The 144179-nt window shown below is 41.7% G+C and overlaps 2 protein-coding genes and 1 non-coding gene across 7 annotated transcripts; 1 reads left to right on the top strand and 2 right to left on the bottom strand.

Moving 5' to 3' along the window:
- The first annotated feature begins 48088 nt into the window (after positions 1-48088).
- LOC118395828 (EF-hand calcium-binding domain-containing protein 4B-like) lies at positions 48089-76683 on the top strand. Of its 5 annotated transcripts, none has more exons than XM_035789802.2 (18): positions 48089-48235; positions 49503-49795; positions 57556-57667; positions 57906-58101; positions 59252-59398; positions 60964-61054; positions 61251-61346; positions 62045-62232; positions 62691-62762; positions 63328-63376; positions 63577-63662; positions 64071-64413; positions 65201-65333; positions 67268-67349; positions 70379-70493; positions 72448-72549; positions 73046-73122; positions 73564-76683. In XM_035789802.2, the coding sequence occupies exons 2-18, from the start codon at positions 49580-49582 to the stop codon at positions 73649-73651; spliced, it is 2193 nt and encodes a 730-aa protein (XP_035645695.2). In that variant the 5' UTR covers positions 48089-48235; positions 49503-49579; the 3' UTR covers positions 73652-76683. The 5 variants fall into 5 exon arrangements, 3 of the variants coding, with proteins under 3 accessions (XP_035645695.2, XP_035645694.2, XP_035645696.2); XM_035789801.2 differs by having other exon boundaries at positions 48092-48235; positions 49367-49795; XM_035789803.2 differs by lacking the exons at positions 72448-72549; positions 73046-73122; positions 73564-76683 and adding an exon at positions 70701-72387 and having other exon boundaries at positions 48092-48235; positions 49367-49795.
- A 1676-nt stretch (positions 76684-78359) lies between these two features.
- LOC118395827 (protein arginine N-methyltransferase 8-B) lies at positions 78360-119606 on the bottom strand. The gene is made up of 10 exons (XM_035789799.2): positions 118870-119606; positions 111919-112146; positions 111137-111292; positions 104085-104148; positions 99501-99643; positions 99189-99276; positions 94252-94367; positions 88747-88897; positions 83772-83893; positions 78360-79017 (listed from the first exon to the last, which is right to left on the bottom strand). Exons 1-10 carry the CDS (start codon positions 118936-118938, stop codon positions 78934-78936), a joined length of 1221 nt encoding a protein of 406 aa, XP_035645692.1. The 5' UTR covers positions 118939-119606; the 3' UTR covers positions 78360-78933.
- A 9120-nt stretch (positions 119607-128726) lies between these two features.
- On the bottom strand, positions 128727-128800 carry trnap-ugg (transfer RNA proline (anticodon UGG)). Its single transcript has one exon. It is a non-coding gene; the product is annotated as a tRNA-Pro (tRNA).
- Between the last annotated feature and the right edge of the window lie 15379 nt (positions 128801-144179).

Raw genomic sequence — 144179 nt, 5'->3', positions numbered from 1 at the left:
TTTTTAACAGCAAAGAGTTTCTGCTGCAAATGAAATCCAAATGTATTTCAGGAACATTGGTGTCCCAGGGGGAAGGGTTTATAGTTTAATGTAGCTAACGCTAAGAGGCTACATGGAGGTCAGATCAGATCAAATCCTCCACTACAGATGGATAAATCTCTGTTTGATTGGCAAAATAACGTTTGAGAACATGAACATTAGTACATTTATCTGACTTTTCACTAGTCCTGAATGGGGAGTATTGTAACAGCCTATTCCACTTTAGCATATGGAGATAGTTATGCCATACCATGAAAATGGAAAGAATGAAATGTAAATTACTCTAAGTGGTGGTACATTTTGTGGTGGTACATTTATATTTCCATTGTCAACCATCTTGAGTAAAAAATGGAATATGATAGTGATTGCTTCTTACCACAGAAGAAGTGGCTTCATGTTAGGGAGAAGAGAGCAACTTTACAGTAGGCCTTCGAGTGTAGCCTATTACTCAGATCGTATCAGAGACATTCAGATGTAGGATCATAATTTGAGCCAGTTTGCTACAGCAGGAAAATAATCCTGTAGCAACAGGAAATGTGAACTCTTATGTGGATGATAATTAATGGAATTAATTATACAATTTTAAACCTCGAATCTGCTCCAAATTTGTATTTCCTCCTGCAGGATCATTATCAGCAACAAAATAGTAATCAAATTAAGATCCTACATCTCTATCTGATTGCTGCCTGCATCCAGTAGAGTTTCAAATGAACCCTGTCTTAAGAGATCCACAGATCCAGTATAGCATAGTCCCATAGTATCCAGTCAATATAACAGCCTATGAAACCCAGCTTCCTGGCTGCAATGTACAGGAGCTAACGTTCAATCGCTGGGAAAATAAATGGGACAAACTGAAAGCAAGTGTTTCCTGCCAACGGGACATTAAAAACTGTAATATCTTATTCTTCACCGAGTCGTGGCACCATACAGATGGTGGGTTATAAACTCTATTGACAGGACAGAACAGCAGCCTCTGGTAAGACACAGGGCGGGGGCCTTTGCATATTTGTAAACAATAGCTGGTGCACGATATCTAAGGAAATCTTGGTTTTGCTTGCCTGAGGTAGAGTATCTCATGATAAGCTGTAGATCAAATCAAATCAAATGTATTTATATAGCCCTTCGTACATCAGCTGATATCTCAATGTGCTGTACAGAAACCCAGCCTAAAACCCCAAACAATGCAGGTGTAGAAGCACAGTGGCTAGGAAAAACTCCCTAGGAAGAAACCTCGAGAGGAACCAGGCTATGAGGGGTGGCCAGTCCTCTTCTGGCGGTGCCGGGTGGAGATTATAACAGAACATGGCCAAGATAGATCACACTATCTACCTAGAGAGTTTTCATCTGTTTTTTTCATAGCTGTCTACATACCACCACAGACAGAGGATGGCACTTAAACCACACTAGTGGTTAGAGCGTTGGACTAGTAACCGGAAGGTTGCAAGTTCAAACCCCCGAGCTGACAAGGTACAAGTCTGTCGTTCTGCCCCTGAACAGGCAGTTAACCCACTGTTCCTAGGCTGTCATTGAAAATAAGAATTTGTTCTTAACTGACTTGCCTAGTTAAATAGGTAAAATAAATAAAAAACACTCAAGGAGCTGTATTCTGCCATAAGCAAACAGGAACACGCTGATCCAAAGGTGGCAGAGAAACTTAAATCAGTTTTACCTCATTTCTATCAGCATGTTAAATGTGCAACCAGAGGGGGAAACAATTCTAGACCACCTTTACTCCACACACAGAGACGCGTACAAAGCCCTCCATTTGGCAAATCTGACCATAACTCTATACTCCTGATTCCCGTTACAAGCTAAAATTAAAACAGGAATTACCAGTGACTCTGTCTATAAAAAAGTGGTCAGATGAAACAGATGCTAAACTACAGGACTGTTTTGCTAGCACAGACTGGAATATGTTCCAGGATCCTCCCAATGGCATTGATGAGTACACCACATCAGTCACTGGTTTTATCAATAAGTGCATCATCCCCACAGTGACTGTAGTACATACCCTAACCAGAAGCCATGGATTATATGCAACATTCGCACTGAGCTAAATGGTAGAGCTGCCGCTTTCAAGGAGCGGGACTCTAACCCGTAAGCTAATAAGAAATCCCGCGATGCCCTCCAACGAACCATCAAACAGGCAAAGCGTCAATACAGGACTAAAATAGAAACGTACTACACAGGCTCTGACACTTGTTGGATGTGGCTGGGCTTGCAAACTACTACAGACTACAAAGGGAAGCACAGCCGAGAGCTGCCCAGTGACACGAGCCTACCAGACGAGCTAAATAACTTCTAAGCTTGCTTCGAGGCAAGTAACACTGAAATATGCACGAGAGAATCAGCAGTTCCGGAGGACCATGTGATCACGATCTGAGCAGCTGATATGAATAAGATCTTTAAACAGGTCAAAATTCTGTAATACCAACATGTTTCAAGCAGACCACCATAGTCCCTGTGCCCAAGAACATTAAGGTAACCTGCCTAAATTACTGTGTGTCATGTCTGTAGCCATGAAATGCTTTGAAAGGCTGGTCATGGCTCACATCAACACAATTATCACAGAAACCCTAGACCCAACCCAAATTTGCATACCGCACCGACAGATCCACAGATTATGCAATCCCTATTGCACTCCACATTGCCCTTTCCTACCTCGACAAAAGGAACACCTATGTCAGAATTATATTCATTGACTACACCTCAGCTTTCAACACCATAGTAACCTCAAAGCTCATCACTAAGCTAAGGACCCTGGGACTAAATATCTCCATCTGCAACTGGATCTTGGACTTCCTGACGGGCCGCCCCCAGGTGGTAAGGGTAAGTAACAACACATCTGCCATACTGATGCTCAACACGGGGCCCCTCAGGGGTGTGTGCTCAGTCCTCTCCTGTACTCCCTGTTCACTCATGACTGCATGGCCAGGCAAGACTCCAACACCATCATTACATTTGCTGATGACACAACAGTGGAAGGCCTGATTACCGACAATGATGAGACAGCCTATAGGGAGGAGGTCAGAGACCTGACCGTGTGGTGCAAAGAAAACAACCTCTCCCTCAACGTGATCAAGAAAAAGGAGATGATTGTGGACTACAGGAAAATGAGGACCGAGCACACCCCCATTCTCATCGACGAGGCTGTAGTGGGGCAAGTTGAGAGCTTCAAGTTCCTTGGCGTCCACATCACCAACAAACTAACATGGTCCAAGCACACCAAGACAGTTGTGAAAAGGACACAACAAAACCTTTCCCCTCCAGGAGACTGAAAATATTTGGCATGGGTCCTCAGATCCTCAAAAGGTTTTCCAGCTGAACCATCGAGAGCATCCTGACCGGTTGCATCACTGCCTGGTATGGTAACTGCTCAGCCTCCAACTGCAAGGCAGTACATCACTGGGGCCAAGCTTCCTGCCACCCAGGACCTCTATACCAGGCGGTGTCAGAGGATGGCCAAACAAATTGTCAAAGACTCCAGCCACCCTAGTCATAGACTGCTCTTTCTGCTACCACATGACAAGCAGTACCAGAGTGCAAGTCTAGGTCCAACAGCTTCTACCCCCAAACCATAAGACTGCTGAACAACTAATCAAATGGCTACCCAGACTATTTGCATTGCCCCCCTATTGTTATTAGCTATGCATAGCCACTAACTCTACCTTCATGTACATAATTACCTCAATTACCTGGACACATTGACTCTGTACCGGTATCCCCTGTATATAGCCCCACTATATTGTTATTTACTGCTGCTCTTTAATATATTATTCTATCTCTACTTTGCACATTCTTCCACTGCAAATCTACCATTCCAGTGTTTTACTTGCTATATTGTAGTTACATCGCCACCATGGCCTTTTTTGCCTTTACCTCCCTTATCTCACCTCATTTGCTCACATAGACTATTTTTCTGCTATATTATTGACTGTATGTTTGTTTATTCCATCTGTAACTCTGTGTTGTTGTATGTGTGCTTTATCTTGGCCAGGTCACAATTGTAAATGAGAACTTGTTCTCAACTTGCCTACCTGGTTTAAATAAAGGTGAAATAAATAAATAAAATAAATACATGTGTTAGTCATCTCTTACTTGTTAATTTTTTTTTCTTCTTAACTTTGTTGTTGGTTAAGGGCTTGTAAGTAAGCATTTCACTGTAAGGTCTACACTGTTGGTTAAGGGCTTGTAAGTAAGCATTTCACTATAAGGTCTACACTGTTGGTTAAGGGCTTGTAAGTAAGCATTTCACTATAAGGTCTACACTGTTGGTCAAGGGCTTGTAAAGTAAGCATTTCACTGTAAGGTCTACACTGTTGGTTAAGGGCTTGTAAGTAAGCATTTCACTGTAAGGTCTACACTGTTGGTTAAGGGCTTGAAAGTAAGCATTTCACTGTAAGGTCTACACTGTTGGTTAAGGGCTTGTAAGTAAGCATTTCACTGTAAGGTCTACACTGTTGGTTAAGGGCTTGTAAAGTAAGCATTTCACTGTAAGGTCTACACTGTTGGTTAAGTGCTTGAAAGTAAGCATTTCACTGTAAGGTCTACACTGTTGGTTAAGGGCTTGTAAGTAAGCATTTCACTGTAAGGTCTACACTGTTGGTTAAGGGCTTGTAAGTAAGCATTTCAATGTAAGGTCTACACTGTTGGTTAAGGGCTTGTAAGTAAGCATTTCACTGTAAGGTCTACACTGTTGGTTAAGGGCTTGTAAGTAAGCATTTCACTGTAAGGTCTACACTGTTGGTTAAGGGCTTGTAAGTAAGCATTTCACTGTAAGGTCTACACTGTTGGTTAAGGGCTTGTAAGTAAGCATTTCACTCACTGTAAGGTCTACACTGTTGGTTAAGGGCTTGTAAGTAAGCATTTCACTGTAAGGTCTACACTGTTGGTTAAGGGCTTGTAAGTAAGCATTTCACTGTAAGGTCTACACTGTTGGTTAAGGGCTTGTAAGTAAGCATTTCACTGTAAGGTCTACACTGTTGGTTAAGGGCTTGTAGGTAAGCATTTCACTGTAAGGTCTACACTGTTGGTTAAGGGCTTGTAAGTAAGCATTTCACTGTAAGGTCTACACTGTTGGTTAAGGGCTTGTAAGTAAGCATTTCACTGTAAGGTCTACACTGTTGGTTAAGGGCTTGTATGTAAGTAAGCATTTCACTATAAGGTCTACACTGTTGGTTAAGGGCTTGTAAGTAAGCATTTCACTGTAAGGTCTACACTGTTGGTTAAGGGCTTGTAAGTAAGCATTTCACTGTAAGGTCTACACTGTTGGTTAAGGGATTGTAAGTAAGCATTTCACTATAAGGTCTACACTGTTGGTTAAGGGCTTGTAAGTAAGCATTTCACTGTAAGGTCTACACTGTTGGTTAAGGGCTTGTAAGTAAGCATTTCACTGTAAGGTCTACACTGTTGGTTAAGGGCTTGTAAGTAAGCACTTCACTGTAAGGTCTACACTGTTGGTTAAGGGCTTGTAAGTAAGCATTTCACTGTAAGGTCTACACTGTTGGTTAAGGGCTTGTATGTAAGTAAGCATTTCACTATAAGGTCTACACTGTTGGTTAAGGGCTTGTAAGTAAGCATTTCACTGTAAGGTCTACACTGTTGGTTAAGGGCTTGTATGTAAGTAAGCATTTCACTATAAGGTCTACACTGTTGGTTAAGGGCTTGTAAGTAAGCATTTCACTGTAAGGTCTACACTGTTGGTTAAGGGATTGTAAGTAAGCATTTCACTATAGGATCAACACCTGTTGTATACGGTGCATCTGACAAATACAATTTCATTTGATTTCATTTGATTTGAAATAGCTGTGCAGCAATGTTCCCCATCCAACCTGACAGAGCTTGAGAGGATCTGCAGAGAAGAATGGGAGAAACTCCCCAAGTAAAGGTGTGCCAAGCTTGTAGAGTCATACTCCAGTCTCGAGGCTGTAATCGCTGCCAAAGGGGCTTCAACAAAGTACTCAGTAAAGGGTCTGAATACTTATGTAAATGTGATATTTCAGTTGATTAATTTTTAATAATTTAGCAAACATTTCTAAAAATCTGCGTTTGCTTTGTCATTATGGGGTATTATTGTATGTAGGTTGAATAAATGTTTGAATAAGGCTGTAACGTAACAAAATGTAGAAAAAATCAAGGGGTCTAAATATTTTCTGAAGGCACTGTATCTTCAACGGCAGAGGGATATGTTTAAAGTCAAGGTAATCTAACTTTAAATCAAGCCAAGGGCATGTGGAGCTGGTTACCTCTGAGAATAGGGGACGATTGAAAACAAGGGCGGTCAAACCTTTCACATTTTTGCTTAAACTTACCACAAATTGAACTTGGCCCATAATCTTTTAACAAAGGCAGGCAGACAGGTCAGTATACAGTACAGTCCAAATCTATAGTGTAACACTGATTATTGCACCTACATCTGAGCAATACTCCACATATTCATTTTATTCAGTAGTTCCAAAGCTCATTAGCTATGTGCAATAAATCACGGTAGATTGGTGTGTATTAAATCTAGCTCGAATAACACAATTTCCTGTGTTTAGAAGAAATTCTTCCAACACAAGTGCCTTAGGGGCTTATACAGTATTATGTATCTGCATGTGTTCTTCTCTTATTTCTTTACGGTGCCGATTCTTTCATCTAACAAATTACAAATGGCACAGTGAAAAGCTGCATATGTAGTGAGATCACCCCAAAGAGCATGCATACCGTAATCAAGTACTGTATCTGCATTTGCATTACAGCCCCGTTGGAGGAGAGCACTGTTACTGGGGGAGCTTGACAGATGCACTAGACTGTCTAAACAGCTGGCTGTGTGTTATCTGGAGCTCCCCAGTAAGTCTATCCATCTCCACACAGTGTATTCATCTGAAAGATCAGCAGCTGATGGATCTCATGAACAGGATTAGTGCTTTTGGCTCCACACGTTTCCAAAGCGCATATCTTGATGTAACACAGATCTTTCCCCTTGCGTTAATCTTACTGTTTACCCATAACAGTCCTGTAACCATAAACATTGTCCAGGAAACATAAAGAACTGTGTGCATGTGATCAATCAATACAGACTACTTTGGCTGAGTCTGAACTAGGAATATGGAATATGTGCATTTATCTACATCAGTTGAGGCTTTGTTGTCTACTGGACTGCAAGCAGGGTTAAGAAAGTTAAGAAAGACTGAGGCACATACCGGTTTTACAAATTATGAGATTACTTTCAATGGCAGTATCAGATGGTTTTCCCTAAGGAATGACTTTACAGGTTAGTATTCAGAGAGAGAATAGCATTACACGGAGGTCTTCTATATTCCTCATCATTGTCCTGTGTCTCTGAATGAGGTTGTCAAAGAGCTGCAGAGGAGGTAGAACACTTGGTCCTGAGGCTATCACTGAGTGACATGAGAAACCATGTAGCGATGCATGATCATTAATCTACCTCTTCGAAAGGAACACAGTTGAAAAAATATGGCTAAAAAATGATAGGCAGATCACATAAAGACATTGACTCAGTCCATCTGCCTTTCATCTTTCATTATAACCAAATCACTTACTATCTTATATCTAATTTATATCATCTCAACAGGTATGTAGGTCTCAGAAAATCATATTTTGTTTCAGAACCTCACTAGATAGACACATATACTGTATATAAATACTGTAGGTAGACACAAAATTACTGTAGATAGCACCGACGAGCTAACCACCGTCACTGGCTTGATTGGGAAAAGCATCGTCGACTTCGTCCCCACAGTGAAGGTTCGCCGCTTCCCCAATCAAAAGCCCTGGATTAAAACGAGTTGCACACTAAACTAAAGGACAGAGCTACCGCTCACAAGGCTATTGTAGCGGACATGAATGCATACAAGAAGTCCCGCTACGACCTCCATAGAGCCATCACATCGTCAAAAGGACAATTTCGGAATCACATTATACTGGCTCTGACTCTCGATGCATGTGACAGGGGCTACAGCACATTATGGATTACAAAAGAAGCCCAAGGCGTGATCTGCCCAACGATGCCTCTCTACTAGAGGAACTCAATGCCTTTTATGCACGCTTCGACAAAAACAACACAGAGCCCTGCATGAGGGTTAGGGTGATCCGGAGGACTGGGTGATCTAGCTCTCTGAGGCTGAGATGAGTAAGGTCAACACTCGTAAGGTCGCAGGGCCAGACTATATTCAAGGGCGTGTCCTCAGGGCATGTGCAGACAAGCTGGTTGGCGTTCACTGCCCGTAAATCCCCACATTTCAAGCTGACTACCATCATTCCTGCCACAATGACTACCACCCTTGAAGAACTCACATTTGTAAAAATTAGGTGCTTTGAATGGTTGACCATGGTACACATCAACACTCTGGGACTGAACACCACCCTCTGCAACTGGATCCTGAACTTCTTGACAGGCCGACTCCAAGTGGTAAGAGTAGGCAACAACACCTCCGCCACCCTGACCCTCAACACAGGGGCCCCTCAGGGGTGTGGCTTAGAGCCCTCCTGTACTCCCTCCTGTACGCCCTCCTGTACAGTTAAACCATGACTGTGTGGCCGTGCACAACTCCAACTCCATTATCAAGTTTGCCGACGACACGACGTTGCTAGGCCTAATCACCAACAGCGAGGAGACAGCCTACAGAGAGTAGGTCAGAAAACGGCTCCCCCTCACACCTTCTCTGCTGCTAAAATTATTAATGATTAGATTTATTACTATCACTATGCTGCTGTTCATTTATTATTGATTACCATTAACCTTAATCTATCTATTTATTCTGTGATTGGTCACTATTACTCCTATTTGCATGTATACATTACCATTAGTATACTGTTTACTATTATTATTCTGCTACCAGTCACTTTCTCCTAATCCCTGCCTACATGTACATATCTACGTCAAATACTCCAGTATCCCTGCACATTGAACATTTAGTAATGGCACCGACCCTTTCAGCTTCTTCTCTTATTTCATATTTCTCATGTTTGGTTGTTTTATTTATTTATTAGTTGTACTATTTTGGTATTGAATACTGCACTGTTGGGTAGGGCTTGCATTTTAAGCATTTCACTGTACCAAGGTTTGCGGACCTTTGCAAACAGATCAGATTCCAAAGTCAAACACAACTGAAGGACTTTACATTAATGCACATCAGCAAGCCTATCGACTACACCTGTTAGAATATTCTAATTGATGGGCAACGCTATATCAAATTGAATGCCACTGAGCACCAAAGACAAATAGCATGGCTGCAGTGGCCTCTATATAGATGAAACAATATGTCTACAATAAATCAAATTGTTGCCATTGCTGATTTAATCAGGCAGCAATTTAAGAGAAATGCTGACACAGACACACATTCCTAAAATATTCTACTACCATGCAGTTTATAATCCCAAACTTAACTTTTGATCAAGATACATAATGTATGCTTACAGCTGGGATCAATACCAGAACTGGAACACATATCACAGGAGACTGACACGTATACAGTCTGTCATAATACAGTGGCTTTTGACTTTAAGACAGGGTAAGAAATTATCTGTTCAACATGTAATGACAGCCTTAAGACAAGACAACAACAACAACTGGTTGTCATTCACATAGCGGGGCCATAAGAGCATAAAACCCAGCCTAAACATTGCCGGCTGCGGAGATGACAGGAGCCGGCAATGGGGAAGCCACAGCGGAAGCCACAGCGTTTCAGCATTATTAACCGAAACTCTCCTGTCTTTGCCTCTGTATTTTTCCCTTTATAGTAGACATTTTGAGACACTTAGTTGTTTACAGTTCATAATCTGTGTCTGGAAGTACAGTATAATTCAGTATAAGTCTCGGTAAGTATACATATCTACTTAGGTACAAAATGGATTTTGAATCTTAACAAGATTCCCAAAGTAAGGGCTATACTATATATGTGTGTGTATATACAGTGGGGAGAACAAGTATTTGATACACTGCCGATTTTGCAGGTTTTCCTACTTACAAAGCATGTAGAGGTCTGTAATTTTTTATCATAGGTACACTTCAACTATGAGAGACGGAATCTAAAACAAAAATCCAGAAAATCACATTGTATGATTTTTAAGTAATTCATTTGCATTTTAATGCATGACATAAGTATTTGATACATCAGAAAAGCAGACCTTAATATTTGGCACAGAAACCTTTGTTTGCAATTACAGAGATCATACGTTTCCTGTAGTTCTTGACCAGGTTTTCACACACTGCAGCAGGGATTTTGGCCCACTCCTCCATACAGACCTTCTCCAGATCCTTCAGGTTTCGGGGCTGTCGCTGGGCAATACGGACTTTCAGCTCCCTCCAAAGATTTTCTATTGGGTTCAGGTCTGGAGACTGGCTAGCCCACTCCAGGACCTTGAGAAGCTTCTTACGGAGTCACTCCTTAGTTGCCCTGGCTGTGTGTTTCGGGTCATTGTCATGCTGGAAGACCCAGCCACGACCCATCTTCAATGCTCTTACTGAGGGAAGGAGGTTGTTGGCCAAGATCTCACGATACATGGCCCCATCTATCCCCCCCTTAATACGGTGCAGTCTTCTTGTCTCTATGCAGAAAAGCATCCCCAAAGAATGATGTTTCCACCTCCATGCTTCATGGTTGTGATGGGATTCTTGGGGTTGTACTCATCTTTCTTCTTCCACCAAACACGGCGAGTGGAGTTTAGACCACATGACCTTCGCCTCCAGAGTCCAGTACATCCTGTTCCTCTTCTCAGCACTCGCCCTGAGGTGCGTGTCCCCAGCCCGGTACCACCAGTTCCGGCACCACACACCAGGCCTCCTGTGCGCCTCCAGAACCCAGTCCGTCCTGTTCCTCCTCCCCGCACTCGCCCTGAGGTGCGTGTCCCCAGCCCGGTACCACCGGTTCCGACACCACGCACCACGCACCAGGCCTCCAGTGCGCCTCCAGGGTCCAGTACTCCATGTTCCTCCTCCCCGCACTCGCCATGAGGTGCATGTCCCCAGCCCGGTACCACCAGTGCCGGCACCATGCACCAGGCCTACAGTGCGCCTCGCCAGTCCAGGGTGTACAGCAACAGTACCCAGTCCAGAGCGTCCGGTGACAGTCCCTAGTCCAGAGCATCCGGTGACAGTACCCAGTCCACAGTGTCCGGCGACAGTACCCAGACCGGAACCTCCAACGACGGGCCACAGATCGGAAACCCCCGGGACGGTCCCCAGCCCGGGGTCTCCAGCGACGGTCCCCAGCCCGGGGTCCCCAGCCCGGGGTCTCCAGCGACGGTCCCCAGCCCAGGGTCTCCAGCGACGGTCCCCAGCCCGGGGTCTCCAGCCCGGGGTCTCCAGCGACGGTCCCCAGCCCGGGGTCTCCAGCGACGGTCCCCAGCCTGGGGTCTCCAGCGACGGTCCCCAGCCCGGGGTCTCCAGCGACGGTCCCCAGCTCTCAGTGTAAAGAAGGGGGCGGTGTCCAGATCCTAAACCGCCACAAAGGTTAGATGCCCACCCATACCCTCCCACATATGTTTAGGTTTACGGCTGGGAGTCCGCAACTTTGTGGGGGGTACTGTCACGCCCTGACCTTAGTATTCTTTGTTTTCTTTATTATTTTGGTTAGGTCAGGGTGTGACGGGTGATATATGTGTTTACCCTGTCTAGGGTTTTTGTATGTTTATGGGGTTGTGTCTAGTCTAGGTGTTTTTATGTGGCAGGGTAGCCTAGTGGTTAGAGTGTTGGACTATTAACCGAAAGGTTGCAAATTCAAATCCCTGAGCTGACAAGGTCAAATCTGTCGTTCTGCCCCTGAACAGGCAGTTAACCCACTGTTCCTAGGCCGTCATTGAAAATAAGAATTTGTTCTCAACTGACTTGCCTAGTTAAATAAAGATTAAAAAAAGAAAAGAAAATTGGTTCACAATCAATTGCTGTCTCTGATTGGGAATCATATTTAGGTAGCCATATTCCCTGGGTATTTTGTGGGTTAGTGTCTATGTATTAGTTGCCTATGTCAGCACCAGTGTTTATAGCTGTTCTTCCTTTAATAAAGAGGAATGTATTCTCATCACGCTGCGCGTTGGTCTCCTCGTTACAAACGTGACATTGACCCCTCTGCAAAACATGACTTAGAACTTGGTGGGCAAAACCCTTGTTGGCAATTACAGAGGTCAGACGTTTCCTGTAGTTGGCCACCAGGTTTGCACACATATCAGAAGGGATTTTGTCCCACTCCTCTTTGCAGATCTTCTCCAAACCATTAAGGTTTCGAGTCTGACGTTTGGCAACTCGAACCTTCAGCTCCCCCCTTTTCTATGGGATTAAGGTCTGGAGACTGCCTAGGCCACTCCAGGACCTCAATGTGCCTCTTCTTGAGCCACTCCTTTGTTGCCTTGGCCGTGTGTTTTGGGTCATTGTCATGCTGGAATACCCATCCACTACCCATTTTCAATGCCCTGGCTGAGGGGAGTATGTTCTCACCCAAGATTTGACGGTACATGGCCCTGTCCATTGTCCATTTGATGCGGTGAAGTTGTCCTGTCCCTTTAGCAGAAAAACACCCCCAAAGTATAATGTTTCCACCTCCATGTTTGACAGTGGGAATGGTGTTCTTGGGGTCATAGGCAGCATTCCTCCTCCTCCAAACACGTTGAGTTGATGCCAAAGAGCTCCATTTTGGTCTCATCTGACCACAACACTTTCACTCAGTCATCCTCTGAATCATTCAGATGTTCATTGGCAAACTTCAGACGGGCATGTATATGTGCTTTCTTGAGCAGGGGGACCTTATTATTATTATTTTTTCTTTAATTTTACCACTTTTTCTCCCCAATTGGTGGCGTGGTGTCCAATTGTTGTAGTAGCTACTATCTTGTCTCATCGCTACAACTCCCGTACGGGCTCAGGACAGATGAAGGTTGAAAGTCATGCGTCCTCCGATACACAACCCAACCAGCCGTACTGCTTCTTAACACAGCGCGCATCCAACCCGAAAGCCAGCCGCACCAATGTGTCGGAGGGTACACCGTGCACCTGGCAACCTTGGTTAGCGCGCACTGCGCCGGGCCCGCCACAGGAGTCTGTGGTGCGCGATGAGACAGGGACATCCCTACCGACCAAGCCCTCCCTAACCCGGACGACGCTAGGCCAATTGTGCGTCGCCCCACGGACCTCCCGGTCGCTGCCGGTTACGACAGAGCCTGGGCGCAAACCCAGGGACTCTGATGGCACAGCTGGCGCTGCAGTACAGCACCCTTGACCACTGCGCCACCCGGGAGGCCTGAGCAGGGGGACCTTGCGGGCGCTGCAGGATTTCAGTCCTTCAAGGCGTAATGTGTTACCAATTGTTTTCTTGGTGACTATGGTCCCAGCTGCCTTGAGATCATTGACAATATCTTACCGCATAGTTCTGGGCTGATTCCTCACTGTTCTCATGATCATTACAACTCCACGAGGTGAGATCTAGCATGGAGCCCCAGGCCGAGGGAGATTGACAGTTATTTTGTGTTTCTTCCATTTGTGAATAATCGCACCAACTGTTGTCACCTTCTCACCAAGCTGCTTGGTGATGGTCTTGTAGCCCATTCCAGCCCTGTGTAGGTCTACAATCTTGTCTCTGACATCCTTGGAGAGCTCTTTGGTAATGGCCATGGTGGAGAGTTTGGAATCTGATTGATTGCTTCTGTGGACAGGTGTCTTTTATACAGGTAACAACTGAGCTTAGGAGCACTCCCTTTAGGAGTGTGCTCCTAATCTCAGCTCGTTACCTGTATAAAAGTCACCTGGGAGCCAGAAATCTTTCTGATTGAGAGGGGTCAAATTCTTATTTCCCTCATTAAAATGCAAATCAATTTATAACATTTTTTGACATGCTTTTTAAAAAAAAATTGTTGTTGTTATTCTGTCTCTCACTGTTCAAATAAACCTACCATTAAAATTATGAACTGATCATTTCTTTGTCAGTAGGCAAACGTACAAAATCAGCAGGGGATCAAATACTTTTTTTGAGAGAGAGAGCGAGAGAGACACTTTTCCTAGTCAAGTCTCCCAAGTACCAGTTGGGTCATTAATACAGTTGGCATGGAAAAAATAAACACCACTTCAGGCCAGTAAGTTGAACTTGTGTAGCGGTAAGCATTTCTCTAAGTGGATACAAGTGTTCTATTTTGATTTATGTTTTCACCACTCATTCATCACATCTTTCTGGACGCATTTCAAATACATCTTCAGCCCTTAATGCTCAACAGCATAAAGCACAGCATGCTTAAGCTCGACATTCCATAGGTCACTTGGAGTTAGGCAAATACATTCTTTCCCCTCTCCTATAATATGTGTGCTGATGGATGAGTTCAACCTGGACTTGTTTCAGCCAACGCTCCCTTTAAATTGTACAAAAAACAAAACAATAATAGAGATCTTACTGAAAAGAGTACATAGTCAATAGATACTGTACTATAGAATCAAACGTATTACTACTCCAACCATGCGGTATCACTTGTTATTGGAGTAGTTTAAAACACGTAGCTTAATGATTAAATGCAGTATTGCACTGGGAATATATGATTAAAGCATTCACTCCAATGTTAATAAATGCACATTGTGTTCACACCAGGATAGTTACCTAAATCAAACAAACAGAGACTGGTGTGATGAATGGACTTCTGAAGTCAGGGGAGAAAGCAGGAGGTTGTCTCTGGAAAGAAATAAAAACAGTATCAGAGAGCAATGTTTGCACATGTTTGGCGAGGTACTACATCCCTACATATGTTCCAGACATGAGACTTGGGTGAGGTCACTTTGGGCAAAAATAAACTAGAAGCAGAAATTGTGGGGATGGGTCAGAATGTTCGGATAGTGTGTGTTTGGAAGACAATCCTCGATGTGGCCCAAGTGCTTAAAGTTCTGAAACTACTTGCGTTGTGATAAAGAACAAAAGGACAAAGACCAATCCATTACAGCTCTGCAGGAGATTCAAAAAGATTCAAAGTGGAGATTCATTTGGGGAAGCTTAATCAAAAAGCAAACATACAGTATCAGTGATTTTTCCTCACTCACTTACTGAATAACTTGGCAAACCAACACGGATAGTGACTTGTTCTTTCAAAAGCAACCAAACATTAATGAGGTGATTTGAGCCATGGCATAACAAACTTGCATTGTCCTCTATGCATGGTACATCGTCATGTGCTGTATCAGTACTCATCACATCACAAAGAAAGGATTCTACAATAGGAAGAATCATGTCTGGCAAAGATAAAAAATACCAGACATAAAGCATAGTATGGTCATGGGGGTGTTGGCATTGTGCAGTTGTCCTGTAGCTCAGTTGGTAGAGCATGGCGCTTGTAACGCCAGGGTAGTGGGTTCGATTCCCGGGACCACCCATACATAGAATGTATGCACACATGACTGTAAGTCGCTTTGGATAAAAGCGTCCGCTAAATGGCATATATATTGTGCAAGATGAATACAATGAATTATATAAAACGAGGGACAAAAACACCATTCAAGAAATAATAATCAATTGAACACCATTTTTGGGAGGCAGCTGGCCTGTTCTTCTGGAGAAAGAAGGATTAGGAGACAGCAGAAAGGTAAGGTCACCCAAGGTCTCTCCAGCCAGGTACATACAGGGGGAATTTATGGACCATGTGGAACGCACATTTCTACCTTAGAGAGGAGGAAACTTGATTCATGATTATTCAGTGCCCTTGATGGGTCTTATCTTTTTCTACAGAATTCCTCATTTTATAAAACTGAAGACAAAAACATAAAGACTGGAAGCATATGGTGGGCTGGAACACGACCAAGATGGCCTGAGCTGTCCAAGCTCTAGCACAAAGAGAATATGTTTTAAAATGTACACTTTTCTTAATTTAATCAGCGCAGTCATTACCATGATTGAGGCGAGGCATATGAGGCTAAAAGCAAGACGAAGGAGAGGAATTTAATATCAGCAACACCGTAGAAGACGCCTGAATGACCAGTAGATCTGGATGCTTACAGTACAACTTTTAAAACAGGCAAATGGAAAGTTTTAGTATATGAGGAGGCTTTGTTCTGCTCTGGGGCATCTGAATGTATGGTGATGCGGAGGCAGGCAGGAAACACCATTTGTGAGGTGCAGAGTACCAGGCCTGGAGGATTTCATGGGAAGTTTAACAGGTGTGGTGACATCATTGGCAAATAAAAACCTGTATAAAATGTCTCAAGTCTGTCCAACTGCAAACACTTAGACATAAGTGCTTGAATGTGGTCACTCACATAGTCTGAGAGACCACACGTATTATGTCTTCGATGTAGACTCACAGCTTAGCTTGTATCATCAGGGCCAGATAGAAAACACTCTTGACTAAAATCTAGATCCAGCAGGAAATGGATGTTACCGCTTACATTTTTATCAAATATTTGGCTTTCAACTTAAGACAGAGAGTGCATGCTCTTTGGAATAGCCTTGTTTCCCTACACATTAGTATCAGGGCCTTCTGGGATGCTAAGAGAGAAAACAAGGATCCAAAGCCAATCAGATTGAGAATGAATGGACAAGTCCAGTTAGTGTTAATAGTGACGAAGATAAATGAGAACAATAGAGTGTGCTGCCTCAGAGTACACTCAACCCATGTCTGAGGAATTCAAGGAATGCATGAGGCATAAGATATAAACCACTGTACTGTCAGTTCAGTCCATTCCAAGACAGAACCCTGCACACATCCAAGATGTCATGGTGGCTTTTCAAATAACACTCTGGCAGAGTCTGATTCTGATATAAACAACCTATTTTTGCTGATTGAGTCCAAAAGGACTTCTGCACCAGCTCCAATAACAGAGCTTTGCTTGTGATGTACTTCCTTGTGAAGTTTGTGCTTCATCTGCCAAGACTAGAGCCTGTTTAAAGGCTGTTCCATACAGCACTCAACATGATTAATACACAGAGAGAACGCTCACACATCTCTGCCCTTAACACAACTTCTGGACCAGAAATTGCGGTCAAGAACATGCCATCCATCATGGATTAAAATTGAATTCATATAAGGTGATTACTTGGGAGGTTGTGCACGCCGCTCACATCTGCATAGTTTGTCATATTTCTTTGAGTTGCCCAAGTACATGCATTAGATTCACTCCATTAATAGAATTTCAAGGTCAGATGTATGTTTTTGAATGCCTGCTTTCGTACTCTAGACTCTGGAACGGTTGCTTGATTTAAGGAATGCATCTGCAGAACTGCAGGTGAAACCATAGCGTAGAAAATCATGGCAATGCAATTGGCAACAGATGATGACTGTGATACGGTAACTCAGTTACGGTACTTAATGCACTTAATTTGCTGTTGCTAACACTGGATAATTGAACCAGACGGATTGGCAAACAAATTAACCAAAGCAAATGTCATAACTGCCACTGCTGCTGAGTGGTAGCATAAGGCCATTTTGAAACAAGGTTAACGATATTAAATTCCTGTGAGATTTTTAGGGCAAATGTAATCACAGTTTGATCTATATATTTAAGACATCACATAAACCGTGGCCTGTCCAAATCAGTGTTTTAAAAATCGTGTCAATGGAAGCGTAACATCCAGCCAGTGTAATCTTTTTCGTTGTTGTTGTTGTAGGTCTTCATGATATACACATGGTGGCAGCTTGCTTTGAAGCTAAACGAGAAGTGTTTGCTGCAACGCTCCTCAGAATGCAGGATAGAGCATCTATATAAACCAAAGCTGAAAGTCCCTGCTTTGTTTTTACTGTTGGGTGGATGGCTCCAATGCAGGATGTGGTTCTCTTAAAAATATATTGTGCAGAGAAAACATATCTATTATGACTGAACAAGTTCCTATGGTTTCATTAAACAGAAAACATTTATACATTTGTGCTGATGAAAAGGTCATTGTCAGAGATGTTCATTGTTCACTGTGTGAGTGATTTCAGATACATACTGTACAGTGGAGACTCGGCTGCATCCTGCATCCTCATACTCACTGTAATGAGTTTCAACCCAATGCGTTGCATTTGAGTGTGACACTGACAACTGAAATGTGCTTATGAAAAAATATGGAACATAATATCTTGATCTGTTTACACTGTCTTGTTGCACTTGCAACACTGACGTTATGTAATGCTATACAGCAAATGCTCCAAAACCAGTACCACAGTATACCACATACTCATCATCATTGTTAGGCACTTTGGACAGATTTATGCTTGGGTACACTGTAGGGTTGGTGTCCTAGTTTGTAAAAATATAGTTGTGGCAGCTCCCAGTGCACTTCTCATGTTTTGACCAAGAGTCACAATTGGTCATTCCTGACATGTCTGGAACAGTAAAATATCTTGATTGACCAAATTTCAAACATATTACGCTAGCTGTGGCAAGGTTACAGTGCTGTGGCATATACATTTTTTCATTATGGCAGTGAGATGCCCAATGTCGAGAGCTCAAGTCATTGAAGCATAGATCATTTATAAGAAAATCTGATAAAGTCAAATAGGTCGAAACAACTCACAGAAGTAATGTAACTCCAATGTAACTCCTGTAGCAGTACATGAATTGGCTCTTACATGGCACGAAGGCAGCCACTTTTATATTCCTAATATTCATGTCTGCCAATAACTATACTCCTCAGCCAACCACGTCTGGGCTAATCAATTAAGTTATTGCATTTCAAAACATTTTGCTATGGTGCAGTGAGAAAAATGTGTTTTGTAATGGTATTCTCAAGATTTTTTACAAGGCTAAGAGAAAATGTTGCAGATTTAAAGCTAATTTCCTGCAATTGACACTTTTTGCCATGGGGCAGATATTTTTTATTGTTGCCGGTTTATAGCTCATCTGATGCTTTTGTTCACATTTGGCCATGAGGCTGAGAGAAAATGTAGCAGATTTAAAGGTCATTTACCGCTATTCTACACATTTTGCCATGAACATGAGACAAAATGTAACAGTTTTAAAGCGAAATCCCTGCAATTCTATACATTTTCCTATCATATACTATCTGGGGCCTCCCCGACCTCCATGGAGGTTAGGGACCCTGGGGCACGTGCCTTGCGTGCCCGTTCGGTAATCCTGCCCTGCAGCCAACAGCAACTCCAGTTAAAGCCATTTAACAGAGTTAGTGACAGTATATTTATCATTTTTTTATCATCAAGGATATAAACACCACCAAAGCGTGTTGTCCAACCAACCAACTAGGTATTTATAGGTTACAGCTACCACATTAGGCTACCTGCCTTGAATACTAAAATGACCAAATAAGCTAAATAAAGTTGATATTAAAATATACTGTAATTCTTCCAGTGGTAAGACACCACTCTGATATCACTTATTTCTAGGGCAGAGAAGCAGTTGATTGTGAGGAGTAAAAGTATGCCACCCTCTGGCATTCCTACAGTATCACCACATTACTACTTCCAACTCAAACCACTACCGTAACCTCACAAAGGTAGTGAGGAGAAGAGTCAGTATCCAGTGTCTCCAAGTATCCAGTGTCTCCGTGGCCAGTGTCTCCAAGGCGCAGTAAGAACTGAGTAGGATTCAGTACAATTCTCTCCTCTATAAAATGACATACCGATTTCACAAAGCTCATCCAGAAAATCTAGTGAGTTATAGCATATTGGTCAACAATAAAATGTATCGCCGGAAGCCAAAAGTAAATAGATCCAATTGATTTAAATGATCTTAAAGGTTCTCAGTAGGACATAGAGGCAGTAACAAATCATGACTGACATGAATAACAGAAAGATCACGGTGAAGGACATTTCCACAAAGAGGGACATCATGGACTGCTGAGGTTGATAGATACTGTATATGCATCATAGTGATATCAAATCTACTTCTGAAATATGAAGCACAGTTACATACGTGAATGCATGCTTAAATCTAAACTCTTTCAATGCATTGAATAATTACAATGGCTTTATCTGCTGGTTGAGCTGCTAGGTCGTTCCACCAAATGAGTGCCTTTTGCGTCCATTTGATATTTTAAGTAGAAATTTTGGACCAGCATTGAATTTTAAAAGCATGTTATATTCAATGAAATGCCCTTTAATAAACAGTGCATTCAGAAAGTATTCAGCCCCTTCCCTTTTCCAAATTATGTTACGTTACAACCTCATTAATCCACACACAATATCCCATAATGTCACGCCCTGGTCGAAGTATTTTGTGTTTTTCTTTATGTATTTGGTCAGGCCAGGGTGTGACATGGGTTTTTGTATGTGGTGTGTAGCTTAGTGGGATTGTAGCTTAGTGGGGTGTTCTAGGAGAGTCTATGGCTGTCTGAAGTGGTTCTCAATCAGAGACAGGTGTTTATCGTTGTCTCTGATTGGGAACCATATTTAGGCAGCCATATTCTTTGGTTGTATTGTGGGTGATTGTCCTGAGTGTCTTGATGTCCTTGTTTGATGTATGTTGACACAAGTATAGGCTGTTTTCGGGTTTCGTTTATTTGTTTTGTAGTGCATGTATTGATTCGTGTTACGTTGTTTAAATAAACATGGATCGCAATCGACACGCTGCAGTTTGGTCCGACTCTCCTTCACCATATGAAAACCGTGACACATAATGACAAAGCAAAATTACAATTTATTTTACAGAAATACCTAATTTACAGTTGAAGTCGGAAGTTTACATACACCTTAGCCAAATACATTTAAACTCCGTTTTTCACAATTCCTGACTTTTAATCCTAGTTAAAACTCCCTGTCTTAGGTCAGTTAGAATAAACACTTTATTTTAAGAATGTGAAATGTCATAATACTAGTAGAGAGATGTAATGGCCGTTGGCGGTGGAAGAAGGTGAGGACCAATGCGCAGCGTGGTAAGTGTCCATATTTTTAATAAAGTAATAGAACACTGAACAAAAACAACAAAGTGAACGAATGAAACCGAAACAGTTCTGTCTGGTGCAGATACAAACACTCAACATAAAACAATCACCCACAAAACACAGGTGGGAAAAGGCTACCTAAGTGTGATTCTCAATCAGAGACAATGAACGACACCTGCCTCTGATTGAGAACCATACCAGGCCAAACACAAAAACACAACATAGAAAAAGGAACATAGACAACCCACCCAACTCACGCCCTGACCATACTAAAACAAAGACATAACAAAATAACTAAGGTCAGAACGTGACAAGAGAATGATTTATTTCAGATTTGATTTCTTTCATCACATTCCCAGTGGGTCAGAAGTTTACATGCACTCAATTAGTATTTGGTAGCATTGCCTTTAGATTGTATAACTTGGGTCAAACTTTTTGGGTAGTCTTCCACAAGCTTCCCACAATAAGTTGGGTGAATTTTGGCACAATCTTCCTGACAGAGCTGATGTAACTGAGTCAGGTTTGTAGGCCTCCTTGCTCGCACACGCTTTTTCAGTTCTGCCCACAACATTTTCTATTGAATTGAGGTCAGGGCTTTGTGATGGCCACTCCAATACCTTGACTTTGTTGTCCTTAAGGCATTTTGCCACAACTTTGGAAGTATGCTTGGGGTCATTGTCCATTTGGAAGACAGATTTGCGACCAAGCTTTAACTTCCTGACTGATGTTTTGAGATGTTGCTTCAATATATCCACATAAGTTTCCTACCTCATGCCATCTATTTTGTGAAGTGCACCAGTCCCTCTTGCAGCAAAGCACCCCCACAACATAATGCAGCCACCCCCGTGCTTCAAGGTTGGGATGGTGTTCTTTGGCTTGCAAGCCTCCCCCTTTTTCCTCCAAACATAATGATGGTCATTATGGCCAAACAGTTCTATTTTTGTTTCATCAGACCAGAAGACATTTCTCCAAAATGTACGATCTTTGTCCCCATGTGCAGTTGCAAACTGTAGTCTGGTTTTTTTATGGCGGTTTTGGAGCAGTGTCTTCTTCCTTGCTGAGCGGCCTTTCAGGTTATGTCGATATAGGACTCTACTGTGGATATCGATACCTTTGTACCTATTTCCTCCAGTATCTTCACAAGGTCCTTTGCTGTTGTTCTGGGATTGATTTGCACTTTTCGCACCAAAGTATGTTCATCTCTAGAAGACAGAGCGTGTCACCTTCCTGAGTGGTATGATGGCTGCGTGGTCCCATGGTGTTTATACTTGCGTACTATTGTTTGTACAGATAAACGTGGTACTTTCAGGCATTTGGAAATTGCTCCCAAGGATTAACCAGACTTGTGGGGGTCTACAATTCTTTTCTGAGGTTTTGGCTGATTTCTTTTGATTTTCCCATGATGTCAAGCAAAGAGGCACTGAGTTTGAAGGTAGGCCTTGAAATACATCCACAAGTACACCTCCAATTGACTCAAATGATGTCAATTAGCCTACCAGAAGCTTCTAAAGCCATAAAATCATTATCTGGAATTGTCCAAGCTGTTTAAAGGCGCAGTCAACTTAGTGTATGTAAACTTCTGACCCACTGGAATTGTGATACAGTGAATTATTGGGAAATAATGTCTGTAAACAATTGTTGGAAAAATTACTTGTGTCATGCGCAAAGTAGAAGTCCTAACCGACTTGCCAAAACTACAGTTTGTTGACAAGACATTTGTGGAGTGGTTGAGAAACAAGTTTTAATGACTCCAACCTAAGTGTATGTACATTTCCAATTTCAACTGTACATAAGTACTCAGACTTTTTGCTATGAGACTTGATATTGAGCTCAGGTACATCCTGTCTCCCTTGATCATCCTTGAGATGTTTCTACAACTTGATTGGAGTCCACCTGAGGTAAATGGAATTGATTGAACATGATTTGGAATGGCACACATCTGTCTATACAAGGTCTCACAGTTGTCAGAGCAAAAACCAAGCCATGAGGTTGAAGAGATTGTCCGTAGAGCTCCGAGACAGGATTGTGTCGAGGCACAGATCTAAGGAAGGGTACCAAAACATTTTTGCTGCATTGAAGGTCCCCAAGAATACAGTGGCCTCCATCATTCTTAAATGGAAGAAGTTCGGAACCACCAATAATCTTCCTAGAGCTGGCCGCCCGGCCAAACTGAGCAATAGGGGGAGAAGGACCTTGGTCAGGGAGGTGAGCAAGAACCCAATTGTCACTCTGACAGAGCTCTAGAGTTCCTCTGTGGAGATGGGAGAACCTTCCAGAAGAACAACCATCTCTGCAGCACCCAACCAATCAGGGATTCATGGTAGAGTGGCCAGATGGAAGCCACTCCTCAGTAAATGGCACATGACAGCCCACTTCGAGTTTGCCGAAAGGCACCTAAAGGACTCTCAGACTATGAGAAACAAGATTCTCTGGTCTAATGAAACCAAGATTGAATTCTTTGACCTGAATGCCTAGTCACGTCTGGAGGCAACCTGGCACTATCCCTACGGTGAAGCAGGGTGGTGGCAGCATCATGCTGCGGGGAACTTTTTCAGCTGCATAGACTTTTTTGACAAGTCAGGATCGAGGGAAAAGATGAAAGCAGCAAAGAACAGAGAGATCCTTGAAGAAAACCTGCTCCAGAGCGCTTAGGACCTCAGACTGGGACAAAAGTTCACCTTCCAACAGGACAACGACCCTAAGCACACAGCCAAGACAGCACAGGAGTGGCTTCGCTACAAGTCTCTGAATCCTTGAGATGCCCAGCCAGAGCCCAGACTTGAACACAATCGAACATCTTTGGAAAGACCTGATAATAGATGTGTAATTACATGTCCACTTGCTTAATATTACTACATATTTCTTGTTCCACTATTTAATAATGTTTTGTAATTATACATTATAAAGTCACCTGTGAATACTACAGTTATTCACAGGTTACAGGTTACAGTTATTAATTTGAACTTGAACCAACATCTGACCTTGTTACATGTTGCCACTACCATTAAATCCACATGTAATACCAGAGTTTATAAATAGGCTTAGACCTGTTAACAACAATTAAAACAAGGAACACCCTGTCATTAACTACCAGCCATGTTCAGTTAATTTATTACTATGCTATGACCTGGCTCAAAGGCTATACCAAATCAAATGTAATGTAAGAACAATATAGTTACATAGGAGATACTTGAAGTTATCGTGTACCTACCCAGAAGCAAGCAACTTGATATAAAGTGAATCCCAGTAGAGTATAATCTTTGTAATTACTATGCAGTTACAATGTAACAACCTTTGCAGACAATAGGCTAACGAGGAGAAATTATGAGACAGGACAACAGGTATAAACCTTTTTCTTACAATGTAACAATCTTTATCAACCAACTCTGTAATTACAATGTTGTTACAAGGGATATACATGTATTTACAATGTACTTACCCAGGAGCAAGCAACTTAATGTGAAATCAAGTGACATTTAAATTACTTTGTAGTTACAACCCGACAACCTTTGCAGACAATAGGCTAACCAGGAGAAAAAGGAGACAAGATACATTTTTTCAGTTGGACTTTTCTTTAGGAATCTAACATTTTTTTCTTCCATTTTTGCCTAAAATGACATACCCAAATCTAACTGCCTGTAGCTCAGGACCTGAAGCAAGGATATGCATATTCCTGATACCATTTGAAAGGAAACACTTTGAAGTTTGTGGAAATGTGAAATTAATGTAGGAGAATACAACACATTAGATATGGTAAAATATATAATCTTTGAAATGCAAGAGAAAGGCTATAATTAGGCGCAATTTAGATTTTGGCCACTAGATGGCAACAGTGTATGTGCAAAGTTTTAGACTGAGTCAATGAACCATTGTATTTCTGTTCAAAATATTGTATCAAGACTGCCCAAATGTGCCTAATTGGTTTATTAATACATGTTCAAGATAATAACTGTGCACGCTCCTCAAACAATAGCATGGTATTATTTCACTGTAATAGCTACTGTAAATTAGACAGTGCAGTTACATTAACAAGAATTTAAGCTTTCTGCCCATATCAGATGTGTCTACGTCCTGGGAAATGTTCTTGTTACTTACAACCTCATGGTCATCATATTAGCCTATGTTAGCCCAACCGTCCCGTGGCGGGGACACAGATCACTAAGATTCTTATTCAAACCATTGAAATTAAATTTCCCATTTCAGACTCAAAGCAAAAGCCACATTAGTTAGTAAAATATACTAACACAGGTTGGTATTCCCCCAGAAACTTACTATAGTATTTTTTTAACCTCTTGATATGTGTTTTTTTATTATTGTTGAACATTTGGTCTTTATGACAGAATGTTAAAATGTGTTCACCAAGTTACACATCTAAAAAGGCACCGAATTGGTGGAACGACCCTGCTGTTTTATAAACAGCATGACCAAGCTCCATTCTCCCATTAATCCATGTTGACAGACCCAACAAGAAAATTATGCACCCTCACATCTTTCAACAGAACACAGGGTGTTGAAAATGCCCTGTCTTCCCTCATTATGCAGTCCTGTACATCAACCTTTAAACAATTTGGCCTTGGGTTAGGTCTCCTCCCATTTTGTTTGGAACTGTATCATAGGGAGTGTTCTCAAGCTCCTGTCTGACTGATGTCTCGGCCTTCATGAGCCTTAACCAACCAAAACACAGTATTGGCCGGGTTACGTGGGTCTGTCTGTCTGTGAGGTCAACGATTCTTACAAGGGATGCCACCCATAGAGACAGCAATGCCCACTCAGCGTACCAGTGGGTGGTCTCTCTACCCAAGCAGGGCACCATTGTGGTTGAGAGAGCAGTTTGGGGCTGCCCGTCATGCCCACAGTAAATGTGTTGAGAGATACATTGCCTATCACTCTGTAAAATGACTTTCAAAAAGCACTCTATGCTTTACCGTTACACTCTATAAGCCATCTACCAGTAACTAACAACCCCCAACATTAAATACATTGATGTTTTGTCCTCCAACAGACTGAAGGTCCCTGAGGGTGCAATGTGAGCAGTATTCACTGTGCAGTAAGTATACGCTATGTGAAAAAGCTGGTGTTTTGGCAGAGGTGGCGACTGTGGGCTGGAATGGAAATAATCAGTTGAAGCTGGCTGTAGAAAAGAAGCTGTAGTTCTGAACCGAAGCCCTGTGCTCCCCAGAGGGAGATATGGTTCTCACCATACTCTGTCTGTTAGCTTCCAGCCTGACACTAAACCTATTGTGACTAAAAGGAATCCAGCTAACATTTTATATCTCCATGAGTAGAACAAAAGTGGGATTTACCAGTGAAGGAAAATGGCATCAATAGGTTGCCATGAGGAAGAAAAGTAAGAAATTCATCAATTGTCTTCACGATCGTGAAGGTCAATGACAACACAAAAAAAATGCCTATGAACTGGGGACATGCACAACTATTGTGAGTGGATTGTAACAAAAACCATACAGTAAATGAAGAACCTACATCCATCTTTTTATAGAGGGTGTATAACTTTGTCTGTTATAAAGCCTGTAGCATACAGAACTGCATTGAACCCTACTGCCATGGAAACTAAAACCCTTATCAAGCCAAACAGTAAACCGTTGACCCAAAGTACCCTTTAAACTTCTGATACCCTGACATCTCTGCTATTGCTGGTCAACAGGAGGCAGATTACATTAGAACTTGGACCATGGAAACTAAAAGAGAAATCTCATTGTGCAACTCAAGGTATGTACAATATTTTCCACAGACCCTTCTGTTATTTATAGTCTGTTGCCTATCATTTGACAGGCCTGTGCAGCTGCACAGGTTAATTACACTTTGAAATGGACATACAATGCCATTTTGAAGTGTATACCAGGTGAATAATGTACTAAAGCATCATAACCCTTTTAATGAAGCTAATGTTAACATACCAACAAAGCAAGCAACCACTTTGATGATACAGCCTAGCCAGAGAACAAGGCTGAGGGCAACATAGACTGCCTTCTCTAAAATCAGAAAACATAGGCCTAAATACCTATTTAGCATGATACCATATCATCTATGTAATTGTATACAATTCAACAGCACAAGCCATCTTCCCTGACCCTGTACTTACTCATGCATTATAGAGACATGAGATATTCAGGAGATCCCCAAAACAGTATCCATGACCTTGTATCACTTCTTTAGTGTTTCACCCTCCCCACCCCCATATGACTGATGAATGAAGTTGTTATTACTGTAAGATATGGCCTCTCCCAACATCATATGGTATAGGAGTTAGCTTTATAATTTACATTATATAAACAAATCTGTCATTGTCGATAGCCTACAGTAAGTGTGAGGTTGAAACTGAGAAACCACTGCCAATGAGAAAGTTAACATCTGGTGTGGAGAGAGCCTAGGAGACAGGAACCGGTGGAGTAAGTAAACACCTGGTGTGGAGAGAGCCTAGGAGACAGGAACCGGTGGAGTAAGTAAACACCTGGTGTGGAGAGAGCCTAGGAGACAGGAACCGGTGGAGTAAGTAAACACCTGGTGTGGAGAGAGCCTAGGAGACAGGAACCGGTGGAGTAAGTAAACACCTGGTGTGGAGAGAGCCTAGGAGACAGGAACCGGTGCAGTAAGTAAACACCTGGTGTGGAGAGAGCCTAGGAGACAGGAACCGGTGCAGTAAGTAAACACCTGGTGTGGAGAGAGCCTAGGAGACAGGAACCGGTGGACTAAGTAAACACCTGGTGTGGAGAGAGCCTAGGAGACAGGAACCGGTGGAGTAAGTAAACACCTGGTGTGGAGAGAGCCTATGAGACAGGAACCGGTGGAGTAAGTAAACACCTGGTGTGGAGAGAGCCTATGAGACAGGAACCGGTGGAGTAATTAAACACCTGGTGTGGAGAGAACCTAGGAGACAGGAACCGGTGGAGTAAGTAAACACCTGGTGTGGAGAGAGCCTTTGAGACAGGAACCGGTGGAGTAAGTAAACACCTGGTGTGGAGAGAGCCTAGGAGACAGGAACCGGTGCAGTAAGTAAACACCTGGTGTGGAGAGAGCCTAGGAGACAGGAACCGGTGGAGTAAGTAAACACCTGGTGTGGAGAGAGCCTAGGAGACAGGAACCGGTGGAGTAAGTAAACACCTGGTGTGGAGAGAGCCTAGGAGACAGGAACCGGTGGAGTAAGTAAACACCTGGTGTGGAGAGAGCCTATGAGACAGGAACCGGTGGAGTAAGTAAACACCTGGTGTGGAGAGAGCCTAGGAGACAGGAACCGGTGGAGTAAGTAAACACCTGGTGTGGAGAGAGCCTAGGAGACAGGAACCGGTGGAGTAAGTAAACACCTGGTGTGGAGAGAGCCTAGGAGACAGGAACCGGTGGAGTAAGCAGCCTGAAACCCTGTGTGGAGGATAAGTGTCATCTGTGGCCCCTCCACCACAAGGAGCCACAGGGCTTAAAGGCTGAGTAAATTCAGAGTTTCTAATGGTGCTTTCATAACCATTTGTGCTCTTATCCTGCATTGATTCCTTCAACAGCAGTTACTATTCATTCCTCTGCTCCATTATGAAAAGAATGGTGAGGTAAAGAAAGAGTCCAGGTCGTTAAGAACACTGAAGCACTTGGAATTGGTTACAAAACTCTGTGTTTGAGAGTTACGGTGGTCCATAGCTCCAGGAGGAAGTATTTATAGTGCCAAAAAGTAGTTTGATCTCCAATATACTTATCCTTTGAATCTGAGGATTATGTGGCTATAACAAATAAGAACCAGTTAGCATATGGGACAGCTATTTTGAAATTGTTGTGTAGCTTTTTCCAGTCTTCATTTGAGTGAATTGAATCAAGCTCAATTTCAAATCAGTAGATGTTGTTCTGAGTGGATAGCTCCGTGGCCTCTCAAGCATACCTATGCAGACCCGAGACCTTGACACAGGATAAATACAAATACAGAATTCTATATGTGCAGTATTTCCATCGAAACTATTTAATCAGTACTTTTGATGCTGGAAATGTTTTACACTCACACAGGAACACTGAAGCGAAGCTTCGCTGTTCACTCCATTCTGTTCCCAGGACATTTTAGACTGAGATCTGGGGGAACAAAAAAACTACTTATTAGCCTTTAGAATAAATCATCCTTTCATTTCTTACCGTTGAATACCAAAAGATGACAAGCTTTTAAAGCTGTGTTTACCCACACCCTATTAAGGAGGGAGGTTTTCAGATCTTGGTTGGTTAACCAAGTCAACTGCACAGAGACACTGACATACTGCTGACTCCAAGGGAAAAACACAATCATTTCAAGTTGTATAGTCCAGGAGGAGGGATACATAGCTATAGTTATTTCTCATTAATCTGTACTTGATTTCAGCTATTTCCATTTTATACACACTAAACACGCCATCAATGGATCATCGGACTTCTTAGGTCTTCCATCTTGGCGTACTGTATATCCTGGCAAACTGCATGTCATTGAGGGGCACTTTGTGGGAGTTGGGATACTGTCTGCAGACCTATTCAACTGGGCATATTCCAAATCCAAGTCAGGTCAACAAGCAGACAGTGCCAGGGTACAGCAGCATCTCAACATTGAGGGTGAGAGATCAAACATTATATTTGGCAATAAAAATATTTCCATGTCAAAAGTTCACAACGGTACTTCATTCACAAGTCACTATGTTAATCATGGCCTCTGCATTCAGACAGGTCACACAATCTACAAAATGACGTTGGCTATCGTTTCTGGTGCACCTGCAAAGTTTATCTCAACATAAATCAAAGCCATGGCTGGAATGTTAGATCATGGAAACGGGGAGAATAACAGTACATTGGTGTGAGATATCTTGAAAATGATGAGACAGAACAGTAGGTTGATATGCAAGCATCGAGACATCTGGTTCTCGTCATTTATACAGCAGCATGGTGGGGTGACTACCAGATGAAGTGTTCAAATCTCATTTAATATGTTACAATTCAATTAGATATCTTGCAAGTTATAATAAAGTAAAGATATCACATGGATTGTCTGAGATAACAAGAGCCTTTTACTTCAACAGATAACCTGCCGTGACAATGCCTACAGTCCAGTACATTAAATATAGAAAAGTGAAATATAGTTGTTCCCTCTCTAAACCTTTATACCGTCAGGTAGAGCTTTTGTCCTGCTTTCAGCAGTGTTTACACAGAAGATACACTTATTTGATCATAAAATAAATATCATGGTAGCCTATAACAAGTATATAAACAGAGGTATAACGATGCTCCATTCTTTTTAGTCTGAAATTGAAACTTATGGCAAAAATGTACTGACACATTGAGCATGACAGAGGTATGCACGATATGGATCAAGAGACTAAAAAAGTTGTGAGTTTAGGCTGTGAATTTAACCTGACTATGTAAAGTAATTCAACCAAGTCTGATAAAATATGAACAAGTGCCCTCTTGTGAAATGAAAAGATTCTAAGAGGGGAAAAAAACACTTTTATGTGCTGAGTAAAAATGCTGACTACACTACATTGCACAAAGAGTGGTATCTGACTTTGAGATACCTTTTGAAGTTGAAAATGCATTTAACAACGACCTGAATCCACTGACCCAGGAAGTCCTTCTAACCAGTCAAATGGGAAATATGACCCATTGGGACAGGGTAACGAGCTGAGGCAGAATATAATTAAAATAACATATCAAGTCTGTACGATCTGCGAGAAGGAACAGGGACTATTTCATCTGGCTCGCTATCAGTGTGATAAATCAATCAATTATTTATGGCTGGGCCTGTAAAGAATATAGTGAAGAATTTCATTTTTTACATAGGAGTACATTTTGAAATGTAGAAGGGACTTAAAGGAAGTTGTCTTGAACAGTTGAGGAAATAATAGAGCATACCCAGTTGCCCCCTGTCAACAGTAAGTGACATCATCAGATGTAGGGTCCAACGGCCAACAACCAGACAGGAATATATTTTTAGTGGAATTACTGTATATTGGCTTTCAGGACAGTGCTTTACATTCAAATCACTCAGTGTTATACAACGCTCTTCCTCACATGCATCCAAATAATACTCATCCTTATCGTCTTCTTAGATGTGATACCTGAAAGTGCAAACCATCGCATTTAACTATGGAAAGGTGAATGGGAATATGGCAGAATAGAAACAGTGTAGTTATTCTCTCCGTAAGACAATAAAACAGGCAAAACGTCAGTATAGACACAAAGTGGAGTCACAATTCAATGGCTCAGACACGAGATGTATGTGGCAGGGTCTACAGACAATCACGTACTACAAAGGGAAAACCATCCACGTCGCAGACACCAACGTCTTGCTTCCGGACAAGCTAAACACCTTCTTCGCCCGCTTTGAGGATAACACAGTGCCACCAACGTGGCCCGCTACCAAGGACTGTGGGCTCTCCTTCTCCGTGGTTGATGTGAGTAAGACGTTTATGCGTTTTAACCTTCGCAAGGCTGCCGGCCCAGACGGCATCCCTAGCAGCGTCCTCAGAGCATGCGCAGGCCAGCTGGCTGTAGTGTTTCCGGACATATTAAATCTCTCCCTATCCCAGTCTGTTGGCCCCACATATTTCAAGATGTCCACAATTGTTCCTGTACCCAAGAAAGCAAAGGTAACTGAACTAAATGACTATCGCCCCGCAACACTCACTTCTGTCATTATGAAGTGCTTTGAGAGAGTAGTCAAGGATTATTTGTTTACCGCCTCAATAGGTCCACTGACGATGCAAACGCAATCGCACTGCACACTACCCTGTCCCATCTGGACAAGAGGAATACCAATGTAAGAATGCTGTTCATTGACTACAGCTCAGCATTCAACACCATAGTACCCTCCAAGCTCATCATTAAGCTTGAGGCCCTGGGTTTGAACCCCGCCCTGTGCAACTGGGTCCTGGACTTTCTGACAGGCCGCCCCCAGTTGGTGAAGGTAGCAAACAACACCTCCACTTCACTGATCCTCAACACTGGGGCCCCACGAGGATGCGTGCTCAGCTCCCTCCTGTACTCCCTGTTCACCCATGACTGCGTTGCCATGCACACCTCCAACTCAATCATTACGTTTGCCAACGACACAACAGTAGTAGGCCTGATTACCAACAATGATGAGACAGCCTACAGGGAGGAGCCCTGGGAGTGTGGTGCCAGGAAATTAACCTCTCACCCAACGTCAACAAAACAAAGGTGCTAATCGTGGACTTCAGGAAACAGCAGAGGGAGCATCCCCTATCCACATGTATGAGACCGCAGTGGAGAAGGTGGAAAGCTTCAAGTTCCTCGGCGTACACATCACTGACAAACTGAAATGGACCACCCACACAGACAGTGTAATGAAGAAGGCGTAACAGAGCCTTTTCAACCTCAGGAGGCTGAAGAAAGTTGGCTTGGCACCTAAAACCCTCACAAAGTTTTACAGATGCACAATTGAGAGCATCCTGTCGGGCTGTATCACCCCCTGGTACGGCAACTGCACCGCCCGCAACCGCAGGGCTCTCCAGAGGGTGGTGTGGTCTGCCCAACGCATCACCGGGGGCAAACTACCTGCCCTCCAGGACACCTACAGCCCCCAATGTCACAGATAGGCCAACAAGATCATCAAGGGCAATATCCACCCAAGCCACTGCCTGTTCACAGAGAGACTGGAAAATATATTCTATGTCAAGGCCATCAGACTGTTAAATAGCCATCACTAGCATATTAGAGGCTGCTGCCCTATATACATAGACTTGAAATCACTGGCCACTTTAATAATGTAACACTAGTCACTTTAATAATGTTTACATATTTTGCATTATTCATCTCATATGTATATACTGTATTCTATCCTATTCTACTGTATCTAAGTCTATATGCCGCTCTGACATTGCTCGTCCAAATATTTATATATTCTTAATTCCATTCCTTTACTTTAGATTGTTTGTATGGTTAGATACAAGCATTTCGCTACACCCGCTTGTCCAACATCACTACTCTGGACGGCTCTGACTTAGAATACGTGGACAACTACAACTACTTAGGTGTCTGGTTAGACTGTAAACTCTCCTTCCAGACCCATATCAAACATCTCCAATCCAAAGTTAAATCTAGAATTGGCTTCCTATTTCGCAACAAAGCATCCTTCACTCATGCTGCCAAACATACCCTTTTAAAACTGACCATCCTACCAATCCTCGACTTTGGTGATGTCATTTACAAAATAGCCTCCAATACCCTACTCAACAAATTGGATGCAGTCTATCACAGTGCAATCCGTTTTGTCACCAAAGCCCCATATACTACCCACCATTGCGACCTGTACGCTCTCGTTGGCTGGCCCTCGCTTCATACTCGTCGCCAAACCCACTGGCTCCATGTCATCTACAAGACCCTGCTAGGTAAAGTCCCCCCTTATCTCAGCTCGCTGGTCACCATAGCATCTCCCACCTGTAGCACACGCTCCAGCAGGTATATCTCTCTAGTCACCCCCAAAACCAATTCTTTCTTTGGCCGCCTCTCCTTCCAGTTCTCTGCTGCCAATGACTGGAACGAACTACAAAAATCTCTGAAACTGGAAACACTTATCTCCCTCACAAGCTTTAAGCACCAACTGTCAGAGCAGCTCACAGATTACTGCACCTGTACATAGCCCACCTATAACTTAGCCTAATCAACTACCTCTTTCCCAACTGTATTTAATTTATTTATTTATTTTGCTCCTTTGCACCCCATTATTTTTATTTCTACTTTGCACATTCTTCCATTGCAAAATTACCATTCCAGTGTTTTACTTGCTATATTGTATTTACTTTGCCACCATGGCCTTTTTTGACTTTACCTCCCTTCTCACCTCATTTGCTCACATTGTATATAGACTTGTTTATACTGTATTATTGACTGTATGTTTGTTTTACTCCATGTGTAACTCTGTGTCATTGTATCTGTCGAGCTGCTTTGCTTTATCTTGGCCAGGTCGCAATTGTAAATGAGAATTTGTTCTCAACTTGCCTACCTGGTTAAATAAAGGTGAAATAAAAAATAAAAAATAAAAATCTGCTAATCGCGTGTATGTGACAAATAAAATGTGGTTTGATTTGATTTGACCATGACTGTAAAACACAGTTATTGTCAAAAAACAACAACAATTACACATTTCATGCTGGCTTTGCTGCCAATACATTTGACAGTTTTGCAAAACCAACCCACGGGGCACAGACGTCATTTCAACATTTGGTTGAGTTGTCAACTGACAGGAATTCACTGTGAAATCTAAATTCCATTAAGTTGATTTCTTTTTGCAAATCCAATCAGTTTTTCACGTTATTCAATGTCATCACATGAGATGGAAATAATGTTGATTCAACCAGTTTTGCCCAGTGGGGTGTCTGCTTAATTTGGAGTCACTACAATTTATCATAGATCCCCCTCTACTGGGGGGATCTATGAGATGTATTTTTATATAGGGAAAACTAGTGATCTCATCCCTCCATTCCATCCTCCACCTCATCAAACACCCTCACCTTTTCACACAAAACTGGGCAAGGGACCAGTTGTAGAACAAAAAACAGACAACCTGTGGAAATATGGTGTACGTCAAAACCCCAGCAAAATGACATGACTCATTGGAGGTTGAGAGCATGATGTCATGTGGGAGGACTGACGGTGTCACGGTGCGAAATGAGTGGCACAGCAGGCATGACCTCATTACCTATGACCTTACACTTCAGTCGGGAAACATTTTAGTACAGTCAAGTAAACACATTCACACCACTCCCCCACTTTCCCCAAATATCCAGTGGGAATTGTCATTCTTCAAACAAAAAAAGTGCCATGTTACATCTTACCATGCTATGATAGTAGTGTAGTGTTTAAGGGACAACAAATACTTGCACATGTGACAGTATAACTTTAGACCGTCCCCTTGCCCATACCCAGGCGCGAACCAGGGACCCTCTGCACACATCAACAACAGTCACCCACAAAGCATCGTTACCCATCGTTCAAGGTCTCAGAGCAAGTGACGTCACTGATTGAAACGCTATGTAGCGCGCACCACCGCTAACTAGCTAGCCGTTTCACATCCGTTACACACACACCTTGACGAATGTAGAGTTTTCAACATATACAAATCCGAGGTGTCAAAAATGTAGAACTAACAACAAAATGAATGGGAATTTTAAATGTGAAATTCCAAAGGTTCTAGTTCATATTGAGGCTTTTCTGGTTGTATTTTAATGTGGGTACAGGAGGACAGCGCATGAACTACAAAGACCTGTTTCTGTATAAGGGAGGGGTGCTACAGTTCAGGTTCACCTCTGGTTAGCTTGCACAGCCAAAAATCATAAGCTAAGTTTAGTTTGGTTTAACAAGCCTTAAAGACACACTCCAGCTATTTCTGAACTATTCCTGTTGAAAAATCCCACGGCATGTTTAAGTACAGTAATGTACACACACTTAAGGGTAAAAAACATGTTTTTTTGTTGCAAAATAGTGTTTTTTGTAGACACAAGCTCAAACTTAATGAAGGAGGCCATTCAAGGAGTTGGTCTAAGGGTGCCTCGTGACGTCAGCGGTCTCCCATTGCTTGAGGAACAAGAGCTATGTCAGAGGACACCAGGGACACTAACTGAGATGAGCCGTTAGTTAAGTAAAACAGGTGATAAATTAGCTAAAAAGGAGACTGATGTAGGACTTTAAACTATTTATCTTAAAACAGGTCTGTGACATGATTGAAATAACACCTGTAATTAATTTCTACATGCAACATTTATCTTGAAGCTGTGCAGGCCAAAAAAGTTGTCTTCGAGTATGAGGTTTTGACTCCTGTGGGTTGTTTAAAGGGACTTTTGAGAGGTTGAGCCAAAGAAAAGATCCAAATATAATGTTTTCACTTGCCCAGGTTATGGTTGGGGCTGAAATTAAAGGGATTGCAGAAACTCAGACAGATGTTTGAAAATGCAGTGTAGCACACTTAGCAACTAACTGGAAAAACAGTGGTGCAGGGCTTAAATGTTCTCTTCTGACATGGGGAACACTTTGCAGTATTCCCTCAACGACTATTTGACCCTTCAGACCACCTCAACTCTCAATTATAATTCAATAGTTTAGTGATCCTCCCTATATATGAGCCACGCCTCAATTCCTACCAAGTGGGTTAACCCTATTGGTGTGATGCGTAGGATATTTGCCTTTCACGCCAGATACCTGAGTTTGTTTCTCGTTCGCTACGATATGTTGGGACCTGGCATTTATATTGTTTTTTCATATAAACTAACAAAAATCTGTCATTTACAGCTCACCAATTGCCACTGCACAACATACAAGTAATGCAGCGATAATGTGGTTGATTCACACTAGATTAAATACTCAGTACACTAAGCATGCAATGTGCTACTAACCTCAGGGGCTGGAATTAGTCCATGATATAAATACAGAGAAAGAGGGAGAACTGTGGAGGCATATGAGACACTGGAAAGCCTGAGAGGCCAAAATACTGTACTGAATGGTGGAACACACTAAGCAATGGGAACCATATGTTCTCAAAGGAGAGGCCTATGGGGAGTGGTGCTTACATACAATCATGTCTAACGGCCGTAGGCCAGTTACAAGAGGAGATGGAAAACCCTAATGCTAATTTATATACTGTAAGGGTGAGCACAAATACAGGTGCCTTTCCAATCAATTAGCTGTAATTGCAGTATCCTAATCTAGATTGAATCCAGTCTGTGGATGGATTGATAATGCTCCGAAATGGGCAGCTTTGTTCCATATCACAAAGTAATCTGGCAACTCTGACCTTCCACATCGTATCTGCAGCCAGGCTGAAAATGGGGTGTGTAATAGCTTGTCTTGCACAATAAGACTGTGTGTGATAAGAGGCGATAGCAGCAAGGAAAGCAACCTACTCTGCATGCAGTCCTAAGCATTAACTTGGCTAGTGTTAGGAGCCAGGTTGTTGCATGACTGCAGGCCAACCATGACTGCATTCTTCAATGTGAAATCAAAAAATACATTTCACCATTGTCATTGGATTTAGGTTAAATTTGGGTGAAAAAAATATAAAATGCCCTTACTGTATGTTGATGACTTTTTGCAAATCCAATCAGTTTTCCACATTGATTCAACGTATATATAACTATCTGCCCCTTACACAGCAAGCAAATTTAACACTGGGCCAGTGTCTATACGAGTCCACAATTTTCAGTATTAAGTTAACACTGTGCTTAGTGCTGACACTGTTACACTTGGTCAGTGCTAGGGAATTAACATTTTAGCATTTAACACTAGGAATTGTATAAAGTTTACACCAATGATGTTATGCAATAACACCTCATATAATATTTTTAACAATTACACAAAGAGATCCAACTCATGTTGCATTAAGGACATGTCAATTATAATTTGAAAGTCTTTATTTTCATATGCTCTTATGTGCTGATTTCCAAAGACTTCAGGACTGGCAGCAGACAAGCTCAAACTTTAATTAACATAAACATAGACCACTTAAACTAGTACAAAACTTCCACTCATGGCTGGCCAAAAACAATGAATTGAAAGCCACGCCCCCACTAAGCCACGCCTACATTATAACACCTTGCCTTGCCTTTTCGAGTGAATTGTAGCATTTCCAGCCATGACTGTTTTGTTAGTGAGAGAGATGGTTGTTGAATTCGGTCATTTTCAGTCCTGTGGATTTCACTAAGTAAGTTCCTACTGGAGGCGGATGTTATCATTCAAATCAAACTCTTTAGGACAATACATTAAATATATAATAAGGCCTTGGTTGTCAAGTCAAGTCAAGGCCAAGTTCTTCCGTAACACAGTGGTGTTAGGAACCTCCCTGGTTCACAGGCCACATCAGGCCTGCAAGTAACGTTTCGCTGGCTTACAAAGTGCTGTGTAATTCCTATTGCAATCCAGCAGGAGTTAGGACATCCAACAGGGGGGATTTTTATTAACCTGCAACCTGCATTCAGAAAGACTGTCAGGATTAGAAAGACTGTCAGGGGACTAGGTTAACCATTTAAACTGGGACGGCTGCAATGGATGCATTAAATCTAACAAAATTATTGGATTAGTTTATACACATTTACGTTATTTATCTTTGTGTAGCATAATATCAATCAATCAGTCAATATAGGCCTTCATGCAAAAACAAAGATAGTGAAAACAATCCTAAAAATGTCTACCTGCAGTAGAGCATGGGGGGGAATCTGATAATGATGGGCATGGTTTGATGGGAATGTTTTACTCTCCACAGAATAAAAGTGACATATTCACATTACCCCACTCAACACTGGTTATTAACACCAACCCTGGGGTTATTTTACACCACTGTGTGTTCATTTCACTTTTACAGAGTTAATTGAATCCCTTAAATCAACACTATAAATGTTACATAGAAAAATCAACACTACAGTATGTAACACTGGCCAATTTGCTGAGTACAGTACCTCCACAAGTTAAAACAGTTTAATACTAGTATTAGATTGATTAATTTAATATATTTGTTTGTCTTCAAGTCATAAAATGTTGCTCAAGTGTGATTTGAAGAAAACATAAAGTGACACATTCTTGCAAGGAAGAGTCAGAGTTTAAGTGCATGGAAGCTTTTGGCAGTGTTTGCAACAAAACAGGTGCTCAACCAAACATTCTGCTCCCAACATCATTATCACTGCTAAAGATTGCCACCTAGGGGTGGTAACAAGCAAATGATACCAATATATTTCTGCTCTCATATTTCTTCAATGACACATTTCATGCCCTAAAAACATCACAATGATTGATTAATATTCAGCCACTGCTCAAAAATAGTTTGTCTGATTCAAATGCCTCAGTATCTATTTGCTTTATTGTCTTTTCCTGGGGGGACTGCAACTCAACGATTTATATTACACTACCTAAAACTAGCCTACTTATGTTTTGTTTTAGTGCTAATCAAAGTAAATATATCAAACCCAAAAACACTATCAAAAGTTGCTAAAAAACAGATGGCAATCACACAAAACAAAACAGTAGAGCGGTGAAACAGAACCCGGATGCGTTAGTAAGGCCTTCCAAGTACATGGCTGAGGACACTCACTGTATCATAGCTGTCACACTGGGGCTAAATTTGGAAATTAAGCAATCCTTCAAAGTGTCTCTGACCTACTTGAAAGCCGTACATTTATTTATTTGCAGTGCAGAGACAGAAGTGGTACACGGAACAAAGGCATGGGTTGCTCATTATAACGTTTTGATGACTCTTGTCTTCCTTTTTGACAGAAAAGGTCAGATGTGAATTAATAAGCAAGACTGACGTAACCGTAAGCCATGTAATTTAACATACTCCTCCATCTCTCAGTGCATGTATCCTGTTGTAACACTAAAAGAGCAGTGGGCTTTTCTCCTGGAGCCTGAAACAAGAATACCACGGTGGGTCCTCAGGCCACGGTCATTCTCAGAGGGACACTCCAAGAGTGATGTCAGTCCGTCCACGCCCTTTAAACCTGTGCCGTGTGACTCTGGCCTGGCGGCGTTGTTACTCTCTTCATGTGGTCTGCTTTTCCTCTCCGCTAAATCAGATGGCTCCCAAGGGTCTAGTAGTCTTTGGTATGTTTCAGATGACTTCTTGAGCTTCCTGTTCCTCTCCTGGGCTCCTCCCGGGGAGTTAGTGCTGGATGAGTCAAAGCTGTAAACCTTGAGCCCTTGGAAGACAGGGGAAACCAGTGCTCTCCACAGCCAGAGTCCATTGATTGTGTAAGCACAATAAGGAGGAGGCATATAGCCTTGCTTCTAGTGCAATCACCATCACACTCTTCATCAGTGCTGTGCATCATTTACCTAATGAACATCAAATAAATATTCCCTGTGATCTTTACATTGGAGTAACATTGTCAATCCATAAAATAAAAAAAATTAAAACTCTGTACATGCACCTGGCTTTAGAATCTTATTTGGAATCCCACCTGTATCTGTCAGCTGCACCAGACTCACAACACAACATTTTAGCTCAGGGTTACCCAGCAGGCGGCCCCCAATGTTTATACAGTGCCTTGCGAAAGTATTCGGCCCCCTTGAACTTTGCGACCTTTTGCCACATTTCAGGCTTCAAACATAAAGGTATAAAACTATTTTTTTGTGAAGAATCAACAACAAGTGGGACACAATCATGAAGTGGAACGACATTTATTGGATATTTCAAACTTTTTTAACAAATCAAAAACTGAAAAATTGGGCGTGCAAAATTATTCAGCCCCTTTACTTTCAGTGCAGCAAACTCTCTCCAGAAGTTCAGTGAGGATCTCTGAATGATCCAATGTTGACCTAAATGACTAATGATGATAAATACAATCCACCTGTGTGTAATCAAGTCTCCGTATAAATGCACCTGCACTGTGATAGTCTCAGAGGTCCGTTAAAAGCGCAGAGAGCATCATGAAGAACAAGGAACACACCAGGCAGGTCCGAGATACTGTTGTGAAGAAGTTTAAAGCCGGATTTGGATACAAAAAGATTTCCCAAGCTTTAAACATCCCAAGGAGCACTGTGCAAGCGATAATATTGAAATGGAAGGAGTATCAGACCACTGCAAATCTACCAAGACCTGGCCGTCCCTCTAAACTTTCAGCTCATACAAGGAGAAGACTGATCAGAGATGCAGCCAAGAGGCCCATGATCACTCTGGATGAACTGCAGAGATCTACAGCTGAAGTGGGAGACTCTGTCCATAGGACAACAATCAGTCGTATATTGCACAAATCTGGCCTTTATGGATGAGTGGCAAGAAGAAAGCCATTTCTTAAAGATATCCATAAAAAGTGTTTTTTGAAGTTTGCAACAATCCACCTGGGAGACACACCAAACATGTGGAAGAAGGTGCTCTGGTCAGATGAAACAAAAATTGAACTTTTTGGCAACAATGCAAAACGTTATCTTTGGCGTAAAAGCAACACAGCTCATCACCCTGAACACACCATCCCCACTGTCAAACATGGCAGCATCATGGTTTGGGCCTGCTTTTCTTCAGCAGGGACAGGGAAGATGGTTAAAATTGATGGGAAGATGGATGGAGCCAAATACAGGACCATTCTGGAAGAAAACCTGATGGAGTCTGCAAAAGACCTGAGACTGGGATGGAGATTTGTCTTCCGACAAGACAATGATCCAAAACATAAAGCAAAATCTACAATGGAATGGTTCAAAAATAAACATATCCAGGTGTTAGAATGGCCAAGTCAAAGTCCAGACCTGAATCCAATCGAGAATCTGTGGAAAGAACTGAAAACTGCTGTTCACAAATGCTCTCCATCCAACCTCACTGAGCTCGAGCTGTTTTGCAAGGAGGAATGGGAAAAAATGTCAGTCTCTCGATGTACAAAACTGATAGAGACATACCCCAAGCGACTTACAGCTGTAATCGCAGCAAAAGGTGGCGCTACAAAGTATTAACTTAAGGGGGCTGAATAATTTTGCACGCCCAATTTTTCAGTTTTTGATTTGTTAAAAAAGTTTGAAATATCCAATAAATGTTGTTCCACTTCATGATTGTGTCCCACTTGTTGTTGATTCTTCACAAAAAATACAGTTTTATATCTTTATGTTTGAAGCCTGAAATGTGGCAAAAGGTCGCAAAGTTCAAGGGGGCCGAATACTTTTGCAAGGCACTGTATATATATACAGTACCAAAGGTTTGGACACACCTACATATTCAAGGGTTTTACTTTATTTGTACTATTTTGTACATTGTAGAATAATAGTGAAGACATCAAAACTATGAAATAACATATGGAATCATGTAGTAACCAAAAAAGTGTTAAGACAGTCCGGTGGAAAATTTCAAGAACTTTGAAAGTTTCTTCAAGTGCAGTAGAATAATGAGGACCACCACAGGAAAGGAAGACCCAGAGTCACCTCTGCTGCAGAGGATAAGTTCATTAGAATTAACTGCACCTCAGATTGCAGCCCAAATAAATGCTTAATTAACAGAGTTCAAGTAACAGACACATCTCAACATCAACTGTTCAGAGGAGATTGGGTGAATCAAGCCTTCATGGTCGAATTGCTGCACAGAAACCACAACTAAAGGACACCAATAAGAAGAAGATACTTGCTTGGGCCAAGAAACACAAGCAATGGACATTAGACTGGTGGAAATCTGTCCTTTGATCTGATCAGTCCAACTTTAAGATTTTTGCTTCCAACCACCGTGTCTTTGTGAGACGCAGAGCAGGTGAATGGATGGTCTCTGCATGTGTGGTTCCCACCGTGAAGCATGGAGGAGGAGGTGTGATGGTGTGGCGGTGCTTTGCTGGTGACACTGTTTGTGATTTATTTAGAATTCAAGGCACACTTAACCAGCATGGCTACCACAGCATTCTGCAGCGATACACCATCTCACCTGGTTTGGGCTTAGTGGGACTATCATTTGTTTTCAACAGGACAATGAAACAAAACACACTTCCAGGCTGTGTAAGGGCTATTTGACCAAGAAGAAGAGTGATGGAGTGCTGCATCAGATGACCAGGGGCCTCATTTATCTGGGTTGGCGCCCCCACTTGGGTTGTGCCGTGGCGGAGATCTTTGTGGGCTATACTCGGCCTTGTCTCAGGATGGTTGCGATATCCGATATCTCAGTTGGTGGTTGAAGATATCCCTCTAGTGGTGTGGGGGCTGTGCTTTAGCAAAGTGGGTGGGGTTATATCCTGTCTGTTTGGCCCTGTCCGGGGGTATCATCGGATGGGGCCACAGTGTCTCCTGACCCCTTCTGTCTCAGCCTCCAGTATTTATGCTGCAGTAGTTTATGTGTCGGGGGGCTAGGGTCAGTCTGTTATATCTGGAGTATTTCTCCTGTCTTTTCCGGTGACCTGTGAATTTAAGTATGATCTCTCTAATTCTCTGTTTCTCTGTTTCTCTCTCTCTCTCTCTCTCGGAGGACCTGAGCCCTAGGACTCAGGACTACCTGGCCGTGCTGCTGCTCCAGTTTCAACTGTTCTGCCTGCAGCTATGACCTGTTCACCGGACGTGCTACCTGTCCCAGATCTGCTGTTTTCAACTCTCTAGAGACAGCAGGAGCGGTAGAGATACTCTCAATGATCGGCTATGAAAAGCCAACTGACATTTACTCCTGAGGTGCTGACTAGTTGCACCCTCGACAACTACTGTGATTATTATTATTTGACCATGCTGATCATTTATAAACATTTGAACATCTTGGCCATGTTCTGTTATAATCTCCACCCGGCACAGCCAGAAGAGGACGGGCCACCCCTCATAGCCTGGTTCCTCTCTAGGTTTCTTCCTAGGTTTTGGCCTTTCTAGGGAGTTTTTCCTAGCCACCGTGCTTCTTCACCTGCATTGCTTGCTGTTTGGGGTTTTAGGCTGGGTTCTGTACAGCACTTTGATATATCAGCTGAAGTAAGAAGGGCTTTATAAATAAAATTGATTTGATTTATTAACATTGCATAGGCAGAAAACTTTTGGATTTATAAGAAACAAACTTGACAGGAGAATGTGCCTGTGCTCCACAGACACTTTGACCCATACGTACACACATGAACTGGAGAAATGAGAATGGATGTAACTTCGAGAAACAATTGAATTGATTGAAATATTACCTCTCACGTATTATAAATGAAGTGCACATAAAAAACATGATTTAGGATAATAAATACAAATGGAGATATCTGTTTTTGCAAAAGAACCCCTCAAATATGTAGCACAGTTTAATCGGGAATCATGTTTAATTGGATCTGTAATTACTAAATAATACTTGCATGTTATGCTCATAAATAATAAGGTGAACAGTAAGATAGATTACATTTAAACTGAGCTGTTTTCAATGCCTCAGTCAGGCAGATACGAGTGCACAGTTTCATATATTTTTTGCACATGTTCGTTGCGCAGAACTGTCAATGTGATAATGGCCCTGTCATTGTCAGTTACAATCAGGGTCATTTCCACACCTGAAGGTGTTATGCAATTGGGTAGCTTAGACAATCACATGGGTGGATATAAAAGGCATGCGATTACAATGCGTAATGACATGCAATGGCTGCTTTGGCACTGCTGGAAGATTTGGCGAATGGAAGAATTCGAAGAAAGTGAATTTTCAGAGACCAGCAAGATTTACTGGCCAATGATGAGTGGCTTATGAGCTGGTTCCGATTACCAAGTGCTGTTCTCTTGGACCTCTGTGCTGTAGTGGGCCCAGCTTTACAGTGAAGCACCTGCAGAAACCAAGCCGTGCCTGTCCCATGTCAACTCCTTGGCAACTTCGTTAATAGCATCGATGGTGTCTCTGCGTTTGCAGGACTACATCTGTGAGGACACGGCCGCTGGAGGGTTGTGATGCACGAGTTGCAGTGGAGACACAGGGGCTTGGCACACTCAGCTCCTGCTCAGCTGCAGCACAACCAACCCCACTGGAACACGCAGCGACTAAAAACAATAGAAAATGTCACTATTGTTTGTGTAAACAAAAGTTTAAACACAACATGAATGCATTTGGTTTACTCTTTTCAAATGCAGGAATACTAATTACAAACCTTGATCATCCGGTGCTTCTTGCATGCCCGTGTCCCCCTCCGTCACTACTCCACTCAGGAGGGATTCCCCTACAATACCGGCAAGTCGCTCATCAATGGTGTTGAGCTCCGGAGTCCCCTTTCCCCCGCCAGTGGCACAAACACTACACGCCTTTTGGCCTCCACTTTTATGTCTGGCCACTTCTTTTTATTTCTGAGAGGGTCCAACCTTCTGAGCCAGCAGCATTCACAGCGTCCGCCACATGCTGCCACTCTTAACACCTTTTTGGAATGCCCACATATCCACCACACAATATATTTTTCTTGCTTCAATCTCCTCTACAAGAACTTCCATTTCACATTGGGTGATTTTTTTTTTTTTTTGCATTTCTGTCGGGATTTGACGTCATTGTCGTCATGCAGTCAGTATGGATGAATATTAATTATGGGCGCTTCACTGACTATTTATAGGCAACTATGGGCATTAAAAGAGTGGGACAAGACGCTCACTCACGTGCGCCAAATTTCGAGTTGATTGTGATTTATAAATGGAAACCGGCGTGGGATGTGCGTGCGCACTGTGTTACAAATCAGAATATTTTTGTGTGTAAGCACTTTCTGTGTTTCGTCCATATGCCATCTTTTGACTTGAATCCGCCGCACAGTTTTATAAATGAGGCCCCTGGCCTCCACAATCACCTGACCTCAACCCAATTGAGATGGTTTGGGATGAATTGGACCGCAGAGTGAAGGAAAAGGAGCTAACAAGTGCTCAGCATATGTGGGAACTCCTTCAAGACTATTGTAAAAGCAATCCAGGTGAAGCTAGTTGAGAGAATGCCAAGAGTGTGCAAAGCTGTCATCAGGGCAAAGGGTGGATAGTTTGAAGAATCTCAAATACAAAATATATTTTGATTTGTTTATCACTTTTTTGGTTATTACATGATTCCATATGTGTTATTTCATAGTTGTTATGTCTTCACTATTATTCTACAATGTAGAAAATATTACAGATAAAGAAAACCCTTCAATGAGTAGACCTGATCATTTGAACATGTATTCACATGACTTGCTTCATGAAATGTGCCAAAAACAGTAACCCCATGTGTCCAAAGACTAAGTATAGTATGATACTGAAATGGCTGTAGTTCAGAAGCGACAATGAATTTAATCAAATACATGTATTTGGCATATAGACTTTTATCTCCCTCACCAACTTCAAACATCTGCTATCTGAGCAGCTAACCGATCGCTGCAGCTGTACATAGTCTATCGGCAAATAGCCCACCCATTTTTACCTACCTCATCCCCATACTGTTTTTGTTATTTATTTACTTTTCTGCTCTTTTGCACACCAATATCTCTCTACCTGTACATGACCATCTGATCATTTATCACTCCAGTGTTAATCTGCAAAATTGTAATTATTCGCCTTCCTCATGCCTTTTGCACACAATGTATATAGACTCCACTTTTTTTCCTATTGTGTTATTGACTTGTTAATTGTTTACTCCATGTGTAACTCTGTGTTGTCTGCTCACACAGCTATGCTTTATCTTGGCCAGGTCGCAGTTGCAAATGAGAACTTGTTCTCAACTAGCCTACCAGGTTAAATAAAGGTGAAATAAATAAAAAATATATATAAGGGCTTAGAATTTTTTCATTGATGGACATAAAATATTGTAAAACCCCCAGGAAATCAGCTCCAAGTGATTTTGATGTAAGAAATCTGTTTCCAAGTATTCCCACTCATAATAGAGAGACACGTGATCGTATACAAATGTGAGCACGATTTGAAATTATTATGTTTTAGTTAAACATATCTCTTTGGGCTTCTGAGGGTCAATATGCAATCTACACATTATTTGCAATTATGTTCCGGCCCCCCGACCATCTGCTCAAGAACAAATCGGCCCACGGCTGAATCTAGTTGATGATCGCTGTTTTAGAAGATGTACAAAGCTCTAGCCTTAATCATCACAAGATATGAGGAACATTCACAAGCCCTAGTCAAGTCCAAAACCTGGGCGATAGTGACAGACATGGATGCCGTGAGATGGAGCAGACAAGTTTGAAACAGCCACGTATAAAACAGCACTTTCACATACTAAAGAATGATCAAAGAACGGTCAAGTACAGTTTTACTGTAAATTAAATGACTTTGTTTGTCAGACTAAATATAGTTGCTGAGCCTGGAGATACTGCTACTGAATGCTAAGTTTGACCAATTAAGGAATTTCTATAGATACAGCTTCATAAGCCATCTAAACCATGGAACTATTCTTTATTCTGATTTATTGGTCTTTGATTCTCCCAAAGACAAATAAATTCTCAATAAAAGCTATGAAAGACTTGGTCCAGTTAACTTTAGAGGGTAATTCTGTTTTCATGATAATGTGTTCTTCCACATCAAAGACTAATGCAGTTTCCAAATGCTCGACACAAACCTCAGTTTTCCGAAAACAATGCCTTGAAGAAAAGATGCATAACATCTCAGTTTCTTAGTCACAAAGGCCTTCATACGTAGGCCCTAAGACGCAAACCAGCTTTCAAAATGGCAAAATATTTAGCTCTGCAAAAATTTTGGGAGAGCATAATATTTCAGCCTGTGAAATATTTTGGCCAGCGATATAATTTGGACTGCAAAGTTTGGTAAAAAGCTGCAAAATATTTTTAAGGCCATGAAAAGACCTGGAAAAAAAATATTCGTCCTCCAAACATTTTCAAAGACCTGCCAAACATTTCAAAGAACAGCTAAGTATTTTTAAGGCTTGCTAAATATTTCAAAGACCGTCAAAATATTTCAAAGGCCATCTAAATATTTCAAAGACCGTCAAAATATTTCAAAGGCCATCTAAATATTTCAGGCTGTAAAGTTCATTAAAGCGCTGAGAAATATTTTTGCCTTCGAAGTTAGCAATGTTATCTAAGTCCGTAGATGTGATAACAAGTTAGCTACGACGTCAGCAGCGCTAACTACGGTAGTCAAATCTCATACCTCTGATCTGTACAGTCACCATACAAATACCATTTGGTAAAAAAAGAACATTGAGAGTGACATTAAAACCAACCTTTATTATGAGTAGCCTATTCTGTCATGGTCTCACTACTATACTAATGGCTTTGCATTGTTCAAGTTCCATCAAATGTATGTGTTGTTTAATTTGACACCACTTGGTGGCACCTTCACCTAAGAATCTGAATCCCCATTGAAGCATCTCTGCATGCCAAGAGGAAAGTTGACAAACGGACAAAAGCCAAGAACCTCTTTCCAAAAATGTTCTGGTTAATGACATTTCTCTACATTTTGAGATGTTTTACGTCATACTTAGGTATTTTAATAATCAACATAGACACTAATTCATGTATAATGCACAGTCTCAAATGCAGAGAAGAGTTAACCAGCAGGAATTATTGCCCATGTCAATAAGCAAGGTATCTATGGCTTTGAAGTGGAAAACTGTCAGGTTTGTCAGAGCTCTCTGTGAAATTATGCTGTGAATGGGATTCAGCTGCAAATGTCATGCATAACGATGGTCATGGTCTAATTTGCAGATACAGTGTAAAAGGCGGGCCTAATTATGATGTCAAAATATCTAGCGAGGCTAAATAACAAATATCAATTTATATTTTCTTCTCTGGATACTGGAGTGAATCAATTATTTGCCCCAACCACACTTGGCACACTGCATTATGTCTTGAGAAAGTCCAGCTGTGGCGTGGGGATTTTCCGACCTGTTCCCCCAGGTTGTCCCACGTAACTTCTGCGTGGAAAGGTCACTATAGCTACAGACGATGCGCGAGTCTTGTCAGCTTTTTTGAAAGTTCCTCCCCCGCAGGCAGTTCAGTGAAATTCCTCCACTGTTACATTGTAAACAGAAGAAATACAGCTTTATCAAATTGTGACAAAGATACACTTTTGATGTTGTCTACGACTATCTTTACTGCCTTCACATGGTAACGTATTACTTTACTTTATCTTACTTTTTTAGGCTACTTTAGCTAGTTGGACTGTACAACTGTCTACAGTGGCGGGTAAGTTAACGTTAACTTGAGAAATATTTGACGGATCATCACCCTGGCTTGATATTAACTTTATGTCGGCAACTCTTTCATTGCGACGGTGCCAGCGGTTTTACCTTACACATATAAATATGTTTTTCTTAGGGAGGAGGAACATTTTCTATTTTAGTAACGAAAGTCACTTACGTCGTTAAAAATATGACGTGATCAGGAAGTGTCGGTTACATTTTGCTTCAGGTGTTGTGAACTGAATGTTTCACATGCCTTGGCTTGATGATCTGTTAAAATAAGTCGTGTAAATAATTGAAGATGAAGGTATCTGTCTGTCTCATAGGGTGTGTTAGGCATTGTGCTGATTGATTTTCTACACGAATGATCAATTGGTCGTACTTAAGTCCACTAAAAAAGTATGTCTACATCTTTAGAAAATGCAGATCAGAACCTCATTTTTCATCCAGTCATTAGTTTTATAATATAGTCCTCTTTAGTGTCCTAAGTTTTCATAACTGTGACCTTAATTGCCTAAGCTGTTAGTGTCTTAACGACCGTTCCACAGGTGCATGCTCATTAATGGTTTATGGTTCATTGAACAAGCATTGGAAACAATGTTTAACCCTTTACAATGAATATCTGTGACGTTATTTTGATTTTTACGAATTATCTTTGAAAGACAGGGTCCTGAAAAGGGGACTTATCTTTTTTGCTGAGTTTATTTAGTAGTTAACAAAATAATCATATATGTCATATAAAATATATTCACCCCACCCAGTATTGTAATCAAAACTTACCAGAAAGCATGTAGTCCTTGGCTCAGACAGTGTAGTAGTGTGGGCTCAAGAGCATCCCATTACTGTGCAAGATCTTGAGATTCAGCTGTACATGTGATGGAAGAATGCTCTGTGCATGCAGAGGGTTGCAATTCCATTGATTTGGGGATAGTTTAACCAAAATATGCCACAAGACCTAGAGACCTTATGTGTATCCCACAAAAAAAGGTATACTGTTATAAGCTAAGTTTTTTGGGATCTATTTTACCTTTGCTTCTTTCCTGTCTATCTCTCTCAGACTATGCTTCATCTACTAATTAAAGAGGCGGTCGCTAAGAGATAACAAGCAGTGACATCGCTGCTGAGAGCCTCTGATGTGCTGCAGCCTGAACCTGCATCTCTACTCTGGGTCTCTTCTCTTAACCCCCATCTAGACCTGAGTGCACCTGACCCATGTGAAGGAGTAGGGGGAGAGAGAGAGAAAGCGGAGTCACACCACATACCACATGCCATGGCAGCTTTCACCAGTACCCCGAAAGTGAATTCCGGGAGTGCTCCTCACCAGGGGTTCAGGGTGGAGAGCCCAGCGGAGTGTGACTGGAAGGACTGTGACACTAGAGGCAGCGAGAGGTCTAGAGGACACCGCACCATGCTGGAGAAGACCCATGACTTCTTCCAGACCTGTGACATTGAGGACAAGGGCTTCATCACCCGCCGGGACATGCAGGTAAGATCACCTATATGGGATCACCGAGTCTGACAATCATCTCATGGGAAGTTATTGAAATGTTTAGGCTACACCAGACGTGCATTATGTATGTTCCAATCCCTACTGTGTAGTTCCCTAGTCATGTGTCAATGTTACTTTTATGTCATTATGTCAAGAGTACCAAATATTTTAAAGCTCCAACTTTTGATACTGATTTTTACGATGCAATAAGTTATGACCGTTTTGTTTTGAACTGTGATTCATGCTGAATTTTGTTTTGCCGCTCTGAAGGTTCAAAATAATTCTGAGTGGTAGTCGGTTGGAGTTGTGATGGATTTCTCTAGATGTATTCTAGCCAACACACCTGGTCCCGTATCTCACTATTGTTATCACTCAGGTTTTTGTAAGGGCTTCTGAATGACTGCTGTTAACAATAGAATACACTAAACAATGAGGAAATTATAGCAATCTAACAACTGCAACAAATCCTCCATAGACGTTTATGTTAGATTTGGAGACAAATATCTGGTAAGTTCATTAGGCTGCACATGGAAGACAGAGACTGTGTGTGCTCCTTAGAATTAGCTAGAACACTTCTATATCTCTGTTGTATGCTCATTAGAGATGTTTCTGAGGACATTCATTCTAATTCAGGAGTGTATGTGAAAAGAGTGCCAGGAACCCACAACACCTACTGACAGCAACGAGCCAAGCGGATCCACGCTTTGTCATACATCTCCTTCAGCTGCATTATTGTGCAGATCCAGAAGCCTTTCACATTCATCCATGGCAGTATTATTTTAATGGAGCACTTGTGAGCCCACGCCGTGACAAGGGTCTCTCAATAGAATGGATGGGTCTCTTTGATCATTGCTTACGGAAATATATTGAAAATGACCTTATACCCACTCCTCATGTTCATTAGGAGTGGAAGAATTACATTTTTTTTAGTACTGGAAATGCATAACTCAACATATGCAGGAGTGCACAGTACATTGATTCTCCCACTGTGTAAATTAGTCTAATTAACATACAAGTAGGTAGTCAGTGTTAGCAACTGAAATGCAGATCTGCTGGTCTATAGCTACAGTGCATTCGGAAAGTAGTCAGACCCCTTGACTTTTTCCACATTTTGTTACGTTACAGCATTATTCTAAAATGTATTAAATAAATAAAAATTGCATCAATCTACACACAAAACCCCAAGATGACAAAGTGAAAACCGTTTTTAAGACATTTTTGCAAATGTATTCAAAATAAAAACTGAAATACCTTATTTACATAAGTTTTCCGGCCCTTTGCTGTGAGACTCGAAATTGAGCTCAAGTGCATCCTGTTTCCATTGATCATGTTTCTACAACTTGGAATTCAATTGATTGGACATGATTTGGAAAGGCAAACACCTGTCTATATAAGGTCCCACGGTTGACAGTGCATGTCAAGCCAAAACCCAAGCCATGAGGTCAAAGGAATTGTCTGTAGACCTCCAAGACAGGATTGTGTCGAGGCACAGATCTGGGGAGGGTACCAAAACACTGTGATTTGCGTGAAGAGGAGGTGGAGATAAAGGGGCCAAAGGGCGGGCTGCCTTCTGAGAAGTCGTAGGCGATCTAATAAAACCCCACTTACTTCCATTCTGCTAGCACATGTGCAATCTTTGGAGAAGAAAATAGATGACCTACGCGTGAGATTAAACTACCAACGGGACATTCAAAACTAATATCTTATGCTTCACGGAGTCGTGGCTGAATGACGACACTATCAACATACAGCTGGCTGGTTATACGCTCTACCGGCAGGATAGAACAGCGGTGTCTGGTAAGACAAGGGGCGGCGTGCTATGCATTTTTGTAAATAACAGCTGGTGCATGATATCTAAGGAAGTCTGCTATTGCTCATCTGAGGTAGAGTGTATCATGATAAGCTGTAGACCACACTATCTACTTTGAGTTTTCATCTGTATTTGTCATAGCTGTTTTACATACCACAACAGTCAGAGGCTGGCACTAAGACAGCATTGAATGAGCTGTATTCCACCCATAAGCAAACAAGAAAACGCTCACTCAGAGGCTGCGCTCTTAGTAGCCGGGGACTTTAATGCAGGGAAACTTAAATCCGTTTTACCAAATTTCTATCAGCATGGTAAATGTGCAACCTGGACCACCTTTACTCTACCCACAGAGACGCATACAAAGCGCTCCGTCGCCCTCCATTTGGCAAATCTGACCCTAATTCTATCCTCCTGATTTCTGCTTACAAGCTAAAATTAAAGTGGAAAGCACCAGTGGCTAGATCAATAAAAAAAATGGTCAGATGAAGCAGATGCTAAGCTACAAGATTGTTTTGCTAGCACAGACTGGAATATGTTATGGTATTCCTCTGATGGCATTGATGAGTACACCACATCAGTCATTGGCTTCGTGCATCGATGACGTTGTCCCCACAGTGACCGTACGTACATACCCCAACCAGAAGCCATGGATTACAGGCAACATCCGCACTGAGCTAAAGGGTAGAGTTGCTGCTTTCAAGGAGCGGGTCTCTAACCCAGAAGCTTATAAGAAGTCCCGCTATGCCCTCCGACAAACCATCAAACAGGCAAAGCATCAATACAGGACTAAGATTGAATCGCACAACACCGGCTCTGACTCTCGTTGTATGTGGCAGGGCTTGCAAACCATTAGACTACAAAGGGAAGCACAGCCGAGAGCTGCCCAGTGACACGAGCCTACCAGATGAGCTAAACTACTTCTATGCTTGCTTCGAGGCAGATGGCACTGAAACATGCTTAACAGCACCAGCTCTTCCGGAAGACTGTGTGATCACGCTCTCAGCAGCCGATGTGAGTAAGACCTTTTAAACAGGTCAAGATTCAGAAGGCTGCAGGGCCAGACGGATTACCAGGACGTGTACTGCAAGCATGCGCTAACTGGCAAGTGTCTAAACTGAAATTTTCAACCTCTCCCTGTCCAAGTCTGTAATACCATAATTTATTAAGCAGACCAACATAGTCCCTGTGCCCAAGAGGACTAAGGTAACCTGCCTAAATGACTACCGACCCATAACACTCATGTCTGTAGCCATGAAGTGCTTTGAAAGGCTGGTCATGGTTCACATCAACACCATTATACCAGAAACCAGAAACCCACTCCAATTTGCATACCACCCCAACAGATCCACAGATTATGCAATCTATTGCACTCCACACTGCCCTTTCCCACCTGTTCCTTTCCCAAAAGGAACACCTATGTGAGAATGCTATTCATTGACTACAGTTCAGCGTTCAACACCATAGTGTCCTCAAAGCTCATCAATAAGCTAAGGACCCTGGGACTAAACACCTCCCTCTGCAACTGGATCCTGAACTTCCTGACGGGCCACCCCCAGGTGGTAAGGGTAGGTAACAACACATCCTCAACACAGGGGCTCCTCAAGGGTGCGTGCTCAGCCCCATCCTGTACTCCCTGTTTACTCATGACTGCACGGCCAGGCACGACTCCAACACCATTAACCTCTCTGAGATATGTGGGACGGTAGCGTCCACATCGCCAACAGCCAGTGAAAGTGCAGTGCGCCAAATTCAAAACAACAAAAATCTCATAATTAAAATTCCTCAAGCATACAAGTATTTTACACCATTTTAAAGATTTTCATTAATCCAGCCACAGTGTCTGATTTCAAAAAGGCTTTACAGCGAAAGCACCACAAACGATTATGTTAGGTCACCACCAACTCACAGAAAAACACAGCAATTTTTCCAGCCAAAGAGAGGAGTCACAAAAAGCACAAATAGAGAAAATTAATAATTAATCTTTGATCTTCATCAGGTGACACTCATAGGACTTCATGTTACACAATACATGTATGTTTTCTTCGATAAAGTGCATATTTATATAAAAAAATCTCATTTTACATTGGTGCGTTACGTTCAGTAGTTCTAAAACATGCAGTGATTTTGCAGAAAGCGACATCAATTTACAGAAATACTCATCAAATCAAATCAAATTGATTTATATAGCCCTTCGTACATCAGCTGATATCTCAAAGTGCTGTACAGAAACCCAGCCTAAAACCCCAAACAGCAAGCAATGCAGGCGTAGAAGCACTCATCATAAATGGTGATGAAAATACAAGTGTTGTACATGGAATTAGAGATATACTTCTTAATGCAACCGCTGTGTCAGATTTAAAAAAAACTTTACAGAAAAAGCAAACCATGCAATAATCTGAGTACAGCATTCAGACAACAAAGCAGCCAAAAAGATATCCGCCATATTGTGTAGTCAACATTAGTCAGAAATAGCATTATAAATATTCACTTACCTTTGATCTTCATCAGAATCCACTCCCAAGAATCCCAGTTCCACAATAAATGTTTGATTTGTTTGATAAAGTTAATTTATGTCCAAATAGCCTCTTTTGTTAGGGCGTTTGGAAAACAAATCCAAACAGGTCCTGCCGAACATCGGACAGCCCGTAGAAACTTGTCAAACTAAGTATAGAATCATTCTTTAGGATGTTTTTTTATCATAAATGTTCAATAATGTTCCAACCGGAGAATTCCTATGTCTGTAGAAAAGCAATGTAATGAGAGCTAACTCTCTCGTGACTGTGCGTCAGAGCCTGTGGCACTCTGCCAGACACCTGGCTCAATCCCCTCTCATTCGGCCCCCCTTCACAGTAAAAGCCTGAAACAACGTTCTAAAGACTGTTGACATCTAGTGGACGCCTTAGGAAGTGCAATATGACCCCATTTACACTGTATATTGGAATGGCAAAGAGTTGAAAAACTACAAACCTCAGACTTCCCACTTCCTGGTTGGATTTTTCTCAGGTTTTTGCCTGCCATATGAGTTCTGTTATACTCACAGACATCATTCAAACAGTTTTAGAAACTTCAGAGTGTTTTCTATCCAATACTACTAATACTATGTATATATTAGCATCTGGGACAGAGTAGCAGGCAGTTTACTCTGGGCACCTTATTCATCCATGCTACTCAATACTGCCCCCCTGTCACCAAGAAGTTAAGTTTGCCAATGACACAACAGTGGTAGGCCTGATCACCATCAACGAGGAGACAGCCAATATGGAGGAGATCAGAGACCTGGCCATATGGTGCCAGGACAACAACCTCTCCCTCAAGGTGATCAAGACAAAAGTGATGATTGTGGACTACAGGAAAAGAGGACCGAGCATGCCCCCATTCTCATCGACAGGGCTGCATTGGAGCAGGTTGAGAGCTTCAAGTTCCTTGGTGTCCACATCACCAAAAAAACTAACTTGGTCCATGCACACCAAGACAGTTGTGAAGAGGGCACGACAAAACCTATTCCCCCTCAGGATACTGAAAATATTTGGCATGGGTCCTCAGATCCTCAAAAGGTTCTAAAGCTGCGCCATCGAGAGCATCCTGACCGGTTGCATAACTGCCTGGTATGGCAACTGCTCGGCCTCCGACCGCAAGGCACTACAGAAGGTAGTGCGTACGGCCCAGTACATCACTGGGGCCAAGCTTCCTGCCATCCAGGACCTTTATACCAGGCGGTGTCTGAGGAAGGCACTCTGACACCATCAGAGGAAGGCACTTGTCAAAGACTCCAGCCACAACAGTCATAGACTGTTCTCTCTGCTACCGCACGGCAAGCGGTACCGAAGCGCCAAGTCTAGGTCCAAGAGGCTTCTAAACAGCTTCTACCCCCAAGCCATAAGACTTCTGAACACCTAATCAAATGGCTACTCAGACTATTTGCATTGCCAACCCCCCCTTTTTTTTACACCGCTGCTACTCTCTGTTATCATCTATGCATAGTCACTTTAATAACTACCTTCAATGCCTTGCGAAAGTATTCGGCCCCCTTGAACTTTGCGACCTTTTGCCACATTTCAGGCTTCAAACATAAAGATATAAAACTGTATTTTTTTGTGAAGAATCAACAACAAGTGGGACACAATCATGAAGTGGAACGACATTTATTGGATATTTCAAACTTTTTTAACAAATCAAAAACTGAAAAATTGGGCGTGCAAAATTATTCAGCCCCTTTACTTTCAGTGCAGCAAACTCTCTCCAGAAGTTCAGTGAGGATCTCTGAATGATCCAATGTTGACCTAAATGACTAATGATGATAAATACAATCCACCTGTGTGTAATCAAAAAACTGCATTGTTGGTTAGGGCTCGTAAGTAAGCATTTCATTTTAAGGTCTACACCTGTTGTATTCAGCACATTTGGTTTGATTTGACTATTCAGGTTGGGGGAATGATGAATGGAGCAAAGTACAGAGAGATCCTTGATGAAAACCTGTTCCAGAGTGCTCAGGACTGACCCTAAGCACACAGCCAAGACAACGTAGGAGTGCCTTCGGGATAAGTCTCTGAATGTCCTTGAGTGGTCCAGCCAGAGCCTGGACTTGAACCCGATCAAACATCTCTGGAAAGACCTGAAAATAGCTGTGCAGCGACGCTCCCCATCCAATCTGGCAGAGCTTGAGTTGATCTGCAAAGAAGAATGGGAGAAACCTCCAAAACCGGTGTGCCAAGCTTGTAGCGTCATACCCAAGAAGACTCAAGGCTTTACTCGCTGCTAAAGGGGATTCATCAAAGTACCGAGTAAAGGGTCTGAATGCTTATGTAAATGTGATATTGATGGGGTTGAAAAAAAAAAATTGCACAGATATCATAAACCTGTTTTTGCTTTGTCATTATGGGGTATTGTGTGTAGATTGACAAGGGCCAAAAACTACGTAATAAACTACGTAACAAAATGTGGGAAAAGTCAAGGGGTCTGAATACTTTCCGAATCCACTACATACAACCAGAGCAGGTGGTACAGGAAAGTCATTTTGATTTAGTCAGGTATTTACTATGCTTGATAAGGCAACCCTTGTTTATCCACAAGGGTTAAGAATCTGGTTAAGTGGCACAAGAACCCTTTTTATATGTTTTATTTACTTTAATAACGTATTCTAGCAATTGACAGCATTGCCATAGATGTGCACATGTACAATGTTTTTCACCTAAAGGTTGGCAGTGGTGTGTTCAGGCTGTGAACTCTGTTTGCTGACATAAGGGATGTGTTCAGTCCAGATTACATAATGTACAAACAGTGGACAGCAGAGTTCCTACTATGAATTTCACAAGTGGTTTGTTTCACTGTAAACATTGACATGCCCAGCTCACAGAGGTGTGGCAGCATTTGGCTTTTCAAGATCATTCTGGTCTTTACTGTTTATTTTCAGGGTTTCAGTAGGTTTTAAGTCTCTTGTTTGCTTGTCTATATTCCAAACAGTTTTTACACTCTGCTTGGCCTTGGTGTGTAAATGGTGGTTTGGGCTATGTATTAACACAGATTAAGGTTTATGTTGTTGACTTTTTTTGCTGTTTTTGTTGACTGGGCATATGTTAATTTCTAAAATGTTTGGGTTCAATCGGAATAAAGATGTCACAGGTTCATTAATATAAACATTTGACAAAAAAAATAGAGTAGTTATTCACAATTCCTTCATCATGAACCCATTACATCCATTAGATCAGTTGTGTGAGCGCAAATAATACACTATCCTACTCCTTATGAACATGAAGTCCTTACAAAGACTCGTCCTGTACTTGGATACAAATCTCTTCTGATGCTAATCATAGTGTTGAGTGTTTTCCCAGGGGCTTATGCCTGGCTGGCAGCTGTTGTACCATGTACTGTATTGTTCATGTAAATACTCCAGAATCCTTCAGGTCCCCAGTCGTGTCAATGTCACCTGACAGTATGTCCTACTCCACAGAAGCTCCATGGAGAGCTGCCCCTCAGTGCCGAGGAGCTGGAGAATGTCTTTGACACCCTGGACTCTGACGGCAATGGATACCTCACCCTGGAGGAATTCTCCTTGGGCTTTAGTAGGTTGACTATGTTCCTTTCTCACTTTCTACTCTCCACTGTATGTTTTTGTGCTGTGATTGTTCAGTTTTGATGTCAATCTTAGTGTCTTCTATTTCCACATAATAACATCAACAGTGCTAGTGCACCGTGCAGGCGGAGTATGGTAGCTCAGCGTAGGTGCAGGTAGAGGGAAAGAGTGGAGAGTGAGAGTAAAGGATATTATGAATAATCTCCTGGACTCTTTTTTTTCTCTAGGTGAGTTCCTGTTTGGCCGGAGGATCTCTGCAACAGAGGGGATGGCCAGCCCCATTGCCAAGGAACCCACTCAGGGCCCTCCAGACTCCCTGTACCAGACCCAGTGGGAGGAACGGTTAGTGGGCAGTGAGGACGAGGAGGAGAAGCACTTCTGCATGCTAATGGAGAGCTTGGGAGCCAGCAACGTCTTTGAGGAGTGAGTGTTTTTGTCTTATGCAATCCACCCCTCAACAATGCCCTCAAATGACCTATTTGTCTATTCCATTAGATTGGTCAGCTGTGCAAAACAAAAAGCACTGTAAGTTGCCACTCCTTAGTAGTGCGAGCCACTACTTGCTGTTTCAATCTACTTGCTTCGATATTTCTCTGGAAATTCTGAGCTTAACAACCAAGCATAGAACATAGATTAAATCCTGAAGTGTACTGTCTTCTTCCTCAAAAACATCCGACATAGGAAAAGTTCATCAAAATTGATTTGGCTTGCTTAACCTTCGACAAATCATTACAGTCGACGACATTCATGTCTATTCCAGACATTGGTGACTGGGTGCTGGTACAATGGTTTTGGCTTTTTGAACTCCAGGCATTGGGAGGGAAAAGATAAAGCCAGGCCTCGTATAACGCATGACTAGACTCACCTTTAGCAAACAAGTACAGCTCAATAAAGTTAAACAGTAGGAGTGGAGGATGTACATTTGATAAGGACTTCCTATTGACTGTGTAAACCTGGGTTAGAACCAGAGAGGAATGCTGACAATTTACATCAGATCGGTTTGTGCACCGACCTCTGGTGTGTCTTCCTGAAGTTGACATGGCGTAGGAGTCTACTGTAAGGAGTCTTCCATGGCGGAGGATGATTGTTTTGTCTTTCCACACATTCACCTGCCTTTTACAATACAATGTTCAATAGCAGTCGTTATCTGAACACTGACGTGAATACCTGGGCACAGACAAAGATGGCTTCAAACCGTCAAAATAGTTGTTTTCTTAACCGGAAAGGGGATTTTCAAGGCCAAGATCATCTTGCCCAAATGTACATTTGTACATTTTAAACAAATATGTAAGCATGGTTGCAGGCAGCCCACAGCCACCCACTGCCTGCCTGTCCACAGCCTGCCTACATTGTCCTAATTGCTCACATTGACCTTGTCTTAAAAGAAAATCTATTCATGGCTCTATTTCTATGTCCGTGTCTCCATACAATTCTTCTTCAAGTATAATTCAATTTCTTTCCTCCATGAAGAACCTCAGTACAGTTCTTCTACAGAAATCTAACTGCAGTATACAGACTGTATTCCAGGTCTTGTCATTCAGGCTAATCTTTGTTCTGACCCGCTTCCCATCAGCCCTGGTGAGGTGCGTAGTCTTTGGGCCCAGCTGAGGAGGGACGAGCCGCACCTCCTGTCCAACTTTGAGGAGTTCCTGGCCAGAGTAATTTTACAGATCACAGGGGCCAACCAGGAGAGGATGGAGATGGAGAGCGCCCTTAAAAGGTTAGAAGTCTACTACTTCATTCATCAGATATTGGTGCACATGTAGGATTTAGGCAATTAGCAGCCCACTGTTGCCTGGTCCCAGATCTGTTTGGGCTGTCTTGCCAACTCCTATGGTCATTGGCAAGGCAGCACCAACAGACCTGGGACCAGGCTAGCTCTAAATGTTCCTTTACAGAAAACCTGTGTGATGAAGGGCGAAGTAGCCTACTGCATGTACTTGCTATGTGTGCCAGTTAGACTTTTATGGCATGAGGGCATCTACAGAATGGTCATCCCCAGGTATGTATCTGTTTTTCCCTGGTTTTGTTTCATTCTATTACTAAAAGCATAACTTTTTCTTTCAGATTTGTAGTCCTTAGTTAAGCCAGCTAAATTCCACACATTGAGTGTTAGTCCTGCCTTGGGAGGGTAGAAGTGTTAAAGTTTTACAGTGTGGGTGCAACAAACATTTACTTCAAGAGACACATTTACTCAACCTTCCAGTTCCAAAGCCATGTTAAGTGTTTGTGAATGTTCTCCCTAAACACCAACTTTCTTCAATTCGGGCAATATGTATGGCAATTTTACACAAGGAATACTACTCCACAATCTCTACCTACAGAACTTGTTTATTTTGTCACTTTTCAACAGAGCACAGCTTTTGTACCACAGTGGTGCATTATCACACAGTTTCACATAGTTGAAAAGCATCCAGTTCGGTGGGCTGTTTCTGACAGAAATGAATGCAAATGTTTCATAAGAGAGAGAAAGTGTGGCTCACACTTTGCAGCTGTTTCAAATGTATTGTCAATGTCTTTCTTGCTGTATTCTGAGCTGTAGACACGCAGGGATGTTTAATTAAAGCTGACCAGAGTAGTCTGGAATGTTTCAGTAATTACAGTTATCCCTATTATCTTCAGATGTGAACTGCATGTAATGCTAGACTGATAATAAGTGTTCTTTTTTCATGGTACTCCCTTGAAAATCTATTTGTTGCTGTGCCTGTTTGGAATGCATCACAATAGGTTACAAATACCTACTGTATGATTGAAATGGCAGACTGGAAGCTCATGTAAGATCTCAAGGACGGAATTTATGTGCTGCCTATGCATGTGATTCTATGCCTATGCATGTGATTCTATGCCTATGCATGTGATTCTATGCCTATGCATGTGATTCTATGCCTATGCATGTGATTCTATGCCTATGCATGTGATTCTATGCCTATGCATGTGATTCTATGCCTATGCATGTGATTCTATGCCTATGCATGTGATTCTATGCCTATGCATGTGATTCTATGCCTATGCATGTGATTCTATGCCTATGCATGTGATTCTATGCCTATGCATGTGATTCTATGCCTATGCATGTGATTCTATGCCTATGCATGTGATTCTATGCCTATGCATGTGATTCTATGCCTATGCATGTGATTCTATGCCTATGCATGTGATTCTATGCCTATGTATGTGATTCTATGCCTATGCATGTGATTCTATGCCTATGTATGTGATTCACCAAACTAACGGAATATGCTGTATTAGCATTAACAAGATGAAAATATTTCTAAATCCGAATAGGAAATCAGCAACACATGACGATGAGATCCATCGCTTATATGAAGAAATGGAACAGCAAATTAAAAAGGAGAAGGACAGGATCTTACTGCAGGTAAAGAGATCTCCCACTGAATACAACACACACTGAGATCTCTCTCACACACTCTCTCTCAAGCTCTGTCTCACACTCTTTCTCATACACTCACTCTCTCTCTCTCTCTTTCTCTCTCTCTTTCTTTCTCACACACACTCTTTCTCTCACACACACTCTCACTCTGTTTCACACTGACTTTCACTCTCCACTGCAGGACTCTGAGCACTTCTTGTCTAAGAGTCAGGATCTGGAGCATCAGCTGTCCAGTAAGGAAAGGGAGCTGCATCAGATCTTCCAGAAACAAAGGAGGGTGAGTCGGGACACCAATGATGAGAAATTGATCATCACTGGCATCACAGTAAAGGATATAATTCTCGAAGCCTTCACTCAGATCTCCCTGGCACCATCCACATTCCTCTCTGCCAACCAGAAATTGAATGGCAGAACATTGACTGGATTGGGAATGTCCGTTGTAGATATTCTATTTCTATGGTGCCAACACGTCTCTGTAGAGCAGGCATACAGGCGCTATGCTAGCTAGCCTAATCAGTGTCGCTAGATAAAACATCTCTTATGTTGTTGTGTTGGATCCGTTGTGACACTTATATATTTAGAACAGTGATAGTAGTGTTTGAGGCTGCATTCAGACAATAGCCTTATCTGAGTGTCCTCACACAACCCCTGGCTTCAATGGATGCGTGTCAGACCAGACCACTATGTGTTTAGAAGATATCATTTGTTTCATCCTTTGATTCATCAATGCTTGGTGTATCATAGCAATCGCACATTGATCATACTCTACCAATCATAGACCCCAGACCATGATTGTTACTGCATAGTAGCATCTGGTATATGGTGACCCCAGATCAACTGGCCTTGCCATTCTTCAACACAGATATCAATGAAATGAAAGTGCAGGTTATTGTAGTGCGTCTGCTTTAGGCTGTAGTGTTGTTTTGTGTGTTGTCACCTCTGCTTGTCTCCTCTGTGACCGTGTCCCCTACCCAGTGGGAGCATCAGTGCCGGGAGCTGCACAGCGAGCAACACGTGACCAAGGTGGAGAACGTGGCACTGAAGCAGACCAATGAGGAGCTGGCCCAGGAGCTGGAGCACACCAGTCAGGAGCTGAGCCTGGCCCAGGAGCAGCTGGTCCTCCTGCAGGAGCAGTCCTCACACCTGAACCAGGAGAGGGAGATGTAAGTATCTGGATGGCTGGCTGTGTCTTTGATCCTGTTTGGGTGCTTGTTTCTCCTTGTGAGTCCACTTCTTAGACCAGTGGTTCCCAACTCCGCTCCTTGAGTACCCCAAAAGCCCCGTACAACCATACCTGAATCAACTCATTGAGGGCCTGCTAATTTGTTGAATCAGGTGTGCTTGGACCGGAGTTGGGAACATCTGTCATAGGCGCTACTTGCGTTGAGTAGTGTCTATAAATCACATGATTATGAAGGCATAAATGTATAAAAGCCTCTATACCTAAATTTATGTTGATGTAGTTCTGTCTGTGTGATGTACTTGTCTGTTAATGTTCTGTATTATATCATGTTTTATGTTCTGTTTGGACCCCAGGAAGAGTCACAGCTGCTAGCTAATGGGGATCCTAATGAAATACTGATATTATAACATGAATATGTGTATTTGTTGTCCAACGCAGGGAGATGTACCGGGTCACAGAGGGATTGCAGAGGGAGCGAGCGAGCCTGCTGAAACAACTTGACCTGCTGAGGTAAAAGTGGAGATGGAACAGACAAACACACACACACACACACACACACACACACACACACACACACACACACACACACACACACACACACACACACTAGGAGAGAGGCAGTGGGTTACTGTATATCAGTTCAGAGCCACTACTCTCCAAATCAAGGAGGAATGATCATACTGTACAATACTGAAGGTTATGTTATATTCACTACAAACCAAGGCCATCAATCCAACAGACCGCATTGACCTCAGGCAAACTCCTCAAGCTGCTTTATACTAAATCATGAGGCACGAGGGGTGTGGTACATGGCCAATATACCACAGCTAAGAGCTGTTTTTAACCACGACGCAATGCGGAGTGCCTGGAAACAGCCCTTAGCAGTGGGAAATTAGTCATACAAATGTAATTAGAACAGTAAAACTAAATGTTTTGCCATACCTGTGGTATACAATCTCGTATACCATGGCTTTCAGCCAATCAGCATTCAGTGCTCCAACCATCCAGTTTCTAAGTGCTTAGAAAGTATGTATTTCTGTTGCAATGAACCCCTTCCTTGTTATATTATCTTCAGGGAAATGAACAAGAACTTACGAGATGAGCGAGACATGTGCTCTTATCAAGTAAGTATACACATGTGCAATGTATTTATTAATCATTCTCTTTTTGTGAAATTCCCTTCTATATATCTACAGTATCTGTCTGTCTCTATGAAGTTTGATAGATACTAACCTAAAAACATGATCCCTTGAAAAGCATGGAATCTAGAAAACATTTTCAATCAAATTGCAGATGAATTTGTTTTTGTTTTGTTGTTTTGCAGAAACTGAGGAATACTGTTAAAAATCCTGCTTGCAACCTGAGACCTGGATCAAATACTCTGAATCCCTTTGACAGAAAGGCCTTTAGGTATACTATTTGCTTAGAAAGTATTTTAATACAACTTGAATGGATAGTGCCAGGTGCTGTTATGGAAGCCTTAATTGATACAAACGTTCAATTCAACTACAATACACTCTTGTTCAGTATGAATATGACTGTAGTTATTAATAGTGAATGATTCATATTTTCTAAGTAGGTGGCATTGCAAAAAGCCAAATAAAGCACATGAAACAGATTTCACGTTGGACAGAAAGCTGCTCAATAGGGCTGCAGTTTAAGTTCTGTGTAGAACGTGTCTGTACAGTATTTACATTGTTCTTAATATATGCAAATGCCTGTAAGTCCATTCACATTCTACAGCCATACCATTGTACTCCAAAAAAAGCATTTGAGCCAATTTCCCCATCAATTTCCATCTCATCCCTGTCTCTCCAGTGAGGATGAGGAGGTAGTGCTCCCCCAATCTAAGAGGAAGAGTCCAGGTGGAGTAAATGGCTACAGCCTGGAGGACATGGTGGATTCCAGACCCCTCCACAGACCCCTCCAGAGGATCATCTCCATAGAGGAGGACCACCTACCCCAGCTCCTACAGGATAACTACCAGACTCAGCTCTGGGAGTGGCATGAGGAGGAAGAGCACATAGAGCTACAGATGACCTCTATAAATCCTCCCAGTTCTCCTCCAACGATGGAGCAGCAGCAGCCAGTTGACACCAGAGAGACAGAGATGCCTACATCCCCCAGGGGCCAGCCTGTCGGAAAGGAGACTATGGGGAATGTAAGCATGTAGGACCAGGGCTCAGATAGAGACACAACATCAGTGTTGGTATGAAATTATGTGGAGAGACATTGTGGTCTGTCTACTGAATAGACTAGAAGGATTCAGTTGGCTTGGCATAATTATCCTCCATTTGAAATGAAAGAGATTGTTCAGCATTTTCACATTATGTTCCCTCCAGGGTTGTTTGTAGGTCACCAGGTTTTTGTTTGTTCTCCTGACCCCGTAAAGAGAGGTGTGGGGGAGGAGTGTAGGTGGATGTACAGCACAGTGTGTTCACAAAGCTCTGTTTTTCCAACAGACCAGACCTGAGATAGGAACAAAACAGTCACAGGTGTTGGGTTTCTCACTTTGAGTGAGTTGACCCCGCAGTGAACCTCACAAACAGGATTAGCTACTTGTATTAGTGTTTGTTGAAAGTGTTTCCATGATTTACTGTCGATTTTAGAAAATTACTATGTATTTTGTGCAACTTTGTTTTACTATAACAGAATAATATAATAGGATAATAGTTGTGGAGTTTCTTGGAATTAGAGGGCTAATTATGCAGTGTTCATAATATGTTCAAATATGCTGCTCAATGCTCAAATATTTGTTGCCATGTCGTCGTTTGTAGTGTACTCTCTCCCAGTATATATCGAATTGGATACTTGCCATCTGAATTATCCTGGTAATTACTTGAGGAAAAGTAGACTTGAGTACATAGTGAGTTAGTGAGTTGGATGAAACTTATAATATGAAGTCTTAACACACACCACCCTCTTTCACTCTCTGTTGTGTTTTTCAGGAGGAGGGTGCAGCGTTGGCCCCAGACCGCCTGTTTAAGATCGTCCTGGTGGGCAACTCCAGTGTGGGGAAGACCTCTCTCCTCAGGCGGTTCTGTGATGATTGCTTTTACCCAGGCACCTCTGCCACCGTCGGTGAGTGGCCTTTCCAGGCTTCCTTTTCTACAGCAGAGCAGGGTTGTGTTCATTAGGCACCAACGGAACAAAACCAACTGAAACAGAACTACCTGGAATTGTTGTAGAAGAATAATTGTATTACATGTTGAAAAATGTTTCGCTACGGTGTGCCCTAATGAACACGACTCAGAGCCGAGCCCAGTCCTGTGGCTGGTTGACCTCACCCTCCCTCTCACACTGGCTTTACTCACTAAGCACTTTAAGATGCTGATTGTTTAACACTGTGGAAAGCTGATTATGTTGTGTTGATCTTGCACTTATAGGCCACAGCCTAATAAGCAGAGAAACCATATTGTGGTGCTGTATATTGACTGACTTGACTCACACTGACCATGACTTGGATTCTTCCGATTGACCTTTTTGTTGTACTGTAGGTTAATGTTGCACACCCAAAACGAGTTTGTTCTGTGTGTGACTGAGAGCATACTCAATTATGTCATGACTCACCATACCATTTTATATTGGTTTAATTCAATGAAGTTTTTTCACTCATACAGTGCTGTGCAATCCCATCGTAAGTCAGTGCACCATTCTGTATACATGAATCAAGCGCACTGTAAGTGTATTGGGGATCTTCTAGTTTTAAACCAGTAGAGCTGGGCAGACCAAACAGTGTAAGTTGTAGTTTTAAACCAGTAGAGCTGGGCAGACCAAACAGTGTAAGTTGTAATTTTAAACCAGTAGAGCTGGGCAGACCAAACAGTGTAAGTTGTAGTTTTAAACCAGTAGAGCTGGGCAGACCAAACAGTGTAAGTTGTAATTTTAAACCAGTAGAGCTGGGCAGACCAAACAGTGTAAGTTGTAGTTTTAAACCAGTAGAGCTGGGCAGACCAAACAGTGTAAGTTGTAGTTTTAAACCAGTAGAGCTGGGCAGACCAAACAGTGTAAGTTGTAGTTTTAAACCAGTAGAGCTGGGCAGACCAAACAGTGTAAGTTGTAGTTTTAAACCAGTAGAGCTGGGCAGACCAAACAGTGTAAGTTGTAGTTTTAAACCAGTAGAGCTTGGCAGACCAAACAGTGTAAGTTGTAGTTTTAAACCAGTAGAGCTGGGCAGACCAAACAGTGTAAGTTGTAGTTTTAAACCAGTAGAGCTTGGCAGACCAAACAGTGTAAGTTGTAGTTTTAAACCAGTAGAGCTGGGCAGACCAAACAGTGTAAGTTGTAGTTTTAAACCAGTAGAACTGGGCAGACCAAACAGTGTAAGTTGTAGTTTTAAACCAGTAGAGCTGGGCAGACTAAACAGTGTAAGTTGTAGTTTTAAACCAGTAGAGCTGGGCAGACCAAACAGTGCCACATGAAACAGCTTGTGAAGACACGTGTTCCTCTCCTGTCGTTCTGCAGCCTGGTACAAACAGCTCCACATTTCTTAATATCCTCTCTATTTAGGTCCTGCATGGAAGCATTTGATTCTCAAAATAGTCATACGATTCTGAGAATGTATTTTTGTTGTTGTTGAGAAAGTCAGATGGATTTTGAATTGTGTGGTCCCTTTAGAACAATATACAATATCCGATCAACTCCTGTTGACACAATTGCGACGCAAGCATTGACAAAAAAACATGTTGTTCCTCCGTTTCTATTTGAGCACTGGGGACAGATGTAGTCGATTTGGAATCATCAATGGATAAGTAACATTTCAGACATTTCCATATAAAGTTCCACATGTTATCCTTTGAAGTTCCTTGTTTTATCCAGATTTAGCCCGGAAATCAATTGTTGGTTCCTTTCATCATTTTTGTATCTTATTAGGTGCCAATCATTTCTTGTTTGCTTTTGAAAATGAATATGGATACAAAATTACAGGGACAAAATATTATTGTAAGGCAAAAGATAGTAAATGACTAAGTGACTTAAATCAGATGAATGCTTTGTCCGTCCTGCATCATCAACAGGCATAGACTACAGTGTGAAGACGATACGGGTGGACAACAGCCAGGTGGCGCTGCAGATGTGGGATACAGCAGGACAGGAGAGGTGGGAACTCTACTGGGTGGATTTACACATGTTCAACCTTTTGCCTCAGCAGCTTTTATTTTGCTACAAGCAGTTAGGCTGTATGGCGCACTACTGCTACTATGGTTAAATGTCAGTATTTTAATAATGAGACAAAAGTTTTAAAAGGTCAAATGACATGTAATGTTGTGCATGAGGATAAAATACAAATGGGGGAATTCTCGGTCTTACAATTACTCCCTTCTCCACCACTTCAGGAGAGGACTATCAGAATGGTCCTGCAATAGATAGCAGTCATTTTACAGGCTCCTGAACAATTCTACTATTTCGTGTTTTTTTTGCACTGATCGTAACTTTTTTTGTACATAATGTTTCTGCCATCGTTTCCTATGATCGAAAAGGGCTTCTGGACACCAGAACAGCGATCAATAACCTTGATTTGCGTGAAGATTTCTACTTCAACAAGTCGTAGGCACTGGACATACTGCTCATCCCGGACCAGACCATAATCCCAGAGAAAAGAGAGGCTGGCATGCGGGCACCCTGACAAAACTACATTGGCGAGTACATAAACCGCCTCTACACTCAATAGAGAACAAACTGGACGAGCTCTGTTCAAGACTATCCTATCAACGGGACCTGAAGACCTGTAATATCTTATGTTTCTCAGAGTTGTGGCTGAATAAGGTCATGGATAATATACATTGAGTGTACTAAACATTAGGAACACCCCCTTTTGCCCTCAGAACAGCCTCAATTCGTTGGGGCATGGACTCTACAAGGTGTCGAAAGCGTTCCACATGGATGCTGCCCATGTTGACTCCAATGCTTCCCACAGTTAGCTGGATGTCATTCTTGATACACACAGGAAACTGTAAAGGGTGAAAAACCCAGTAGCGTTGCAATTTTTGACACACTCAAACCGGTGTGCCTGGCACCTACTACCATACCCAGTTCAAAGGCACTTAAATATTTTGTCTTGCCTTTTCATCCTCTGAATGGCACACCTACACAATCCATGTCGCAAAGCTTAAAAATCCTACCCTTTATCTACACTAATTGAAGTGGATTTAAAGGGTTACATCAATAAGGGATCGTAGCTTTCACCTGGTCAGTCATGGAAAGAGAAGGTGTTCATAATGTTTTGTACACCCAGTGTACATCTGGCTGGTTTTTCCATGCATCGGCAGGACAGAACAGCAGCATCAGGTAATCTCAAAAGGGGAGGTGTCTCTTTGTTAACAACAGCTGGTGTGCCATCTCGAGGTTCTGCTCGCCTGAGTTAGAATACCTAATGATAAGCTATATATAGACCATACTATTTACCAAGATAGTTTTAATCTATATTTTTCATAGCAGTCTTTTTAGAATCACAAACCGATGCTGGTACTAAGACTGCACTCAATGAGCTGTATAAGGCCATAAGCAAACAGAAAAATGCTCATCCAGAAGCGGCGCTCCTAGTGGCCTGTGATTTTAATGCAGGTAAACTGAAATCCGTCCAACCTACCAGCATGTCACCTGTGCAACGAGAGGTGAAAAAAAACTATAGATCATCTTTACTCCACACACAGAAACGCATATAAATCTCTCCCTCACCACAACTCTATCCTCCTGATTCATGCTTACAAGCAAAAACTCAAATGAAGTACCAGTGACGTGCTCAATACAGAAGTGGTCCAATGAAGCAGATGCTAAGACACAGGACTGTTTCGCTAACACAGAGTGGAACATGTTCCGCCATTCATCCAACGGCATTGAGGATTGTACCACATCAGTCACCGGCTTCATTAATATGTGCATTAACAACATTGACGAACCATCAAACAGGCAAAACGTCAATACAGGACTAAAATCAAATCTTGCTACATCAGCGCTGACGCTCGTCGGATATGTCAGGGCTGGCAAACTATTATGGATTACAAAGGGAAACCCAGCTACGAGCAGCCCAGTGACACAAGCCTACCAGATGAGCTGAATGTCTTCTATGCTCACTTCGAGGCAAGCAACACTGATCCATGCATGAGAGCACCAGCCATTCCAGATGACTGTGTGATCACGCTCTCCGTAGCCGATGTGAGTAAGAACTTTAAACGTTCGCACCCAGGCTCTGTCGTAACCAGCCGCGACCGGGAGGTCCGTGGGGCGACGCACAATTGGCCTAGCGTCGCCCGGGTTAGGGAGGGCTTGGTCGGTAGGGGTGCCCTTGTCTCATCGCGCACCAGCGACTCCTGTGGCGGGCTGGGCGCAGTGTGCGCTAGCCAAGGTGGCCAGGTGCACGGTGTTTCCTCCGGCGCATTGGTGCGGCTGGCTTCCGGGTTGGATGCGCACTGTGTTAAGAAGCAGTGCGGCTTGGTTGGGTTGTGTATCGGAGGACGCATGACTTTAAACCTTCGTCTCTCCCGAGCCCGTATGGGAATTTTAGTGATGAGACAAGATAGTAGCTACTACAACAATTGGATACCACGAAATTGGGGAGAAAAAGGGGTGAAATTTAAAAAAAAAAAAACATTTTAAAATAAAAAAAACAATAGTTATTTACAACATTAACAATGTCTACACTGTATTTCTGATCAATTCAATGTTATTTTAATGGACAAAAAATGTGCTTTTCTTTCAAAAACAAGTACATTTCTAAGTGACCCCAAACTTTTGAACGGTAGTTTACATATCTACTTAAATTACCTCGTACCGCTGCACATCGACTCGATATTGGTACTGGGGCGTCAGATAACCTAGCGGTTAAGAACATTGGGCCAGTAACCGAAAGGTCGCTTGTTCGAATCCCTTAGCCGACTAGGTGAAAAATCTGTCTGTGTCCTTATTGCTCCTGTAAGTCACTCTGGATAAGAGTGTCTGCTAAATGACTACAATACCCGTGTACCTCGTGCATATAGCTAAGTTATCGTTACTCTTTGTGTATTTACTTTTATTTCTCTATTTTCTTTCTGTCTGCATTGTTGGGAAGGGCCCGTTAGTAAGAATTTCACTCTTAGTCTACACCTGTTGTTTAAGAAGCATATGACGAATACTATTTGATTTGATTTCAGGTATCGCAGCATCACCAAGCAGTTCTTCCGCAAGGCTGACGGTGTGGTAGTCATATATGACATTACTGCTGAGCAGAGTTTTACCGCGGTGAGGCAGTGGCTGACCAGTGTACAGGTAGGAAGTGCCCAAACACTTTACTGCTCACCTCTGACATACAGTGGCAAGAAAAAGTATGTGAACCCTTTGGAATTACCTGGATTTCTGCATAAATTGGTCATCAAATTTGATCAGATCTTCATCTAAGTCACAACAATAGACACACATAGTGTGCTTAAACAAATAACACACAAATTGTATTTTTCTTGTCTGTATTGAATACAGCATTTAAACAGTGTAGGTGTCACGACTTCCGCCGAAGTGGGCTCCTCTCCTTGTTCGGGCAGCGTTCAGCGTTCAGCGTTCAGCTGTCGACGTCACCGGCTTTCTAGCCATCGCCGCTCCATTCTCCAATTATCTATTGGTTTTGTCTTGTTCCATTCACACCTGGTTCGCATTCCCCAATCACACTACATGTATTTATTCCTCTGTTCCCCCTCATGTCTTTGTGTGTAATTATTTTGTGTTATGTGTTGTACGCACTAGGCTAAGCGTTTGTTATTTTCCGTGTGTTTTCACGAAGCTTATTTTGTATTGCTATACATTTATGTTGCGTGACATTTGTGTGCGCTATACACTTTGCCTTGTTGGCTGGAGGCAGCTGCGTCCATCTGTATATCTCTACTGCCGTAATAAAGTGTACTTCTAGAACAATTCTCTGCTCTCCTGCATCTGACTTCACCACAAGTACACACACGCCTGACAGAAAGTTGGAAAAAGTATGTGAACCCCTAGGCTAATGACTTCTCCAAAAGATAATTGGAGTCAGGAGTCAGCAAACCTGGAGTCCAATCAATGAGACGAGATTGGAGATGTTGGTTGCCTTGCCCTATAAAAAACACTCAAAACATTTGAGTTTGCTATTCACAAGAACCATTGCCTGATGTGAACCATGCTTCGAACAAAAGATCTCACAAGACCTAAGATGAACAATTGTTGACTTGCATATAGCTGGAAAGGGTTACAAAAGTATCTCTAAAAGCCTTGATGTTCATCAGTCCACAGTAAGACAAATTGTCTATCAATGGAGAAAGTTCAGCACTGTTGCTACTCTCTCTAGGAGTGGCCGTCCTGCAAAGATGACTCCAAGTACACAGCGCAGAATATTCAATGAGGTTAATAAGAATCCTAGAGTGTCAGCTAAAGACTTACAGAAATCTCTGGAACATGCTAACATCTCTGTTGACGAGGCTACGATACGTAAAACACTAAACAAGAATGGTGTTCATGGGAGGACACCACGGAAGAAGACACTGTTGTCCAAAACATTGCTGCACGTCTGAAGTTTGCAAAAGTGCACCTGTATGTTCCATAGTGCTACCGGCAAAATATTATGTGGACAGATTAAACTAAAGTTGGGTTGTTAGGAAGGAACACAACACTATGTGTGGAGGAAAAAAGGCACAGCACAACAACATCAAAACCTCATCCCAACTGTAAAGTATGGTGGAGGGAGCATCATGGTTTGGGGCTGCTTTGCCTCAGGGCCTGGACAACTTGCTATTGTCGACGGAAAAATGAATTCCGAAGTTTATCAAGACATTTTGCAGGAGAATGTTAGGCTATCTGTCCACCAATTGAAGCTCAACAGAAATTGGTTCTGCAACAGGACAACGACCCAAACCACACAAATAAATCAACAACAGAATGGCTTCAACAGAAGAAAATACGCATTCTGTAGTGGCTCAGTCAGAGTCCTGACCTCAATCCTCCTGCTCAATAGCACATTCACTGTATGCCTACATAACATTGATATACAATACCAGATCAAATGCTCCACTTATTGTAGTCCATCTGTAGAGGCACGATACATGTTACCATTCAATATCGTTACGCATTTGGTGACACAGTTCAGAGTACATCATGTCCACTATACTGATAAAGCCAGCTTTGTCATGTACTACCTGAGAGAGAGAGAGAGATCTAGCCCTAATGTAATGCCTCTGTGTCCATCATCTGTCTCTCTTCACAGGAGGGGGCTGGCGAGGACATTCCCATCATGCTGCTGGGGAACAAAATGGACAAGGGGAGTGAGCGGAAGGTTCAGACGAGAATGGGTGAAAAATTAGCCAAGGTCTGTCGATCAGCCATTCCCTGGGCGTTGTTAATGGTCCAGTCTTCAACCCACAGGTTTCACAGTGCCCACAGATCTTCTCATTGAATAAGTAAAAGCAAAAAATGTAGGCTTTTTAACAAGATGTATGTGGTCTTATTAATATGGCCCAGGATTTATTTTCTACTTCCTACATTCTTCTTTCATCTATGTTTTCTTTTTCCTTTCTTTGGGTATGTAGTTTCTATGGTGATAGATAATTGCTAAGTGCCTCAGATCAGTCAAGAGCTGCTCTTCTTTTTCATTTTGCTCCTAAGGCCATTAGTCCAGACGATGTTCACCTTAATGCTACTAAAGAGGCCTGGGTAGGAGATGGCTGTGTGGGGTAGGAGATGGCTGTGTGGGAGAGGAGACTGATAGACCTACTACAGCCGCTTCCAATTACAGCGCTGTTCTGTACATCCCATTGACTTCATGTTTGTCATCTGGTAAAGACTTATCAAATCTCCTTTTGCAGGACTGCCAGTTGATTTTTTACGAGTGCAGTGCTTGCTCTGGACACAACGTGGTAGACTCAATGGTAAATTTGGCAAGGTGAGTTGAGTAAAGACTTTTAACAGGACATAATTCCTACTTATTCCACATTACTATTGTCTTAACACTATTTGTCATTTTAATTTAGGCCATTAATTAACAAGGCTTTATATGACGGGAAAACAAACGTAATACTGTCAGGCCAAAAATGTAATAACTGTCTGCTTGGATGACTCACATTAAGCCAAATGTGTCACGGCAAGATTAAGAAAACAATGACCAATCTTATCATTCCTAAATACACACTTTAGACACATAGTACATTAATTTATCCTAGAACTTCAATAATAGGATCAGAATCTTATATTGTGTGCAATTTCTTCTCTAGTCAAGTCACTGTAATAGAGGTTGAGTTCTCACTCTCAATAATAAACAATTAACCTACAGTATATGTGTGACTGGCGCATTTCTGAGTGAAATCTCTTCTGCTGTGTCTTCTAGAATTCTGAAAGAGCAGGAGGACAGAGAGAAAGAGAAGACGATCCATCTGGTAAACAGCCCTTCACAGAATAAGAGGTCCTGCTGCTAGAAACTTAGCAACTTGGCTATTAGTTACTGTCTTCACAACACCATAGTGTATTCACGTGTACCTGTTCAGATGTTCTGTACATTTTAACCTCCGGTTCTTAGGAACTCAAGGATCTATAGCACAATACAGTTGAAGTCGGAAGTTTACATACATCGTAGCCAAATACATTTAAACTCCGTTTTTCACAATCCCTGACATTTAATCCAAATTCCCTGTCTTAGGTCAGTTAGAATCACCACGCAGATTGAATGATTTATTTCAACTTTTATTTCTTTCATCACATTCCCAATGGGTCAGAAGTTTACATACACTCAATTAGTATTTGGTAGCATTGCCTTTACATTTTTTAACTTGGGTCAAACGTTTTGGGTAGCCTTCCACAAGCTTCCCACAATAAGTTGGGTGAATTTTGGCCCATTCCTCCTGACAGAGTTGGTGTAACTGAGTCAGGTTTGTAGGCCTCCTTGCTCGCACACGCTTTTTCAGTTCTGCCCACAAAATTTCTATGGGATTGAAGTCAGGGCTTTGTGATGGCCACTCCAATACCTTGACTTTGTTGTCCTTAAGCCATTTTGCCACAACTTTGGAAGTATGCTTGGGGTCATTGTCCATTTGGAAGACCCATTTGTGACCAAGCTTTAACTTCCTGACTGATGTCTTGAGATGTTGCCTCAATATTTCCACATAATATTCCTGACACATGATGCCATCTATTTTGTGAAGTGCACCAGTCCCTCCTGCAGCAAAGCACCCCCACAACATGATGCTGCCACCCCCGTGCTTCATGGTTGAGATGGTGTTCTTCGGCTTGCAAGCGGCAGCGTAGCCTAGTGGTTAGAGCGTTGGACTAGTAACCGGAAGGTTGCGAGTTCAAACCCCCGAGCTGACAAGGTACAAATCTGTCGTTCTGCCCCTGAACAGGCAGTTAACCCACTGTTCCTAGGCAGTCATTGAAAATAAGAATCTGTTCTTCACTGACTTGCCTGGTTAAATAAAGGTAAAATATATATATTTTTTTTAAAAGCCTCCCCCTTTTTCCTCCAAAAATAACGATGGCCAAACAATTCTATTTTTGTTTCATCAGACCAGAGGACATTTCTCCAAAAAGTATGATCTTTGTCCCCATGTGCAGTTACAAATTGTAGTCTGGCTTTTTTATGGCGGTTTTGGAGCAGTGGCTTCTTCCTTGCAGAGCAGCCTTTCAGGTTATGTCGATATAGGACTCGTTTTACTGTGGTTATAGATACTTTTATACCTGTTTCCTCCAGCATCTTCACAAGGTCCTTTGCTGTTGTTCTGGGATTGATTTGCACTTTTCCCACCAAAGTACATTCATCTCTAGGAGACAGAACGTGTCTCCTTTCTGACGGGTATGATGGCTGCGTGGTCCCATGGTGTTTATACTGGCGTACTATTGTTTGTACAGATGAACGTGGTACCTTCAGGCATTTGGAAATTGTGGAGGTCTACAATTTCTTTTGAGGACTTGGCTAATTTATTTTGATTTTCACATGATGTCAAGCAGAGGCACTGAGTTTGAAGGTTGGCCTTGAAATACATCCACAGGTACACCTCCAATTGACTCCAATGGTGTCAATTAGCCTATCAGAAGCTTCTAAAGCCATGACATCATATTCTGGAATGATCCAAGTTGTTTAATGGCAGTCAACGTAGTGTATTTAAACTTTTGACCCACTAGAATATTGATACAGTGAATTATAAGTGAAATAATCTGTAAACAGTTGTTGGAAAAATGTCTTGTGTCATGCACAAAGTAGATGTCTTAACCGACTTGCCAAAACGATAGTTTGTCAACAAGAAATTTGTGGAGTGGTTGAAAAACTAGTTTTAATGACTCCAACCAAAGTCTATGTAAACTTCCTACTTCAATTGTACCTCTTTCGATCTGTCTCTCTCTCTCTACACATGCAGTGTGTACACCCTTTTTCATGAGTCTGTGGCTTTTAAAACAGCTCTCTTTCAGATGTTATCTTAGCACTTCACACCACGAAAGAGCCAGACTATGGGCTGACACTACCATTGGTGAAAAGAATGAAATAAAAAGACAGTATTGTACTATTAGAATATCATATAGATGTATGTTCCTAATAATTACAATGTATTTTTAATTCAAATGTATTTTCAAACAGCTAAGCCAAAACCAACAGTTATATCCTGTATAAAAATGAAACCGTTAAAGTAAACCTTTGTTTATGGCTGGGTTAGGTTTTGGATAATTTGTGAAATGGGGATTTTGTTCAGAACCAATTGAACATTTCCAACAGTAAAGAAGAGTTAATATTATTTGTCAGATTGATTCTATTTATCTCAGATCAATTTGGTTACTAGATTAGCCTCTCTCAAACGTAATAAGGTTTACTGTTGTATGTGGGGATGATTGTCCAGAAGTCAGCTATGTGTATAGAAATGCCTTAGCAATGACAGTGGATGGTAGTAGAGCTCTGCCATACTGTACCTCTATCAAAGCGTTTGCATGCAAACTGTCACCACTATTTGTCTTTTTGATGTCATTTTTCTGTAATGTAAAGTGTTATTTCTATGAAGGAGTTGTCTATTGAACTGCAGTTGTTTGCTCAATCTTGCCAAGTGATATGCCTTTTCCATAACCAGATCTCTTAGTGGACGTGCCAAAACATTTCTCATAATTCTATAAAAGTTGATATAGCACCAAGTATTCTAGAACAAATTCTTGTGCTCCAGCTGGGAATTTGTTGTAAATATAACATATTGTACAGTATAGTAATTTAGCTTCCAATCGATACCTATGAGACAATGGAGGTGTCATTAGTACGTGTATATTCTGGGATGTTGAGGAACACTGACAAATCGTCCTTTGGGGTCCTCCGGTGTAGAGTATCTCGTGTATTTGACAGTATGCTATGGCCACTCTAAACTAACCAACCCGGTTGCATTTGTGCCACGTTACTGTGCCTGTGTTCTTGCACAATAATGTGAAAATGTAAATATGAACAATGTTATGGCTTCTCTGAATAATAAATGGATATTGTATATTTCAGGGATCTTGTGTGAACTTGAATTACAGATGCCACCTGTTGCCACCTGTTAGTCTTTACCTTAACGTTTATTTAACTCTTACACGACAGTTGGTCAAATTAACAATACAATGCTTGAATAGCACTATTTTTAAACTCTATAGAAAATGGAATAGCCATACAAAATCAACATAGCACAATTTCAGTAGCTGACTTGAATGAAATAGTGGTAACCACATTTTAGTACTTAGGCAGGTTACCAGGTGTAGATAATGAAATTAATGCCATGAGTGGTAAACAGGAATAACACTTATCAAGTGTTATATCTGCTGAAGGGTCAACTTTAAAGTTAGTTAGCTTAAATCACTGTCTTGCTATTGCACACAATCTACTTAGTGGATACTATTTTCTTCATAGTATTGTGCTTTTTTATTATATTTGACACGCTGTGCTATACATACACACATTGATACTGGATCAAAAGCAAAAAAGGTAAGAAAGACATACTATCTGCTCACAAGAGACAGCTCTGTCAACATGAAACTACCGGTCCCTGCCCTTCTAGATCAAAACGTACAATCTGTTCCGTAAAGAGTGCATGAGCCAAATGTCACTCACTCATTACTAGCCACTAGTCTATTCATACATGGCATGTCACACTACGTCTTCTGAACAGTCGTAAGTGTTGTGCTGATGAGCTTCATTGAGAGGCATGGAGGAGCGAGGGGACTGGAAGTGAGTCTAACTTGGCTGCAGATAGAACGTCTTTGGTGAGGAAGGATGGTGTAACAGTACTACACAACTGTGAGGGGAGGTCACACAGTTGGACTGGAGGACATCTCCAGTTGTTGCCTTGGCGATGACCTTAAGAGTTAGTAAGAGCACAGGTGAAGGGAAGGAGCTTCCGCCTGAGAGTCCAACTCCAACGGTGAGCAGAGGCTGGAATGAACTGTCTGCTACTGGTCTAAGGACAGGACTAACTGCTGACAGTTGCTAGGCCAGGCTCTGAGGACAGGCCAGTCACTGACCCGAGATCAGCAGAGCCAGGGAAAGCATGGTAACTACAATGCCCTCAAGTTGAGAGAAGTTCAGTGAGCAGCAGCTACCGAAGTGAGGCCCCACCCACTGAATGCTTCGGCACATTCGCCACTTCTTGGTATGGCTTCAGTGTGTACACAGAATTTAAGAGACAATGGTTATTATTGAAGATCAGTGTCTGCCCAGTGGGGTAGGCCTTGTAATCAGGAGCTTTTGCAGGCATCTAGACAATGCTGATTACAACGCCGACATCACAGGTCTAACAGAAACCACAGACCACACTTTGGAGTGCAAGCTGCGCAAATGTATGAGCGCTCATACTGTTATATTGCACACTCCCAAAAAGCTACATTACATGACCTGATTGCAAACACACACTCATTCACATCGTTAAACATACATTATGCAGCACTGAATTTCTCTTGGCCGATACATTTAATTACTGCACTACCAGATATGGTGAAGATTATTTGGAAACATGCTAAATTGGGTAATTTAACAGTATATTTGAAGATAGAAGATACTGGCCTAGGATGTAGAATATTAAAAAGTATCATTATATGCAAACATATGTAAAGTACAGTAACTGCAGTAATTAATCATAATGGGCTCCAAACACTGAAGCTCACAGAAAATATTTTCCCCAAAAAGGGGGGGTTAAGACATTTTAAAAAGTGCTAACTAATCCTGTGGCCTGATTATTTTGGAAGAACAATTAACAAAATCAAGATAACATACAATATAGATAAATAATAAATTACATTCATTAGGACTATTATGACAAGGTGTTACATTCAAAGTTGTCCTCTGAACAGTTGGCCTAACAGTTAAGACTTGCCTAGCTAAATAAAAAGGTTCAATTAAAAAAATGCAAATGAAAAAAGTGCCGGTGAGAGGTGTTGATGTGCATGTTGATATTGCTTGGAGTGCCACCCCTGTACTCTTCTCTCATCGTCACCTGATTCCTCTGGCCCATCCCACCATTTCTCTCCATCTATCCTCTCTCATTCTTCCTTCATCTATTCTCTCTCATCCCTCTATCTCCTCTTTGATTCCTGCCTCCCACCATCTCCTCCCTCCATCCCAACCTCTTGCATTTTTCCATCCCACTCTCATCTCCCTCCACCCCATTCTCTCTCCTCAGTGTCTGTTGTTAAGGGGGGTGCCTCTGCCTCCCTCTGTGGGGCTGCAGGCAGCACTGCACACCGGCTCTCCCTGTTGGACACCAAGCTAACGCATCTTGTAGTCGTGGGAGATGGCTGCCTCACATAACTGTCCTTTGAAATCCAACTCAAAGGTAAAATCCAAGTCCCGCTGCAAGACAGAAAGAGAGAAAGAGAGAAAGAGAGAAAGAGACCAAGAGAGAATTCACCAGGGGGGGGAAGAGAGAAATCAGAGTGAGTGTTAAATCAAACGTTTCTTATTTCAGGCCTGTCACCTGAACATGGGCTTGACAGAGTTCTCACACAGGCAATTTCTACAGATGAGGAAAGAGGGTGGATTCCAGGACTGTATCATCTCCTGTTTGGTCTGGGAATGATCAGTGTTTTCTCTTCTTTGACCTTTATCGCAAACATGATTAAAACAAGCTGTCTATTGTGGAGAAGTAGCAGTGGAATGGAGTTTCTTTCTAGCTATATAATGTTAGAATAAATGCTTTATCTGCCTGAAATGACTTTATTAGACTTTGTGACTTTATTTTGATAGACAAGTACATCTATTCTATATATGACCTGTACCGATCCCTGTGGGGTAGACAAGTACAAATATTATATATATGACCTGTACCTATCCCTGTGGGGTAGACAAGTACATCTATTCTATATATGACCTGTACCGATCCCTGTGGGGTAGACAAGTACAAATAGTATATGTATGACCTGTACCTATCCCTGTGGGGTAGACAAGTACATCTATTCTATATATGACCTGTACAGATCCCTGTGGGGTAGACAAGTACAGATATTATATATATGACCTGTACCTATCCCTGTGGGGTAGACAAGTACATCTATTCTATATATGACCTGTACAGATCCCTGTGGGGTAGACAAGTACATCTATTCTATATATGACCTGTACAGATCCCTGTGGGGTAGACAAGTACAGATATGATATATATGACCTGTACCGATCCCTGTGGGGTAGACAAGTACAGATATGATATATATGACCTGTACCGATCCCTGTGGGGTAGACAAGTACAGATATTATATATATATGACCTGTACCTATCCCTGTGGGGTAGACAAGTATATATATTATATATATGACCTGTACCTATCCCTGTGGGGTAGACAAGTACATATATATATGACCTGTACCTATCCCTGTGGGGTAGACGAGTACAGATATTATATATATGACCTGTACCTATCCCTGTGGGGTAGACAAGTACATATATATATGACCTGTACCTATCCCTGTGGGGTAGACGAGTACAGATATTATATATATGACCTGTACCTATCCCTGTGGGGTAGACAAGTACATATATATATGACCTGTACCTATCCCTGTGGGGTAGACGAGTACAGATATTATATATATGACCTGTACCTATCCCTGTGGTGTAGACAAGTACAGATATGATATATATGACCTGTACCTATCCCTGTGGGGTAGACAAGTACAGATATATATATATATATGACCTATACCTATCCCTGTGGGGTAGACAAGTACAGATATTATATATATATTACCTGTACCTATCCCTGTGGGGTAGACGAGTACAGATATTATATATATGACCTGTACAGATCCCTGTGGGGTAGACAAGTACAGATATTATATATATGACCTGTACCTATCCCTGTGGGGTAGACGAGGACAGATATTATATATATGACCTGTACAGATCCCTGTGGGGTAGACAAGTACATATATGACCTGTACCTATCCCTGTGGGGTAGACAAGTACATCAATTATATATATGACCTATACCTATCCCTGTGGAGAAGACAAGTACAGATATTATATATATGACCTGTACCTATCCCTGTGGGGTAGACAAGTACAGATATTATATATATGACCTGTACCTATCCCTGTGGGGTAGACAAGTACATATATTATATATATATGACCTGTACCTATCCCTGTGGGGTAGACAAGTACAGATATGATATATATGACCTGTACCTATCCCTGTGGGGTAGACAAGTACATATATTATATATATGACCTGTACCTATCCCTGTGGGGTAGACAAGTACAGATATGATATATATGACCTGTACCTATCCCTGTGGGGTAGACAAGTACATTATTATATATATGACCTGTACCTATCCCTGTGGGGTAGACAAGTACAAATATTATATATATGACCTGTACCTATCCCTGTGGGGTAGACAAGTACATCTATTCTATATATGACCTGTACCGATCCCTGTGGGGTAGACAAGTACAGATATTATATATATGACCTGTACCTATCCCTGTGGGGTACACGAGTACAGATATTATATATATGACCTGTACCCATCCCTGTGGGGTAGACGAGTACAGATATGATATATATGACCTGTACCTATCCCTGTGGGGTAGACAAGTACAAATATGATATGTATGACCTGTACCTATCCCTGTGGGGTAGACGAGTACAGATATTATATATATGACCTGTACAGATCCCTGTGGGGTAGACAAGTACAGATATTATATATATGACCTGTACAGATCCCTGTGGGGTAGACAAGTACATCTATTCTATATATGACCTGTACCTATCCCTGTGGGGTAGACAAGTACATCTATTCTATATATGACCTGTACAGATCCCTGTGGGGTAGACAAGTACAGATATTATATATATGACCTGTACAGATCCCTGTGGGGTAGACAAGTACATCTATTCTATATATGACCTGTACCGATCCCTGTGGGGTAGACAAGGACATCTATTCTATATATGACCTGTACCTATCCCTGTGGGGTAGACAAGTACATCTATTCTATGTATGACCTGTACCTATCCCTGTGGGGAAGACAAGTACATCTATTATATATATGACCTGTACATATCCCTGTGGGGTAGACAAGTACATCTATTCTATATATGACCTGTACAGATCCCTGTGGGGTAGACAAGTACAGATATTATATATATGACCTGTACAGATCCCTGTGGGGTAGACAAGTACATCTATTCTATATATGACCTGTACCGATCCCTGTGGGGTAGACAAGTACAGATATTATATATATATATGACCTGTACCTATCCCTGTGGGGTACACGAGTACAGATATGACATATATGACCTGTACCTATCCCTGTGGGGTAGACAAGTACAAATATGATATGTATGACCTGTACCTATCCCTGTGGGGTAGACGAGTACAGATATTATATATATGACCTGTACCTATCCCTGTGGGGTAGACAAGTACAGATATTATATATATTACCTGTACCTATCCCTGTGGGGTAGACGAGTACAGATATTATATATATGACCTGTACAGATCCCTGTGGGGAAGACAAGTACAGATATTATATATATGACCTGTACCTATCCCTGTGGGGTAGACAAGTACAGATATTATATATATGACCTGTACCTATCCCTGTGGGGTAGACAAGTACATATATTATATATATATGACCTGTACCTATCCCTGTGGGGAAGACAAGTACAGATATTATATATATGACCTGTACCTATCCCTGTGGGGTAGACAAGTACATATATTATATATATGACCTGTACCTATCCCTGTGGGGTAGACAAGTACAGATATGATATATATGACCTGTACCTATCCCTGTGGGGTAGACAAGTACATTATTATATATATATGACCTGTACCTATCCCTGTGGGGTAGACAAGTACAGATATTATATATATGACCTGTACCTATCCCACATGTTTGGTGTGTCTCCCAGATGGCTTGTGGCAAACTTTAAACAACACTTTTTACGGATATCTTTAAGAAATGGCTTTCTTCTTGCCACTCTTCCATAAAGGCCAGATTTGTGCAATATACGACTGATTGTTGTCCTATGGACAGAGTCTCCCACCTCAGCTGTAGATCTCTGCAGTTCATCCAGAGTGATCATGGGCCTCTTGGCTGCATCTCTGATCAGTCTTCTCCTTGTATGAGCTGAAAGTTTAGAGGGACGGCCAGGTCTTGGTAGATTTGCAGTAGTCTGATACTCCTTCCATTTCAATATTATCGCTTGCACAGTGCTCGTTGGGATGTTTAAAGCTTGGGAAATCTTTTTGTGTCCAAATCCAGCTTTAAACTTCTTCACAACAGTTTCTCGGACCTGCCTGGTGTGTTCCTTGTTCTTCATGATGCTCTCTGCGCTTTTAACGGACCTCTGAGACTATCACAGTGCAGGTGCATTTATACGGAGACTTGATTACACACAGGTGGATTGTATTTATCATCATTAGTCATTTAGGTCAACATTGGATCATTCAGAGATCCTCACTGAACTTCTGGAGAGAGTTTGCTGCACTGAAAGTAAAGGGGCTGAATAATTTTGCACGCCCAATTTTTCAGTTTTTGATTTGTTAAAAATGTTTGAAATATCCAATAAATGTCGTTTCACTTCATGATTGTGTCCCACTTGTTGTTGATTCTTCACAAAAAAATACAGTTTTATATCTTTATGTTTGAAGCCTGAAATGTGGCAAAAGGTCACAAAGTTCAAGGGGGCCGAATAATTTTGCACTGTATATTATATATATGACCTGTCCCTATCCCTGTGGGGTAGACAAGTACAGATATTATATATATATATGACCTGTACCTATCCCTGTGGGGTAGACAAGTACAGATATTATATATGACCTGTACCTACCCCTGTGGGGCCTGGCTCTCTAGCGATCATGCAGTAGGTCGGGGCTAGGGCCTGTAAAAAACATTTTTGGGGACCAGATCAAACCTGGTACCTAGATGGGGGGGGGGGGTTCCCGGACACAGACTTAGCCTAGTCCTGGACTACAAAGCACTTTCAATGGAGATTCTAGACTGTGTCCCAGAAATTACCCTCATAAGCTTAACTTCTAAATTGATTACTTTTTACTGGTCATAGATTCCAGATACTCACTATGTTCCTGTCGTTGGGCTTCATGTTGATGCTGCCAATGATCTCTTCCCCTCTCCTCACAGTCAGGTAGTCCTCCAGGTAGAACACTGTCTGTTTCCAGTGTGTGTACGGAGCATCAGGGGCTGTAGGAAGACAGACAGGCAGTTAAGGCCAAATCCTAACTTCAGGTCAGTGTGCTTAAAAGGTCCAATGCAACCGTTTTTATCTTAATATCAAATCATTTCTGCGTAATTGTTTTCAATTACAATGGTCAAAAATAAATAAATAGCTTATTAGCAAAAAGCCATTTTTCAAGCAATAATTTTGCTAGGACTGTCTGGGAGTGGTCTGAGACAAGGACCTAATGGGAGGGATATGTACCCCGAAAACAAGCTATCATTGGCAGAGAGGTTTAAAGTTATCTTTCGTGATGTATCCAGGCAGGGCAAAACTCCACCCATGCTAAACGAGCTGAAATTCCAGGTGCTATTTTCAAACAGCTCTTACACTAAAAGGGAATTTCATAATTTTCACAATTTCACAGTATTATTCCAACCTCATAGTGTGTAAATATACAGTATATAAAACAAAGGAAAATCATGTTTTTGACTGCACTGCCCCTTATACTCGCATTTTCACGTAAATTATGCATAATTGTCAACTGAAGAGTTCATTTTAGAATTCGGCCCTTGGAGTGGACATGACCCCCAGACCATTTACCCTTAAAACCAAAACAATCATGAGCCAAAGTTTTGATCCCTATATGAACTGTAACTCAGTAAAATCTTTGGAATTGAGATTCATTATTTGTACATTTCCCAGTTAATAGAATGAATGCACTTAGTGTCAAAAATGGACTGCAGGATTTGTTTAAATGCATTTCAACTTGTATTGCTGAATTTCCAGGACAGCTAGGCTCTCTGAGCAGGGACATGATACATCTGAAAACCTGAGGGAATTGAACCCTGATCACTAATCATCATGCTATTTAGAAACACCACAGATGTGTAATGCTAAAATGCTGGTTGAGGATATAAATATCATTGGTGTAATGAAAAATAAGAGGAACTGACTGGGCTGACCTCCCCACCGACATTCGTCTTTATCCATCTTTATCCTCCCATTACCTCGCCACTCATCATGCATTCCGCTACCTGAATTGCGTGTGTATATGTGTGTGGCATCTTATCTCCAGCTGCACACTGATGATAGCCGCCATCATTGACCCAAACAAAAGTATGCGCTCCCTTGTGAATGCGCTGTTAAACGATTGCTGGACCAAGCCAAATGTCAATACACCTTTAATCAAATTTCAGCCGGCTGTCCCTGGGTAACTTTGCACCTTTAAAAATGTATGCCATTTGAGGGCTCATGGAAAAAACAGAGTTTCTGATCAGCATGGTTGCTGCATAAACACACACACACAGAGTATGAAAGCTGTGTGGGAACAAACAGAATAGGTAAATCTATAGTTGTGAAGAGGTTATGACAACAGATTTTCCTCCTCAGGAGACTCTTCCTCCCCAGATACTCGAAAGGTCCTGTCACGACTTCTGCCGAAGTCGTTGCCTCTCCTTGTGCTGGCGGTGCTCGGTATTCGACGTCACCGGTCTTCGAGCCATCATTGATCCATTTTTCATTTTCCATTGGTTTTGTCTTGTCTTCCCACACACCTGTTTTCAATCCCATTCATTACCTGTTGTGTATTTACCCTCTGTTTCCCCTCATGTCTTTGTCAGAGATTGTTTATTGTCAGTGTAGTGTTGTTTGTTGTATAGGTGCGCGACGGGTCTTCGTACCCATATTTTGTTTATGTTCTTTTCCTGTTTAGTGTTATGGAGCATGTTACTAGGACATTATTAAAAGACTCCATTTTACACTCCGTTTGACTCTCCTGCGCCTGACTTCCCTGCCACCTATACACATATGCCTGACAGGTCCCCAGATTGTAGTGCGTACGGCCCAGTACATCACTGGGGAAAAGCTTCCTGACATCCAGGACCTATACACTAGGCGGTGTCAGAGGAAGGCCCCAAAAATTGTCAAAGACTACAGCCAACCAAGTCATAGACTGTTCTCTCTGCTGTTGCATAGCAAGTGGTTCCAGAGCACAAAGTCTAGGACCAAAAGGCTCCTTAACAGCTTCTACCCTCAAACCAAAAGACTGCTGAACAACTAATCAAATGGGCACCCAGACTATTTACTTTGACCCCCTCCACCCTTTGTTTTTACACTGCTGCTACTGGCTGTTTATCTATGCATAGTCACTTTACAAATGACCTCGACAAACCTGTACCTCTGCACATTGACTTGGTACCGGTACCCCCTGTATATAGCCTTGTTATTGTAATCGTAAATATCTTGTAACACATGCATACATGTTTTTTTTAAACTTTAGTTTATTTAGTAAATATTTTCTTAACTCTATTTCTTGAACTGCATTGTTGGTTAAGGGTTTGTAAGTAAGCATTTAACGGTAAGGTTGTATTCGGCGCATGTGACATAAAATTTGATTCGATTTGTTTTGCTAATTCAATGGGTGAGTTGTTATTTTCCAGCAGCAGATAACTTGAACTTTTTCTACCTATCAGCATGTCTGAGTGTCTCTGTGTGCTCCATACACTATATACCTGTCCTCCAGGAGAACATAGGAAATCAATGGCCGTAAAGGACTTAGGCCTCTGTGTGCATTTAGATGCGTATCAGGGGTGCAGCGAGGGTAGCAAGATTTAGTGTTGGGTTAGGTGATTTCGTCTGATGGACTGGCTCAAATCAATACAAAGAGGTGGAAGAGCTGTATGATTGGAGGTCAAAATTAATTCATGGTCCACTTTGCAGAGTGACAACACATGGTCATCTTGCCACTGCCTCTGCAAAATGTACGCCACAGAAAGTCACAGTGCAAAGTCTCTTATGTGCGTCACAAATTCAAATGAAGGCAAACGAATGAAGATATTATGCGGTATCACATCACAAAATGTATAACATCACACCGCCACTAGAGGTCGCTCACTGACTGCCAAATGAACTCAGCTCATCGCTCTACGTTCTGTGGACATGCAAATCAACTGGGGCCTCAAAGGTCTTCTAATTTTAGACTTGATACAATACATGACCAAAAGAATGTGGACACCTGCTCGTCAAACATCTCATTCCAAAATCACGGGCATTAATAGGGAGTTGGTCCCCCCTTTACTGCTATAACAGCCTCCACTCTTCTGGGAAGGCTTTCCACTAGATGTTGGAACATTGTGATTTCATTCAGCCACAAGCGCATTAGTGAGGTCGGGCACTGATGTTGGGCGATTAGGCTTGGCTCGCAGTTGGCATTCCAATTGATCCCAAAGGTGTTTGATGGGGTTGAGGTCAGGGTTCTGTGCAGGCCAGTCAAGTTCTTCCACATCAATCTCAACAAACTATTTCTGTATGGACCTCGCTTTAGGCATTGTCATGCTGAAACAGGAAAGGGCCTTCCCCAAACTGTTGCCAAAAAGTTGGAAGCTCAGAATCATCTAGAATGTCATTGTATGCTGTAGCATTAAGATTCCCCTTCACTGGAACTAAGGGGCCTAGCCCGAACCACCATAAAGGTCTAGATAGAGAGTTACAACACATTTTTACGCTTGAAGGGTTGTAAAACTCCCTGCGCTGGCTGGCTATACAAGAGTAATACAAACAAACACACACAAGCACTCTTTTACACAGGCGATGCATCGATATTACCAAACCATTATTCCTCCTCTACCAAACTTTACAGTTGGCACTATGCATTGGGGCAGGTAGCGTTCTCCTGGCATCCGGCAAACCCAGATTAGTTCATCGGACTGCCAGATGGTGAAGCGTGACTCATCACTCCAGAGAACAGCTCCACAGTCAAATAGCGGCGAGCTTTACATCCCTCCAGCCGACGCTTGGCATTGCCCATGGTGATCTTAGGCTTGTGTGCGGCTGCTTGGCCATGGTAACCCATTTCATGAAGCTTCGAACAAACAGTGCTTGTGCTGACGTTGCTTCCAGTGCTGACGTTGCTTTGGAGCGCAGTGAACTTTAACACTTGGCAGTCCTGTTCTGTGAGCTTGTGTGGCCACCACTTCGCAGCTAAGCCATTGTTGCTCCTAGATGCTTCCACTTCACAATAATTGACTATGGCAGCTTTAGCAGGGCCAAAATTTGATGAACCAACTTGTTGGAAAGGTGGCATCCAATGACGGTGCCACATTGAAAAAGACAGATCTTCAGTAAGGCCATTCTACTGCCAATGTTTGTTTATGGAGATTGCATCGCTGTGTGCTCAATTGTATACCTCTGTCAGCAACAGGTGTGGCTGAAATAGCCGAATCCACTAATTTTAAGGGGTGTCCACTTACTTTTATATATATATATAGTGTATCAGCGTTTGCTGTTGTAGTCTAGGCCTTTCTGGCTTATCAAAGAGCTCATTAGAGGGGGTTCTTTGTCTTGGGATGGAACCCATAGGGAGGATGGATGGTGGGCAGGGAGCAGGAACTCTAGCTAACCAGTCAGGGAGCAGGAACTCTAGCTAACCAGTCAGGGAGCAGGAACTCTAGCTAACCAGTCAGGGAGCAGGAACTCTAGCTAACCAGTCAGGGAGCAGGAACTCTAGCTAACCAGTCAGGGAGCAGCTGGACTCTCCTAGCCTGTAATCTGCCAATTAAAAGGATAAAATCCTAGGTCTGCAGACGTTGTTCTGATAACGACACTGTGAACTGAAGAGCTGCTAGTACTACGGTACAAAGAGTGCTAATGAGCCTTCCACACCGAGCCTTCCTTTATTGCTCATAATTTCTTATCATCCAGTTTATTGTTGTCGTCCCCCAACAATTGCCTGTTGCCAACCCCTGGCCTACACATTCCTCTTATTAATCACATGTCAATCTTACATCTACAATTATGCTACACCTGTGTAAGCCTGTGTGAATATCAATAACAGAGAAAGAGAGGCAAAGAACAGGAAGAGAGAGAGTTGAAAATGTACCGGTGGAGAAGCCAGTCTTCTTGTGACACTTGGTGAACTCGATGTTAAAGTAGGTGACAAGGGCGTGGATGTAGTCGTTCCTCTGGATCTGAAGGCAGAAGGCTGAGGTGAAGGACAAGTCCTCAGTCTTCACTGTATAGATGTCCACCTCCTGTTGAAGAGGGACAACAACCACACTTCCCTGTTACATCTACAGCTAGCAGTGTTAATGCTAATCACATACATACTCCATAGTGATTGGGGTTCTATTCACACCATTCACTGCCAGCACAGTGGTTTCTCCATTGTGTATGTACATGTAGGCCTAACTCTTCCTCTGTTGCCTTACAAGTCTTGTATGGAGCAGGTCCACGTGCATGTCTTATATGAGTCATATGATCTATGTGGCGGTGCCCCTGGGCATTGTGTCCTGTATTATCCCTGAGCCTCTTGTTCTGTCTGTCAGAGCTGAAGCCTCTGCTCTCTGCTACTCTGCTCCAACCTCTCCCTTTGGGTTCAAGGGCCACAGAGCTGAAACCAAACCCCACTAACCCCACCTCACCCCAGAGGGACCAGCCCAGAAACCCCCACTAAAGGTGGATGAATGAGGAGAAGATGGGGTCATTTGGCTGGAGAACCAAGGCAATAACTATTGTTAGGCTTGTATTGTGCTCACATGCTGCTCCTTTATAGACCTCCTACAGTATGATTGATATCCCATATTTTAAAAGGGTATCTACTGCCTCGTGATTCTGCAGTGGGAGAGGAGAGCATATGGTTGTGAAACACAGCTTTCTGCTCCGGTGAGGCCCACATTTCATCTTTCACTCAAATGTCAGCACACCAGCGGTTCCCAAAACACATTAGCGTTTGATTACAGAGAAAGGTAAGCAGACAGATGGTTTAGAGCTCAGATAATGTGTTGTTATGCAGTCCACTATAATGTATTCACCGCGGGGGGCAACTGGCTCTGTTTCCAAAGTGACACATTTGCAGTGGAAAAATACAATTTTTATGTATCGGGCAATCAGCAGTTAAAACAGCATCATTCAAGTCAACGTCCCCAGCTATCTTTCTCAAACAACTCCCAGCTTTTGTAAGAGTAACAACTGTTTACTTTGGTTATGCGCCACAAACTCCTTAAAGCCATATTTCATACTGCAGGAAGACAATTCCTCTTTGGCGCCCTCTCACTCACAGTAAAGGAAACATTTAACACGAGGAACTTGTTTGATCCCTTTAACATCCTAAGCTCCTTTGCGCACTGTCTGTGTACAATATTAATTAAAGGACTCATCCTATAATCCATTCAGAGACATGCAACACCTTGTCAGTGGCTTGTCACTTTCTGGGTTGTCAGGTTTAATCTTGCCAGGCGTGAGTGCAAACAAGGTGCCAGTATAAAAATCTTGAAGATAAAACACAGACTTTTCAAAGATTATTTCCCTGCTTGTTATTTTTACAGACAAAAGGCTTTAGAAAGAAACAACCTAAACACATGCACGTAGAAATGGCAATCCAATCAATAATCTAGGTGAACAATCCAATCAATAATCTAGGTGAACAATCCAATCAATAATCTAGGTAAACATTCCAATCAATAATCTAGGTAAACATTCCAATCAATAATCTAGGTGAACATTCCAATCAATAATCTAGGTAAACAATCCAATCAATAATCTAGGTAAACAATCCAATCAATAATCTAGGTGAACAATCCAATCAATAATCTAGGTAAACATTCCAATCAATAATCTAGGTAAACATTCCAATCAATAATCTAGGTGAACATTCCAATCAATAATCTAGGTGAACATTCCAATCAATAATCTAGGTGAACATTCCAATCAATAATCTAGGTAAACAATCCAATCAATAATCTAGGTAAACAATCCAATCAATAATCTAGGTAAACAATCCAATCAATAATCTAGGTAAACATTCCAATCAATAATCTAGGTGAACAATCCAATGAATAATCTAGGTAAACATTCCAATCAATAATCTAGGTAAACATTCCAATCAATAATCTAGGTGAACATTCCAATCAATAATCTAGGTAAACAATCCAATCAATAATCTAGGTAAACAATCCAATCAATAATCTAGGTAAACATTCCAATCAATAATCTAGGTGAACAATCCAATCAATAATCTAGGTAAACATTCCAATCAATCTAGGTAAACAATCCAATCAATAATCTAGGTGAACAATCCAATCAATAATCTAGGTAAACAATCCAATCAATAATCTAGGTGAACAATCCAATCAATAATCTAGGTAAACATTCCAATCAATAATCTAGGTAAACAATCCAATCAATAATCTAGGTGAACAATCCAATCAATAATATAGGTAAACAATCCAATCAATAATCTAGGTGAACAATCCAATCAATAATCTAGGTAAACATTCCAATCAATAATCTAGGTAAACTATCCAATCAATAATCTAGGTAAACAATCCAATCAATAATCTAGGTGAACAATCCAATCAATAATCTAGGTAAACATTCCAATCAATAATCTAGGTGAACAATCCAATCAATAATCTAGGTAAACATTCCAATCAATCTAGGTAAACAATCCAATCAATAATCTAGGTAAACAATCCAATCAATAATCTAGGTGAACAATCCAATCAATAATATAGGTAAACAATCCAATCAATAATCTAGGTGAACAATCCAATCAATAATCTAGGTAAACATTCCAATCAATAATCTAGGTAAACAATCCAATCAATATTCTAGGTAAACAATCCAATCAATAATCTAGGTAAACAATCCAATCAATAATCTAGGTAAACAATCCAATCAATAATCTAGGTAAACAATCTAATCAATAATCTAGGTGAACAATCCAATCAATAATCTAGGTAAACAAGAATCAATAATCTAGGTAAACAAGACAATCAATCAATAATCTAGGTAAACAATCCAATCAATAATCTAGGTGAACAATCCAATCAATAATCTAGGTAAACATTCCAATCAATCTAGGTAAACAATCCAATCAATAATCGAAACAAACAATCCAATCAATAATCTAGGTGAACAATCCAATCAATAATCTAGGTGAACAATCCAATCAATAATCTAGGTGAACAATCCAATCAATAATCTAGGTAAACATTCCAATCAATCGATAAACAATCTCAATAATCTAGTGAACAATCCAATCGATAATCTAGGTGAACAATCCAATCAATAATCTAGGTGAACAATCCAATCAATAATCTAGGTGAACAATCCAATCAATAATCTAGGTGAACAATCCAATCAATAATCTAGGTGAACAATCCAATCAATAATCTAGGTAAACAATCCAATCAATAATCTAGGTGAACAATCCAATCAATAATCTAGGTAAACAAGAATCAATAATCTAGGTAAACAATCCAATCAATAATCTAGGTAAACAAGAATCAATAATCTAGGTAAACAAGACAATCAATAATCTAGGTAAACATTCCAATCAATAATCTAGGTGAACAATCCAATCAATAATCTAGGTAAACATTCCAATCAATCTAGGTAAACAATCCAATCAATAATCTAGGTAAACAATCCAATCAATAATCTAGGTGAACAATCCAATCAATAATATAGGTAAACAATCCAATCAATAATCTAGGTGAACAATCCAATCAATAATCTAGGTAAACATTCCAATCAATAATCTAGGTAAACAATCCAATCAATAATCTAGGTAAACAATCCAATCAATAATCTAGGTAAACAATCCAATCAATAATCTAGGTAAACAATCCAATCAATAATCTAGGTAAACAATCCAATCAATAATCTAGGTGAACAATCCAATCAATAATCTAGGTAAACAAGAATCAATAATCTAGGTAAACAAGACAATCAATAATCTAGGTAAACAATCCAATCAATAATCTAGGTGAACAATCCAATCAATAATCTAGGTAAACATTCCAATCAATCTAGGTAAACAATCCAATCAATAATCGAGGTAAACAATCCAATCAATAATCTAGGTGAACAATCCAATCAATAATCTAGGTGAACAATCCAATCAATAATCTAGGTGAACAATCCAATCAATAATCTAGGTAAACATTCCAATCGATAATCTAGGTGAACAATCCAATCAATAATCTAGGTGAACAATCCAATCAATAATCTAGGTGAACAATCCAATCAATAATCTAGGTGAACAATCCAATCAATAATCTAGGTGAACAATCCAATCAATAATCTAGGTGAACAATCCAATCAATAATCTAGGTAAACAATCCAATCAATAATCTAGGTGAACAATCCAATCAATAATCTAGGTAAACAAGAATCAATAATCTAGGTAAACAATCCAATCAATAATCTAGGTAAACAAGAATCAATAATCTAGGTAAACAAGACAATCAATAATCTAGGCAAACAAGACAATCAGACAATCAGCAGTCTAGACATGGGAATTAACATGCATGGCACTATCTGTAGCCAGTAGTGAAGGACACAGAAAGCATGGCCAGAAGGCTGGAATTGGAGGATCGCATTAGGGTGAAATATTGTCCATTTACAGCTGAAGACATACGCCACTAGATTGTGGCGCCACTAGATTGGGGCGGCAGCGTAGCCTAGTGGTTAGAGCGTTGGACTAGTAACCGGAAGGTTGCGAGTTCAAACCCCCGAGCTGACAAGGTACAAATCTGTCGTTCTGCCCTGAACAGGCAGTTAACCCACTGTTCCCAGGCCGTCATTGAAAATAAGAATATGTTCTTAACTGACTTGCCTGGTTAAATAAAGGTTTAAAAAAATTTAAAAAATTAAAAAAAATATGTATGTAGATGATTTACAGTCTCTTTACTGTAACATATGGTCTCTTTCCTGATTCTGAATTAGGTTAAACAGTTTAAAAAGTCTTGATTCCTACAGTGTGTTTTCAACAATGCAACAATGTTACGTTGAGGCACGTGGATGTGAAGTACACACCTCAGCAGTCCAAAACCTGAAGCTTAGCAGCTATGTTCACCATTCGAATGAACAGATCAAGATATCGTCTGGTGGCCTGTTATACTAATAACAGTAACACCGGGTTATGTAAATCCTACACTACATTAGCCTAGAGTTTTTTGTTTACTTTATTATTTCAACTATTTAAAAAAACAAGCACACACAACTTGAAAAAGCCATAGGTGCACTTGAGTAAAATCATGGAGGATAACACAATAAAGGGATTGTGGTCCTCTTGAGACACGGATGAACACAGTATGGCAGTGAGATAATAAAACAGAAAAACAAAGAAGAACATCTATCTCATCATTGCAGTTACATCGTAGGGTACAATGAAATGGGCACAGAAGACAAACTGTTTAAAAGGGTGTCGTTTTTATGGGCAGAGACAACGCTGACGCAATGCTTTGTGATTCAACAGTGGGCTTTCGAACTGCTGGTTTTCCACAAAAACAAATTAACTACACACACATACAGTCACACACAGAGACATGCAATAGTTCTACACACATCCGCACACACGTGAAATGAAGACAAAGCGGACCTTGATCAGGAAGGAGTTGGTGACCATCTGTTTGGGGTCAACTATGTCCACCAGGGGCTCCTTCATGGCCACGTTACGGATGCAGGTCATGTCAAAGCCATACACGTTCTCCCACCCTGTGGATGCACAGCACATTATGGAACACCTTTGTGGAAGAAGGGCAATTAAATAAATCAGTCTTAGCGAGGGAGGAATACATAGTGTGTATCCAAAATGGCACCATACTCCCTATGTAGATGACCAAGGCACAAGATACCTGGTTAAAAGTAGTGGACTAAATAGGGAATTGGGCGCCACTTCAGACGCAGTGTCGGCTAACCATCACTGTAGTGCAGTGCACCGCAGTAAACAGAGAGATTGCCTAATCTCTCCTCAGGCTAACTCATCATGTATTAAGCATGGCTACAGTACTTAAGATAGTGTTTAAGATAAAATCAAATAAAACTGGAGGCCTCTTACACTTCAATGTTGTGATGCGAAAATCCTGGCGAAATGCATAGCACATAGAATAAAAAAGGTTTTACCAGATATTGTTCATCCTGATCAGACAGGTTTTTTACAAGGACGATATATTGGAGATAATATACGACAATTACTTGAAACAGTTGAACACTATGAAACGTCAAAGATACCAGGCCTGGTCTTCATAGCAGATTTTGAAAAGGTGTTTGATAAAGTACAACTAGAATTTATATATAAATGCCTGGACTACTTTAATTTCAGTGAATATCTTATACAATAAGTAAATGATATGTACAGCAATGCCAGGTGTAAAATAGTAAATAACGGTTACTTCTCAGAAAGTATTGAGCTCTTAAGAGGAGCAAAACAAGACTGTCTGTTGTCTCCATATCTATTTATGGCCATTGAAATGCTAGCTATTAAAATTAGATCCAACAAGAACATCATGGGGTTAGAAATCCAGGGGATAAAAACAAAAATGTCAATGTATTGCAATGAATAAAGTATTTTATTGAGTCCACAATCTGGATCCCTACACAGTCTCAATGAAGATCTTGATCACTTTTCTAGCCTCTCTCGATTAAAACCGAATTATGAAAAGTGTACCATATTACGTATTGTAGTTTACCAATAAAATTGGTGGATGGTGAAGTAGACATACTTGGTATTCATATCTCAGATAAGATGCTGCAACCATGGAGAGGTATGTACAGTGCATTCGGAAAGTATTCAGACCCCTTTTTGGACTTCTAAAATTGATTAAATACAGTTTCCCCCTCAATCTACACACAATACCCCATAATGACAAAGCACAGTTTTTTTTGCAAATGTATTAAATATAAAAAACTGAAATATCACATTTCCGTAAGTATTCAGACCCTTTACTCAGTGCATAGTCGAAGTACCTTTGGCAGTGATGACAGCCCCGAGTGTTCTTGGGTATGACGCTACAAGCTTGGCACACCTGTATTTGGGGAGTTTCTCCCATTATTCTCTGCAGGTCCTCTCGAGCTCTGTCAGGTTGGATGGGGAGCGTCGCTGCACAGCTATTTTCAGGTCTCTCAAGGGGTGTTCAATCGGGTTCAAGTCCGGGCTCTGGCTGGGCCACTCAAGAACATTCAGAGACTTGTCCCGAAGCCACACCAGCCGTGTCTTAGCTGTGTGCTTAGGGGCTTTGTCCTGTTGGAAGGGGAACCTTTGCCCCAGTCAGGTCTTGAGCGCTCTGGAGCAGGTCTTCATCGAGGATTTCTGTACTTTGCTCCTTTCACCTTTCCCTCGATCCCGACTAGTCTTTGCCACTTAAAAACATTCCCACAGCGTGATGCTGCCACCACCATACTTCACGGTAGGGATGGCGCCAGGTTTCCTCCAGACGTGACGCTTGGCATTCAGGCCAAAGAGTTCAATCTTGGTTTCATCAGACCAGAGAATCTTGTTCCCCATGGTCCTTATGTGCCTTTTGGCAAATTCTAAGCGGGCAGTCAGCCTTTTACTGAGGAGTGGCTTCCGTCTGGCCACTCTACCATAAAGGCCTGATTGGTGGAGTGCTGCAGAGATGGTTGTCCTTCTGGAAGGTTCTCCCATCTCCACAGAGGAACTCTCGAGCTCTGTCAGAGTGACTATCGGGTTCTTGGTCACCTTCCTGGCCAAATCCCTTCTCCCCCTGTTTGCTCAGTTTGGCTGGGCAGCCAGCCCTAGCAAGAGTCTTGGCGGTTCCAAACATCTTCCATTTAAGAATGATGGAGGCCACTATGTTCTTGGGGCCCTTCAATGCTGCAGAAATGTTTTGGTACCCTTCCCCAGATCGGTGCCTCGAGATAATCCTGTCTCAGAGCTCTACGGACAATTCCTTTGACCTCATGGCTTGGTATTTGCTCTGACATGCTCTGTCAACTGTGGGACCTTATATAGATGGGTGTGTGCCTTTCCAAATCATGTTCAATCAATTTAATTTACCATCGGTGGACTCCAATCAAGTTGTAGAAACATCTCAAGGATGGTCAATGGAAACAGGATGAACCTGAGCTCAATATCGAGTCTCATAGCAGAGGGTCTGAATACTTATGTAAATATGATATTTCAGTTTTTTATATTTAATACATAAACCTGTTTTGCTTTGTCATTATGGGGTACTGTGTGTAGAATGAGGGAAAATAACTATTTAATCCATTTTAGAATAAGGCTGTAACGTAACAAAACGTGGGAAAAGTCACCAGGTCAGAATACTTTCCAAATGCACTGTACATGTCTATTTATGAAAAAAAACTCTTTGGTCCTATCACAGTTTACTTACTGATGGTGTTGCCTACTTCAGACAACTCATTTTTAGCCAAAAGTATTTAACTTTATTTGGAATGCTAAGCCAGACAAAATTAAATGTGTCTATTTATATAATGAATATGAGTTTGGGAGGCTAAAATGGTTACATATTAAAGAATTAAATATATCACTAAAAGCTTCACTCATACATAAGTTATACTAAAACCTGAACTGGTTCTCCAGTAAATTATTAAGGCAAAAGTTGGAACAAAGAATGAGCTATTATACGCATTACCACTTCTCATTTCTGACAAATTGAAAATTAAACTTTCTTAAAAGTATCACCCTTTCTTAAACAAGCCATACAAAGCTGGTTACAATTTCAATTTTATCCTCCAGAAAAGAAAGAACAAATATTACAACAATTATGGTTAAACTCAAATATAGTGATTGATTAAAAAAACTAGTGTTTAAATTCTATTATATTTATTAATGATACTATGAATAGAAACGGTGCAGCTATCAAAAATAAATGAGAATGTCTGCTCAATCCAAATGTACAACCAACTGATTGCATCATTATCGCAAAAAGGATAACTTGTTTGTCTGCCATATATTAAAGATACGAATTGGCTGAAAAGGATTGGCATGAATAGACAAATATACCAGTTTCATTTGAGGATTGTATTATTATTATTATTATTATTATTACAGCTGCGCCATACAGGTTGCAAAATAAATGGGCAGAGATGTTCGATGTACCGATTCCATGGCATATGAACTGATACAAAAAAAACAATACTTGATTCAACACTTCAAATTTTTCCATGTGGTTTATTATACCAACAGAATGCTATTTAGGGTGATAGGTGGGATGGGCTAAGAGTTGCTGAGGGGTGAGATGAAGAGCTTATGTTTGGTCATGTATTATTGTATGTGATTGCTGTATATAAAAGTACCATGTATGTCAAATGTGTAAATCAACTGTATATATAAAGTGTGATATGTAAAATGTATGTATATGTAGCATAACAGATGTAAAAACAAAATAAGATATTTGTGTAATCCGAAGAGGGGGTGTGGGTTAATAAAAAATAAATAATTAGAATATATTATTTTAAAGATAGTGTATAAGCATCTTTATGTGTCCCTTTGAAGTGGAAAAACTTAAGCGTGACAGGAGGAGGAGGGAATAATGAGCAGGTCGCACCTCAGCTGTGCATTATCAGGCCCTAAAACTGAAGTACTCCTGGGTATTATTCTAGAACATGCAAGAGCACAGATTGAAACAGGGAGTAGCAAAGCAAAGCAAAGCAGATAGTCATCTGACTTTATCCAATAAGAAATGCGAATTTCGTTTTTCCGTTTCAAAATGCTTTGCTATGATATGCCATAATGAATGTTCCCTGTTCTCATGATGGCAGAACATTATTTTAGCACACTAAGTGATCAGGTATGTCATCCTTTCCCAAAAGACATCTGTCTGTTGGAACCAGACTGGGCCAAATATGGACACTGTCCCCCACTCGTCCTCTACCTCCTATCTCTGCTTTCACTAAAACCTCTCACTGCACAAGGCTGAGAAAGCGGAACAGCAATGGCTGGACTTCTCCTCAGTGCTCGCTCAGTCATGTGGTCTGGGTTTCTGTAAGCCTAAGGAACTCGCTGTCTCAAAGTATTGTGTTGGTTTGGAATTCCCTATTGGTGGTGTACGTATGTGTGTGTAGGTATGTGGAATGGGTGTGTGTGGTGGTATGATGCATTGTTCTGCTTCATGTCCTCTGTTTGACTGTCATGGCTCTGGTCTCTGTGCTGAGATGAACAATTCCACCAAATCCACCAGGAGAGCTTTGTGTGGGCGAGCACTGAGATGGAGAGGCTTGTTGACTTGAATATTGTATCGATCATCACTTATGCCTTTGAAAAGTTCAAATGTATGACCAACACTAATGTGTGTGTGTGCCTGCCGTGTGTGTGTGCCTGCCGTGTGTGTGTGTGCCTGACGTATGTGTGTGTGTCTGCGTACAGTATATTGTGTATGTTTAAGTGTGTCTCTTTGGTGCTGCTGTGGTTGTTCTACATTCACGGGTTGCTTAGCAAAGCAGAAATATAAGCCAGGTAAGACCCACCACGGGAATAGAGAGCGAGTCAGGGGCAGAGGGACTTATGTGAGGGCCCAGGGCCAAGTAAACATACACCAACACAAACACACTCACAGTGGATTTTGAAGTCCTTGTACTGCCTGTCCTCGATGGCCACCACATACAGTGCAGCACGGTCGGGAAACATCAGACCGCCGGGTTTCTGTTTAAAATTTGGGGAGAAAAAAAGTACCTGCAATCAATCCTGCATAGAAGGACATCTCATTTCTCAGCTGTGCTGCATGTGAGAAGAAGCACCCAGGCCAGGTTATGTTTTTAATCCCTGGGTAAGTCAGTGAGGTTAGAGCACTTGTCATGCTGCTAGCATGTCTGGTCAGTGCATGTGAACACACACACACACACACGCACGCACACACAGACACCTACCAGCCACTTGTCCCTTGCAAAGATGACGGTATTGAGCATAGACTCGTAGAAGAGACAGTAGCCCATCCACTCTGAGATGATGATGTCAACCTTCTCTACTGGCAGCTCCACTTCCTCCACCTTGCCCCTGAAGATGGTGATAACTGCACAACATACCATTACACACCATTAACATGGAGCAAATCACATTAGGTACAGTGGGGCAAAATGTATTTAGTCAGCCACCAATTGTGAAAATACATATTTTCCACCATAATTTGCAAATAAATTCATTAAAAATCCTACAATGTGATTGTCTGGATTTTTTTTTCTCATTTTGTCTGTCATAGTTGAAGTGTACCTATGATGAAAATTACAGGCCTCTCATCTTTTTAAGTGGGAGAACTTGCACAATTGGTGGCTGACTAAATACTTTTTGGCCCCACTGTATATTATTCATAGCCGTCTATTTACCACTACAAAATGATTCTGGCACTAAAACCGCACTCAACGAGCTAGATAAGGCCATAAGCAAACAAGAAAATGCTCACCTAGAACCTGCGCTCCTAGTGGATGGGGACTTTAATGCAGGCAAACCTAAATCCGTTTTACCTCATGTGCAACCAGAGATAAATAAAACTCCAGACCACCTTTACTCCACACACAGAGACAAAGCTCTCCCTCGCCCTCTATTTGGTATATCTGATCATAATTATATCCTCCTGATTCCTGCTTATAAACAAAAACTAAAGCAGGAAGTACCAGTGACTTGCTCGATATGGAAGTGGTCCGATGAATCAAATGCTAAGCTACAGGACTGTTTTGCTAGCACAGACTGGAATGCGTTCAGGGATACATCCAATGGCATTGAGGAGTACACCACTTCAGTCACTGGCTTCATCAATAAGTGCATCGACGACGTTGTCCCCACAGTGACTGTACTTACATATCCCAAACAGAAGCCATTGATTACGGGCAACATCCGCACTGAGCTAAAGGGTAGAGCTGCCGCTATCAAGGAGCAGGACACTAATCCGGACGCTTATAAGAAATCCCGCTATGCCCTCAGACGAACCATCAAACAGGCAAAGTGTCAATACAGGACTAAGATTGAATCCTACTACACCGGCTATTACGGACTACAAAGAGAGACCCAGCAGCGAGGTGCACAGTGACTCAAGCTTACACATTTCTTTAGTAAAATACTGCCATCGTCTTCCATGCAGAGGACATGTTTGTGTAGACCATGTATCTGATGCTGTCTGGACCAAAATATTATGCATGTCATACTATTTTTTGGGCCAGACAGCTTCAGATACACAGGCTACATATAGTAAGACAGAGGGGGCCGTTTCGCTCGCTCGGATGCTTTCTCCAGTGAGATGTTTCAGCCACTTGTGAATTGAAGGAAAGTTGGCGGAGGTGCACAGTGCACTGTTATTTTGGATAAATGTTCAAAGGTAACATACTTTTTGAACTGATTTGTTTGACAAATCACTAAATCCACCCCCTGAAAAAGGCCCTGTGCCTTGTGTGACTCCCCCTTACACAGAGACAAACCCGTGTTGCTCCAAATGTATCGCACCAGTTGACAAACAACAAAATCTCCATCTGGCTATCTTCACGTTTACCTGAGATCATCTGTAGAGTAAGTCCGCTTACAAATGACACAAAGACAAATATGTTAGCTCTGATCAAACCAATGAGTTTCAGGCTCTGCTGAAGGCGTCTTATGCTGAAACGCAAAGCCTGTCTGTTTGGTCCCATGAATAAAAACAAATATCCTTTAGTTTTTTTCTGGGAGAGTCACCTGTTGAAGTGTCCTATAATTTAATAACCAACATTCGCACAGATGATTGAAGACAGCTTGCAATAATATTACATTATTGCATCTGAGCTCCTAGAGTGTGCGGCTCTCCTTTCTTTTTCAAGGAATAGAGTGCATCATGGAAAATTAGGTGACCTTGGCTACAGCACACAGCCGACATTTCTATTCACTTTACACAACATGTTGTTTCTGACATTCAGATCAAATCAGATTTACACTTTAATGATGACTGAATAGTGGGCTCAAAGTACTGTTGTAGCCACAAAAACGTATCTCTTCTTGAGATTAAAGTTGAACAAATTTAAAGTCCTTTTCCAGTCAGTATGCGCTTTGTCTACACATACAGTGCATTCGGAAAGTATTCAGACCCCTCACATTTTGTTACGTTACAGCCTTATTCTAATATGGATTAAATCGGAGGAGGTTTCAAACTATAGCCCATAATGGCAAAGCAGAAACAGGTTTTTATAATTATAAAATAGGTTTTTAATACATGAATAATATATGAATATAAAAAACTGAAATATGGCATTTACAAAAGTAATCAGACCCTTAACCTTGTTGAAGCATCTTTGGCAGCGATTACAGCTTTGAGTCTTCTTGGGTATGACGCTACAAGCTTGGCAGACCTGTATTTGGGGAGTTTCTCCCATTGTTCTTTGCAGATCCTCTCAAGCTCTGTCAGGTTGGATGGGGAGCGTCGCTACACAGCTATTTTCAGGTCTCTCCAGAGATGTTTGATCAGGTTCAAGTCCAGGCTCTTGCTGGGCCATTCAAGGACATTCAGAGACCGTCCCGAAGCCACTCCTGTGTTCTTTTATTTTACCTTTATTTAACTAGGCAAGTCAGTTAAGAACAAATTCTTATTTTCAATGACGGCCTAGGAACAGTGGGTTAACTGCCTGTTCAGGGGCAGAACAACAGGTTTTTTACCTTGTCAGCTCGTGGATTTGAACTTGCAACCTTCCGGTTATTAGTCCAATGCTCCAACCACTAGGCTACGCTGCCGCGTTCTTGTGGCTGTTTGCTTAGAGTTGTTGTCCTGTTGGAAGGTGATTCTTTGCCCCAGTCTGAGGTCCTGACAGGTTTTCATTGCTCCGTTCACGTCACGGTTCCCTCATCCTGACTAGTCCCTGCCGCGGAAAAACATCCCGACACCATGATGCTGCCACCACCATGCTTCACCGTAGGGATGATGCCAGGTTTCCTCCAGACATCTCACTTGGCATTTAGGCCAAAGATTTCAATCTTGGTTTCATCAGAGAATCTTGTTTCTCATGGTCTGAGAGTCCTTTAGGTGCCTTTTGGCAAATCCAAAGTATGCTGTGCCTTTACTGAGGAGTGGCTTCCATCTAGCCACTCAACAATAAAGGCCTGAGTGGTCGAGTGCTGCAGAGATGGTTGTCCTTCTGGAAAGTTCTCCTATCTCCACCGAGGAACTCTGGAGCTCTGTAAGAGTGTTCACCTCCCTGACCAAGGCCCTTCTCCCCCAATTGCTCAGTTTGGCCAGGCGGCCAGCTTTAGGAAGAGGCTTGGTGGTTCCAAACTTCTTCCATTTAAGAATGAAGGAGGCCACTGTGTTCTTTTTGCATACATTTTTTGTACCCTTCCCCAGATATGTGCCTCAACAAAATCCTGTCTCAGAGCTCTACGGACAATTCCTTCGACGTCAAGGCTTGGTTTTTGCTCTGACATGCACCATCAACTGTGGGACGGGTGTGTACCTTTCCAAATCATGTTCAATCAATTGAATTTACCACAGGTGGACTCCAATCAAGTTGTAGAAACATCAAGTTGTAGAAACATCTCAAGGATGATCAATGGAAACAGGATGCAACGGAGCTCAATTTCGAGTCTCATAGCAAAAGGTCTGAATACTTTTGTAAATAAGATTTCTGTTATTTTTATAAAAAATAACTGTTTTAGTTTTTGTCATTATGGGGTGTTGTGTGTAGACTGACGAGGACAATCTTTAATTTAATCAATTTTAGAATAAGGCTGTAACATAATAAAATGTGGAAAATGCAAGGGGTCTGAATACTTTCCAAATGCACTGTATGTTTTCTAAGTGGTGGCTATCCCTATACAGAGCCACACAGCCAGTCCATAATGTTCTCATATAAATCAGCTCACCTGGAGGCTAAAGAAAATAAGTGGATTCTCACTCCGGCTGAGATGAGTTGGCGACAATCACGTTTCTTCTCCTACCTGGAGTTATTGAATACAGTTTCTCAGAGAACAGAAGTCTTTGTCAGCATGAAAATGAACGCTCCCAGGCTTGGTACCAGTTACCACTCTGTCATTGGCTTTCCAAAAGCTTCCCTAAACACACTGGAAGTTGCAAATGAGCTGGTCCACACAATTACTCCATCCATTTTTAACAGGCAGGGCTTTGGAAAGATTGATTTTGCTGATGCTACTTTTTATCTATGCTATTATTTTGTTAGAGCTTAAATCGCAACTTGGCTGTTAGCTGAGTAAACATTTTGCATGAATATGTGGTTACTCCCCTATTAAATATCACTGTACAAATTGTGAAATTGATCCCCAAGAAGTAAACTAACTTGTTTTCTACAGAGAAGTGAGAATATAGTTACTTTCGCATTATGTTTTTAATTAGCCATATTTCCTCTCACACACAGATGGACAACTTCCCACGATCTTGGTGAATCCTCCCCTTTTAGACAATGACAGTCACGGTCACATCTTTGTTGTACTGCATCTCTGAGGAGAAAAGTAAATAGGCACAGTGAATAAGAAAGACCTTCAGCTCTTACCACTGTCCAGGTGGTTAGACTTGATGATTTTCTCAGAGTATTCCGATATACTGGAACATTCAATCTGGGGAAAAAACAAAACAAACATCACTTCAAACATTTTGACAACGATATCACTGGTCGCTCTGGATAAGAGCGTCTGCTAAATGACTTAAATGTAAATGTAAATCACCACGGAAAACGAATTAACTGAAAAATACTTAAGAATGGCACTATTGTGCATCAGATGTGTGGATGACAAATCAAATCAACAATGGTGGAATATGCTGCTCTCTAGCTCCGTCCAACAGATGAGTTCTGAGAAAGTAGTTGGCACTGGAAGTCCAGGACTTGAAGAAACTGTTTGTGATGGTAAATAGACAGCTACGAAAACTATAGATGAAAAGTCTCTTGGTAAAAAATATGGTCTTCAGCTTATAATGGGGTATTCTAACAAAGGTCAGCAAAAACTTGAGCGTTCCTTCATATTATTGATCGCACACCAGCTGTTGTTAAATAGACACACCCCTCCTCCCTTCGTCTAACCACAGTCTGCAGTCCGGTCTTGATGATAGATAGCAAAAACAGCGAGATGTACAGTTGAAGTCGGAAGAACACATAGGTTGGAGTCATTAAACTCTTGAAACTCTGGGGGCAGTATTTCATTTTTGGATGAAAAACGTTCCCGTTTTAAACAAGATATTTTATCATGAAAAGATGCTCGACTATGTATATAATTGACAGCTTTGGAAAGAAAACACTCTGATGTTTCCAAAACTGCAAAGATATTGTCTGTGAGTGCCACAGAACTAATGCTACAGGCGAAACCAAGATGAAACTTCAAACAGGAAGTGAGCCAGATTTTTGAGGCGCTGTGTTCCAATGTCTCCTTATATGGCTGTGAATGCGCCAGGAACGAGCCTACACTTTCTGTTGTTTCCCCAAGGTGTCTGCAGCATTGTGACTTATTTGTAGGCATATCATTGGAAGATTGACCATAGGAGACTACATTTACCAGGTGTTAGAGCCGATTTGGACATATTTGTATAAAAGACCGAACATATGGAGCTCCATGTATATTTGTGTAAATATATTAAATATTAATGTAAATTATGAAATATTAGGTACGTACCTTTATGACTTATAGTTACCTGATTGAGATATATTAATTTGTTGTTAGTGTAACTCAGCCATTTGGCCCCCCCTCTTGCCTGTTCATTGTATTGTGGTAAGTGTGTTAGGATAAAGGCAGGAAGTTGGGCCTTCGGGAGAGAGAGAGTCCTTGCTAGATGCGGGAGCGGTATAGTTTTTTGACCATACAGACATACAGACATACAGACAGGTCATAATATGTATTTTCCATATAAAGTAATCTATGCTTTAAGTTGATTGGAGAATCATTTATTTGTTAGATATAAGAAGAATAAACATTTTTGTTGCACCATATCCCTGGATGTCATTGAATGTTTGGCCGTTTGGAAACCTTGAGTGTGGACTATATGCGTACCAAACAACCCCGCTTCAGGCTTGGGCAGTGGCTATGGTAAAGACGAAAGGAAGCCACCAGGTGTCCGCCTGGTGTCCTCCGTCGAAATTGGTGCGTAATCTCCAGCTGCATGTATTTTTCCATGTGATTCAGAGGAGAAACCAAACTTCCACGAATGATATATCATCGAATAGATATGTGAAAAACACCTTGAGGATAGATTCTGAACAATGTTTACCATGTTTCTGTCGATATTATGGAGTTAATTTGGAAAAAAGTTCGGCGTTTTGATGACTGAATTTTCAGGGTTTTTTCTTAGCCAAACGTCAAAGGTAAATGATTTTATTTGAATGCTTTTCTTGTTCTTATGAAAATGTTGCCTGCTGAATACTAGGCTTAATGCTATGCTAGCTATCAATACTCTTACACAAATGCTTGTTTTGCTATGGTTGAAAAGCATATTTTGAAAATCTGAGATGACAGTGTTGTTAACAAAAGGCTCAATATATTTATTTCATTTCATTTGCGATTTTCATGTATAGTTACCATTGCGTTATGGTAATGAGCTTGAGGCTATAATTACGCTCCCGGATACGGGTTTTTTTCTTAGCCAAACGTGATGAACAAAACGGAGCGATTTCTCCTACACAAATAATCTTTTTGGAAAAACTGAACATTTGCTATCTAACTGCGAGTCTCATTGAAAACATCCGAACTTCTTCAAAGGTAAATGATTTTATTTGAATGCTCTTCTTGTTTTTGTGAAAATGTTGCCTGCTGAATGCTAGGCTTAATGCTATGCTAGCTATCAATACTCTTACACAAATGCTTGTGTAGCTATGGTTGAAAGGCATTTTTTGAAAATCTGAGATGACAGTGTTGTTAACAAAAGGCTAATAAGCTTGTGAGCCAATGTATTTATTTCATTTCATTTGCGATTTTCATGAATAGTTAACGTTGCGTTATGGTAATGAGCTTGTGGCTATAATTACGCTCCCGGATACGGGATTGCTCGTCGCAACAAGTTAACTTGTTTTTCAACCACTCCACAAATTTCTTGTTAACAAACTATAGTTTTGGCAAGTTGGTTAGGACATCTACTTTGTGCATGACACAAGTCATTTTTCCAACAATTGTTTACAGACAGATTATTTCACTTATAATTCACTGTATCACAAGGCCTACCTTCAAACTCAGTGCCTCTTTGCTTGACATCATGGGAAAATCAAAAGAAATCAGCCAACACCTCAGAAAAAAACTGTAGACCTCCACAAGTCTGGCTCATCCTTGGGAGCGATTTCCAAACGCCTGAAGGTACCACGTTCATCTGTACAAACAATAGTACGCAAGTATAAACACCATGGGACCACACAGCCGTCATACCACTCAGGAAGGAGACGCATTCTGTCTCCTATAGATGAACGTACTGGTGCGAAAAGTGCAAATCAATCCCAGAACAGCAGCAAAAGATCTTGTGAAGATACTAGAGGAAACAGGTACAAAAGGATCTATATCCACAGCAAAACGAGTCCTATATCGACATAACCTGAAAGGCCGCTCAGCAAGGGAGAAGCCACTGCTCCAAAACCGCCATAAAAAAGCCAGACTACGGTTTGCAACTGCACATGGGGACAAAGATCGTACTTTTTGGAGAAACGTCCTCTGGTCTGATGAAACAAAAATATAACTGTTTGGCCATAATGACCAGCGTTATGTTTGGAGGAAAGAGGGGGAGGCTTGCAAGCCAAAGAACACCATTTCAACCGAGAAGCACAGGGGTGGAAAAATCATGTTGTGGAGTGTTTTTCTGCAGAATGGACTGGTGCACTTCACAAAATAGATGGCATTATGAGGCAGGAAAATTATGTGGATATATTGAAGCAACATCTCATGACATCAGTCAGGAAGTTAAAGCTTGGTCACAAATGGGTCTTCCAAATGGTCAATGACCCCAAGCATACTTCCAATGTTGTGGCAAAATGGCTTAAGGACAACAAAGTCAAGGTACTGGAGTGGCCATCACAAAGCCCTGACCTCAATCCTATAGAAATGTTGTGGGCAGAACTGAAAAAGCGTGTGCGAGCAAGGAGGCCTACAAACCTGACTCAGTTACACACACTAACCCTTTGACACATTGCTGCTACTGTCTATTATCTATCCTGTTGCCTAGTGACTTTACCCCTACCTATATGTACACTGAACAACATGTAAAGTGTGTTGGTCCCATGTTTCATGAGCTGAAATAAAAGATCCCAGAAATGTTCCATCAGCACAAAAAGCTTATTTCTCTCACATTTTGTGCACAAATTTGTTTACATCCCTGTTAGTGAGCATTTCTCCTTTGCCAAGATAATCCATCCACCTGACAGGTGTGGTATGTCAAGAAGCCGATTAAACAGCATGATCATTACACAGGTGCACCTTGTGCTGAGGACAAAAGGCCACTCTAAAATATGCAGTTTTGTCACACAACACAATGCAACAGATGTTTCAAGTTGAGGGAGCGTGCAATTGGCATGCTGACTGCAGAAATAACCACCAGAGCTAGTGTCAGAAAATGTAATGTTCCTTTCTCTACCATAACCCGCCTGTTGGCATGTTGTTGAGTGGTTTGCTGATGTCAACATTGTAAGCAGAGTGCCACATGGTGGCGGTGGGGTTATGGAATGGACAGGCATAAGCTACGGACAATGAACACAATTGCATATTAATCAATGGCAATTTGAACGCACAGAGATACCGTGACAAGATCCTGGAGGCTTGTCGTGCCATTCATCTGCCGCCATCACCTCATGTTTCAGCATGATAATGGACGGCCAAGGATTGGTACACAATTCCTGGAAGCTGAAAATGTCCCGGTGCATACTCTCCAAACATGTCACCCGTTGATCATGTTTGGGATGCTCTGGATCAATGTGTTTGGCAACGTGTTCCAGTTCCAGCCAATATCCAGCAACTTCGCACAGCCATTGAAGAGGACTAGGACAAGAACGTACTGTATGTGACCAACAGATGCATATATGTATTCCCAGTCATGTGAAATCCATAGATTAGGGCCTAATTAATTTCCTTACAAATGAACTGTAACTCAGTAAAATCTTTGAAATTGTTGCATGTTGCGTTTAGTTTTGTTGAGTATACATCATTACCTCAATTACCTAGTACCATAGCACATCGACATAACAAGTACTTCCTGTATATAGCCATGTTATTTTTACTCATTATTATTCGTTATTCACTGTAGTCGTTATTCCTTGTGTCACTATTACAATTTAATTTTGTATCTTTACCTTTAACTCTGCATTGTTGGAAAAGGATCCATAAGCAAGCATTTCACTGGTAATCTACGCCTGTTGTTTACAAAGCATGACAAATAACATTTGATTTGAAGTCTTCTTCAGTAGAGTTGTAGAAACAAATAATATAACAGTCTGTCCTTTCCGGTGCTCAGCTGTCAGAGCTGTGTTCTTCAGGTAATGTACAATTTCATTTAACCAGGCAAGTCAGTTAAGAACAAATTCTTATTTACAATGATGGCCTACACCGGCCAAACCTGGACGACACTGAGCCAATTGTGCACTGCCCTATAGGACTCCCAATCACAGCCGGTTGTGATACAGCCTGAATTCGAACCAGGGTGTCTGTAGTGACACATCTAGCACTGAGATGCAGTGCCTTAGACTGCTGCGCCACTCGGGAACCCAAGTTCAGCAGGACCTGAAGAACCTCTCGCCTTCTCTATCTCGCCATTGTCTCTCTCTCTCTCCCATTCACACAGACACAGAGCAGCGAGTTAGGCATCTCAATAAAATGTCATATTTTCACACTTTGCTCTCTGCCTGTATAAAAAAGCATCTCTCCCCCTGTCAGTGGTACTCTGCCTCCCTGTCTGGCTTTCACCATGGCCACACTGTAGGGGGCTGAGGCCCATAGTCTGGAACCCCACCAGGAGAGCCCAACAGCTCCCTATACACGTTTTTCTACAATGAAAGCACTCATCCATCAACTGTGGAGACTTCCATTGAAAGCCTTCACATTAATAAAGCAGGCCCCGGGACACAGTCATACTGATCAATATTGAACTTTAAAAGTGTCAGGATTCTGAAGGTATCGATTATTCCTCCATGTATGCTCCACAGCCTACTATGGATGTGTATGTCTGAGGTGTACTAGGGGAATCATGCTCTACACCACCCATGTGATCTCAATCTGTAATGAACTCTGGAAAACAGAGAGGAAAGGGCAACAGGGTGGAGCTGGCTAATGCTTGGGCCCTTCGTAAAGCCAGGGTAGAGGGACCCGGCTGAGGCCTGCCCGCTCCGTGCCTCGCTGTCCTGGGTCTGTCACCTGGGGAATGCCTGGCCCTCTACACCCCAGTGCCCATGGTCATCTGCCAGCCTGCCACCACATCTGTTCCCCAAGGCCTGACCTGCTGTATAATGGCATGTGGAGGAGAGTATGCAATTGATTTGTGTAGCCTGTGTGTGTGTGTGTGTGTGTGTGTGTGTGTGTGTGTGTGTGTGTGTGTGTGTGTGTGTGTGTGTGTGTGTGTGTGTGTGTGTGTGTGTGTGTGTGTGTGTGTGTGTGTGTGTGTGTGTGTGTGTGTGTGTGTGTGTGTGTGTGTGCACTGTGCACTTGCCCAAGACGGGGACATATATCTACTTTCAGTGCCATTCCTGAGTGGGCACTCTCTCCCACAGAGATCTATATGCCCCTCACATCTCTCAGCTCTCACTGGGGCCAGGAGGCATAGGAGATAGTCTCCCATAGTCACACAGCTACCTCTTAGGAATAACTTCTACTAGGTAGCCTTTCAGGCAGGAAAACATCTGCATATGGACTGTTAAACTATTTAGTGTGAAGGACTTACAGTAGCAGAGATGTCATCACTGCTATAGTTGGGTGTGCTTTTCCTGTTAATTAAACTCCTAGACTGTGGCTTATCAGTTCAGCAATGGTGATACAGGATTTTACTCCAATTGTGTGATTTAGAGTCTACCACTGCTTAGATATGATCCTCCATTTTGATACTGGGATGTCAGGTTTGATGTTCTGTATGAAAGGTCTTTGATCTGTTTTTTATAATAACATTAGATGTTCCTTTCTCTGTGAAAGACCATTTCTCTGACAGGGTGATGTTCTGTATGGAAGAGTTCAGAGTTGGCCTCGAGCCCAGATCTGTTCTCTGGGGTTTGTCTCTCTGGTGGAGTCTAAGTGATGGATCTGATAACGGCATGGCCCCAGAGCTCACAGTGAGAGCATAATAAAACCAAAGATGGGAAACTGCATATAGGTTGCAGTAGAATATAGATGGGAAATCAAAACCAATAAAAGAGGAAAATAGAATGACGGATGGAACGATATAGTTGCAACTTGCAGGCAGTGAGAAGTTAGTGTTGCACAGCCTCAGTATTGGCAGAACATTTGTCCAAATTCACACACACACAAAGACAGTCTGGGGAGAGCGAGCAGATTGTCAGGCTAGGTTTCACAGCATTTCCTGATGCTGTTGGTCGCAATGGTTCTGACTGATAACATTCTAGTTTGAGACCGGACAGGGCGCATGGAGGGAGAAAGCTTTTCTTACCCCATACACGTGCTTGGCTCCCGCTTTGGCTGCAAACATGGACAGGATACCAGTCCCACTGCCCACATCAAGGACGATCTTGTCTTTAAAAGCGTGCTTGTTGTGGTACATGGAGTTTCTGTAGGTCAGCGTCCTCACTTCGTCCTTCAGCATCTCCTGCTCAGTGAAAAATGATTGATGTCAGGGTGGGAGATGTCCAAATCTAGATTCGTGTAGTATGGATAAAAATCATAATTGCACAGGCTATGTAGATATTAATCTGCAGTAATCCTACCCTTACATTTCAGACACACTGGTACACAGTGAAAATCAATGCGTTACTACATATCCCTCTTAAGTCATTTCAGCCATTCTCTCTCTGCTCTTTACAGAGCAGAAATGATTCAAACACATCTGACTTACATTCTAAAAATGTCACAGAATAAACCTCATCTCACAGGTCTAACTTGAAAGATGCTCTGCACCATTCTGACATCTTCCTCCCTTACTCCCTGAAACACAGTACATCTCTGAGGATGAGATGCACTACTGTGATATGTTCTAAAGTGGGCCAGTCTATTGTGACACAAACTTTACATAGTCATGTAAAGACACAGTAGGTAAGAAGTGGGCCTGTATTTACATGGTATCGCAAAGTAGGAATAATAATCATTATAATCATAATATAGAGTAGGAAGGCTCATCTAAACTCAAGCAACCCCCCTAATATTTTGCTGGTCATAGATCAGTACTTCCACTTTGAGATTCTTGATACATTACATACAGCCACAGGGCAGCCCTACCTCATGGATGCCAAAGTGGGCGTAGGAGTCAAAGTAGTAGTCCCTGGAGGTCATCTCCTCAGGGTTGAGGAACTTGGCCATCTTTCCCCGGCCAGGGCAGCTGGGCAGGGAGGCAGCGTGGGGCGTATGGGGCGGCTGTGGGACATGGTGGATGGAGGGCACAGGCTTGGGCAGCGAGGTTGGCTGCACGCGCTGAGACTGGATGATGCGGATTGGCTGTGGCTGCTGCTAAGGGTTGGAAAGAATGGTAATACACAATAAAGCCTTCATGGGGCGGGGGCAGATAAGTCAAGTCTTCCATAGAGAAACAGTGGGTGAAGGGCATACTGAATGATGATAAAACTCAAAAACCCAATGCATTGACTCTGGAGAACATAACACTGTTTGCATTCACCTCACAATCTGCGGGAAGCTTAAATCATGCAGACATTTATATTCTTTGATATTTTCATCTCTCAGCTGCCATTTGCTTTCCCATGGTGCCCCAGAGGTGAGTTCACAGAGCCTATTCTCCTAGACAACGATAACAGTATTGACCAGAGGTCTGTACGAAAAAGTATGGAAATGTATGCTCTCACTACTTACTGTAAGTCACTCTGGTTGAGAGCGTCTGCTAAATGACTCAAATGTAAATGTAAATGTCTGTCTGAGGAAAGCAGAAGATAAATAATTCTACACAGGTGTGCCTGTAAAACTCTGATAGTCACCTGAATGAATGAATGCTGGGAATGAATGAATGCTGGGAGAGCAGAGAAAAGCCTGTCTGATCAGCCCATAGCTCAGCAGGAGAAAAATGATCCAAAATGATCCCCTCTAGACATATTATCAGAAGACAGAGGGGGAAAAAATCTAATGTGAGCATTCAACTCAATCCATTTGTTCTATTCCTCGGTGCACATACATCTTAAGATTTAGACTTCACTCTCATGGCTGTCAGTGATATTGATCTGGTCTTGTTAAAAACAATAAGTGCTTCTCCTTTGTCTTGTGCTTTCAGCAGCCAATCTGACTGTGCAGCTTTGTCTTTGTCCTTGTTTTCTTTCGTAATGGGGATGGTCTAGCAGCAGGGGACTGAGCGGTCATCTATATGGGTACTGCAGTAATCTTTTTTTCACCACAATTTTTTATTCCTCAACTTTTACTCTCAAGCAGAAAATAGTACAATTGCCATGTCAAGCATGTAAAGAAAACAGCAGCATTTAGCCGCTGCAGTGAATTGCCAAGCTGAGATCCACTGGTATTATCTATTTACTGATGTTCCATCGGGAAATGACACACAATGAGTGCAATTCACTTCATGTGAAATATGACAGCACATCCCAAAACAGCAGGGAATATTTTACTCAGGAACATCCACAAAAACAGAATAAAACTCCACTACTTTCTATCTCCTAAAGTTCAGTGAGTTGTATTGTCCTGCAATGGACCTCAGACTCTCTGAATGAATGTTAATTGGAGACATTAATTAAATAAATGCTGAGATCCTTCCCTAAATCTGTTAAGTTGCTGTGCTCAACATCAGATGCCTGAAGAGAATGTTCCAGGGTGTATAGAATGACAGAGAAAAAGGTAATTCCACTAAGCACAGACACTCAGAATGCAAGAGCAGAATGATGTGTGAAAGGGGAACATGCAATCTGATGTTTTTTAAGGTTAAGACACTGTACAGGATGTGTCCCCGTCAACCTCTGTTCACTGACCAGTCAGATTTGGACTTCAACATGTTGTCTTGTTATTTGGGAGGAGCATTATTTTGGCTAGTGTAAACCACAGCCCCTTAACCCTCAAGTGACCTCTTCAGTCCTTGGTGTATGGAGGGCAACCACAGTAGACAAATAAATCAGAATTATGTACAGTACAAATGAAAAACAAGCTGAAACAGAAATAGGTGCATGGCAGAATATGCTGCTCTTCATCAGAATAGACATGACAAACTCCCCATAAATCAATGACTGATATTGACCATGGTTCCCTAAGAGCAATTCGTGCATGAAGGAATCATTGCTCTCAGGGCTAGTCTACCGCATTTGGGGCCCCGGGGCACTAGCCTCTAACACATTTTGTGGGAAGAATTTGCAGTTTTATAATGCTATTCTATACATTCTGTCATGAGACTGAGAGTAAATATTGCAGTTTTAAAGCTAAATTCCTGCAATTCTACACTTTCTGCCATGGGTAAGAGAGAAAAATGTGCTGTTTTATCTCATGCTATTGTTTACATTTTGCCATGAGGCTGAGGGAAAATGTTAGTTTTAAAGATCATTTCCTCCTATTTTGCCATGAAGCATAGATCATTTTAAAGTGTTAAAGCCCATTTACTGCAATTGTACACATTTTGCTATCACATGCTATCTGTGGGGTCGTCGGTCCCGGGTGTGCCCGTTCTGTATTCTGGCCCTGGTCAGGGGAGTCTATCACTTTCAGAAGTCAAGAAAACCACTGTGGATCTGGGCTCCTGCCACCACGGCACTCAAACACTTCACATCCAACTAGACTCATTCCATTACTTCAGGGGAGGGCTCCATCGCCCTCAGATAATGGTCTTAGTCCGCTTACTACACTCTACCTTAGTAATGACATTATTATCCGCGTCTGAAAGAACTTTGTGGATGAATAATTTACAGAAGACCTTTTGAAAAACAGAGTGCCAGTGTGCCTCTTATATGTAAGTGTATGTGCCAACATGTCAGCAGAGAGAAGTAGTTTTTGAATCATTGGAAGCAGCAGCACCCAATGCTATCTGGGATTCTTGGGACATCCCTACGGTTGAACATTTTGGGGAAACTTTCTGTGGAAATCAACAGGAATGTATGGGAATTAACGGGAATATATGGGAATTAACGAAAATATATGCAAATTAAGATTAATACCATTTAAATGTAGATGTTTTTCGCATTGGATATATTTACCATATTATATGGAGACAGAAACATAAACCTTTGACCTTATCATAAGTAGACAATTGCAAATGATTAAATCCTTCCAGGAGAAATAAAAAAATCAAATGTTACTTACGAATTGAACTTGATTTAAATGAGTCTTCACATGGGATGATTTCACTGAACAAAAGAAAGCATATTGAATGATCCCCAATGATCCATCGCATCTCCCAAAAACATTTTCTACATACTTCAGTAAAATCATAGTCTAGAAACTAAAACTTTCTTTGTCTTCCTCTCAGGCTCCCATGTCTTCTCCCTGGACCTCCTCAATGTCCACCTCTTGAACATCAGACTCTGAGGCCTATTCTTCACTGTCACTTTCCAACCTTATTGAGGATGGCTTGTTGTCAGGCTCAAAAAGCCTCAAATTTGCTGGGATGGCCACCAATTTTTCAACCCTTGTATTGGTCAGCCTGTTGCGTGCCTTGATGTGTGTGTCCCCAAACAAGGACCAGTTGCGCTCTGAGGCAGCTGATGTTGGTGGGATTTGGAGGATGGAGGCAACAGGGGAAAGAGCCTCAGATCCACAAAGTTCCTTCCACCAGGTGGCTGATGAGATATGTTGCTTGGAAGTGTACTTCGCCAGACTGCCAAGAACCTTGCCCTCATCCAGGCCAAGGTGGCGAGACACAGTAGTGATGACACCACAGGCCTTGTTGATCTCTGCACCACACAGGATGCTCTTGCCATTATACTTGGGGTCCACCATGTACGCTGCGGCATGAATGGGCTTCAGGCAGAAGTCTTCAGGCTTTTTTATGTATTTCAGAACTGCAGTTTCCTCTGCTTGGAGCAACAGTGAAATGGGCAGGGCAGAACAGATTTCTTCTCTTACATCTGCAAGCAGAGTCTGAACATCAGACAGGATGGCATTGTCTCCCTCAATCCGTGCAATGGCTACTGCTATAGGTTTCAGGAGTTTCAGACTGCGAGGATCCTCTTGATGGGGCAGGCCATATCGGCAGACTGTGATTTTGGTCATTTCTTGGAGAGACTCCTTCCCCTCCAGGAGACAGTCAAACATGATAACACCACCCCAACAGGTGTTGGACAGCTTCAATGTGATGCTCTTATTCTTCTCTCTTTGCTTGGTGAGGTAGATTGCTGCTGTAACTTGATGACCCTTCACATACCTAACCATTCCTTGGTTCTCGTAGAGTGTATCCATTGTTTTCAGTGCCATGATGTCCTTGAGGAGCAGATTCAATGCATGAGCAGCACAGTCATATGGGTGTGATGTGAGGGTAGACCAAGCATCCTTCATGTTCGCAACATTGTCTGTCACCAGTGCAAATACCTTCTGTGGTCCAAGGTCATTGATGACTTCCTTCAGCTCATCTGCAATGTAGAGACCAGTGTGTCTGTTGTCCCTTGTGTCTGTGCTCTTGTAGAATACTGGTTGAGGGGTGGAGATTATGTAGTTAATTATTCCTTGGCCATGAACATTCAACCACACCTCAGAGATGATTGCAATACAGTCTGCTTTCTCTATGATTTGCTTGACCTTCACTTGAACTCTGCTGAACTCCGCATCCAGCAAATTAGTAGATAAAGCATGTCTGGTTGGAGGGGTGTATGCTAGGCGAAGAACATTCAGAAATCTCTTCCAATACACATTGCCTGTGAGCATCAGAGGTGAACCAGCATACACAGCTTGAGCAAGACATTCATCAGCATTTCTCTGACTACGTTCCACGATTGAGTCAAAAAAAACTTTTGATTCCAGGAGGACCATGAGCTGTTGCTATCAATAAGGTGTCTGATCATTTTCACCTCGAGTAGAAGTAGAGGGACTTTTGTCAGAGGTTGCTTGTTGTGAGCGCTGAGGGAACTTCATGCACTTGGCCAAATGATTCTGCATCTTTGTTGCATTCTTCACAAATGATTTGGCACAGTATTTGCAAATGTACAATGCTTTTCCATCTACATTAGTTGCAGTGAAATGTCTCCACACATCAGGTCGTGCCCATGGCATTTTCCTATAAAGATTAGAAAATAATTTGTAAAAAAATAAATACAATTCCATGTACAGATAAATATTTAAGCAGTCAGATTAAATAACTCCTTTGTAAAATACATGTTTTAAAATGAAACATGTATGGAAACAGGTGAATTAACACTCCTCAGTTAGCAGGCTCAAGCAAGCTAAAACCCACATGGTAGCAAAAAACTAACTAGCAGAACTTCCTAACAAGTTAGAAATGATTTAAACACACTTTGCTGTAGGCTACTACTTACTAGTTAACAAAAAAAATCATGCGTGTCACATAAAATATATTCACCCCATCCAGTATTGTAATCAAAACTTACCAGAAAGCATGTAGTCCTTGGCTCAGACAGTGTAGTAGTGTGGGCTCAATAGCATCTCATTAGTGTGCAAGATCTTGAGAATCAGCTGTACATGTGATGGAAGAGTGCACTGCACATGTGATGGAAGAATGCACTGTGCACGCAGAGGGTTGCAATTCCATTGAATTGGGGATAGTTTAATGTCTTATGTGTATCCCACAAAAAAAATGTTCACTATTATAAGCAAACTTTTTTGATGAATTTAAGCAAAATTCCCTAAATTCCCGGGCTTAACTTCCATGGAAAATGTCCAGAAAATGTTCAACCCTTTGTTAACTCTTGATATCCCTAAATATCCCTAAACCCTGCCCCAGTAGTGGAAAAGTACCTAATTGTCGAACTTGAGTAAAAGTAAAGATTCCTTAGTAGAAAATGACTCAAGTAAAAGTCACCCAGTAAAATACTACTAGAGTAAAAGTCTAAAAGTATTTGGTTTGAAAAAAGTCAATGTAATGGGTAAAATATACTTAAGTATCAAAAGTAAAAGTATAAATGCTCTAAAGTTCCTTATATTAAGCTAATCTTTTTAATTCAGAGATAGCTAGGGGCACACTCCAACACTCAGAAATAATTTACAAACGAAGCATTTTGTGAGTCCGTCAGATCACAGGCAGTAATCCGGGATGACCAGGGATGTTCTCTTGATTAGTGAGTGAATTTGACCATTTTCCTGTCCTGCTAAGCATTAAAAATGTAAGGAGTAATTCTGGGTGTCAGGGAAAATGTATGGACTAAAAAGCACATTTTATTTAGGAATGTAGTGAAGTAAAAGTAGTCAAAAATATAAATAGTTAAGTACAAATACCACAAAAAACGACTTAAGTAGTACTTTAAAGTTTTATTACAGACCCTGCTCATACTTCTAAAGTGAAACGGATTTCTAGGCTGTCATATTATGCTGAGCAGATTATTTTATGCTATGCATACAAATATGAGTTATGGACTTCCCAATACCCTATCCAACATTTAATACAAATATATGCATTTTCCAAACACACTCAGCTAGGTACTGGTGATAAACACACATTACTGATTAAACTAAGGGACCTCTCACTCGTCTGAGCGGGATTTTGACCAGTCAGATTCCTGCTCAAATCTGTTTAAACACTCGCCTAACAATCTAACAACAAACTAAAAACATATGTTGGTTATAACACTCGTTTTTAGTCGACAATTCGGCGCATGGTCCAGCAATGCAGCTACAGGACAAGGGAAGACGCACGAGCTCAAATCTTCGCGCCCTAAATCACATTGCTCTGAATCTTTACCTGTGACGGAGTGCGACATTTCTCAGAATAAGAGACAAACAAATAGTTGGTGGCAGACACACGAGTAGGCTATCATTATGATAACTAGGCTACCATGAAACAGGGTGTCACAAGACTCAATTTATGCTCAAATAACAATTTGATGTCACTATTTTATGCTTTGATTAAAATTATATGGCATGAGTGGAGCATGCCAGTCACCGAAGGGCATTTGATGCACAAGAGTGGACCCGATGAGTACTAGAAAATACATCTCAGAGGTACCAGCCTACTCTGGATGGGTTTTGCATCCTCGAAATGAAGATCAAACCTGACAGCTCATTGCACTAGCCTATTCATCACTCATATATTTAGTGTAGCCTACATTAATTTATCGTAACTTGCACACCTACCTCAGTGCTCTCGGACTCCGCCATTTTTCTCCTGAGGAGCATACAGCGGGAGGAGTGTTTCATTCCCATAAGAGCCACAGAGATGGTGTCTCGATATGGATAAAAATAGGATGAAATTGTATATATTTAAGGATTTAGTCGGAGTTCTGTTAGTAAAAAATGTTCCGCATCATGACATTTTACAAAATGGCTCTTACAATTCAAATATTAAAATAGTACATAAAGTTCCACAAGAATAGCAACCCGTTTTAGCAGATAAACGTGTTCTGTAATCCAGAGTGCAAAAGTGACCTCTCTCTCACATGTTGCTTTCTAGGAGAGCATAAGGCAACCACTCTTCACTTTGCAACCTTTGGGCAAAAGGAATCAATTAAACGGCATTCCATATTCTCCAGCGGTGTACGCTACTCCAGAGCAGGTGCGACGCACACAAGCAGAAATGTTCCCATCACATTTATGAACAAAATTGGTTTCTAAAAATAGAATCCAACGTCCCTATTGCTGTGATGTCTTGATCAGGCCTCATAGATGTTCATGTCAGCTAATTTTCCACGAAACTATTGCAACCATTGCCTATTTAACTAAGCATATTAATAGCGCAGTAACGTGTCCTCTAATGAGCCCATTTCAGCGCAGGCAGCTCCAAAACGTAGAAGAGCTCACACGCTTTGCTTGATCTAATTGCCACTTTGTCGAATTAAAAAGCAGCTTATTATATAAAGTTCAACTTTACTCTGGTTGAATGCGATGATAAGGCAGGAAGCAAGTATTGATGCTTGGAAGACATGGCACCACCACCTCACCGTGCGCGTGTGACATCAGTCCATTCTGCTTGCTTGTCCACCTATTCCTATATTCAGTGAGACGATATAGGAATAGGTGTCTAGTCAGTGAATTTATGCTGCTCCAAAGCCGCGGGAAGAGCACCCCCTGAAAAATGTGAATATCTATATTTTTTTATTAAATATATTTACAAAAATATTCATACATTTTTTTTAAATCACAAAAGTAATGCAGTGGTTCTTTAATATTCCTGTATTAGCAGAAAAAAATATTTGTAAATATTTTCAAATTGCCAGGTATAATATGCAATTGTGTTCGTTGCGCTTAGTTTATGCCTGAAACCGGGATTTATCCATGAAGAGCACACTTCTCCAGCGTGCCAGTGGCCATCAAAGGTAAGCATTTGTCAACTGAAGTCGGTGACTACGCCGACTGCAGTCAGGTCAAGACACTGAAGATGATGACAAGCACGCAGATGAGCTTCCCTGAGAAGGTTTCTGACACTTTGTACAGCAATTCTTTGGTTGTCCAATCCCACAGTTTCATTAGCTGTCCGGGTGGCTGGTCTCAGACAATCCCGCAGGTGAAGAAGCCGACTGTGAAGGTCCTGAACTGGCGAGGTTACACGTAGTCTGCGGTTGTGAGGCCAGTTGGACGTACTGCCAAATTCTCTAAAAGAACATTGGTAGAAAAATGATTCAATTCTCTGGCAACAGCTCTGGTGGACATTCCTGCAGTCAGCATTCCAATTGCATGCTCTCTCAAAACTTGAGACATATGTGGCATTGTGTTGTGTTGACAAAGCGGCACATTTTAGTGTCCTTTTAATGTCCCCAGCACAAGGTGCACCTGTGAAATGATCATGCTGTTTAATCAGCTTCTTGATATGCCACATGTATGGATTATCTTAACAAAGGAGAAATGCTCACGAACAGAGATGTTAACAAATTTGTGCACAATATTTGAGAGAAATTTGTGGGTTTGGAACATATCTGGGATTTTTTATTTCAGCTCATGAATCATGGACCAACACTTTACACGTTGAGTTAATATTTTTGTTCAATGTAAATACAAGGTACTGTTGTTGGGCTAAGTAAGGGATGCCATAGAGCTTGCCGTCTAATTTTATTTAGGTACCGGTACTTATCTATTCTATTTCTTTGCATGTAGCCTATATATTGTTGTGCTGCTGATTGCAATTTGACTGAGTGAAAGCTGTGTTTATCATCAGGCAATACCTACTTCCTCTGCCACCCACACCACTCATTGCATTATTCACGGCAGAGTGCAACTACTCACCAGACACACTGCTCAGCAGCTCCAGTGAAGCCCATGCTACAGTACATCCCATCCACTCTCCACAGCCCCTGCACATCATGCATGGAGCTGAGAAATTGCGTACCAAAGCCTGCACAAACACCATGAATCCCAGATACTGTAAACAACGCATACACGCATGCAAACAAACACACACACACACGCATGCAAGCACACATGCACAAGCACATACACACACAAACACACACACTTGAAGCCCTTGACAAATGTTTGGCTATGGAACAGATTGGAGGGGACAGATTGTGTTTGAATGGTGACCAGCCCTTTGGCTTAAGTCTTGGAAGTATCACTTTAAGTGTTATTGCTCCTCAGATCAGATGTTATGCAGAGTCTTGTCTCGATCTGTATCTTTATTTATGTCTGAACATAGTGTTTAGCAGAGGACAGACAGTCTCATTGTGTCAGCTATCAGCTATCACTATTCTCCCCATAAGAGTCTCTGTTAAAAGTGATGCACTGAAATTGCTTCAATTTCCTCTTCAGCTTTCTGCTGATCTATATACCGCCTTTTCATCAGCAAACGACTGCTACCGAAAATGTCCTATCATCTCTTGTCTAACAAAAGAGCAACATAACAAGGAATGACAATGGCAAAATACAATGAGTTACAACGATTAGCCTCTTTTTAACTGATAATGCTCAGAGCTATCTATTGACTGCTGTTATCTCTAAGTTACCTCTGCATGGTGTTCTGATTGGAGGAGTTTTCCCTCCCATTTAACAGGTGAACTTTTTAACTGGTCTGGTAGAATTTAGAGCACCTCCACATAAAATGTACAATGCCTTATAGATATTTCCAAAATATTCCAAATGTGCATTTGTAGTCCCAGAACATTGCTCTCTCATAGGAGGGAGTGGGAATACAAGTATAGAGAGTACAGCAGGATGATATTTCTGTTGGTTTGAATAATGTGAGCAGTGCATCTCACCTCTCCATGTGAGAACTAATATAGATCCTATTACATTCTAATTCCTCATTATATGCAAGAACTGATATGTGTTGAGAAATCTGATTCATTCGGGGACAAAATGGCTTCAGTGCATCACCATGTTGCAGTAGTAGGTGGTGGATAAGGTGCAAATGTAATGCTTCTTCTTGTGCAAAGCTCAATGCTCGCAATCAACGATTATTATTTTCAGAATGATCTAGACAAAACCAGTTGGTGTACAATCATTGATTGCCCCTTACATACCTTGTGTATGCAAACAGGTAGGTGCATGACTACAGTATAGCATGACATCTATGGGCTTTGAGTGAACAAATATTGAAAAGAGGATGAAAATATAATCCTCCCCTTCTCAGAACTTTATTTTTTTCTCTCCCACTCCTTCTCTCTCTCTGTCGCTCTTTACCTGCTCCTGTCTTCCCCTGTTTGGCTGGCTTTGTCTACTCTGTTTGAACAGAGGGAATTGTGAGCGAGTTCATTCCAGCACCCCGCAGAGAGAGAACTGAGCTCAGTGAACTAACTTACACAGTACTTCTTTGGTCTGGCTTCAAGGCTATAAATTTTTTATGTCTGATACGTAATGTAATTTGTAGTTTGCTTGTTATTAGTTATTTTGATAAGATGCTCTGATCTTAACAAGGAGTTGATCATAAAGTTTGTGTATAGTTCAATTTGTAACTATTTCACACATGCTTTACGGTTGTTTCAGTCTGCAGGGATTTGAGGTGAATATGCCATAGCATAGATATCCCACACCCAATGCACTTTCTTCTATCGACACTGAACAAAAATATAAACGCAACATGCAACAATTTCAAAGATTTTACTGAGTTACAGTTCATATAAGGAAATCAGTCAACTGAAATCAATTCATTAGGCCCTAATCTATGGGTTTCAAATGACTGGAAATACAGATGAGTGGGTCACAGATACCTTTAAAAAAGGTAGGGGTGTGGATCAGAAAACCAGTCAGTATCTGGTGTGATCACTATTTACCTCATGTAGCGTGAAACATCCCGTCGCATAGAGTTGATCAGGCTGTTGATTGTGACCTGTGGAATGTTGTCCCACTCCTCTTAAATGGCTGTGCGAAGTTGCTGGATATTTGCGGGAACTGGAACACGCTGTCATACACGTCGATCCAAAGCCTCCCTAACATGCTCAATGGGTGACATGTCTGGTGAGTATGCAGGCCATGGAAGAACTGGGACATTTTCAGCTTCCAGGAATTGTGTACAGATCCTTGCAACATGGGGCCATGCATTATCATGCTAAAACATGAGGAGAAGGCAGCGGATGAATGGCACAACAATGGGCCCCACGATCTCGTCACGGTATCTCTGGGCATTCAAATTGCCATCGATAAAATTTAATTGTGTTTGTTTTACATAGCTAATGCCTGCCCATACCATAACCCCACCACCACCATGGGGCCCTCTGTTCACAACGTTAACATCAGCAAACCGCTCGCCCACACAACACCATACACGCTGTCTGCCTTCTGCCCGGTACAGTTGAAACTGGGATTCATCTGTGAAGAGCACACTTCTCCAGCATACCATTGGCCATCGATGGTGAGCATTTGCCCACTGAAGTTGGTTATGTCGCCGAACTGCAGTCAGGTCAAGACCCTGGTGAGGACGACGAGTACGTGGATGAGCTTACCTGAGACGGTTTGTGCAGAAATTATTTGGTTGTGCAAACCCACAGTTTCATCAGCTGTCCGGGTTACGCACACAAAGCTTATTTCTCTCAAATTTTGTGAGCAAATTTGTTAACATTCCTGAGGAGTATTTATGTTGGTAATAAAGCCCTTTTGTGGGGAAAAACTCATTCTGATCGGCTGGGCCTGGCTCCCCAGTGGGTGGGCCCATGCCCTCCCTGCCCAACCATGGCTGCACCCCTGCTCAGTTATGTGAAATCCATAGCTTAGGGCCTAATTTATTTATTTAAATGGACTGATTTCCTTATATGAACTGTAACCCAGTAAAATCTTAGAAATTGTTGCATGTTACGCTTATATTTTTTGCACTACATTTACAGTACAATTTAACCATTCAGCAGACATTCTCATTCAGGGCGACCCACAGCTAGTGCATTCATCTTAAAGTAGCCAGGCGAGACAACCACATATCACAGTTGTACCCCATCCACATATCACATACATCATACAATACATAATGCATAAACATTTCTTTGTCTCTCTTCATAGTCTCCATCGTTGTCACGGCCGTTAAAAGAAGAGGACCAAGGTGCAGCGTGTTGAGCGTACATATTATTTTATTTCGAAAAGACGCCGAACAAAACAACAAACACTACAAAACAAACCGTGAAGCTAAAGGCTATGTGCCATAAACAAAGTCACAATAGACAGATAGACAGCTGTCCCTGATTGAGAACCCTACCCGGCCAAAACAGAAATACAAATAATAGAATATAGAATACCCACCCCAACTCACACCCTGCCCAAACCAAAATAGAGACATAAACAGCATCTCTAAGGTCAGGGCGTGACAGTACCCCCCTCCAAAGGTGTGGACTCCGGCCGCAAAACCTAAACCTATAGGGGAGGGTCTGGGTGGGCATCTATCCGCGGTGGCGGCTCAGGTGCGGGACGCAGACCCCGCTCCACCACTGGCTCACCCCACTTTGGTGGCACCTCTGGTGCAGGGACCATTGTCGCCAACCCCGGACTGGGGACCCTCGTCGCCGACCCCGGACTGGGCACCCTCGCTGCGGGCACCGGACTGGGCACCCTCGCTGCGGGCCCCGGACTGGGCACCCTCGCTGCGGGCCCCAGACTGGAGGCCGTCTCTGGAGGCTCCGGACTGGAGGCTGGAGGCCGTCGTTGGAGGCTTCGTGCCATGAATCCTCACTGGAGGCTTCGTGCCATGGATCACCACTGGAGGCTTCGTGCCATGAATCATCACTGGAGGCTTCTCACCATGGATCATCACTGGAGGCTTCTTGCCATGGATCATCACTGGAGGCTTCTTGTCATGGATCATCAATGGAGGCTTTGTGCCATGGATCATCACTGGAGGCTTCGGACCATGGATCATCACTGGAGGCTTCTTGCCATGGATCATCACTGGAGGCTTCTTGCCATGGATCACTGGAGTAGAGAGACACACAGGAGGCCTGGCTCTGGGAGCAGGCACAGGACTCACCAGGCTGGGAGACATACAGGAGGCTTAGTTCTTGGCAGAGGCACTGGGTACACAGGGCCGTGGAGTTGCACTGGCGGTCTCGAGCACAGAGCTGGCACAACCCGTTCTGGCTGGATGCCCACTTCCACCCAGCAAATGCGGGACACAGGCACAGAGCACACCGTCCTGTGAATGCTCACTCGAGACACCGTGCGCATCACCCCATAGCACGGTGCTTGACCAGTCACATGCTCACCACGGTAAGTTGGAGTTGGCTCAGGTCTGAATTCTGACTCTGCCACACTCCCCATGTCCCCCCCCAAAACAAAAATTTGGGGAGTGGTCTCCCGGTCTTTAGTACCAGCCGTGACCCTGTGTAAACCTGGGCCCTCTTTCTCGCTGCCTCCAACTTCCTCTCTGCTTCCAGCTGCTCCCACAGCAGGCGATCCTTTCCCGCCAGGATCTCCTCCCATGTCCAGGATCCTTTGCCATTTAGGATGTCCTCCCATGTCCAGTCCTCCTGAACACGCAGCTCCTACTTACCACGCTGCTTGGTCCATTTATGGTGGGAGGTTCTGTCACAGCCGTTAAAAGAAGAGGACCAAGGTGCAGCGTGATGAGCGTACATATTATTTTATTTTGAAAAGACGCCGAACAAAACAATAAACACTACAAAACAAACCGTGAAGCTAAAGGCTATGCACCATAAACAAAGTCAACTTCCCACAAAGACAGGTGGAAAAGGGCTCCCTATGTATGGTTCTCAATCAGAGACAACGATAGACAGCTGTCCCTGATTGAGAACCATACCCGGCCAAAACATAGAAATACAAATAATAGAATATAGAATACCCACCCCAACTCACACCCTGACCAAACCAAAATAGAGACATAAACAGGATCTCTAAGGTCAGGGCGTGACAGTCGTGCTGTAAGGTGTTCTACTATGTGTTTTTTAAATCTGGTTTTGTTGCTAGCTTGAGCTACCAGGAGTGGCAGAGAGTTCCATTTAGTAATGGCTCTATTTAATACTGTGTGTTTCCCAGCCTCTGTTCTGGACCTGGGGACTGTGAAGAGACATCTGGTTGCATGTCTTTTCTCATACCAATGAGTGTCCGTACTGTGTGCCAACTGCTTGAACAGACCGTTCGGTACCTTCAACACATCAACACCTCACACAAAGACCAATAGTGATGTAGTCAGTCTCTCCTCAATTTTGAGACAGGAGTGATTGACATGCATGTAATTGACATTCGCCCTCTGTGTACATACGTGCTGCTCTGTTTTGGACCAACTGCAATTTGTCTATGTCCTTCTTTGCTGTACCTGATCACACAACTGGACAGTAGTCCAGGTGTGACAAAACTAAAGCCTGTAGGACCTGTCTGGTTGACTGAGATATCAAGAAAGCAGAGAAACACCTTATCATTGACAGACCTCTTCCCATTTTAGTAACCATTGAGTCTATATGTTTTGACCATGATAGCTTGCTGTCTAGGTCGACAACCAGCAGTTTAGTCTCCTCAACTTGCTCAGTAGCCACATTATTCAATAATAGATCCAGATGAGGTTTAGGGTTTAGCGAGCGATTTGTCCCAAAAATTATGCTTTTAGTTTTTGACAAATTTAGCACCAGCCTATTGCTGTCTACCCATTCTAAAACTGACTGGAGCTCTATGTTAAGGGTGTCAGTTATTTATTTTACTGTTGCAGCCAACGTGTATACTGTTGAGTTATGTACATGGACACACAGCCTTTATTCAAGGTCAGTGGAAGGTTATTAGAAAACATAGAAAACAATATTTGTCCATGCCGGCTTCCCTGCGGTACACCACACTTGTGTTTGCATTAGAGAAGCTTCCATTAAAGAAAACCCTCTGTGTTCTATTGGATAGGTAACGGTCCATCCATGATAAGGTAGAGGATGTTAATCCATAACACCATTTTTTTAAGCAATATGTTGACTGATAGAAGAAAGTACTCAGTTTCTATTTCACAGACATAGATTTGTGCGGTTTGTACCTAGCACCCTTCTTTCTAAGTTGCATCATCTACCCATTCGCCATTCAGCATACTGCACAAAGCTACCCTCTCTCCTATCTGAATTCCAACAACTTCCTGCCACACGTAGCTAAGCATATTTTTTGCTCCCAAGAGAGGTTAACTGAAATCACGTCCCTTTTCTGCTACCGGAGTATGCCAGCCTACAGACGTTGAGCCCCTCTGTCAGCAGGCAAAACAGAGCTCAGTAGTAGCCAGATTAGCGTAATATAACAGGATAATGAGCAATGTATTAGCTTATGCTTTATTCTCTCTCTCCCACTCACTCACTCACTCACTCACTCACTCACTCACTCACTCACTCACTCACTCACTCACTCACCACACACATATATACACACACACACTCTGCTGACAAACAGATACAGTAGGCGTTGCCATCTGGTACCAAGTAACTGTTGGCATGAAACCTACAATGACTTCACTTGTGACTTTCTCACTCACTTCTGCGATAGGTTTGTGTTCCCCTTGTTATTCTGCACATCAATCAGGAGGCATTCATTTACAATTGACAGAATATAGTGGTCATCAACCGGAAAGAGAAACAGCGGGCTTATTCTTTTCATGATTCATTTGTTGAGACACATGGGCATCGAAACTGGTTCGAATTATAGCCAGCAACTGCCTGGAAAGGAAGGGTACGATTTTCGGGAAAGCTGAGGTTCTGGATAGGGAAGCTATCCTGACCTGTCAATGGAATTAAGCCGTTATAATGGAGTGCAGTGGAGTAAATAGGTCTTTGATGTTGGTTCCATCTGATCTGGATAGTGTACGACTGTTTAATGTTAAATAGCATTTCCATTTACTGATGTCTGTGGGCGCTCTTAGGGTTGGCCTGAGTTAGTAATGCCAAAATTAAGTAGAGGGAAGGGAAAAAGCTGCATTGCTCATTTTGTCAGACTGAAGCGAACAGTGTTCTGATAATACTGTACAGTGTAAATCCCAATGAAAGATTTAACCTTCATACAGTAATAATAAGCCTTTTGTGTGTTTGTTAGCCATCTCAGGTGTGAAATTACACCAAAGATGGTGGATAATTGAAGATAATTCATCCAGGCTGTTTACCATTGATTTTTTTTTAAATTTCCTGTCTACTTAAGGGGGTGGCTCTCCCATAGACACCAATGTGATAGCAGCTGGGTCTGGTCTACTTAGTTCATTGACTTCCATTGAAACAAAACAAATTAGGGAGTGGGATGTCTCACTTCCTCTTCCGTCTCCGATTGCACCTCTTCACCTATGATATGCCAACATTAGCTACACCATGGTGTCATGTCATTGTGGTTAGGCTTGGCTTACTCCGTTGCCCCCCAAAAATATATACTGTTTTGTCTTAGAACATTCTTGTAGTAAAGTAATATGGTTATGTCTTTTATTGTGACATTATGTTATCTCCAGTTAAAATCCTAGACTTTCTATGAAACAATATAACCATAACCCCAGATGAGGAGACCTACATACAAAAAAAGCCTGCAGACTCCCCTTCATGGAGCACCTGCCAGCACGACATTTAACATTTCTGTCATTTAGCAGATGCTCTTATCCAGAGTAACTTAGCAAGTGCATACATTTTCATACTGGTCCCCAATGGGAATTGAACCCACAACCCTGGCATTCCAAGTGCCATGCTCTACCAACTGACCCATACGGGACTAAACTATCCACACTAGCCTCCAAGCCCTCTGCGGTACCTCCTGATAACTTTCCTCATACACTCCCTATTGGCCTAACTTGTCTATTATACAGAGGGTCAGGGTTGCTAAATGGACAATATTGTGGCGGGTACATAGAGAATGATAGAATGATAGCCTCTTGTGGCCAAAAGACTGTTTTAGCATGGCATGACTATTTGAAAATAGTCAACTGGGTGGGGATTCCTATGGGTTGTAGCCATATGGTTCTGCCCATGCTGTCACAGATGCTATAATAGTAGAGATATAAGATGAGTCCTCTATCTACCAAAAGGATGAAGCTAGCTTTAGTTTACGATGCTCACACAAGGTTTTGGGACTTTCTGGTTTTATCCGTGTGGTGATTTGTTGTTGTTGAATGGAGCGATGTCTTCTCCAGTGAGCCTGTAGCAAACTAAGACTGGATTAAGCTGTCATTCAGTCCCACTGGAAGAGAGCTGAAGAGATGATTGACAAATCAAAGTGATTGTCTGGAAATCTCATTAGGCACATTGTGTGTTGTGGATACATGGACGTTTTTAATTACGAGTCTGTTTTTAGCTGCAATGGTTGCCCACAGGCATGGACTAGCTTTGGCGTCCGTCCAATATCTGTAATTAGAGCTAATGATAAAGGGTGTGTGTTTTGCCATTGAAATTAGTCAACGTGATGTTTGCTTTCACAGCAACGGATGTTGTCCTTGCCTTAGAAACCCATGTCATTGCATACTATGAAAATACTTTGGGTTTTATCTCCTGTTGATGTAAAGATAGTCTGGTTTCTCTGGGAACACTAATTGAAAAGGCTAATTAATAGTATCCTCCTAAGCTCACAGAATGAGGCCCATACGTGTAGAGTGAGGCTGTCGTTGCTGATATAAATAACACGCTCCGAAATAATCACCAGACCATCCATAGCACAATCTAATCAAATCAAATCAAATTTGATTGGTCGCATATACAGTTGAAGTCGGAAGTTTAGATACACCTGAGCCAAATACATTTAAACTCAGTTTTTCACAATTCCTGACATTTAATCCTAGTAAAAAGGCCCTGTCATAGGTCAGTTTATTTTAAGAACGTGAAATGTCAGAATAACAGTAGAGAGAATGATTTATTTCAGCCTTTATTTATTTCATCACATTCCCAGTGGATCAGAAGTTTACATACACTCAATTGGTATTTGGTAGCATTGCCTTTAAATTGTTTAACTTGGGTCATTCATTTCAGGTAGCCTTCCTCAAGCTTCCCACAATAAGTTGGGTGAATTTTGGCCCATTCCTCCTGACAGAGCTGGTGTAACTGAGTCAGGTTTGTAGGCCTATTTGCTCCCACACACTTTTTCAGTTCTGCCCACAAATTTTCTTTAGGATTGTGGTCAGGGCTTTGTGATGGCCACTCCAATACATTGACTTTGTTGTCCTTAAGCCATTTTGCCACAACTTTGGAAGTATGCTTGGGGTCATTGTCCATTTGGAAGACACATTTGCAACCAAGCTTTAAACTTCTTGACTGATGTCTTGAGATGTTGCTTCAATATTTCCGCAAAAATTTCCTTCCTCATGATGCCATCTATTTTGTGAAGTGCACCAGTCCTTCTTGCAGCAAAGCACCCCACAACATGATGCTGACACCCCCATGATTCACGGGTGGGATGGTGTTCTTCGGCTTGCAAGCCTCTCCCTTATTCCTCCAAACATAACGATGGTCATTATGGCCAAACTGTTCTATTTTTGTTTCATCAGACCAGAGGACATTTCTCCCAAAAGTTCGATATTTATCCCCATGTGCAATTGCAAACTGGAGTCTGTTTATTTTATTGCGGTTTGTAGCAGTGGCTTCTTCCTTGCTGAGCGGCCTTTCAGGTTATGTCGATATAGGACTCGTTTTACTGTGGATATAGATACTTTTGGACCTGTTTCCTCCAGCATCTTCACAAGGTTTTTTGCTGTTGTTCTGGGATTTATTTGCACTTTTCGCACCAAAGTATGTTCATCTCTAGAAGACAGAATGCATCTCCTTCCTGAGCGGTATGACAGCTGTGTGGTCCCATGGTGTTTATACATGCGTACTATTGTTTATACAGATGAACGTGGTACCTTCATGCGTTTGGAAATTGCTCCCAATGATGAACCAGACTTATGGAGGTCCACAATTAATTTTCTGAGGTCTTGGCTGATTTATTTTGATTTTCACATGTCACATTTCACATGTCAAGCAAAGAGGCACTGAGTTTGAAGGTAGGCCTTGAAATACATCCACAGGTACACCTTCAATTGCCATGACGTAATTTTCTGGAATTTTCCAAGCTGTTTAAAGGCAAAGTCAATTTAGTGTATGTAAACTTCTGACCCACTGGAATCGTGATACAGTGAATTATAAGTGAAATAATCTGTCTGTAAACAATTGTTGGAAAAATTACTTGTTTCATGCACAAAGTAGATGTCCTAACCGACTTGCCAAAACTATAGTTTGTTAACAAGAAATTTGTGGAGTGGTTGAAAATCAAGTTTTAATGACTCCAACCTATTGGGGCGGCAGAGTAGCCTAGTGGTTAGAGCATTGGACAGGTAACTCCTTACCCACAATATAGCAGGGGTGTAAGCCATAAAAAATAGAAATAAAGTCCCCACAAGCAGACTATGATCGATAATGTCAAAAGCGACACTGAAATTTAACAGGGCGGCAGGGTAGCCTAGTGGTTAGAGTGTTGGACTAGTAACCGGAAGGTTGCAAGTTTAAATCCCCAAGCTGACAAGGTACAAATCTGTCATTCTGCCCTTGAACAGGCAGTTAACCTGCTGTTCCTCGGCTGTCATTGAAAATAAGAATTTGTTCTTAACTGACTTGCCTAGTTAAATAAAGGTAAAAAAATATATATATAAAAAATACATTTTTAATTTAAAAAATCCAACTAAAACAGTACATATTTTGCAGATATTATCGCGGGTGTAGTGAAAAGCTTGTGTTCCTAGCTCGAACAGCGCAGTAATACTTAGCAAAACATAACTATACACTCAAATCCCCAAAATAAAAAAAGGATTTAATTAAGAAATATAGAAATATTTAAACAAGCAATGTCAGAGTCTGAAATATAAATATACACTGAACAAAAATATAAAATCAACATGCAACAATTTCAAAGATTTTACTGAGTTACATTTCATATAAGAAAATCAGTCAATAGAAATAAATTCATTGGTCGCTAATCTATGGACTTCATATGACTGGGAATCAGTGGTGGTAGGTGCTGTTTAAGATGAGGGATATATATTTTTTTTAATGAACATGGCCTTATTTCTATTACAGCATATTGGATGACTGTCATTCATATTCCATTCACCCAGCTCAATGTAGCATATCAATAGGTTTAGGCTACTACCTGATACTCCAATTTTCCCTGTACCCATCATGAGGTTGCTACAATCTTGGTAATGAATTAAAGTTTACAAAGTAGGTGCACAGGTGAAGAGAATTTTGAGTAATCAAGGTGACAGACAGTCATACTTGCAATACCGCATTGCACTCTCTTGCCTGCATCTAGCTGATCTTGGGTGTAATTACTAGTCCAACAGTTGCAAACGAGAGTTTCTATGGGACAAATTCAGTTATGTTTATCCCCATTTCGTTCCGTTTGCTTCCGTTTAAGAAATGTTTTAACAGAATCAGCGCAATGAATACACCACTGATCACATGCGAACACAATTCACTTTCACAGCAACCACATACAAACAGCTCATTGAATATATAATTATTTCTTGCATCTATCTTCATGCTCTCCTACTCTCACCCTTTCCCTTCGCTTGGGTACTTCAGTGCCCAACACATCAGCTGACTGTGACTAGGTGAAAAAACCTTTCTAAGCCAAACCTTCATTCATATCATAGCCACTAACCGCTACACACAGCCTACATCGTTGTCAAGTCAGAGTCAATATAGCTACAATAACTAATGCATTATTAAACCTGCTACAATCATGCAGTACAGTGTACAGTCAGTCAGCAGCAAGCGTTTTAGCAGTTTCACCGGCGGGCCCCGTGGCAATAAATTCATAAAACCAAAAGCTTACCTTGACTCCCTCTCTCCCTATCCATATTTCATGACCCAGATGCATGCATGGAAATGGGATGCTGTAGTTGAACAAACCTGGGCATAAACCCACTGGCTCCTTTAATGCTACAGTTTACAGAGGAGCTGAGCTGAGTTGTATTAATAATGCAGATATTTCCATAAGGACACACACAGGAGAGGAGCAAGCCACACTCTTTGAAAAATTAGTTCCAAAAGGGTTCTTCAGCTGTCCCCATAGAATAATCGTTATTTTGGTTCCAGGCAGAACCCTTTTTGCTAACATGTAGAACTCTTTTGGGTTCCATGTAAAACCTTCTGTGTAAAGGGTTCTTCATGGAACTCAACAGGGTTTTATCTGGAACTAAAAGGGTGCTACATGGAATCAAAACGTTTTATTAAAAGGTTTATCCTATGGGGACAAACAAAGAAGCCTTTTAGTTTTTAGACAGCATCTGTGTGGTATTTGATATTTTTTTTACAGTCTGACTGACTTCCATTCGACAGTCACCCCTCAGAACCATTCTCTTGCTTAGTTGAAGGCTGAACTTTACCCGAGTGCGTTGGTATACTTATCATTTTTATTTTGACCTTTTAATTATTTTGTTTGAGTCCCATTGCCAGGCCCATCATTTTGGCTGAAGCCCACAATCACACACTAACAGTACAATTATAGTTTCTGGGGTGCAGTGAGGTTCAGTCCCTCTGAATAGGGATGCAGAGTAGCACCCCACAGGGCATTTTCCTTAAACGTACAGTACCAGTCAAAAGTTTGGACACACCTGCTCATTCAGTGTTCATTAGGTAGTCACCAGGAATGCATTTCAATTTTAACAGGTGTGCCTTGTTAAGTTAATTTGTGGAACTTCTTTCCTTCTTAATGCGTTTCAGCCAATCAGTTGTGCTGGGACAAGGTAGGAGGGTAGACAGAAGATAGCCCTATTCAGTAAAAGACCAAGTCCATATTATGAACAGCTCAAATAAGCAACTAGAAACGACAGTCCATCATTACTTTAAGACATGAAGGTCAGTCAATCCAGAAAAGTTAAAGAACTTTGAAAGTTTCCTCAAGTTCAGTCGGAAAAACCATGAAGTGCTATGATGAAACAGGCTCTCATGTGGACCGACGAGGGAAAGGAAGACCAAGAGTTACCTCTGCTGCAGAGGATAAGTTCATTAGAGTTAACAACCTCAGAAACTGCAACCCAAATAAATGCTTCACAGAGTTCAAGTAAGAGACACATCTCAACATCAACTGTTCAGAGACTGCATGAATCATGCATTCGTGGTCGAATTGCTGCAAAGAAACCACTACTAAAGGAAACCAATAAGAGAGCACTCATTCTAAGAAAACAGAGCAGCACCCACTGAAAATGTCAATAGTGTCAACAGTGCTATCTTATCGTAGGCTGCATCAATCCCAAAGATGCACAGATCACATTCCTATTGTTTAGATGGTCGTACAGAGTATTTACACCACACAATCAGGTGTCAGTCATTCCATGGAGGTATGCGTATAAGCTTAATTTATGTCCAATTAAGATCTCAAGATAGGAGTTCCTAACTAATCAGTGACCTTAATTGATAAATAAAGTACAAGGGAGGCATGAAAATATGTAGACACTGCCCTCCATGGAATGAGTTTGACACCTGTGATTTACACCATTCAATCAAATGGCTGAGAAATATGACAAATTGGAAAAGTGACACTGCCTTTTCCCTGTCTGCATGTACCATCCATGTAATTTATTTTTATTTTTTACCTTTATTTAACTAGTCAGTTAAGAACAAATTCTTATTTTCAATGACTGCCTAGGAACAGTGGGTTAACTGCTTGTTCAGGGGCAGAATGGCAGATTTGTACCTTGTCAGCTCGAGGATTCAAACTTGCAACCTTCCGGTTACTTGTCCAACACTCTAACCACTCACCACCACTCAATAATATATAATAATATAATAATATAATCACTTCAACCAAGAAGGATCATAGAATACATTTGAGACTGACACTTTGATTGTATGTGTCAATGTCTGGGTTGTTCCATTTGTCTCTAATACCTAACACTGAAAAGTGTGAGGGTTAGATTTTGATTGAAATATCCATTCGGGATGTTTGGCCAGATAGGGTATTATAATTTGTATTCTAAATGTGAACATTGTCTTCATAGCAGTATGATTTCTATTCAGCATATTTGACCACTCTGAACAAATCCATCTAATGTAGAGATGTTAAAACAGCCCTTATACGAGTGAAATTAAAACACAATCATTTCTTACTCTCTTTAACTGTGCAGCTGTATCTCACCACGGTGCACGTATTTTATGACTTCTTATAATGAAGTGCTTATCTCCATTTGTAAGCCTGCGAGGGATGAAATTGATTTGCCACCGAGCTGCCTCAGTCACATCTGTTTGTTTTTTGTGCTCTATCGTCTCTGAACTCCATCTCATTAACAGGAGATTAAAGTGTATTAGATGGATAAGCCACTGTGCACATTTGATGCTTTTCTAATTGTTTGGCTAAGTGAAGTATCACGGGGTAATACTTTACTTGAAGGCATTAATGTAAGACTTTCATAATACCTTCATGAAACCAGTCATTTATGAGTGTTGTAGTATCAGTCAACAAAATTAATGACGAGTATTACAAATAAAAGTCCCCCCAAATAGATCTTCATCTATCCATTGTACAGTTGAAATGTCTATTTTTACTGCCACAGCACCCAACCCTCTGACACACTACTCAACAGGCTAGGAGCAGCATAATGATAGTGGTTACCAGTGGGCACAAACTTGTTAAATCAACATTGTTTCAATGTAATTTCTCATTTAAAATATATATATATTTCACCTGTCACGCCCTGACCTTAGAGAGCCTTTTTATTCTCTATTTGGTTAGGTCAGGGTGTGACTAGAGTGGGCAATCTATGTTTTCTATTTCTTTGTTGGCCTTGTATGGTTCCCAATCAGGGGCAGATGTCGATCGTTGTCTCTGATTGGGGATCATACTTAGGCAGCCTTTTCCCACCTGTAGTTAGTGGGATCTTGTTTTGGTACTGTGCTGTTTAACAATACTAAACTTTACGTTTAGTTTGTATTTTTTTGTGTTTATTGAAATAAAGAAAGATGTACGCCTACCACGCTGCGCCTTGGTCCGATCCTTCCAACAAAGCTGGTTACATCACCATTATTTAACCTGGTCGGCCAACTGCGACCTGGACAAGATAAAGCAAAGCAGTGCGACACAAACAACACCACAGAGTTACACATGGAATAAACAAAGTAAAGTCAATAATACAATAGGAAAATAAATCTATATACAGTGTGTGTAAATGAGGTGAGATTAGGGAGGTATAAGGCAATAAATAGGCCGTAGTGGAGAAGTAATTACAATTTAGCAATTAAACACGGGCGTGATAGATGTGCAGAAGATGAATATGCAAGTAGAGATACTGGGGTGCAAAGGAGAAAAAAATGACTAAATAACAATATGGGGATGAGGTAGTTGGATGGGCTATTTACAGATGGGCTGTGTACAGATGCAGTTTTTTATTTTGTATTTATTTCACCTTTATTTAACCAGGTAGGCTAGTTGAGAACAAGTTCCCATTTATAACTGCGACCTGGCCAAGATAAAGCATAGCAGTGTGAACAGACAACACAGAGTTACACATGGAGTAAACAATAAACAAGTCAATAACACAGAATAAAAAGAAAAAAAAGAGTCTATATACATTGTGTGCAAAAGGCATGAGGAGGTGGGTGAATAATTACAATTTAGCAGATTAACACGGGAGTGATAAATGATCAGATGGTCATGTGCAGGTAGAGATACTGGTGTGCAAAAGAGCAGAAAAGTAAATAAATAAAGACAGTATGGGGATGAGGTAGGTAAATTGGGTGGGCTATTTACCGATGGACTATGTACAGCTGCAGCGATCGGTTAGCTGCTCAGATAGAAGATGTTTAAAGTTGGTGAGGGAGATAAAAGTCTCCAACTTCAACGATTTTTGCAATTCGTTCCAGTCACAGACAGCAGAGAACTGGAAGGAAAGGCGGCCAAATGAGGTGTTGGCTTTAGGGATGATCAGTGAGATACACCTGCTGGAGCGCGTGCTATGGGTGGGTGTTGCCATCGTGACCAGTGAACTGAGATAAGGTGGAGCTTTACCTAGCATGGACTTGTAGATGATCTGGAGCCAGTGGGTCTGGCGACTAATATGTAACGAGGGCCAGCCGACTAGAGCATACAGGTCGCAGTGGTGGGTGGTATAAGGTGCTTTAGTAACAAACTGATGGCACTGTGATAAACTGCATCCAGTTTGCTGCGTAGGGTATTGGAAGCTATTTTGTAGATGACATCGCCGAAGTCGAGGATCGGTAGGATAGTCAGTTTTACTAGGGTAAGTTTGGCGGCGTGAGTGAAGGAGGCTTTGTTGCGAAATAGAAAGCCAATTCTAGATTTAACTTTGGATTGGAGATGTTTGATATGGGTCTGGAAGGAGAGTTTACAGTCTAACCAGACACCTAAGTATTTGTAGTTGTCCATGTAAGTCAGAGCCGTCCAGAGTAGTGATGTTGGACAGGCGGGTAGGTGCAGGTAGCGATCGGTTGAAGAGCATGCATTTAGTTTTACTTGTATTTAAGAGCAATTGGAGGCCACGGAAGGAGAGTTGTATGGCATTGAAGCCTGGCATTGAAGCCTGTTGAATCCTGTGGCACCCCCATAGAGACTGCCAGAGGTCCGGACAGCAGACCCTCCGATTTTACACACTGAACTCTATCAGAGAAGTAGTTGGTGAACCAGGCGAGGCAATCATTTGAGAAACCAAGGCTGTCGAGTCTGCCGATGAGGATGTGGTGATTGACAGAGTCGAAAGCCTTGGCCAAATCAATGAATACGGCTGCACAGTAATGGTTCTTATCGATGGCGGTTAAGATGTCGTTTAGGACTTTGAGAGTGGCTGAGGTGCACTCATGACTAGCTCTGAAACCAGATTGCATAGCAGAGAAGGTATGGTGAGATTAGAAATGGTCGGTAATCTGTTAGTCGACTTGGCTTTCGAAGACCTTAGAAAGGCAGGGTAGGATAGATATAGGTCTGTAGCAGTTTGGGTCAAGAGTGTCCCCCCCTTTGAAGAGGGGGATGACCGCAGCTGCTTTCCAATCTTTGGGAATCTCAGACGACACGAAAGAGAGCTAGTAATAGGGGTGGCAACAATTTCGGCAGATAATTTTAGAAAGAAAGGGTCCAGATTGTCTAGCCCGGCTGATTTGTAGGGGTCCAGATTTTGCAGCTCTTTCAGAACATCAGCTGAATGGATTTGGGAGAAGGAGAAATGGGGAAGGCTTGGGCGAGTTGCTGTTGGGGGTGCAGTGCTGTTGACCGGGGTAGGAGTAGCCAGGTGGAAAGCATGGCCAGCCGTAGAAAAATGCTTATTGAAATTCTCAATTATGGTGGATTTATCAGTGGTGACAGTGTTTCCTATCTTCAGTGCAGTGGGCAGCTGGGAGGAGGTGTTCTTATTCTCCATGGGCTTTACAGTGTCCCAGAACTTTTTTGAGTTAGTGTTGCAGGAAGCAAATTTCTGCTTGAAAAAGCTAGCCTTGGCTTTTCTAACTGCCTGTGTATAATGGTTTCTTGCTTCCCTGAACAGCTGTATATCACGGGGGCTGTTCGATGCTTATGCAGATCGCCATAGGATATTTTTGTGTTGGTTAAGGGCAGTCAGGTCTGGGGAGAACCAAGGGCTATATCTGTTCCTGGTTCTAAATTTCTTGAATGGGGCATGTTTATTTAAGATGGTAAGGAAGGCATTTAAAAAAATATCCAGGAATCCTCTACTGACGGGATGAGATCAATATCCTTCCAGGATACCCCTGGCCAGGTCGATTAGAAAGGCCTGCTCGCTGAAGTGTTTCAGGGAGCGTTTTACAGTGATGAGTGGAGGTCGTTTGACCGCTGACCCATTACGGATGCAGGCAATGAGGCAGTGATTGCTGAGATCTTGGTTGAAGACAGCAGAGGTGTATTTAGAGGGGAATTTGGTTAGGATGATATCTATGAGGGTGCCCGTGTTTAAGGCTTTGGGGAGGTACCTGGTAGGTTCATTGATCATTTGTGTGAGATTGAGGGCATCAAGTTTAGATTGTAGGATGGCTGGGGTTAAGCATGTTCCAGTCTAGGTCACCTAGAAGCACGAGCTCTGAAGATAGATGGGGGGCAATCAGTTCACATATGGTGTCCAGAGCACAGCTTGGGGCAGAGGGTGGTCTATAGCAGGCGGCAACGGTGAGAGACTTGTTTTTAGAGAGGTGGATTTTTAAAAGTAGAAGCTCAAATTGTTTGGGTACAGACCTGGATAGTAGGACAGAACTCTGCAGGCTATCTTTGCAGTAGATGGTATGGGCAGGCATAAGCTATACACAACGAACACAATTTCATTTTTATCGATGGCAATTTGAAGACATTGAGGTATGTGGCGAGATCCTGAGGCTCATTGTCGTGTCATTCACCCGCTATCACCTCATGTTTCAGCATGATAATGCACGGCCCCATGTCACAAGGGTCTGTACACAATTCCTGGACGCTGAAAATGTTCCAATTCTTCCATGGCTTGCATTCTCACCAGACATGTCACCCATTGAGCATGTTTGGGATGCTCTGGATTGACGTGTACGACAGTTTATTCCAGTTCCCCAGTGTTGTGGGTTTGTGTATTAAGTATGTGTGTATTTCAGGAAACGGCTTCCTGGATTCCCATAAGCAGCTGATTGGTCGGCCCCATTGCAGCCAGTGTTCCTTTGTTAGGAGAGAAAACTTCTAGGATGTCCTGTGTTGTTTGTTGAGCAGAGACAGAGTTGTTGAAAGTATTTTGTAGCTGCTACTTCTGAGGTATGTGTGTGCCAATGGGACTGTGTTTTTGATTATTGAAATTGTTCACTTTAAGTTTGTATTATTCTGTTTAATTTGTTCCCAGGGGGGAAGGTACCTTGGGTGTACTTAGGCAAGAGGCCTGCGGGCATGCATATACCTGTATGTACTCTGTCTATGCACACTAAGTCTCAAGATCATTCATCTGTGATTTAAAAATACCAATCGGGACAAGTTCTTCCACTTTAAAAGTATTTTGTAAGGCGTTCCAAGACTATGGCGCAGAGTACATAAAAGCCCTTTTACCAAATTCAGTTCGGACATTTGAAACAGTTAGCAGGATAAAGTCCAGCGAACTAAGAGTACTCAACACATTTTTGAACAATAAAAATGCACAAATAAAAAGGTAGTGTACCCAAAATGGCTTTGTAGGCTCAGTGACTGGTATTCTTTTATTTACGAGTGACTAGAGAAGGCCAGCCAACCCTGGTATACAAAGTGCAGTGGTGCGTAAGGGTTTTGCAGTTTAAAAAAATCTCAAAGTGCCATGGTGAAGAGTATCAATTGATCTCAAACACTGAGCAGAAGCATTCATATATAAAATATCCCCATGGTCTAGTAAAGGCATAAATGTAGCTGATACTAGCCTCCTGGCTTCAAAAGAAAAACAGGCCTTATTCCTAAAATAAAATCCCAATTTCAGCAAAAAATAAATTGTAAGTTGTTGAATATGCAATTTAAAAGAGGCAGTCATCAATTAAAATTCCAAGATATTTATGAGGTTACAACCTCAATCTCCTTGCCCTGACATGTAGTAATCGGTGAAAGGTTCAGAGGTCTATTTCTTGCTTTAGAAAACACCATTAGTTTAGTCAGTATTGAGGATAAGCTTCAATTGACATAAGGTATGTTGAACAGTATAAAAAGCAGTTTGCATGTTCTGGAAAGCTTTTGTAAGAGACGAGGCACAACAGTAAATAACAGTATCATCAGCAAATACAGAGCCTTGGGGCACACCATTAAAGACAGACAATTTAACAGACATAAGCCCATCAAATTGAGTGCACTGAGTTCTATCAGACAGATAATTAGCAAACCATGCAACTCTATGCTCTGAAAGACCTACACTCGACAATCTCTGCCTTAGTATAGCATGATCAACTGTATCAAAAGCCTTAGAGATCAATAAAAAGTGAGACACTGTGCTGTTTTTTTTGTCAAGGACTTCAGGGATATCATTTAAAACCTTCATGGCTGCTGTAATTATGCTATGCTTTTTCCTGAAGCCCGATTTGGTACATTGATAAAATAGAGTTAGTAAATAATCTCTTTTAGCTGTTCACTCACAAGGGTTTCAAGTATTTTCACCAGGGGTGACAGCTTTGAGATTGGCCTATAATTATTTAAAATAGTTGAATCTCCCCCTTTTAAAAGTGGTAGGACAAGTGCTGATTTCCATATTTTCGGAATCTCATTACATTCCAGGGTTAGATTGAACAGATATGTAAGTGGTTCATCTATGAAATCAGCTGCCATATCAGGACCTGCAGGCTTTCTCTGATCTAAGGATTTCACGGCTTTATGTACCATCTGCACTGAGAATGGCAAAAAGCTAAAAGTTTGACCAGCTCTCACTGGTTCATCCACACAGGGTTGTACAGAGACAGAGGGCACTGAATCAAACAGCCTACCAGATGATACAAAGTGCTCATTGAAACAATTCAGCATTTCAGTTTTGTCATATATAGCAACAGAGTTGTTTCTATGTCCTTCAAAACACATGACGGTAATTCATTAACATTAGTTACCAGACAGACTTAATAGCCTTCCAAAACTTTCTAGGGTCATTCAGGTTATCAGTGGTAACAGACATAAAATATTCAGACTTGGCCTTCCTGAGAAGAAAGGAACACTTGTTTCGTAACTGCCTAAAAATAAGCCAATCCGTATCAGAACATGATTTCCTTGCTTTAGCCCAGGCTATATTACGGTCGTGAAAATACAAGACAGCTCAGAAAACCATGGATTATCCCGCCCTTTAACCCTGAACCTGCGGAATGGGGCATGTTTGTTTACTATTTGGAAAAAACCACCATGAAAGAATTTCCAGGCAGTTTCCACATCAGGGATAAGCTCAATCTTGCTCCAGTCAAAATAAAACAAATCATGAAAAAGCTTGCTCATTAAAACACTTCACATTTCTCTTACGAATAAAACGTGGGTTTGTCTTAGGAATCTTAGTATTTCTAACAGCAACAACAGCACAATGGTTACTTAAATCATTACAAAAAACACCAACCACAGAATATTTGTGGAACATTTGTCAATATCCAATCAATCAGTGTAGATTTATCTGGGCATTTAAGATTTGGGTGAGTTAATCAACTGGGTAAGATTCATAGAATTACAAAACATTTTTAAATCATCAGACACATCTGCTAACCATAAGTGTGACAAATAAAATTTGATTTGATTTGGCGACGCCACCATGACAACCCTCTGACAAGCTGGGCCTATTAAACAGTCACTCCCTAATGTTGTAAAGTGATTGTACTGACTGCAAAACAGGCAGGAAAATGGTATAATGTGTTGCAGAAAACCATCCACAGAGTCTAGTGCAGGGCTCTCCAGGCCTGTTCCTGGAGAGACGCCCTCCTGTAGGGTTTCGCTCCAAACCCAGTTGTAACTAGCCCTGGTTCAGTTTATCAACCAGCTGATTGTTAGAAACAGGTGTGCTAGATTAGGGTTGGAGTGAACCTACTGTTAGCTCTCCAGGAACCGGGTTGGGAGCCCTGGTCTAGTGGAACTGTCTTATTTGTTGAAATAAATCTTATTTGAGTCAGTTTGTGTTCACTGAGTTTTGATAATTTGCAGAGGCTGACATTGGCGCTGGCCCTTATCTGTCCGGGTACATACAGTCATTAGTCATTTAGCAGTGTTCTGATTGGGCTTGAGAATAGGACACCAGCATGCCTCAATCTGACATCCCACCTGTTCATCTGTGTTTGGCTGTGTGTGTCCATGTTTGTGTGTGCACATGCTCCTGTGTGTGTTGTTTGTGGAGGCCAGGCACGCAGTCTTTCATCCTCTCCCCACAAGTGATTTATCTCCTTTTTTCGCATTGCATTGAAATTAGCCATTTGTCTCTGGACATAAGTGTGACAGTCTTCCTGAATAAAATGTGACTCGGCCTGAAATATGAATTATAGCCCTAAAAATATACTTTCTATGCTAGAAGAGTGAAATAGCTTGTTTCTGTATGCACATGGTTGATTTCTGTGCTGTTATTTTTCTTTTCTGCTGTTGGCATATCCAATGTCAATCCAGTCATCTCTATCATCTCACAGCTGGTTAGACCAGTTTAATAAATGCACCATAGTACACAACTAAAAATGTGTATGTCTGTATTGTTTTTAGTTGTATTGTTTGTCTATCACTATGTTATATTTGTGACTCCTTGTGTTTTGTTACTTGTCATGTTTTGTGTTTTTGTGGACCCCAGGAAGAGTAGCTGCTTCTGCAAAAGCTAATGGGGATCCAAATAAACACAAGTACAATACAGGGATGAGTGATAATGTCTTCTCCAGATCACACCACTGCCTGCCTAACAGTGATGAGGAAGTGAAACTACAAAGCTGCTCGTCTGCCAGTGCATCATTACCCAGTGACAGTCGGTTATGCCTGGGGATTTTCTTTGAAATTTTCTTGTCAGTAGCAGTCTGGATTCTTTTGATTTCCATATTGGAAGGTTTCCCGGAGGCTCCTGTGTCATACCACCTAGGCTGTCTGTCACTCCCTGAGCTACAGTACCACCCTTTGTTCTGGTCTGCTCTGCCCCTCCACCCCTGTTCTCTCTGCTCCACTCCTTCTGAAGACGACTGGGTAGGACTTATGGATCGGTATCGTCTGAAATGTTTCGGTACTGGTTCCCGCTTATTCAAGTCAATAATGGTTCCACATTTTTTTGTTGCAGTTTTTATTTCTTGGATAATCATTGTTAGTTTTTAAAAGCTTAAGCCAAACTGCATCATTTTACAGGTCATAATTTCTGTGCACTTTCTCTGTGCACTTTCTGTACAATTGAGTCATACACAGTACTTGCTTGTGAATTCTTTATTTTTGTTCGACAACCAAGATTAGGCTACATTTATCGTACAGGAATGACCTGTTGGAAGTGATAATTGGCACAGAAATGTTCAACGCGTTTTGGTCTGGGTAGGTACAGAAGAAATATGGTCGGTACCATTAGGAACCGACTTAGGATACCTAGTAGGACTTGGACTCAACCTCAACCCACACTCCCTGACTGAAGTCTAGACCAGACCAGATCAAAGGCAGGGCTAGAGCCCACCCTGCTGGAGTCTTATTACAGACTGCAGTAATGATGGGAACTGTCATGTTCTGACCTTAATTCCTATATT

Source organism: Oncorhynchus keta, chromosome 17, assembly GCF_023373465.1.
Source record: "Oncorhynchus keta strain PuntledgeMale-10-30-2019 chromosome 17, Oket_V2, whole genome shotgun sequence".
In the NCBI taxonomy this organism is placed as follows: domain Eukaryota; kingdom Metazoa; phylum Chordata; class Actinopteri; order Salmoniformes; family Salmonidae; genus Oncorhynchus; species Oncorhynchus keta.
This window is presented reverse-complemented; position numbering and strand designations above follow the sequence as displayed.

Bases quoted from the DNA above. Each gene is read 5' to 3' on its own strand.
- LOC118395828 (XM_035789802.2), top strand. From the start codon at position 49,580: ATGGCAGCTTTCACCAGTACCCCGAAAGTGAATTCCGGGAGTGCTCCT. The intron at 62,233-62,690 runs GTAAGTATCTGG...TGTCCAACGCAG, and splicing joins CTGAACCAGGAGAGGGAGAT to GGAGATGTACCGGGTCACAG. The intron at 72,550-73,045 runs GTCTGTCGATCA...CTCCTTTTGCAG, and splicing joins TGGGTGAAAAATTAGCCAAG to GACTGCCAGTTGATTTTTTA.
- LOC118395827 (XM_035789799.2), bottom strand. From the start codon at position 118,938: ATGGGAATGAAACACTCCTCCCGCTGTATGCTCCTCAGGAGAAAAATG. The intron at 111,293-111,918 runs GTAGGGCTGCCC...TTCACTGAGCAG, and splicing joins CCCACTTTGGCATCCATGAG to GAGATGCTGAAGGACGAAGT. The intron at 104,149-111,136 runs GTAAGAAAAGCT...TTTTTTCCCCAG, and splicing joins GAGCCAAGCACGTGTATGGG to ATTGAATGTTCCAGTATATC.